The sequence below is a fragment of the Manis javanica genome, chromosome 10 (assembly GCF_040802235.1).
Source record: "Manis javanica isolate MJ-LG chromosome 10, MJ_LKY, whole genome shotgun sequence".
Taxonomy (NCBI): Eukaryota; Metazoa; Chordata; class Mammalia; order Pholidota; family Manidae; genus Manis; species Manis javanica.
Window position 1 is genome coordinate 19,427,671 of NC_133165.1, and position 144,179 is coordinate 19,571,849.

Genomic DNA, 144,179 nt, shown 5'->3' on the forward strand with positions numbered 1-144,179 from the left:
AGGAGACCTTTAACAAAGCACTTCTGTAGGTAATATACTCTCTTCTACTTTTCTTTCTTTCTAATGCTAACGAAAATGATTGATCCACTAAGTCTTGATCCACAGTTGAACACAGAATGGAGGAGCACCCCCCCCCACGGGGGAATGGAGCCAGAATTCCAGCCCAGTTCAGTGTAACCCACAGCTTCATAGTTTTCTACCACATTGCCTTTCAGCATGAAATCTCTGGCTCCTAGGAATTTGTCTGTTGAACTCAGCAGAAGTCCAGAGCTCTTTGGAGAAAGATGCTCTGCCGTGTCGTTTATAATAGTGAAAAAGTGGAAAGCACCAAAACTCCACTACAGAGAATTAGCTAAGCAAATCATGGCCCTCTTCACAAGGAAGGGATTTCTTGTAGTAGTTTGAAAATCCTAATTATAACGATGATGGAAACGCAGGGAAGGCCAATGATAATACATTAAGGAAGCCCCATGCAAAATAGTGTGTCCACCATGATTACAATTGCCCCAGAACGTGGCCATGTGTTAGGGTTGAGACAATGTCAAAATGAAAATACTTGTGTGTTTGGTTGATGGGGTGCTTTTTCCCATTTTCAGGATTATATTTTACAATTGTTACTTTGTTATTGTAATTAAAGAGTGATGTGTCTGAATCTCCCAGCCAAACGAAACCCTAGTTTAGGTCGGCCTCCCTCTGTAACCTTTGCTCAGTCTTCACATACACGTTTCATAGAGTTGCACTGAGGATGTGGGTAAAATGGTAATATTTCCAGAATATCCCACCAGGCTTTGGTACATCTGCATATCAATAGGCGTTCAGAGGTGGAAAGAAGTCTGGCTTTAGTGCATTTGCGTTATTCCTCCTGGGTGGAGAGAACTTCATCTCCATCTCCATATCAGTGGGTAATTACCTGGGCAAGGGACGGCTTATCTGTACCTGAGAGGTGAAGGGGAGGGCCGGTTTTTGCTGCTGCTTGAGCAGGAGACAAATGGGCTGAACTGCAGTTTTGTAAGCAATAAACGGATTTTAAACTTTATTTCTCCCTTTGACTGATTTCGGTTTTTAAAGGTATTTTGCCCCAGGATTTCCTTTCCCTAGACTTACACCCTGTTCCTCCAGCTGGAAAGGTGTGGATTTCTTTGTCCTTTGGGTCCCTTCCATGGGTCACATTCATAATGATGAGAGAATTCTGCTGCCCACAAAAATAAAAGGCACGACATGGTCTACAATAGGTCACAGTTTTTTTATTCTTAATGACGTAAGCAAGGAGAAAAATGTCACATTCATACTGAAAATTCCAACTAGACTCACAGAAATTAAGTTTTTAATGGAAAGTCCCAGCCTCCCGTTCCTGTCCAGTGCACACACATGTACACACACACTCATACTCACACTCAGGCTGGGCCAGAACACCTTTCCTGGCAGCTCCTGGACCAGCCATCCTACTGATGCTGGGGTTCTTGTTCATGAAGCCGAAGAGTGAGCTTCACAGTCAAGGTAGGAGAGCAAGGTACAGGCTTTTATTTAGAGATGAAGTGAAAGAACAGAGCTCCTGACTCACGCCAGGAGGGGACAAGAGAGTCTGTAGTGGTGCGTTGTCTAGGGGGATATTTGGGAATGTGAAAGAGTTTAGGGTGTGGACTTGTTAAGTGGTTCCTGAATATTAAAAATTAACATAAGGAATTTCCTGCCTTAATTTCTCTCTGGGATGCCGGCGCCTTGGTCTGGGAGCACATCAAAAGGCTGCCTGCCCAGTCCCCAAGGTGGGCTGAGGTATTGTCTATTTGCTAAAGAATCTTGCCTCTTGAACTTCCTGGCTGTTAAAATGTAATCTTATCTTGAAGATGGAATTCTTCCTGCCCTTTACCATACCATCTACAGCTAGGTCTGCAGCTAAGTTAGTTGCTCAGTTTGCAGAATCACCTCCTTAGATATGAAGGAGGAAAGACAGCACATAGGCCTGGGCCTTTTAGTGTGCGAAAGGGAATCTTACACAGGGTTACAAATGATTAGCATCATAAAACATGTGCTACTCTTCTTTATCTGGGGAGCATTAACTGATCTCACTGAAGAATGATTCTAGATCTTACTGTTTAACATAGAGTTTTAGTAGGGGGTGTTTCCTTGCATGTAGTTACATTGCTCTGACTGCAAATATCCCACCCTGCCTCCTCCGGAGGCCCTTACCCTACTCTGACTACGTCTATGGTCCCTGTCTCACTACCTGGAAACTGAGGTAAACAAGCTCTGAGCACTAAACTAAGAGGCTCTGCCTTACGTAGGGTATAACTAGAAGCTTGATTGCTAGACCTGTGCCCAGCTCCCACCCCTCAGACCCGAGCAGGTATTTGGGACTTGAGGTTCACCTCCCTCCTCAGTGCCAGTCTTAAGCATGTACAGAAGGTTGTGGGGATGGGAGTCGTCATCCCCACCACAACAGTCTGCCTCTGTCACACAGTGGGGGCGGGGGAGACTGGCTACGTCTACACCGCATTATTTATAAAGTAAGAATGACACTATGTATGTCCAGAAGGAGCTCTAGTCCGTGAGGAAAGCTGCCAGGGACAGCATTCGAGCCTCTTCACACAGGCATAGCTTAACTATATAGGTAATTCCTAGTCAGTAGCATTTGTACTTAACCACCTCAGTGAACCAAGCTTGAAGGAATTTAAAAGGAAATTTAGCTTAAATACAAAAATAAAATTTTATTTTGTTAAACAATGTTTAAATATTCTTTTATTAACTTAAGACACATGCATTCATACTTCTCCCGAAGAGGTTAGGCATGGCAGCATGGCTCCTGGGCCCGGGATGTGTGGTTTTGGAATGATGGAAGAATGGGGAAGGGCTGGAGGCCCTACAGGGAAAAAAACTTAAGAATTTTTAAGTGTGGTTTCCTAACACATACTCGGGGCCATCTGGCCTAGAGTGAGTTCAGGTAGGTGGGAGAAACAGCAGAGGGAAGAGGTCTTTGTGTCCCCTCAGCCCCATTCTCTTGGGCTGCCAGCCCTTAAAGTCAAAACACCATTTAATAGCTGTAAAGTGGTGCTACTGTCCACTTTGAATTCTAGGCCCCAGAAACTTGAAACAGTTAAGTCCAGCGTTACCAACATGCTGCCACTCACACCATTTGATACTTCCTGTAAACTCAATTTAAAGAGCAATAGACAAGCATGAGACAAAGTACCAGGACAAAGGTTTACACATACAATCCGGGGAGGCAGCTGAGCCTGGTGAGGCCTGTGGCAAGGAGGGCCAGGCAGTAGCTGAAAGTGGCAGCGGGCACCCTGCCTGCCCCAAGGGCTTCTTCCCTCCTTGGATCGAGGCATTGCCCCAGGATCTGCCAGGCTAACAGTCTTGAACCACCAAGCTTTTAGGGGCCAAACTGGCAGAGGGTTGGGGCAAAACACTGACTTGGCCTTGGCAGGAGGAAGCAGAACAGCACAGGTGGCACCACCCACACAGGTCTCCAAGGCAAAGTCAGATTCAAGATTATTTAAAGAGAGATCCTGCAAGGACCCAGTGAGGAGCAAAGCAGCAAGAAATGGAGAAACAAAAGTCCCCTTAAGGGACCAGAGGAAAACCAGTTGCTAGCCCAGCACGGTAAAGCTTCAGGGATAAACCACTTCCCCGACCCCATCAGATGCACATCAGAGCTGCTGCAGGTGGGCCAGAGCTGGACCTGGCACCCTCCAGTGAAGACGGCTCTGGCAGGTGGGGAGAGGGAGGCCGCCTGATGAAGCTTATACACTAAACGAGTTGGGGAAGTAAAGCGAACCATATTACAGATGTTTCTTGGATTCTGTCTAGCCTCACCAGTGGAACCACTGAAGTAAAGAAATGTATTAATTTGCTGCCAATTCAGACAAAAACAAAGTTTGCTAGGTGAGGAAATTAAGCAGCAAGCAGTGTATTTTCTGTCCCTGATGCTTACCTGGGTTAACAGGCTACTTACTTCTGGTTCTAAATTTCTAGGAATAATTCGGACTTGGATCTACAAAGTAAGTACAGAAATCCAACTGAGGACTCAGCAATTTTACTTCTGAGTAGTATTGAACACTGCAATTGATTCCCCAACATCCCTTTTTTGCTGGAAGATTTGTCTCTGGCTAGTGGTTCTCAAGCTTGGCCTCAATCAGAGGCCCTACAGTGGGGTGGATTTCAAATGTATCAATGCCTAGGTCCTAACCAATACCCGTTAAATCAGAGTCTAGAGGTGGGTTCGGTGTAAAATTTCCTGGGGCAATTTTAATGTACAACCACCAAGAGATCCCCTTTGCACAGGGAGATACCACTTCACATCCATTAGGATGACTATTACTAAAAACAAACAAAACAGGAAATAACAAGTACTGGAGAGGATGTGGAGAAATTGGAACACTTGTGCAAAATGGATAATAATGTTGCTGGTGAGAATGTGTAATGGTACAGCCAATGAGGAAACAATATGATGTCATGTATATTTAACCACAATAAGGAGAGAGAGATCTCCTTTTCAAAATTGGGTATGTGACTCAATTCAGGCCAATGACATGGGGGGAGATAGCTCTTGGTGGGCTTCTGAGAAAAGTTTCCTGATCCTAGAAGACAGCTGCAGGATGAGATGCACTCCCTTGCTTCTCCAGACCTAACATCTAGGACTCTAGCCATCTGGGAACCAGCCTGAGGATGAAGCCAACATGCAGGGCAGCAGACAGATGGAAAGGTGTAAGTCCTTGAGGTCATTAAGCTCCGATACAAGGGACTCAAGTCAGTCTTATCTAAGGGCTTATGGTTTTTAGAAACAGGACATTAGGTCCAAAATGGAGTCATTTATGCTAAGCCCCACATAACCAAACTGAAACTTAGTTACAGTTTCAGCTCCCCCAGAAATACGATCTGAAACCAGTCAGTCAGGGCTCACCTGGTCAACACTACTGGTATACCCTGCCTGATAGACCCCTGCCATCCCCTGAGGGCATAAACCTTGCCACACCAATCCACCTGTTGCTAGTGTAACTGCTTTGTTCTTGCTCCCTTCTGCCCATAAAAGTCCTTCCTTTGGTTTAACCCCCTAGAGCTCCATTCTATCTGCTCCATTGGATGCTGCCCGATTCATGAATTGTTGAATAGCGACAACAAGGTATTTAAAATTTATTCACTTGAATTTTGTTTTTTAACATGGTTATGTAAGATAATACATTTCTTCTGATTAAATCCAGTTAAATTTCTGTAACTTGCTTCTGACAGTATCCAGACACTTGTACAAGTACTGTGGGTATAACAAAAATTTGGAAATAACCTAAAAGCCTAAAAGGGAAATGGGTGAATAAAGAAGAGGTATAAACATTGATGGAGTTACTCTAATACAGTTAAGAGAGAAACACATGGCATGAAAACAGGTGTTATGTATGATATATGAATTTTAAAACAATAAGGTGATTTTCATTGATTTATATTTTTTATATGTGAATGTTTCTAAATACATTAAATGGATCACATTTCATACATGATAGCCTGTTGGGCAGGGTAGAATTTGACTGGGATGGGAGTAAAAGAGGCAACATATGTATTAGGACTATTTTATTTCTAATCTTAAAACATAAAACAAGGTGATCAGATGTTAACAATGGACAATCTGGGGATTCTACATAGGTATGTGTTTGTGATTCCTGATACTGTTCTATATTTACAAATTCTCAAAGTGAAAAGATCCTTTCCCCAGGGCTATCCATGGCCCAAACAAATTTAACTAAGGAAGGCAGAAAAAACCTTCAATAAAGACATAGGAATCAAGGCTAAAGTCAGTTTAATTACAAGTGGGCTTTACTTATTCAGAAACTTCTCTTTTTTGTTGTATGAGCATTTTTAACATTCCAACTTTTTATTTGGAAATAATTAAAGACTCCCCCAAAATTGCAAAAATATTACAAGAGGTCCCCCATCACCCTACTTTCCCCTATGGTAACACCTTATGTAACTATAATACACTATCAATACCAAGAAATTGACATTGCCCTGATACAATTAAGTAGACTGTATGCCTTACTGTGATTTACCTGTTTATCCTTTCTTTTATTTTTAATGTCTTTAACTTACAAAAGCAAGTTGCTCATCAACGGAAGAATGGATAAATAAGAAGTGGTACATCCATGGAATATTATTTGGCCATAAAAAGGAATGAAGCTCTTACACTTGTTACAACATGGATGAACCATGAAAATATGATGCTGGTGAAGGCAGCCAGACACAAAAGTTTATCTATTGTATGATTCCATTAGTATGAAATGACTGGAATGGGTGAATCCTAGAGTTAGAAACGAGATTGGTGGATATGGGGACAAGGAGGACAGGAGAAAGGGGAGCGTGTTCCCATGGGAATGGGGAGCATTCATATAATGATTACGGGCGCCCTTGTGCCACGGTGAAAATGTTGGGGAACTAGATGAAGGTGGTAGCTGTACAAACACTGTGATTACACTAAATACCACTGACTTGTTCACTTTAAAGTGGTTAATTTTATGTTATATAAATTTCACCTCATTAAAAACTTTTTGAAAAAAGCAATTTGCTTATTGTAGGAAAACCCAAATATAATAGTATAAGTACAAAATTGCACTTTCTTCTCCCAGCTGCTCTCCTCTCCACATCCAATCCCACTCCATTAATACACCTTCGATTAACTGTTTAATATTTAACTGTCCACATTTCTAAAAGGTTTATGATGCATGTGTCTCTTTCTCTCCCAAACTTTACTGAGCACTTTATCCATGCCAGGCAATGATGCACAGTCTGATGGGATTAATTTTCTGGTAGGAGGAGAAGGGCAGTAAGCATGGGAACCAGTAGAAATTTCAGATTGTGTAAGTGCTGTGAAAAAATAAAACTAGGTAAGAAGGTAGAGAGTGACATGGGTTGGTGGAGGGCCAGGGTGGCTAGGAGAGGCCTCTGAGCTGAGGGCACAGTGTCTGAGTTGAATGTGCATGAGCTGGAGAGGTGAAGATCTAGGGAAAGAGCATTCCAGAGAGGGGAAAACTAGATACTTTTAAAGAAATAGGATTGTATGAGAGAGATTGATTTACTGTTTCTTCCACGACTACGTCATTGTTCTTTCCCTGCTTTACCATATATTATAAATGTATTTCTATGTTGGCACCTTGTCTCTTTCACTCCTTTAATAGCTGCATATTATTCCATAATATTGATATACTATTACTTAGCTAATCATTTCCCTGTTGAGGGACATTTAGGTTGTTTCAAGTTTGGAGCTACTGCAAACATGCTGGAAAGGATAGCTTTTCACCCTTGGGCATAGAAAACATTTCCAGGAGTCGGGACTGCTGCACCAGGGTCCATTCACGTGAATGCGTTTTCACCCACTAAACCCTGGAACGGCTGTGGCCTTCATTTGGCCTTGTGTTCAGAAGTATAAAAGAGAAAAAGACTTTTTAAAAGAGAAAAAAGATTGGCTTCTCTCTCTGAGGCCACCCACACTTTTAACTTTTTCCCAATGTTTCAGCGTATCTCTCTCCCTGAAGTAGCCCACATTCCCCTTTCTCTGAGTGTGCACTTTCTTTCTTCAAATAAAACTTAAACCTTTTAAGGCGCCTGTCCTCCTTGAGGTCGCCTGCACATTTTCTCTTGTTAAGCAACCAATTTTACATGAAACATTTACTCTGCTTAAAAAAAAAGATAAAAAGATTTTAAAAACAAACAAAATACTGTGCAGTTGACTGAAAGTTACAAATGCTGAGACCCTGATTAAATTTAAAGGTAGAATAGCTAAGGGAGGAGAGGAAAACCACATAGAACAAGAGTAACTACTAGGAATGCCAGGTGGTGGAATTTGCACTTGGCAATGGGAATGATGTGTCGTAAAATGCCTCTGACCATGAATAAGCATAGCTTTCCAAAGTAAAGCTGTTGTTAAGCTAACCCCCTGTGCACATTCACAGAAAATAGCAGGATGTCCTTGGAAAAACTCTCTTAAAGTTGATCATCCTGTGTCTCAACAGCCCTAGATGAGTATAGAAGGGCAGTGTCCTCCTAAACTCCCTATTGATTCACCCGTTCATTCATTAAACACTTACTAAGCATGTTTTCTATGCAAGGCATTCTATAGGGCATTGGAAACATAAAGAAGATGAAGAAAAGCCCCTGACCTCGAGTTGCTCAGTTTTAGCACGACAGTAATTATCAAGAAGAGCTTCTCACTTTCCTGCTGGAGCAGTGCCTCAACCCTGGCAGGTCAAAGCATTTGAAAACCAATGGAGTGGATTCTTTCCTGAATATCCATAATTATTCTATTCAGGGACAGGGAAATTAATGACATCTACTGCTTTTCTCATCTGCAGGCTTAGCAGTTTCTGTCCTAGTCCCTAGAAAAAGTACCAGGCACAAAGAAACACTGCTAATTTAATTAGAGGTGAAGAACTAACCTATCAACATGATCATATGGAGCCCTTTGGGGGATATATCTTGAGGTATGGCATCCTACAGTGTGGTTCACTATTTGAGTAAACTGCTTGCGTTGAAATTTTCTTAGGAGTAGGTTATGGGGTGCAAACCTTGAGTGAGAAGGTGCTTTATTTTAAACACACCGTATTTTATTTTTGTTGTGAATGTAAGATAAAAATATTAACTAATTCAAGAGTAAAGCAGGTTTCCCATATATGAAGGTCTGATTTTTATGTCAATTGTTAATATGTTTCTGTACATCTGAGGACAATCATTTGAAAGTGGGACACTCTTAGGAAAGATTCTATTGGGTCTTCAGAGAACTATATTAATAAGCTGTAACCAGAACTTTGTATTAATCAGAGGAATACATTATCTATTATTGGTGGGAAAAATCAATGTCCAGATTCCAGGGATTATGGACCACAGGCCTGAGGAGACACTGAAAGTCAGCTTTGCTATTATGAAAGAGGTTTCTTTACAGTTACAGTTGCCTAAGTGTTGTGTATTTTTTAAAGTATCCATAAAATTGCCGGTTTAATGTTAAACACAATTTCAAACCACTTTAGTGTAAGACTTATTTTAATGCATACCTGACAGCTTCATTTTTGACCTACCTCATTAAGCTGAATTCCCTTTTATCTTTAAAATACAGATATTAAAAAATAAAATTCACCTCTAAATCGAGATCTGGACCTTAACATAAAGTTAAGAACCATCTTTTCCATGTGTCCAAGCCTTTGCTCTGTAATTCTTAGAAGGTTAGTTGCACTCTGTCTAGATTCCTTGCAGAAAAATCTCGACAATGTTTTTATCTGATTTGGACTCCACATGAGCGAATTACAGGAAAACAACAGATGCTCAGGGAAACGTTATTTTCCTACTTCATGCAGTTGGGTCTAAGTATTTATCTTTGTCTTTCATTCGTGCTTTTCCCATATTTACCTAAATGAACCCAGTCACGGTGAGATGCAGTCAGTGAAGTACTGCGGTTATACTTAGAGCAAATCTATTCATTCAAAAGAAAACCACTTCATGTAATGGTGCATAAAGAAGCTAGACGCACCAAACTCACCCTAATAGTTGGGTACAGCTGGGTACGTCATGGAATATGGCAATCCTGTTTAATTTGCAAAGCCCTGGACGGGAGGAGGATGGGATGGAAAAGTTTGGAAGACTCGTCAAACAGACAGTGAATCGTCAAGGGTTTCCAGTTAATAATGCCCTCTGTTGGCGCTCAGCCTGGACCCGAGCGCCTTACTAGCCACATTGTAGGTTGTTATAATGTCTTACGGTTTATTGTCTCTTCTACCAAATGAATACATGAAATGAGAGACGCTCTAAGTTGGGCGTCTTAATGTAGGACAAAATCTTGCTCAAGGCGGGGAGAAGAAAGGTGGGAAGAGAATGAAGGTAGGGAGACTGTGCGACAGAGAACGCTCAGAGGCTGGTAAAAGGGAAGGAAGGGATGTCCAGGGGTTGAAAGCTTTATCCCCCCCGTAGAACTGCTGTCGGTTTTCCCTCATCCTGTGCCTCACAGGACAGAGTGGACCGCCCCCGAGGGCTGAAAGGCTCTGGATCGGAGGCGCCGCACGGAACCGCGCCAAGATTCAACCCTGCCGCTGCCCCACCCGGTGACAGGCGGAGCCGCGAGGGCGACCAGGTCCCCGCCTCTTTGCTCTGCCTGCCGGGAGCCGGAACCTCTTCCGGTTGCTCCGGACCACGGAACTCCGACTCCCATCGGCCCCCGGGAAAACCGCAGCGGGGTCGCGCGGGCCCTGTCGGAACTCGTAGTTCCGTCTTTGGCCGTGCTTTATAGCCGGAAGCGGGGACGAACGGGGCTGAGAACTACCGAGGCGAAGGTACGGGAGGCGGTGAGGGGTCAATCTGCGCCGGGCGTTGGGTGGCCGGTGAGGCAGTTGGAGGTGCCTGGGTTGGGTGGAAGGACATCGGCTGGCCCACACGAGCAGGGTTGAGCTGCTGCCGCCGCCGCCGTTGTCGCGAGTGCGGAGTGGGGACTGGAGCTGCTGCCGCAGCGACTCCGGGGACTCTGTCGCTAGCCCCCAGCCCTTCTGCCTCCCACTTCCCGAGGTCAGTGCAGCCTGCTCCTCCCCGGCTTGTTGCCCCCTCGTCCATTTCCCGCCCTCTCTTCATCACACGCGCGGCCCCCGTCCCCCGATCGTGGATCCGGGCAGTGCCGGCGGCGGCGGCGGCGACGGAAGCAGCAGCGACTCAGCGCCCGACTGCTGGGAACAGGCGGACATGGAAGCCCCCGGGTCGGGCCTGTGCGGCGGCGGCCGCCGAGGCCCACCGTGAGCACCTCAGCGCGGCCTTCAGCCGGCACCTCCACGTCAGCGCCAAACCCTTCGTCCCCAACGTCCACGCCGCCGAGTTCGTGCCGTCCTTCCTGCGTGGCCCGGCCGAGCCGTCGCCACCCCCGGCTGGCGCCGGCGCCAACCACCACGGAGCCGGCAGTGGCGCGGGAGGCCCTTCGGGTAAAGGGGCCGGGACGCGGGAGCAGCCGAGCGGGAGGCCGGAGCCCACCTTGGTGGGGTGGGGGGACGGGTCTGCGGCTCGCCTCGCAGGGCGGGGGACGCGCGGCCTCGAAGCCCGGCGGCACGCGGGGCGCTGACAGCGGCGCTGGGCGCGGGCAGCCCTGGGTGGGGCCGCCCGGGCGCGGCGGAGGGCCTGGAGGAGCCGTAGCCGGGTGTCGGTGACACGGGAGGGATCTGGGGCTCGTCCCCTCCTCGGGGGCCGCAGTTACCCACCAGAACTGAGAACCGTATGGGACAGACAGGGCCCGTGGCCATCAGTGCCACGAGGCCCAGACGTGGGAGAACTGGAACCAGGAGGTGGGTGGGCATTGAGCGAGCCAGACCCGAGGAGCTGGGAGGACGAGCGCCGGAGTTTTCCCTTCACCTTATGCCTAGGCGAGAGAGCGTCTCTTGCTCCAACTTCTATTTTTGAAACTGTAATTAACGTTTTGGGTATCTGGCACCGAAGTGTCCTGAAGGAATCCCAAGATGCATTGCAGTCTTGTGATCCCGCAGAAACTGTTGGCCATCACTTCAGAGATCTTTTAGTCCTCAGCATTGTGTAAGCTTGTGAAGTTCACAGTGTCAAAAGTAAGAGTTCCTCCCGTAATGTGTATAGGAAACTACATTGATTTGTTTTCACTTTTTCTTAAGTGGGACTTCTCGCCTTAATGACGCGTTTAGAATTTTAAATGTTTCAAAATCGGATACCTTATTCAGGCTGCTTAGTATTGTAAGTCACTCTTTATGTTCACGTGTCAGTAATTAGTCTGTTCAGATACTTGGTATTATAGCTTAATAGTTGTCACATGCCATTCTGACCATAGCTTGTAGCATGTGTTGTGTGCTTTCAAGTCAGTTTTGTTCTTTAAAAAGCTTTCTGTATTTAGGGGCTGCTTAAGTGATAGGATGACAGGCTTTCGGGTACTGATCTTCTGGGAATGTCTAATGAGTGAAGTTAACTATTCTCCCCTGTATAAAAAAGTGCTTATTTTCGGAACTGTCAATATTGGCTTAAAGAGAGAAAGGAATGTACCTTGGTGAGCCAGGGTATTGGTGAACCGGATCACAGATGTTCCTAGCAATTCGTGAGAATAGATTGTTGATTTCTCTTTGAAGTTCCACGTTGTATTTCCTAGATAAGTGGACATCATGAAAGTGCTCTGGGAGTTTAGCTTCTTCAGAAACTTGCTACAGTTTTCTGTGTAGAGGCAGAGAGTTTGGAGAAGTACTTCTGTGAAGTAAGTACATATGTGAGCACACTTTTAATTTGGTTGTTTGATTTTCTTGATGTTTTGCCTTTGAACAAGGAAACTTTGTTTTTATTTCTTTGCTTAGATCAAGCAGTTTGGCCTACTTAAATAAAGTTCACTTACCAGCCCCTAAAAGTGCGCGGTTCCCCATACCTTATCATGCAGATTCCTTTTATCCAGCCATTTTCTTGTTTCTTTTTTGGACGTCCCTCCTCACTCTGGAGCCACCAGCACCACTCTGGCTAGACTTGGAACTCCATTTCCAGCTTGTCCACCCATCAGCCAGTGAGTCAGGAAGGGACAGCCATCCTCAGAGCAGTGATCTGGAGTAGGCATTGTTGGGTGACTAGGCTTTACCTGTTAGGTAGGAGAGCTGTCTTTCCTCTTACTGGCATGTGCCAACTTGCTGGTTTCTTCTTAATCCTTCTCTCTGTGACACTGTTAGAAGTGGAGATGTAAAAATATGTAAGGAAGTGGTTATAAGAAAAGTACTTTCTTTGTTACTTGGTGGTCAGTTTTTTTCAGTTTTATCAAACTATTTTGGTGATCCTGACTTTGTCAACTGCTTCTACAAAATGCCAGTTCATATTTTTAAAAGTGTCCTCTTTAGGGTTGTCTATTTGGAAAAGAATGGTTTCTAAATTCAGGTCCAGAGAGATGTGGGACTGTTGGATTGCATGTTTGAACCATTCAGGTCCATAAAGTACCACCATCAGAGCAGACAACTATGCGTGGAAGAAGCAGAGAAAAAAATTGGAACTAGCGCTTAGAAATTGACAAAGGGGGAGCCATAAAAGTTGCAAGTTTTTTTATAGTGAGGAAATGAACGGAAGGGGAGCATCTTTTCTTTGGTTGTTAAGCCCTTGTTGAGATTTGTTGTGGGTCCCTGTTTTTAAGCTGGATAGGAGGAAGAGCTCTTGAAGGAGGAAGTCTAGAGGTAGAACACTGAATGACTTCCTAACTGTTCCTGTCCAGGGTGAATATCTGTTGTGTCTCCTGAAAACACGCTAGTTGGATTTTTCTGGTGGTTCCTTGAGCAACCAGTCACCATAAAAGTTTTTGCACAGCGTCATCCACCTTAAGTAGAAGGCTGCTGGGTGGTTATGCCTGTTTCCAGCCTCCCAAGTAAAAACTTGGGATTCAGTGTTGATCTTAGCTCTCTGAAAAAGTAATACAGGTTTCCAACAGAATGATTAAGTAGAATACAAATTAAGTGTAAAAAAGTGTAATTTAAGTTCAATTCTCTGTGGATCCAAGTAAATTGACTACGTGATACTCTTTAAAGTAGAGGTCCTGAAATGAATGAAAATGTGGAAGACAAGGGTTGTGTGTAAGAGAACAAACATTTTCTATGCTAGAATGTACTTATTTTGAGTTTCAATTTGCACACAGTTCATTCTTTTTTATTGTTGAAGGAGAAGTAAGTTTAGTGATATAATTTAGGATTACTTGGTGTCTTAGTCCATTTGGGCTGCTGTGTAGTACAGTACCACAGACTGGGTAGCTTGTAAACAACAAAATTTATCTGTCACAGCTCAGGAGGCTGGAAGACCGTGATCAGGGTGCCAGCCTGGTCAGATGAGGGCCTCCTTTCCTCTCTCAGGTCAGATTGCTGGCTTCTTGTTCTCACATGGCAGATGGGGCAAGGGAGCTCCCGGGGGCCTTTTATAAAGGAGCTGTTTGTGAAATGCATATGTGAGGGCTCTGCTGTTATGACTTACGGCCCCCAAAAAACCCCACCTAAGTCCAATACATGGGGCATTAGAATTTCAACACATGAATTTTTGAGGGGGACACAAAAGTTTTAGAGCATAGAACTTGGACTTGTAGAACATCCAGGCTTCTCTAGTAATGGTGTGGTGTCCTTTCCACCATCCCACCCTTAGCATCTCTCAGAACTCTGCCAGTAAAAAGTGAGTATAGAATAAAACCAGCAGTCCTCAGAGGAGGAACTATCTCCAAAACGTAGCACATTGTATTATGGAATCTGAATTTTAAAGAGAAATGTTGTTTCATAGTACTTGGTTTTTGATGGATGTCTTTTTATGGGGAAGGGATTTTCTTCTTTTTTTAGTGACAGACATATAATTCACATATCACAGAATTCACCATTAAGTGTATGATTCAGTGGTTCTTAGTATATGCACAAAGTTAATGCAACCGTCACTAGAACGTGGTGGATGCTTGTTAATCACTGAGTAGTCTCAAAGGTGACCTCACGGTCACAAGAGTAGAGTGCAGAATCTTACATAATTGTTTTGTTCAGAAGGGCTCTTGGGCTTTATTATGATTTTAAATGATACCTGTTGACTGAGAGATAAGTTTAGACAGAAGATAGATGACGTTCTTGACTGGATTTTCCCTTTCCCATGAGACTGAAATCCCTGCAGTAACAAAGTCTTCAGTGGGACAGTAAGTAAAGTAGGCAGAGAAGGTGAGGGGAAAATATTGTTCCAGGAGTGTTATTTCTTTTCCCTCCTCATTTTCTAGCTAGTTATTTCTTACCTTGACTTAACCAATTATTAGATTTGGGCTCCTATTTCCTGACTTTACATGCTTGCTATGGCTCCAGCGTGAGGATTTAGGGAGTAAGTGAAGGCATTACATGAACCAGTGCTTTCCTTGTGAGCAGCGATTTGAACTGGTAAAAAACTTTGATTGAGAATAGACCCTCTTTGGAGCAGCTTTTATTTACTGCAGGTTTTGAACATGGCTTTGTTCTGTCCCTTGTTTTTCACCTTCTCTGGAATTGTACTGCAAGAAATGATAGTGATTAAAATTTCTGAGGGCGAGTTAGGGAAGTAGAGAAGATGACAAATTTTAAGCCTTGTTTTGTTTTTGTTTGCTGGGGAGGAAATGTCTTAAAGTGTTAAAATATTAATGTTTTTCTAGTCGAAGAGAAAGGAATGAAAAGGATTCGATAGTCTTTTGTGGTGAGTTGGCAGTATTAGAATGGAATTTTTTGAGATGTAAGTCTAGTTTGTGCTCAGAATGATGTATAGCAATTAATGAACAAACATTTTTGTGTTTACAGAACGCAGGATACTGTGCTGGGCACTTGAAGTGACACCACAAGATGAATTAATCGTGGTCCTGGAGTCTAGAAAGAGGTCAGACCCCCAATTTACTCTACTGGAAGACATAACATGGTTGAGAGGGTTTCAAAGCTGAGCAGAGGAGTTGTTCATAGGTGCCCTTTGTAACTCATTTCAATCTTGTCCTAATCATAAACCTAGAGATACATTTTCTGGTACTGTTCTTTGTTAATACCATAAGTGTTTTTTAAGTTCAGATATAATTCACATAAAATTTACGTTTCTTGTGTTTCGGTATTTTATTTCAGCTTGCTAGGAAATTGCTGGAGTAGAGCATCAGTTACCTTTTTACACTGCTTGGTGCTCATACCTAACAGTGAGTTACTGCCATTATGAAATTTTGATTGAGAATAGACACTCTTTGGAGCAGCTTTTCTTTACTGGTATGTCTATTGGGCATGTTAATTAAGAATTTCATCATTAAATTCACAGTTCTTAAATTATTGGGAAGCAAGAATATGGCCACTAGGTGAAAGTTCTTGATTATTCTGACATCCTTAGGCTTCTTTTTAAGCTGTCATTTGTGGATTCATACCAAAGCTTCTTAAAAGTGGTGTCCTTGTTTTCAGTGGTTTATAACAAAGCAGGCTATGCTGTAGGTGTATTTTTTTCTAAGTGACTTTGTTTTAGGAAATCTAGTTGTCACAGTACTCCAAGTGGAGCCAGTTCCCCATCTTAATTCTGCTTTCTAGGTGAGAGAAACAGTAAGGATTTCTTGAGCATCTTTCACCAGCCTAACCAAAGAGTGGTTACACCCAATCCAAACCACATTCCAGCCCGGTAATTGTAAGCCACTCGCCTTGAAACAAGCAGAAAGTGCATGCCTTAGAATGTCGTTGGGGCAGCTTCTGGGTTGACCGTTTCTATAGAAGCACAGTGGGCCACTGTACTGCTCAGTGGTGTGTCCAGCTCCTTTGGATGGTTGGTTGTCTGCAAAGTATTTTAAGTTCACCTACAGTATTTTTGAAGTAAATGGGGTATAAGTTATAAATAAACCTATGTTTTACGGTTGTTTGAAAAACATATTGGATCTCAGTTACCCTACAGAAAGCCCACTCAGGTGGATGTGTGTCATTGCTTTTAGTGAATGAATAGTTTGTAGAATGTTAGGGCTGAAAGTGACCCTGGCAGTAGTACAGTCTTGTCAGAGAAAGAAACTGAAGCGTACAGATACTCAGTGACTGATTCAGTGACAGTGGAGTCTGGAATTTGTTTGCCAACTGCTAGCTTAGTGCCCTTTCCATTACACTGTGCTGTTGACTGGGGAGAAGGGCATCCCTGGGGCTAACATCTTGACCACCAACCAGCATGGATTTCCTGAGAGAGGCCCTAGAATTTGCCTTTCTTGTGTTTATTCTTCAAAAGTTTTGTTAATATGGGGCTTTGAAAAGCTTGTAATAATAAACTTATTGAGCAGTTACCTGCTTCATATGCTTTTATCTTCACAACAATCTCTTGAGGTTATGTTGAGCCCTTTTGTAGATAAGAAAATAAGGCTCAGAAAAGCTAAATAAATGAGCTGACATCTCCTAGTAAGTGGAGGAGCCAGGGATAGACTCTACATCTGATTTCAAAGCTTATTCTAGTAGTAATAACACAGGTAGTCTTCTCCCTCTTATTTGCTATGAAAAGGTCTTTTTGGCTGAGACACTTTTTCAGAAACTGAGTCCATGAGATTGTGGCCTATGGCACCGCCTCCCTGTTCTGTCTCAGTAGTAGCAGGGTGACATTGTGATAAGTAGGCAATGCTCTACTTTGAAATTACTTCTTCCTACATTTTAGGAAATAATGTGAGATCATTTGAAACAGCTCTGTTCACCGCTATAGCATTGTACCTTTTTATTTTGAGAGCATAGGTAGTTAAGGCAAAACCATGGACATTTCATGTGTTGTGTGGGCATTTGGCTGTGATGTCTGCCTTTACTGGTTCTCAGTATTGTCTGTGGGAGAGAAATACCTCAGGCAGGCGGATTTGGTTGGGAGTGTATGGTCATCTGGCTGCTAGAGAATTTTTAGTTCCTTACGCAAATTGTACTTGAGCATCTCTTCAGTATTGTTTCTCTAACCCCTTCTTGGAAAACTGACACATACAAAGTTGTTTTTAGTCTATTGAACCCTGAAGGAAATGCAGTAAATATATAGGTGGACTGCTACAGATGGTGAGAAAACTGAAGTGATAAGACTATAAGGAACTAGTGACCTATGAAAACCAAAAGAAACGGCTGCAGTCCAGGCCCAATGAATTACATACTTACTCGGTATGTACACCGTTTCAGCCTGTGGAGACTTTACAGGAGGTGGGAAAAGGCTCTGTGTTTCAGAAAACCACAGTCATTCTGGAAGTTTCTAATGTCTTAGGGAACCAGAACTGAGATCTGTGTGTAGGTGTGCTTACAGCTGCAAGAAGTGTCCTACCCTAGAGGAAGCTCAGAAGAACCATCCTAAGCTGGGTAATGGGGTGTGTGGGGGGTGGGATAAAAGTGGAAGGTTTTGTGTTACAATTGAGGAGAATCCTTAAGAGGATCTAGAACTGTGCACTTATGGCTCTTTAAGTAAAACTAAATGTTTCAATTTAAAAGTCAGTTCCTTGGTCACAGCCACCTTTCAAGTGCCTAATAGCCACATGTGGCTAAGTGACGGTCATATCACTGCACAGAAACAGAACATTTCCATCATTGCAGAAGTTTGTGTTGGACAGAATTTTGTCACACAGTTTCTTACTTCAGTGTAGTGTGAGACACTTGTGACGTTTGCGATGGGCACTGCAGTTTTTATTCATTAATAGTGAACACCATTTAGCTAACAGGACTAAGAAATTTGAGTAGGATGACTTTTACATATTGTTGTTTTGTGTGTAAAGAGATGAAAGATTAGTTTTATATATCTAAAGCAGTACACACTTAAATTGCTGATTTATGGACTATGTGGATTAAGCACCTTAAGAGTTGGCCAGACGTTATATTTAAAATATAACTTGAATTGAAACCTGGCTTTCACAGCCCACCACTAGTGTGGCCTTCACTGTACCCATGAACTGGCCAAGTAAGAGTCTCTGTGTTAAAGTCCTTTGATCCATAATCAAGGTGATCCATAAATTGAGGTGAAATCCATATGACATGAAATTAGCCACTTGAAAGTGAACAGTTCAGTGGCATTTGGTACATTCACAGCGTTGTGCAGCTTACTACCTCAAGGTTTCAAACATTCTCATCGCCTCCAAAGGAAATCATACTCTTTAAGCAGTCATTTAACACTCCCCTTTTCCCAACTTTTGGCAACCACCAATCTAATTTCTATGTGTATGAATTTACCTATTCTGAATATTTCATGTGAATGGAATTGCACATGTGATCTTTTGTGTCTGGCTTATTGCACCATTATCAAATTTTAAGTAACAGTTTCAGGATTCACATTATCATTTGTGTTAAACCATAGGCAGTTCTGTTGCCTGACTGTCTTTTGGTAAAATCTTTCACTTGTTTTAAAATTTTAGGTAATATACCTTGTATCATAGCCAGTTCATTAATCTTCCCTTATCATAAAGAATAGCATTAGTTTCTTTTAATATGAGGTATGGCAGTTTTATTAACTAGAACACTTCTGATAAACTTTCCCACCTAATTAGAATTGTTCTTTTTTGAATGAGGGTGTGCTCCTGATGAGGATGTGTCTTCTGCACATGGAGATGCCATTAGAAAATATGAAACTGCTTTCATTCCTTGGGAGGTTTACTAACTTCTCCGTGACTAGCAGATACGAAGCGTGCAGGACTTGGAAATCAAGCCCCAATGGGTATGTTTGCCAGCCATGAATAAGTGACTTTGGACCTGGTAGAATTACAAGCCTATGCGCATTAGTAGCCAGTAAATCTGGATGTGATGTATATTATGAATAATAGGAGTAGAATGAGAAAGGGTTGGAGATGTGTGTGAATGCGTATGTGTGTGAGAGAAGAGACTGGGTACAAATACACTGACAAGTTTCAGTGTAAAGAACATGTTGCTGTATCTGTGATTTTTCTGGTTCATTGTTCAAAAAACATCAGTTCGCAGATGTTGCCACCATTGCTATTTGAATTGTAATGTGATCCGTGGTTTGAATGCAAGGATAAGCTTTTTTTCTTCCATCCTGGGGTAACTATTGTCAGCTTCTGATTTTTGAGGCCCTTTAATGTCATCATTATGTGTATATTAATAACTTAATTGCTGGTTGTACTTGACCCTGTCTCTGCCTCTGTAAGCTGTACAAACTGAAGACAAATGTGTTATAAATGTAGGGTGTTTTGAAAAAACCATGAACAGATTTTTATTATGCTGCATTATGCAGCCATAGAGGTAGTCTTATGACTGATGTCACTGTCCTGAGAGGTGCCTTACAGCTTTAGGCATGTATTGTGTATTTGTAAATCTAAGAGTTGGTTGTAGAACCAGGTGTTGAGGTGTGTGTACTGTTGGGTCTTATAAAGCCCATTTGCAGTTTGGGATGTCTTATAAGTGATGAGAGAGCCCCCCATACTGATTGTCTCAGTCTTCCTTGCCTTACAATGCTTGACCATCCGGTGTCGTCACTTACTTGGTTTACTTTTACTAAGGGATTTTCAGCAGGGGCTGTGTGAGGAAGGGCAAGGTGGCATTTGTGTAACTTGGAGAAGCCCATTCTAATATGTCAGAGTGTTAGGTAAGTTACCGCTTACTTCATAGGGTTGGGGGGGTGGTTAAATAAGATAGCAATCAGCACATGAGGGCGCAATAAAAATTTAAGTGGATTTAGGGTAACTTGCCACAACCTCCAACCCTGCCTCCAGCACTGTGTGGATTTGTGAGTGTTTCTATCCCTGTCTGGCCCATAATAGATGTGCAGTATATGTTAGTTGATAGAATTGAACTGACGGCTCATTTCATATTAGGGAGTGGGGAGTCACTTGTTGAATATCTCCTAGGTGCGAGGAGTTCTTTAATTGCAACTAAACAAATGCATACTCTCATTCAGTGCTCTGAGCAATCCTGTCAGGCAGCTGGCATGTCATTTCCATGATTCAGTGAAATAATTGCCTCTCACCACTTGTACGTGGCACTCTAGGCTTTAAAGCCAGGAGTCAGCCCAGTGCTGGCCTCTCAGCACCAGTGTCTGCGCTTCCTCCATCCTGAGGTTGGCATGTCAGCCTGATCACCTAGCACTGCCTGACTTTCTCTGGAAGTTGAGTAATTTTTCCTTACTATACCCGTAAACTTTTCTTTGAAATAGGAAGTGAAAAAAAAATTTTTGTGAAGTACAATTACTGTTCCTTCCAAACCTAGTTCAAATCCTTTTTCCATTTCTGTTAACATCCTGCTAATCGCATAGGTTGGGGTGTCTTAGACCGTTCACTCTACCTTCCTGCACCTGTCCGGTGTTGCCCCTGTTACCTCTGTGCTTAGCCTCTCCTCTCCAGCTGCACTGTGCCGCGGTGGGAGCCATGCTGGTGTTGCTGGCTGAGGTGTCTTTCCATTCTAAGGTCATCCAAATGCCACTGTATGGGATCATCTGCAGCAGTGACACTAAGCATGTCACTTCTCAAGAGATCTTGGTTGCCCTTTACCTTTCAGGGGCAAGAAACTCCTTTCTTCACTACTGCATGTTATAGAAGATTGGGCTGAAAACTTTAGCTTACATGTCTTAACACTCCAGGGAAGTGATTTTAAATATAACTTTGGCAGATTATCAATTCAGTGTTTATTGGTGTGCAGGATTTATGTGACTTCAAATTGTTGTGTCTTTTTTGCATCTTGGAGATTCTTTAAAGCAAGGGCACTTTCATACCAGAGTATCATTAGGCTTTCAGATATAAAAAGAAACTTAAACATTTAAGTGTCAGTATATATTTCTCATACATCTCTTTCAGTGATATCATAAGTAGATTTTCAGTGTGACAATTGTGGAAAGTGGATTGTTGCTAGATCTTAGAATTCTAGTAGAGAGACAAAGCCAGTGTCATTTTAATCATCTTTTCTGAGATGTTGCAAGGGCCCATTCACATTTCAGGGACTTTATACGAATGTCCTTTTTACTTTATTGGTATCAAATAGAATTTATTCAAGGATCTTGATGGTAAAACATGTATGATTATAGAATTTTAAAAGGGCTAATCATAGCCTTCTTTGACTACAGCTACCAAGAGAAACTAGAGAAGTAATGTGTCTTTGTTGAGCAAAATCATTAATCTAATCTGTGTATGCTACTTTCCTATGTGTCACTAGACATTGGAAACTGGAACTAAATATGCAAAGTTCTATTTGTTGTTTAAAAGCATCTGTGTTTTAAAGTATAGACTCTAAATTTTTTACCAGAATACTGAGTTAAAATACCTTATTTAAGTAGAAAATGGGGAGACAGAAATGTCCCCAGAAGAATCATGGGAACACAAAGAAGAAATCAGTGAAGCAGAGCCAGTGGGTGGCTCCTTGGGAGGTGGAAGGCCCCCAGAGGAAAGTGCCCAGGAGTTGATGGAGGAGGAAGAGGAGATACCAAAACCCAAATCTGTGGTTACACCACCAGGTGCTCCTAAGAAGGAACATGTAAATGTAGTATTCATCGGGCATGTAGGTAAGTTGCGTTCACAGCAATAAGAAATGACCAGAGTTACTGTGTACAACAAACAGAACATCTTACTTGGCTACTTGGAGATGTTTAGTGAAACTGGAATTGATCTAAATGTCTTGACTTTTAACTTGAAGGTTGGGCCGATTAACAGTTGTATAATGGAATAGAAGCTGGAAGAAAATAAGCTACAGGATATTTGTATGATGCATAATTGGTCTCTAGACCACTGATGATGGCTCAGCATATTATGACATTTATTAACATTCTAGAAAATGTGCCTATTTTTTGTGTGTGAACTTCAGTTATTCTATTAACTTTATAGGATTGACTTTACTAAGTAGTTTGATTTTGCATAATGTGAGAAATTAATTGGAGTGAGTTCTGCATGCTAGTCAGGTTGCTGGTTTAGCACAAAACAAAACCCTATTTTATTTATTCAGGTGTTCTCTGTCTGACTTACTCCCAAAATTGTGAAAGGAAAATACAGGATTATGTGTCCTTTTTTCTTCTCTTGATCTCTGGCTTCCCCTCTTCTTTTTCAGTAGCGAGGACCCTTTTGAAATTTGTAAAAGCACACCTGTATCTGCTAAGAGTGAAAGGCAGGCTGGCCACCTAAATGGAGCTCTCAGTCCTGCTCTGCTCTTGCTGTCCACTGAGGCTCTGCTGGGGTGATTTATATTCTGTGGTTGCTGTGCTCTAAGCTAACGGTCAGGGAGGAATCTGTCCAAAAATTCATTTCTTTATCAGTAAAGCAGTTCTCAGTCATTGTTGAACTGCAGGGGATCTTAGCAGCTTCATTTTACGAAGAAGAAGGTAACTAGCCAGAGCGTGTGCCCCAAATTCCTATCATTTCAGTGGCTGTTGCAAGATGTAATTATATCAGCTAAATGATGCCTTCAGTTGTTGGTGTATTTAATTGTTGCTATTTGGGGTTTTTGTCTTTTACACCTGGTTTACACATTGTTGATGATTACTTTTAGATGCTGGCAAGTATTGTAAGTAAGTACAAATAATGTAAGTATTTTCTGTTAAATAATAGAGTGAATTTAATGGAATATTTTGGGCACTGCAAACATTCACACAAAGAAGATAAAACAGGTTACCCAACTTAAGAAAAATTAATAATAAAATGACATTACTTGTAGGGAAAGCTGATGTTAAGTAATTTTTGCAGGGTGATCATTGTTAGTATTTTCTGATGGAATTTAGGTCTTCTCTAAAATCTTCTGTCATCACCACCAGGAACATAAATGGATATATGAAAGCTGTGTTTTAGATTTTTTAATAAAAACTAATACAGAATCCTAGATCATAGGAAATGTCAGTCTGCTTTGAGTATAATTTTCTTGGGAGTAATGAAAAGCAGTTCTTGAATTAGGTGCATGGGGGAAAGTTTTTTTCTAATCCATCAACTCCTTAAATTTATAATCAAAGATAGGTGGTTGGCTAACATGCTAAGATTAGAAGATATGGAAACACCATGGTTGACCTTTAGTAATGTATTCTAATACTGAAAAATCTTTTTAATTAAAAGGCTTTTCTTTTTTTTTTAATTGAAGTATAACTGATATACAGTCTTTTAGTTTCAAATATACAACACAGTGGTTCCACAGTTTTGCATATGATTAAATCCTTACCCCCTGTAGTGTGATTACTGTCGATCAATGTAGAAAAATGTTACAGAATCATTGACTATGTTCTCCATGCTGTACTATTCTGACCAAATTATATTGTGATTGTGAATTATTGTGTCCTTTTATCCCCCTCAGCCTCTTTCCCCACTAGCTTGGTAACCACTAGTGACTTCTCAGTGTCTGAGTCTACTGCTGTTTTATTCCTTCTGTTTTGCTTTGTTTTTATATTCCACAAATAAGTGAAATCATACAGTATTTGTCTTTGGCTTGTTTCCCTGAGCATAATACCTTCGAGATCCATCCATGTTGTTGGAAATGGCAGTATTTCTTTTCTTTCTATGGCTGAATAATATTTCATTATGTATTTGTACTACATCTTCTTTATCCTATAGATAAATTTATCTATCCTTTATTCTATTTAAATTTATCTATCTTTTATTTTATTGATGGACACTTAGGTTGCTTCTGTACCTTGGTTATTGCAAATAGTGCAGCAATAAACATAGGGGTGCATATGTCTTTCCAAATCAGGGATTTTGTTTTTTTGGGGGGGGGGGTAAATTACTGGGTCAAATGGTATTTCTATTTTCAGTTTTTTGAGGAACCTCCATACTGTTTTCCACAGCACTTGCACCAATTTACATTCCCACCAAAGTGTAGGAGGGTTCTCCTTTCTCCACATCCTCACCAGCATTTGTTATTTCTTGTCTTCAGATAGTGACCATCCTGGCTGGTGTGAGGTGATACTCAGTGTGGTTTTAATTTGCATTTCCCTTATGATTAGTGATGTGGATCTTTGCATGTGCCTGTTGGTCCTTTGTATTTCTACTTTGGAGAAGTGTCTGTTCATGTCCCCCCCCCCAATTTTTAATTGGGTTATTGTTTTTTGGGTATTGAGGCACATGAGTTCATATATTTTGGATGTTAACACTTTATCAGATGGGTCATTTACAAATATATTCTCCCCTACTGTAGGATAAGGCCTTTCATTTTTAATCCCTCCTAAATTAGACCCATTTCTTTTTTGTTTTGTTATCATTAATCTACAATTACATGAAGAACATTATGTTTACTAGGCTCTCCGCTACCCCAAGTCCCCCCACAAACCCCGTTACAGTCACTGTCCATCAGCATAGTAAGATGTTGTAGAATCACTACTTGTCTTCTCTGTGTTGCACAGCCCTCCCCTTTCCCCCACCCCTCACATTATACATGCTAATCATAATACCCCCTCTTCCCCGCCCTTAACCCTCCCTACCCTTCCATTCTCCCCAGTCTCTTTCCCTTTGGTAACTGTTAGTCCGTTCTTGGGTTCTGTGATTCTGCTGCTGTTTTGTTCCTTCAGTTTTTCCTTTGTTCTTATAATCCACAGATGAGTGAAATCATTTGGTATTTGTCTTTCTCCGCTTGGCTTATTTCACTGAGCATAATACCCTGGCTTTAGATTGTGGTTATCAAAGGTTCCAGGTTAGTTTCCTTACTATCTAAGAGTCTAACTTAACTCACTTAGTATGCTGTTACAAACACAATCTAAAAGTTCTTTTCTATTTCTCCTCCTTTTTCTTCCTCCTTCATTCTTTATATATTAGGTATCAAATTCTGTACTTTTTGTCTATCCCTTGATTGACATTGGGGATAGTCATTTTAATTTTGCATTTGCCTAGCTATCAGCTGCTCCACCCTCCCTACCGTGGTTTTACTACCTCTGGTGACAGCTATCCAACCCTAGGAACACTTTCATCTATAGCAGTCCCTCCAAAATAGACTGCAGAGATGGTTTGTGGGAGGTAAACTCTCAGCTTTTGCTTATCTGGAAATTGTTTAATCCCTCCTTCAAATTTAAATGATAATCTTGCTGTATAAAGTAATCTTGGTTCCAGGCCCTTCTGCTTCATAGCATTAAATACATCATGCCACTCCCTTCTGGCCTGTAAGGTTTCTGCTGAGAAGTCTGATGTTAGCCTGATGGGTCCTTTGTATGTGATCTTATTTCTGCCTCTGACTGCTTTTAACAGTCTGTCCTTATCCTTGATCGTTCCCATTTTAATTACTATGTGTCTTGGTGTTGTCTTCCTTGGGTCCCTTGTGTTGGGAGATCTGTGGATCTCCATGGCCTGAGAGACTATCTCCTTCCCCAGATTGGGCAAGTTTTCAGCAACTACCTCCTCAAAGACACTTTCTATCCCTTTGTCTCTCTCTTTTTCTGGTATCCCTATAATGCGAATATTGTTCTGCTTGGATTGGTCACACAGTTCTCTCAATATTCTTTCATTCTTAGAGATTCTTTTTTCTCTCTGTGCCTCAGCTTCTTTGTATTCCTCTTCTCTAGTTTCTATTTCATTCATTGTCTCCTCCACCATATCCAACCTGCTTTTAGTACCCTCCATTGTGCTCTTCAACGGTTGGATCTCTGACCTGAATTCATTCCTGAGTTCTTGAATGTCTTTCCATACCTCCATTAGAATGTTGATGATTTTTATTTCGAACTCCCTATCCAGGTAAGGGGTCCAGGATGGGGGCAAGGGATGTAGGCTACCTCTTGCCAATGTGCTTATCGCTTGTGTTTTCTGTTGGAATTCTTCGGTCCCTGATCCTACACCAATGGAAAAGGACTTCATCAGGGAGGCTACTACCAGAGACTGCTTCTCTGGGTGCCATACCCTGTGGAGGGCCAGGCCAACAGAACACTGGGTGCTTCAACAGGGCTTCCCAGGCTGGGTTCCTTGGGATGCAGGAGGCCACCTGGCTTTCCAGTGGCTTGGGAGAAATTCTGCCAGAAATGGCTCCTCAGTGGCACCTGACTGCCAGTGAGGTCACATCTTTCTTGTGCTTATTAGCCTGTTTTTTTCCCAGAGAGGAAGGGACCACACCCTGTTAGGCATGAAAATAGATATGAGTGGGATGGAAAGAGAATAAGGCCAGGAAAAAGCCCACTAAAAATGACCCAGAGTGGATCAGTTAAAACTCAAAAAGCCTGGAGCAACTTGGCCTGGAATGTTTGAATATTCCCCAGAGAAAGGAGGATATGTCAGCATAGCCCATGGCTTTATTGTGTTAATCATGCAGGCCCAGCTTATTTTTTTGACTTAACCTACATGCTGTTTTTTTTTTTTCTCCTTTGGCCCTAATCAAGTAGTTTGCATTCTGGGCAATTAATAATGGCAAGTAAGCCCAGCATAAACAACATAGTCACAGGCAGGAAGGATTTCATCTTAAAAATAAGATTGTGTTTTAATACCCAGGAAGTTGAGAAGATTCTTAACTTACTCTTTAGCAAACAGACAATAACTCAGCCCACCCTCGGGGGCAGGGGAAGCAGTCTTGTTTGATATGCTCCCAGACCAAGAAGGCTCTGGCTCCCAGGGAGAAATCACAGCAGGAAGTTGCTTGTGTTAAGTTAGTTCTAAGTATTATTCAGAGACCACCTAACAGGTCTGCAACCCCAGCCCTTAGTCACATTCCTGAAGAATCCTTAAAAGGGGGAACCCCCAAGCTCTCAGGGCACTCCTCTCCCTGAGGTCGCCTGCACTTCCTAAGTGCATAACCTTTTCACTTTAAACTTTCTTTTCAACCTTTCAGGGTGCTGTCTCTCTCTGAAGTTGCATGCACTTTTTCTGTAAGTAACTTTAAATAAAACTTTTCCTCTGCTTCACTACTGTGTCTCTGCCTTTTGATTCTTTTTTGCGGTGGGGACAAGGACCAAGGAAAATAGACAGTGCTTCCCCAACAACCCTATCCCATCTTCAAGGAATATGCAGGTCACCCTGCCTAGAGAGACTTGCAGCTTACCAAAGGTTCCATGTCCAGCAAAGCCCTGGGCAGGTGCTGGGGACACCACAGAGGAGAGGCTGCTGCCCGATGCACCTACTCCAGGGGTGTTCTGACCAAAGGTGGGTGTGAATGTGCCTAGAATGGAGAGACTGCAAAGAACTGGAAACTAGGCCCAAAAGCAAAAGGTGTCAAGCAGGTGGTAATGGACTGGGGGGAGGCCTGCTTGCAAACGCATCCCCACAGGATCCCTTAGCCCACACCGCTATCCCACTCACCCTTTGGTAAGGACGCACACAAGGTGACTGTGTCCTAACCTCTGTGCTCCAGGTGAGCCTGCCCACCCCCCCACCCCCCACTGCAGTACAGCCTGAGCTGTCCTTTGGGCACCTGAGGAGAACCTTTGCACTGCCTTGGGCACCACAATGCAGCTGAGGGGGACACTGAGGGGACCTCTCTTCTCTCAGGACTAATGTTATGTCTCCTCCCCATTTGCCTGCCACCTCTCCTCTACTTCACCTTAGCCCCACCCCACAGTCAGCCCCCATCCTCCCACAGGCCCAGTTGAACTCGGTCTCCTGCACATGCTTGCCCTCATGGAGGCTCCTGCCCAGTGCTGGGCTACCCTCCACAGCGGCTCTCTGGGAAGATCCTCTCACATGTAACTGTATCTGTCTAGGCCTGAGGTGGGGAGGGTGCCCCTCGAGGTGCTGACCTTGCCTGTAATCTTCCCCCACACCCAACCTCTGGGGGTCACACCTTATCGCAACCAGCAACTGCTCTTGCCCCCAGATCTCAGCTGCGAACACAGTGCTGTCCCTGCTCCCGTGCCAACCGCACCCACTCCAGATCCTCTGCCTCATCAGGGCCTGTAGTCAGCCCCCTGCCCCTCCTGCTCCCTGTGCCATTTAACCAGGTTGGGTTTACTCTCTATCCACTGATTTTAGGTCCATACCTCAAGACTGAATGTTGCTGGGCAGACACAACTGTGCTGACCAGCCTTGCTTCAAATTCCTAACCACAATTTCCCAGACGTCAGAACTGCCCGGCACAGCTCTCACACGGCGTTTTCTCCCCCTCTCCAAAATGACTACTGAGAGGCCCTCCTTGGTATACATCTCCCCCTAACCCACACCAAGGAGCTCTTACATTCAGTGAGGAAAATGGAAGCTACCAGGGCCCAAAGTACTCATCATGCATCTTCCACATGGCAAATAAAATCACTTCCTTCTGCCTGAAATTCTATAGTGACTTCCATTAGTACTGTAAGAAAAACATTTTAAAAGGTCATGAAAGATCTTCCTTTCTGCTGTCTTTTAATGTCATTTTATCCCACTTTCCTTTTTAAGCTTCTGACCACAGCTGGCTCTTCTCTGCTCATGAAAACATTAGGCTTGTGTCTGCCTTTGGGCCTTTGCTCCTGTGCCTGCAACATCCTCACCCCCACCCGCTGTCCCTGCTCCCAACTCTGGAACTATGGCCATGGCCTCTGTTTTCTATTGTCTCAGAAAGGCTGCTGCTGACTACGTAAATAGCTCCTCCGGTCATCAGTTATACCGCTACCTGAAACTGTTTACAGATAACATCTGTGATAACATCTCTCTCTTCACCACAGCTTACAGCTCCTAGAGCGGAGACTGTGTCGGCACTTAAAACAGCACCTGGCACTGTAGACCGAGCTGGTGCAGTGTTTGACAAGGTCCAGGCATGAGGAGGAATCCTGAAAACAGGAAACCTCATAGCTGGCCCCTGCTAATTCCTGCACTTATTTTTGCAGTTATGATGTTGGTGATTGGGCTCATATATGGGAAATCTTATGTACTTAAGATTATTCATCTTTAGTAAATAACATAACCCAAAATATTGATCAAAGCAGCAATTCTGGAAATGAAAGCACTGTTACGGGACCAATTGTTCCAGGCATACTGCCACAAATAAGTGAGGCAGAACAGCCCAGGCCTCTCTTAAACCTAGATGCAGTTTGTCTTCCCCTTTGTAACAATTCAAACATGACTAACCGGGATTTCTTTAGAATATTGGCAGAGAAGGAGTTATTGGAACGTAGGCCATGGAAAAACCCATTCTCCTAAGAAACTTATATGAAACAGCAAAGTAATAAAGATTAATAGTCTCCACTGCCCAGAGCCCCCCTTATGTTGCTTATAATATTAAAAGACACCTCTGGTAACCCCCTCATAGAAAGAATTTATGAGCAAAATAAAATTTATATTTATAAATATCCCATATATAAAAGTTTATGATAAATTTATAAAATACTACTATATTAATAGTAAGGTAGTAAGAGCAGATTTAATGTTATTATATAAAGGATAAAGAGGACTGACTGCAAGGCCCTGGTGCCTGTAGATGCAGGAGGAAAGGTGTAAACATCTGAAATTGTGGAATGAATATTATAAAAGAATAAGGTGTTTTTATTGTATTCATAGGAATGTTAAGGAATGGGTGACAGGAGTACCAGCCCTAGATTTTAGATGTAAGCCTCAACCCACATGTCGGATAGCATTTAATTAATAATATAGTTACACTTAATAACCAAAAGGCATACAGCTTGCATTTTATATAACCTGCTTAAACTTTATATAGCCTTAGACACATACCTTAGACACATATCTCAAAGTCTATATAATCTTACATGCTTAAAATAAAAATCATACCCCACATGCTTAACTGACACACTGTCTTACGCCATTTTCTGTTTAACACCTAGCACGTAGCTTACATGAATTACTAATCACAATAGACTAGGGGAAAGTAAAAATTAAATGTTAAATGGCTACTATTAGAAGAAATGGTGATATTTCCTTAAGGGTAATAAGCTGAAATTATGTAAACTGACAGAAAAAGGATTGTATTATTCATAATTTTAAAAAATGTTCAAAATTATGTAAACTGTAAAAAGATACAAAAATAAAGACCCTGCCTCTTGATGTTAGAACTTTCATTGGGTGTTTCGTCTCCTCATTGATCGCACTCGCCGACGCTGTCCTTTCCTTCGTGACCCACACCTCAGCTGGAGGTGGACTCCGGCACCGAGCCCATTCCAAATCTAATGTGCAAACACAGACGTGTTCTGAGGCATGCTGGCCACATGGAAGGGAATGGGTGTGCTCTGGCCAGCTGCACCCAGGGAGTTCTTACTCAATCCGCCCCAGAAAGAGGTCGTGCCTCCAGGGCTCCCACTCTGTCCTCCCCAAAGCCGAACGCCCCAGTGGTGGAGCTGTTGTGGGGGGTACCCATGCTAATCCCAAAGCCCCCACTGTGAGCAGGGCCCGCTGACACCCCAGACGTGAAGGGCGATGAGGTAGTGCTGCCAAACACTGAACTACTGGTCCCACTGCTGGTGGTCTGGGTCATAGCTCCAAAGCCCGAGGTGGTGGCTGCAAAAAAGGAGGAAACATGGATCACAGTCTAACACATACACAAAAGTACATACAAAATGGATAAAAGACCTGAATGTAAGTCATGAAACCATAAAACTCTTAAAAAAAACAGGCAAAAACCTGAAAAAGAAAAATGAACCCCTATGTTTCTCACAGCATTATTTACAATAGCCAAGAAATGGAAGGAACCTAAGTGTCCATCAGTACATGAATGGATAAAAAAGATGTGATACATATGCACAATGGAATCTAATTTAGCCATAGAAAGAAAACTAGTCCTACAATTTGCAACAACATGGATGGAGCTGGATGGTAATATGCTCAGTGAAATAAACCAGGGGGACAAAGACAAGTACCAAATGATTTCACTCATCTCTGGACTATAAGAACAAAGGAAAAACTGAAGGAACAAAACAGCAGCAGAATCACAGAACCCAAGAATGGACTAACAGTTACCAAAGGCAAAGGGACTGAGGAGGAGGATGGGTGGGAAGGGAGGGATAAGGGCAGAGAAAAAGAAAGGGGGCATTATGATTAACATACATAATGTGGGGGTGAATGGGGAGGGCTAGGCTACACAGAGAAGACAAGGAGTGATTGTACAGTATCTTACTAGGCTGACGGACAGGGACACTAATAGGGTTTGTGCAGGGTACTTGGTGAAGGGGGGAACTAAGTAAACTTAGTGTTTGTCAGGTAATTGTAGATAGATACCTAAAAAGAAAAAAAAATTTAAAGGCCATGAATGATCTTCCTTTCTGCCTGTCTCATAATGTCATTTTATCCCACTTTCCTTTGTAAACCTCTAGCCACATGAGCCTCTTCTCTGCTCAAGAAGACATAAGCTAATCTCTGCCTTCGGGCCTTTGCTCTTGTGCCTGTAACGTCCTTACCCCCAGCCGCTGTCCCTGCTCCCAACTCTGGTACTATGGCCATGGCCTCGGTTTGCTATTGTCTCAGAAAGGTGGCCAGTGCTACCTAAATAGCTCCACCGGTCATGAGTTACACTGCTACCTGCTGCTGTTTATGAATAACTTCTGTCACAACATCTAAATCTTCACCACAGCATACAGCTCCCAAAGCAGAGACTGGGTCAGCACTTAAAACAGTGCCTTGCACTGCAGACCGAGACAATTGCAAATCTCACCTGCAATCACAGACGTGTTCTGATGTGTGCTGGCCACGTGGAAGGGAAGTGGTGTGCTCTGGCCAGCTACACACAGGGAGTTCGGATTCAACCATCCCCAGAAAGGGTTCTTGAGACCAGTTCTCCCACTCCGTCCTGATGCAGATCCAAGTGCCCCAGTGTTGGAGCTGCTCTGGGGGGCAGCCATGCTCATCCTAAAGCCCCCACTGCCAGTGGGACTTGCTCACAACCCAGACGTGAAGGGTGATGAGGTGTTGCCGCCAAAAATGGAGCTACAGGTCCCACTGCTGGTGGTCAGGGTCATAGCTGCAAAGGCCGAGGTGATGGCTGCAAAAAAGGAGGAAACATGGATCATTGTCTAACCCCACAGACAAAAGTAAATTTGAAATGGATCAGACCTGAATGTAAGTCATGAAACCATAAAACACTTAGAAAACAACAGGAAAAAATCTCTTGGACACAAATATGAGCGAGTTCTTCATGAACATATCTTCCCAGGCAAGGGAAAGGAAAGTGAAATGAACAAATGGGACCATATGAAGCTTTAAAGCTTCTGTGCAGTAAAGGACACCATCAACAGAAGAAAAGGGCATCCTACAGTATGGGAGAATATATTCATAAATGACAGATCCGATAAAGGGTTGACATCCAAAATATATAAAGAGCTAACACACCTCAACAAACAAAAAGCAAATAATCCAATCAAAAAATGGGCAGGGGAGCTGAACAGTTTCCAAAGAAGAAATTCAGATGGCCAATAGACACATGAAAAGATGGGCCACATTGCTTCTCATCAGAGAAATGTAAATTAAAACCACAATGAGATATCACCTCACACCAGTAAGGAAAGCTACCATCCAAAAGACAAGCAACAAGAAATGTTGGCGAGGTTGTGGAGAAAGGACAACCCTCCTACACTGTTAGTGGGAATGTAAATTTGTTCTACCATTGTGGAAAGCAATATGGAGGTACCTCAAAAAGCTCAAAAAGGAAATACCATTTGACCCAGGAATATCACTCCAAGGAATTTACCCTAAGAATACAGCAGCCCAGTTTGAAAAAAGAAAGATGCACCCCTATGTTTATCGCAGTAGTGTTTACAACAGCCAAGAAAAGGAAAAAACGTACGTGTCTACCAGTAGATGAATGGATAAAAAAGATGTGATACATATGCACAATGGAATATAATTCAGCCATAAGAAGAAAAATCCTACCATTTGAAACAACATAGATGGAGCTGGAGGGTAATATGCTCAGTGAAATAAGCCAAGCAGAGAAAGACAAGTACCAAATGATTTCACTCATCTGTGGAGTATAAGAGCAAAGGAAAAACTGAAGGAAAAACCAGCAGCAGACTCACAGAACCCAAGAATGGACTAACAGTTACCAAAGGGAAAGGGACTGAGGAGGAGGATGGGTGGGAAGGGAGGGATAAGGGCAGAGAAAAAGAAAGGGGGCATTATGATTAGCATACATAATGTGGGGGTGAATGGGGAGGGCTAGGCTACACAGAGAAGACAAGGAGTGATTGTACAGCATCTTATTAGGCTGACAGACAGGGACACTAATGCGGTTTGTGCAGGGTACTTGGTGAAGGGGGGAACCAAGTAAACTTAGTGTTTTTCAGGTAATTGTAGATAGATACCTAGAAAGAAAAAAAAATTTTAAAGGCCATGAATGATCTTCCTTTCTGCCTGTCTCTTAATGTCATTTTATCCCACTTTCCTTTGTAAACCTCTAGCCACACTGGCCTCTTCTCTGCTCATGAAAACATAAGCTCATCTCTGCCTTTGGGTCTTTGCTCTTGTGCCTGCAACGTCCTCACCCCCAGCCGCTGTCCTTGCTCCCAACTCTGGTACTGTGGCCATGGCCTCGGTTTGCTATTGTCTCAGAAAGGTGGCCACTGTCTACCTAAATAGCTCCACCGGTCATGAGTTACACTGCTACCTGCTGCTGTTTATGAATAACTTCTGTCACAACATCTAAATATTCACCACAGCATACAGCTCCCAAAGCAGAGACTGGGTCAGCACTTAAAACAGTGCCTTGCAGTGCAGACCGAGACAATTGCAAATCTCACCTGCAATCCCAGACGTGATCTGATGTGTGCTGGCCACATGGAAGGGAAGTGGTGTGCTCTGGCCAGCTACACACAGGGAGTTCGGATTCAACCCTCCCCAGAAAGGGTTCTTGAGACCAGTTCTCCCACTCCGTCCTGATGCAGATCCAAGTGCCCCAGTGGTGGAGTTGCTGTGGGGGGCAGCCATGCTCATCCTAAAGCCCCTCTGCCAGTGGGACTTGCTCACAACCCAGACGTGAAGGGTGATGAGGTGTTGCTGCCAAACATGGAGCTACAGGTCCCACTGCTGGTGGTCAGGGTTATAGCTGCAAAGGCCGAGGTGATGGCTGCAAAAAAGGAGGAAACATGGATCATTGTCTAACCCCACAGACAAAAGTAAATTTGAAATGGATCAGACCTGAATGTAAGTCATGAAACCATAAAACACTTAGAAAACAACAGGAAAAAATCTCTTGGACACAAATATGAGCGAGTTCTTCATGAACATATCTTCCCAGGCAAGGGAAAGGAAAGTGAAATGAACAAATGGGACCATATGAAGCTTTAAAGCTTCTGTGCAGTAAAGGACACCATCAACAGAAGAAAAGGGCATCCTACAGTATGGGAGAATATATTCATAAATGACAGATCCGATAAAGGGTTGACATCCAAAATATATAAAGAGCTAACACACCTCAACAAACAAAAAGCAAATAATCCAATCAAAAAATGGGCAGGGGAGCTGAACAGTTTCCAAAGAAGAAATTCAGATGGCCAATAGACACATGAAAAGATGGGCCACATTGCTTCTCATCAGAGAAATGTAAATTAAAACCACAATGAGATATCACCTCACACCAGTAAGGAAAGCTACCATCCAAAAGACAAGCAACAAGAAATGTTGGCGAGGTTGTGGAGAAAGGACAACCCTCCTACACTGTTAGTGGGAATGTAAATTTGTTCTACCATTGTGGAAAGCAATATGGAGGTACCTCAAAAAGCTCAAAAAGGAAATACCATTTGACCCAGGAATATCACTCCAAGGAATTTACCCTAAGAATACAGCAGCCCAGTTTGAAAAAAGAAAGATGCACCCCTATGTTTATCGCAGTAGTGTTTACAACAGCCAAGAAAAGGAAAAAACGTACGTGTCTACCAGTAGATGAATGGATAAAAAAGATGTGATACATATGCACAATGGAATATAATTCAGCCATAAGAAGAAAAATCCTACCATTTGAAACAACATAGATGGAGCTGGAGGGTAATATGCTCAGTGAAATAAGCCAAGCAGAGAAAGACAAGTACCAAATGATTTCACTCATCTGTGGAGTATAAGAGCAAAGGAAAAACTGAAGGAAAAACCAGCAGCAGACTCACAGAACCCAAGAATGGACTAACAGTTACCAAAGGGAAAGGGACTGAGGAGGAGGATGGGTGGGAAGGGAGGGATAAGGGCAGAGAAAAAGAAAGGGGGCATTATGATTAGCATACATAATGTGGGGGTGAATGGGGAGGGCTAGGCTACACAGAGAAGACAAGGAGTGATTGTACAGCATCTTATTAGGCTGACAGACAGGGACACTAATGCGGTTTGTGCAGGGTACTTGGTGAAGGGGGGAACCAAGTAAACTTAGTGTTTTTCAGGTAATTGTAGATAGATACCTAGAAAGAAAAAAAAATTTTAAAGGCCATGAATGATCTTCCTTTCTGCCTGTCTCTTAATGTCATTTTATCCCACTTTCCTTTGTAAACCTCTAGCCACACTGGCCTCTTCTCTGCTCATGAAAACATAAGCTAATCTCTGCCTTCGGGTCTTTGCTCTTGTGCCTGCAACGTCCTCACCCCCAGCCGCTGTCCTTGCTCCCAACTCTGGTACTGCGGCCATGGCCTCGGTTTGCTATTGTCTCAGAAAGGCGGCCACTGTCTACCTAAATAGCTCCACCGGTCATGAGTTACACTGCTACCTGCTGCTGTTTATGAATAACTTCTGTCACAACATCTAAATCTTCACCACAGCATACAGCTCCCAAAGCAGAGACTGGGTCAGCACTTAAAACAGTGCCTTGCACTGCAGACCGAGACAATTGCAGATCTCACCTGCAATCCCAGACGTGTTCTGATGTGTGCTGGCCACGTGGAAGGGAAGTGGTGTGCTCTGGCCAGCTACACACAGGAAGTTCGGATTCAACCCTCCCCAGAAAGGGTTCTTGAGACCAGTTCTACCACTCCGTCCTGATGCAGATCCAAGTGCCCCAGTGGTGGAGTTGCTGTGGGGGGCAGCCATGCTCATCCTAAAGCCCCCTCTGCCAGTGGGACCTGCTCACAACCCAGACGGGAATGGTGATGAGGTGTTGCTGCCAAACATGGAGCTACAGGTCCCACTGCTGGTGGTCAGGGTCATAGCTGCAAAGGCCGAAGTAATGGCTGCAAAAAAGGAGAAAACATGGATCATTGTCTATCCCCACGGACAAAAGTAAATTTGAAATGGATCAAAGACCTGAATGTATGTCATGAAACCAGAAAACACTTAGAAAACAACAGGAAAAAATCTCTTGGACACAAACATGAGCGGCTTCTTCATGAACATATCTTCCCAGGCAAGGGAAAGGAAAGTGAAAATGAACAAATGAGACTGTATGAAGCTTTAAAGCTTCTGTGCAGTAAAGGACACCATCAACAGAAGAAAAGGGCATCCTACAGTATTGGAGAATATATTCATAAATGACAGATCCGATAAAGGGTTGACATCCAAAATATATAAAGAGCTAACACACCTCAACAAACAAAAAGCAAATAATCCAATCAAAAAATGGGCAGGGGAGCTGAACAGTTTCCAAAGAAGAAATTCAGATGGCGAATAGACACATGAAAAGATGGGCCACATTGCTTCTCATCAGAGAAATGTAAATTAAAACCACAATGAGATATCACCTCACACCAGTAAGGAAAGCTACCATCCAAAAGACAAGCAACAAGAAATGTTGGTCAGTTTGTGGAGAAAGGAGAACCCTCCTACACTGTTGGTGGGAATGTAAGTTTGTTCTACCGTTGTGGAAAGCAATATGGAGGTACCTCAAAGCTCAAAAAGGAAATACCAGTTGACCCAGGAATATCACTCCAAGGAATTTACCCTAAGAATACAGCAGCCCAGTTTGAAAAAGAAAGATGCACCCCTATGTTTATCGCAGTAGTGTTTACAACAGCCAAGAAAAGGAAAAAATGTACGTGTCTACCAGTAGATGAATGGATAAAAAAGATGTGATACATATGCACAATGGAATATAATTCAGCCATAAGAAGAAAAATTCTACCATTTAAAACAACATAGATGGAGCTGGAGGGTAATATGCTCAGTGAAATAAGCCAAGCAGAGAAAGACAAGTACCAAATGATTTCACTCATCTCTAGAGTATAAGAGCAAAGGAAAAACTGAAGGAAAAAACAGCAGCAGAATCACAGAACCCAAGAATGGACTAACAGTTACCAAAGGGAAAGGGACTGAGGAGGAGGATGGGTGGGAAGGGAGGGATAAGGGCAGAGACAAAGAAAGGGGGCATTATGATTCACATACATAATGGGGTGAATGGGGAGGGCTAGGCTACACAGAGAAGACAAGGAGTGATTGTACAGCATCATATTAGGCTGACGGACAGGGACACTAATGGGGTTTGTGCGGGGTACTTGGTGAATGGGGGAACCAAGTAAACATACTGTTTTTCCGGTAATTGTAGATAGATACCAAAAAAAGAAAAAAAATTTTACAGGCCGTGAATGATCTTCCTTTCTGCCTATCGCTTAATGTCATTTTATCCCAGTTTCCTTTGTTAACCTCTAGCCACACTGGTCTCTTCTCTGCTCATGAAAACATAAGCTCGTCTCTGCCTTCAGTCCTTTGCTCTTGTGCCTGTAATATCCTCACCCCCAGCCGCTTTACCTGCTCCCAACTCTGGAACTGCGGTGATGGCCTCAGTTTTCTACTGTCTCTAAATGGCTGCTGCTGTCTACCTACATAGCTCCTCCAGTCATGTGTTACACTGCTACCTGGTACTGTTTATGAATAACTTCTGTGATAACATCTAAATCTTCACCACAGCATACAGCTACCAAAGCAGAGACTGGGTCAGCACTTAAAATAGCGCCTTGCACTGCGGACCGAGCCCATTCCAAATCTCACCTGCAATCTCAGACGTGTCCTGAGGTGTCCTGGTCACGTGGCAAGTCGAGAGTGTGCTCTGGCGAGCTGCACCCAGGGAGTTTGGATTCAACCTTCCCCAGAAAGGGTTCTTGAGACCCGTTGTCTTACTCCGTCGTGACCCAAGTCCGAATGACCCAGTGGTGGAGCTACTGTGGGCCGCAGCCACACTGATCACAAAACCTCCACTGCCAGCGGGACCTGCTGACACCCTGGATGTAAATGGTGATAAGGTAGTGCCGCTGAACACTGACATACTGGTCCCGCTGCTGGTGGTCAGGGTCATAGCTGCAAAGGCCGAGGTGATTGCTGCAAAATAGGAGGAAACATGGATCATTGTCTAAACCCATAGACAAAAGTAAATTTGAAATGGATCAAAGACCTGAATGTAAGCCATGAAAGTATAAAACGTTTAGACAAAGACAGCAAAAATCTCTTAGACATAAACATCCGCATCATCTTCTTGAATGTATCTCCTCAGGCAACGGAAACAAAAGCAAAAATGAACAAATGGGACTATATCAAGGTTAAAAGCTTCTGAAAAGTAAAGAACACCATCAACAGAACAAAAGGACATCCTAGAGTATGGGAGAATATATTCATAAATGACAGATCTGGTTAAGGGTTGACATCCAAAATATATAATGAGCTAACAGCTTAACAAACAAAAAGCAAATATTCCAATTAAAAAATGGGCACAGGAGCTAAACAGACAGTTCTCGAAAGAAGAAATTCAGATGGCCAATAGACACATGAAATCATGCATCATATTGCTTATCATCAGAGAAAGGCCAATTAAGACTGCTGGGGACTGATGGTGTTCTTTACATTGTCTTCTCACATGTTTGTAGGCAGAATGGGAAAGCACCTTCCCCCACATCTGAATGCAGGACGGGAAAGCACAAGCTTGAGAACAACTGGTGCAGTCCTTGGAAGTTACCTGTCCACAAAAACATATCTTGTTTTTGTCTTCCATAGGGAGACCTGGAAGATGTGTGGAAACAGCGCCCCTGCTTCTGGCTATGCCCTTCCCCCACTTGCTGATGTGGCGGTTAATGGAGAACAAAGAACATACTGCTTACGCATTCCATGAGCAACTAACTGGACCCCTGCTGAGCCTACCTTTGCCTGGCTACCGCTGATGTCAATACTCTGCTTGATTGTCTATTGGATAATGCTATGTCCTGGAAATCATGTAACCCCACTGCATTATATAAACCCTGGACCTTCAATAAAGTTTTGCTGGCGACACACGGGAGCGTCAGCCCCTCCCAGCACTTTCTTTCATTCCTTTCTTTGCTCCCCCTTCTGCACTTCAGGACCTGCTCGACTTGGCATGGCTGTACCACGTCATACGACCACAATAAGATATCGCCTCACACCAGTAAGGATCGCCGCCATCCAAAACACAAACAACAACAAATGTAGGAGAGGTTGTGGAGAAAGGGAAATCTTTCTACACTTTTGTTGGGAATGTAAATTCATTTAACTTTTGTGAAAAGCAATATGGAGGTTACTCAAAAAGCTCAAAATAGAAATACCATTTGACCCAGGAATTCCAAAACCAACTAATTTATGCTAAGAATACAGCTGTCCAGTTTGAAAAAAAGACAGATGCACCCACTATAGTTATTGCAGCACTATTGACAACAGCCATGAAATGGGAAACAAACTAAGTGTCCATCAGTAGACGAATGGATAAGAAAGATTTGATACATATGCACAATGGAATATAATTCACCTATAAGAAGAAAACAAATTCTACCATTTGCAACAACATGGATGGAGCTAGAGGGTATTATGCTCAGTGAAATAAGCAAGGCGGAGAAAGACAAGTACCAAATGATTTCACTCATCTCTGGAGCATAAGAGCAAAGGAAAAAACTGAAGGAACAAAACAGAAGCACAATCACAGAACCCAAGAATGAACTAAGAGTTACAAAGTGAAAGGGACTGAGGAGGATGGATGGGAAGTGAGGGATTAGGGCAGGGAAAAAGAAAACAGGACATTATGATTAGCATATATAATGTGGGGGAGGGCACGGGAAGGGCTAGGCTATGCATAGAAGTAGTGATTCTACAGTATGTTACTATGCTGATGGACAGTAACTCTAATGGGGTCTGTGCGAGGTACTTGGTGAAGGGGGGAGCCAAATAAACATAATGTTCTTAAGGTAATTGTAGATTGTTAAAAAAAAAAAAAACAATTTAAAAGGCCACGAATGATCTTCCTTTCTGCTTGTCACTTAATGTCATTTTATCTCACTTTCCTTTTTAAACCTCTAGCCACACTGGCACTTCTCTGCTCATGAAAATATGAACTCGTCTCTGCCGTCGCGCCTTTGCTGCTGTGCCGACGAAGTCCTCAACCCCAGCCGATGTTTCAACTCCCAACTCTGGAATTGCGGCCATTGTCTCAGTTCGCTACTGTTTCATAAAGGCTGCGACTAACTACCAAAAAGAGCTCCTCTGGTGATGAGGTACACTGACACCTGAAGCTCTTTAGAGATAAACTATATAAAAAACATCTAACTGTGCAGGAGAGCATACAGCTCCAAAAAGCGGAGACACTCTCAGCACTTAAAACATAAACTGGCACTCCACACACAGCCCCATTCCAAACCGCACCTGCAATCCCAGATGTGTTCTGAGGTGACTGGGGCCATGTGGACGGGAGAGGTTGTGCTATGACCAGCCGCACCCAGGGAGCTTGGATCCAAGGCTCCCCAGAAAGGGTTCTTGAGTCCAGTTCTCTTGAGTCCAGTGCCAAGTGCCCCAGCGGTGGAGCTGCTGTGGGGGGCAGCCATGCTCGTCCCAAAAGCCTCCACTGCCAGTGGGGCCTGCTGACACCCCTGGATGTCAAGGGCGCTGGGATGGTGCTGCCAAACCCTGATGTACTACGGGGTCCCACAGCTGGTGTTCTGGGTCACTGCTCCAAAGCCGGACTTGATGGCTGCCAAAAAAGGGGGAAACATGGATCACTGTCTAACCCCATACACAAAAGTAAATTCAAAATTGGTCGAACCCCTGAATGGAAGCCACGAAAGCATAAAACTCTTAGAGAAGGGACAGGCGAAAGTGTCTTGGCCATAAACATGAGCGACATCTTCGTGAACATATCTCTCCAGGGTAGAAAAAGGAAAAATGAACAAATGGGACTATATCAAGCTTAAAAGCTACTCTACAGTAAAGGGCACCATCAACAGAACAAAAGGGCATCCTCCAGTATGGGGAGAATATATTCCTAAATGACACATCTGATAAAGGGTTGACATCCAGAATATATAAAGAGCTAAAACACCTCAACAAACAAAAAAGGAAATATTGCAATAAAAATGTGGGCAGGGGAGCTGAACAGGCAGTTGGCCAGAGAAGAAATTCAGGTGCCCAACAGACACATGAAAAGATGCACCACATCGCGCTGTCATCAGAGAAATGCTGATTAAAACCACAATGAGGATATGACCACAACACCAGTAAGGATCGCCACCTATCCAAAACGACAAACCACAAACAGATGTTGGCAAGGTTGTGGAGAGAGGGGAACCCTCCTACACTGTTGGTGGGGAACGTAAATTCGTTCAAACCATTGTGGAAAAGCAATACGGAGGTTCCTCAAAAAAGCTCAAAGGAGGAATACCATTTGACCCCAGACAACACCACTCCTGGGAATTGACCCGAAGAATAGAGCAGCACCGTTTTGGTAAAAGACAGATGTACCCCTATGTTTATCGCAGCACTATTGACAACAGCCAAGAAATGGAAACAACCTACGTGTCCATCAGTAGATGAATGTATGCCACAATGGAATATAATTCAGCCATAAGAAGAACACAAATCTTACCATTTGCAACAACATGCTTGGAGCTAGAGGGTATTACGCTCAGTGAAATAAGCGAGGCGGAGAAAGACAAGTACCAAATGGTTTCACTCATCTCTGGAGTATAAGAGCAAAGGAAAAACTGAAGGAAATAAACAGGAGCAGAATCACAGAACCCAAGAATGGACTAACAGTTACCAAAGAGAAAGGGGACTGAGGAAGATGGGTGGGATAGGGGAGGGATAAAGGGCAGGGGAAAAAGAAAGGGGGCATTATGATTAGCATGTATAATGTGGTGGGGCATTACGGGGAGGGCTAGGCTACACAGAGAAGACGAGTAGTGATTCTACAGTATGTTACTAAGCTGATGGACAGTGACTCTAATGGGGTTTGTGCGGGGTACTTGGTGAAGAGGGGAGCCAAATAAACATAACGTTCCTAAGGTAATTGTAGATAGATACCAAAAAAAAAAATTTTTTTAAAGGCCGTGAATGATCTTCCTTTCTGCGTGTCTCTTAATGTCATTTTATTCCACTTTCCCTTATAACCGCTAGCCACGACCTGGCTCTTCTCTGCTCATGAAAACATAAGCTCTTCTCTGCCTTCGGGCCTTTGCTCCTGTGCCTGCAACGTCCTCACACCCCCGCCTCTGTCCCTGCTCCCAACTCTGGAACTGCGGCCATGGCAAACAGTTTCCTATTGTCTAAGACAGGCTGCCGCTGACTACCTAAATAGCTTCTCCGTTTATGGCTTACACTGCTACCTGACGCTGTTTACAGATAACTTCTGTGATAACATCTAAATCTTCACCACAGCATACAGCTCCGAATGCGGAGACTGTGTCAGCACTTTAAGACAGCGCCTGGCACTGCAGACTGAGCCCATTCCAAACCTCACCTGAAAACCCGGGGCGTGTTCTGAGGCGTGCTGGCGACATGGACGGCAGATGGTGTGCTCTCGCCAGCCGCACCCCAGGAGCTTGGATCCAAGGCGCCCCAGAAAGGGTTCTTGAGTCCAGTTCTCCCCACTCCGTCCTGAGGCAGTGCCAAGTGCCCCAGTGGTGGAGCTGCTGTGGGGGGCAGCCACGCTCGTCCACAAAGCCTCCACTGCCAGTGGGGCCTGCTGACACCCTGGATGTCAAGGGCGCTGGGATGGTGCTGCCAAACCCTGATGTACCACGGGTCCCACAGCTGGTGTTCTGGGTCACTGCTCCAAAGCCGGACTTGATGGCTGCAAAAAAGGAGGAAACATGGATCACTGTCTAACCCCATACACAAATGTATATTCAAAATTGGTCAAACCCCTGAATGGAAGCCACGAAACCATAAAACTCTTAGAGAAGGACAGGCGAAAGTGTCTTGGCCATAAACATGAGCGACATCTTCGTGAACATATCTCTCCAGGGAAGAAAAGCAAAAATGAACAAATGGGACTACATCAAGCTTAATAGCTACTCTACAGTAAAGGGCACCATCAACAGAACAAAAGGGCATCCTCCAGTATGGGAGAATATATTCCTAAATGACAGATCTGATAAAGGGTTGACATCCAGAATATATAAAGAGCTAAAACACCTCAACAAACAAAAAGGAAATATTGCAATAAAAATGTGGGCAGGGTAGCTGAACAGACAGAGAAGAACTTCAGGTGCCCAACAGACACATGAAAAGATGCACCACATCGCCTGTCATCAGAGAAATGCTAATTAAAACCACAATGAGATATCACCACACACCAGTAAGGATCGCCACCATCCAAACGACAAACCACAACGGATGTTGCCAAGGTTGTGGAGAGAGGGGAACCCTCCTACACTGTTGGTGGGAACGTAAATTCGTTCAACCATTGTGGAAAGCAATACGGAGGTTCCTCAAAAAGCTGAAAGTAGGAATACCATTTGACCCAGAAACACCACTCCTGGGAATTGACCCGAACAAGAGAGCAGCCCGTTTTGTAAAAGACAGATGTACCCCTATGTTTATCGCAGCACTATTGACAACAGCCAAGAAATGGAAACAACCTACGTGTCCATCAGTAGATGAATGTATGCACAATGGAATATAATTCAACCATAAGAAGAACACAAATCTTACCATTTGCAACAACATTCTTGGAGCTAGAGGGTATTACGCTCAGTGAAATAAGCGAGGCGGAGAAAGACAAGTACCAAATGGTTTCACTCATCTCTGGAGTATAAGAGCAAAGGAAAAACTGAAGGAAATAAACAGGAGCAGAATCACAGAACCCAAGAATGGACTAACAGTTACCAAAGAGAAAGGGACTGAGGAAGATGGGTGGGAAGGGAGGGATAAGGGCAGGGAAAAAGAAAGGGGGCATTATGATTAGCATGTATAATGTGGTGGGGCACGGGGAGGGCTAGGCTACACAGAGAAGACGAGTAGTGATTCTACAGTATGTTACTAAGCTGATGGACAGTGACTCTAATGGGGTTTGTGCGGGGTACTTGGTGAAGAGGGGAGCCACATAAACATAACGGTTCTAAGGTAATTGTAGATAGATACCAAAAAAAAAATTTTTTTTAAAGGCCGTGAATGATCTTCCTTTCTGCGTGTCTCTTAATGTCATTTTATTCCACTTTCCTTTATAACCGCTAGCCACACCTGGCTCTTCTCTGCTCATGAAAACATAAGCTCTTCTCTGCCTTTGGGCCTTTGCTCCTGTGCCTGCAACGTCCTCACACCCCCGCCTCTCTCCCTGCTCCCAACTCTGGAACTGCGGCCATGGCAACAGTTTCCTATTGTCTAAGACAGGCTGCCGCTGACTACCTAAATAGCTTCTCCGTTTATGGCTCACACTGCTACCTGCCGCTGTTTACAGATAACTTCTGTGATGACATCTAAATCTTCACCACAGCATACAGCTCCGAATGCGGAGACTGTGTCAGCACTTAAGACAGCGCCTGGCACTGCAGACTGAGCCCATTCCAAACCTCACCTGAAAACCCGGGCGTGTTCTGAGGCGTGCTGGCGACATGGATGGCAGATGGTGTGCTCTCGCCAGCCACACCCAGGGAGCTTGGATCCAAGGCACCCCAGAAAGGGTTCTTGAGTCCAGTTCTCCCACTCCGTCCTGAGGCAGTGCCAAGTGCCCCAGTGGTGGAGCTGCTGTGGGGGGCAGCCACGCTCGTCCCAAAGCCTCCACTGCCAGTGGGGCCTGCTGACACCCTGGATGTCAAGGGCGCTGGGATGGTGCTGCCAAACCCTGATGTACCACGGGTCCCACAGCTGGTGTTCTGGGTCACTGCTCCAAAGCCGGACTTGATGGCTGCAAAAAAGGGGGAAACATGGATCACTGTCTAACCCCATACACAAAAGTAAGTTCAAAATTGGTCGAACCCCTGAATGGAAGCCATGAAACCATAAAACTCTTAGAGAAGGACAGGGGAAAGTGTCTTGGCCATAAACATGAGCGACATCTTCGTGAACATATCTCTCCAGGGAAGAAAAGCAAAAATGAACAAATGGGACTACATCAAGCTTAATAGCTACTCTACAGTAAAGGGCACCATCAACAGAACAAAAGGGCATCCTCCAGTATGGGAGAATATATTCCTAAATGACAGATCTGATAAAGGGTTGACATCCAGAATATATAAAGAGCTAAAACACCTCAACAAACAAAAAGGAAATATTGCAATAAAAATGTGGGCAGGGTAGCTGAACAGACAGAGAAGAACTTCAGGTGCCCAACAGACACATGAAAAGATGCACCACATCGCCTGTCATCAGAGAAATGCTAATTAAAACCACAATGAGATATCACCACACACCAGTAAGGATCGCCACCATCCAAACGACAAACCACAATGGATGTTGCCAAGGTTGTGGAGAGAGGGGAACCCTCCTACACTGTTGGTGGGAACGTAAATTCGTTCAACCATTGTGGAAAGCAATACGGAGGTTCCTCAAAAAGCTGAAAGTAGGAATACCATTTGACCCAGAAACACCACTCCTGGGAATTGACCCGAAGAAGAGAGCAGCCCGTTTTGTAAAAGACAGATGTACCCCTATGTTTATCGCAGCACTATTGACAACAGCCAAGAAATGGAAACAACCTACGTGTCCATCAGTAGATGAATGTATGCACAATGGAATATAATTCAACCATAAGAAGAACACAAATCTTACCATTTGCAACAACATTCTTGGAGCTAGAGGGTATTACGCTCAGTGAAATAAGCGAGGCGGAGAAAGACAAGTACCAAATGGTTTCACTCATCTCTGGAGTATAAGAGCAAAGGAAAAACTGAAGGAAATAAACAGGAGCAGAATCACAGAACCCAAGAATGGACTAACAGTTACCAAAGAGAAAGGGACTGAGGAAGATGGGTGGGAAGGGAGGGATAAGGGCAGGGAAAAAGAAAGGGGGCATTATGATTAGCATGTATAATGTGGTGGGGCACGGGGAGGGCTAGGCTACACAGAGAAGACGAGTAGTGATTCTACAGTATGTTACTAAGCTGATGGACAGTGACTCTAATGGGGTTTGTGCGGGGTACTTGGTGAAGAGGGGAGCCACATAAACATAACGGTTCTAAGGTAATTGTAGATAGATACCAAAAAAAAAAATTTTTTTAAAGGCCGTGAATGATCTTCCTTTCTGCGTGTCTCTTAATGTCATTTTATTCCACTTTCCTTTATAACCGCTAGCCACACCTGGCTCTTCTCTGCTCATGAAAACATAAGCTCTTCTCTGCCTTTGGGCCTTTGCTCCTGTGCCTGCAACGTCCTCACACCCCCGCCTCTCTCCCTGCTCCCAACTCTGGAACTGCGGCCATGGCAACAGTTTCCTATTGTCTAAGACAGGCTGCCGCTGACTACCTAAATAGCTTCTCCGTTTATGGCTCACACTGCTACCTGCCGCTGTTTACAGATAACTTCTGTGATGACATCTAAATCTTCACCACAGCATACAGCTCCGAATGCGGAGACTGTGTCAGCACTTAAGACAGCGCCTGGCACTGCAGACTGAGCCCATTCCAAACCTCACCTGAAAACCCGGGCGTGTTCTGAGGCGTGCTGGCGACATGGATGGCAGATGGTGTGCTCTCGCCAGCCACACCCAGGGAGCTTGGATCCAAGGCACCCCAGAAAGGGTTCTTGAGTCCAGTTCTCCCACTCCGTCCTGAGGCAGTGCCAAGTGCCCCAGTGGTGGAGCTGCTGTGGGGGGCAGCCACGCTCGTCCCAAAGCCTCCACTGCCAGTGGGGCCTGCTGACACCCTGGATGTCAAGGGCGCTGGGATGGTGCTGCCAAACCCTGATGTACCACGGGTCCCACAGCTGGTGTTCTGGGTCACTGCTCCAAAGCCGGACTTGATGGCTGCAAAAAAGGGGGAAACATGGATCACTGTCTAACCCCATACACAAAAGTAAGTTCAAAATTGGTCGAACCCCTGAATGGAAGCCATGAAACCATAAAACTCTTAGAGAAGGACAGGGGAAAGTGTCTTGGCCATAAACATGAGCGACATCTTCGTGAACATATCTCTCCAGGGAAGAAAAGCAAAAATGAACAAATGGGACTATATCAAGCTTAAAAGCTACTCTACAGTAAAGGGCACCATCAACAGAACAAAAGGGCATCCTCCAGTATGGGAGAATATATTCCTAAATCACAGATCTGATAAAGGGTTGACATCCAGAATATATAAAGAGCTAAAACACCTCAACAAACAGAAAGGAAATATTGCAATAAAAATGTGGGCAGGGGAGCTGAACAGGCAGTTGGCCAGAGAAGAAATTCAGGTGCCCAACAGACACATGAAAAGATGCACCACATCGCCTGTCATCAGAGAAATGCTAATTAAAACCACAATGAGATATGACCACACACCAGTAAGGATCGCCACCATCCAAACGACAAACCACAACAGATGTTGGCAAGGTTGTGGAGAGAGGGGAACCCTCCTACACTGTTGGTGGGAACGTAAATTCATTCAACCATTGTGGAAAGCAATACGGAGGTTCCTCAAAAAGCTCAAAGTAGGAATACCATTTGACCCAGCAACACCACTCCTGGGAAATGACCCGAAGAATAGAGCAGCCCGTTTTGTAAAAGACAGATGTACCCCTATGTTTATCGCAGCACTATTGACAACAGCCAAGAAATGGAAACAACCTACGTGTCCATCAGTAGATGAATGTATGCACAATGGAATATAATTCATCCATAAGAAGAACACAAATCTTACCATTTGCAACAACATGCTTGGAGCTAGAGGGTATTACGCTCAGTGAAATAAGCGAGGCGGAGAAAGACAAGTACCAAATGGTTTCACTCATCTCTGGAGTATAAGAGCAAAGGAAAAACTGAAGGAAATAAACAGGAGCAGAATCACAGAACCCAAGAATGGACTAACAGTTACCAAAGAGAAAGGGACTGAGGAAGATGGGTGGGAAGGGAGGGATAAGGGCAGGGAAAAAGAAAGGGGACATTATGATTAGCATGTATAATGTGGTGGGGCACGGGGAGGGCTAGGCTACACAGAGAAGACGAGTAGTGATTCTACAGTATGTTACTAAGCTGATGGACAGTGACTCTAATGGGGTTTGTGCGGGGTTACTTGGTGAAGAGGGGAGCCAAATAAACATAACGTTCCTAAGGTAATTGTAGATAGATACCAAAAAAAGAAAATTTTTTAAAGGCCGTGAATGATCTTCCTTTCTGCATGTCTCTTAATGTCATTTTATTCCACTTTCCTTTATAACCGCTAGCCACACCTGGCTCTTCTCTGCTCATGAAAACATAAGCTCTTCTCTGCCTTCGGGCCTTTGCTCCTGTGCCTGCAACGTCCTCACACCCCCGCCTCTGTCCCTGCTCCCAACTCTGGAACTGCGGCCATGGCAACAGTTTGCTATTGTCTCAGAAAGGCTGCCGCTGACTACCTAAATAGCTTCTCCGTTTATGCCTTACACTGCTACCTGACGCTGTTTACAGATAACTTCTGTGATAACATCTAAATCTTCACCACAGCATACAGCTCCGAATGCGGAGATTGTGTCAGCACTTAAGACAGCGCCTGGCACTGCAGACTGAGCCCATTCCAAACCTCACCTGAAAACCCGGGCGTGTTCTGAGGCGTGCTGGCGACATGGACGGCAGATGGTGTGCTCTCGCCAGCCGCACCCAGGGAGCTTGGATCCAAGGCACCCCAGAAAGGGTTCTTGAGTCCAGTTCTCCCACTCCGTCCTGAGGCAGTGCCAAGTGCCCCAGTGGTGGAGCTGCTGTGGGGGGCAGCCACGCTCGTCCCAAAGCCTCCACTGCCAGTGGGGCCTGCTGACACCCTGGATGTCAAGGGCGCTGGGATGGTGCTGCCAAACCCTGATGTACCACGGGTCCCACAGCTGGTGTTCTGGGTCACTGCTCCAAAGCCGGACTTGATGGCTGCAAAAAAGGGCGAAACATGGATCACTGTCTAACCCCATACACAAAAGTAAGTTCAAAATTGGTCGAACCCCTGAATGGAAGCCACGAAACCATAAAACTCTTAGAGAAGGACAGGGGAAAGTGTCTTGGCCATAAACATGAGCGACATCTTCGTGAACATATCTCTCCAGGGAAGAAAAGCAAAAATGAACAAATGGGACTATATCAAGCTTAAAAGCTACTCTACAGTAAAGGGCACCATCAACAGAACAAAAGGGCATCCTCCAGTATGGGAGAATATATTCCTAAATCACAGATCTGATAAAGGGTTGACATCCAGAATATATAAAGAGCTAAAACACCTCAACAAACAGAAAGGAAATATTGCAATAAAAATGTGGGCAGGGGAGCTGAACAGGCAGTTGGCCAGAGAAGAAATTCAGGTGCCCAACAGACACATGAAAAGATGCACCACATCGCCTGTCATCAGAGAAATGCTAATTAAAACCACAATGAGATATGACCACACACCAGTAAGGATCGCCACCATCCAAACGACAAACCACAACAGATGTTGGCAAGGTTGTGGAGAGAGGGGAACCCTCCTACACTGTTGGTGGGAACGTAAATTCATTCAACCATTGTGGAAAGCAATACGGAGGTTCCTCAAAAAGCTCAAAGTAGGAATACCATTTGACCCAGCAACACCACTCCTGGGAAATGACCCGAAGAATAGAGCAGCCCGTTTTGTAAAAGACAGATGTACCCCTATGTTTATCGCAGCACTATTGACAACAGCCAAGAAATGGAAACAACCTACGTGTCCATCAGTAGATGAATGTATGCACAATGGAATATAATTCATCCATAAGAAGAACACAAATCTTACCATTTGCAACAACATGCTTGGAGCTAGAGGGTATTACGCTCAGTGAAATAAGCGAGGCGGAGAAAGACAAGTACCAAATGGTTTCACTCATCTCTGGAGTATAAGAGCAAAGGAAAAACTGAAGGAAATAAACAGGAGCAGAATCACAGAACCCAAGAATGGACTAACAGTTACCAAAGAGAAAGGGACTGAGGAAGATGGGTGGGAAGGGAGGGATAAGGGCAGGGAAAAAGAAAGGGGACATTATGATTAGCATGTATAATGTGGTGGGGCACGGGGAGGGCTAGGCTACACAGAGAAGACGAGTAGTGATTCTACAGTATGTTACTAAGCTGATGGACAGTGACTCTAATGGGGTTTGTGCGGGGTACTTGGTGAAGAGGGGAGCCAAATAAACATAACGTTCCTAAGGTAATTGTAGATAGATACCAAAAAAAGAAAATTTTTTAAAGGCCGTGAATGATCTTCCTTTCTGCATGTCTCTTAATGTCATTTTATTCCACTTTCCTTTATAACCGCTAGCCACACCTGGCTCTTCTCTGCTCATGAAAACATAAGCTCTTCTCTGCCTTCGGGCCTTTGCTCCTGTGCCTGCAACGTCCTCACACCCCCGCCTCTGTCCCTGCTCCCAACTCTGGAACTGCGGCCATGGCAACAGTTTGCTATTGTCTCAGAAAGGCTGCCGCTGACTACCTAAATAGCTTCTCCGTTTATGCCTTACACTGCTACCTGACGCTGTTTACAGATAACTTCTGTGATAACATCTAAATCTTCACCACAGCATACAGCTCCGAATGCGGAGATTGTGTCAGCACTTAAGACAGCGCCTGGCACTGCAGACTGAGCCCATTCCAAACCTCACCTGAAAACCCGGGCGTGTTCTGAGGCGTGCTGGCGACATGGACGGCAGATGGTGTGCTCTCGCCAGCCGCACCCAGGGAGCTTGGATCCAAGGCACCCCAGAAAGGGTTCTTGAGTCCAGTTCTCCCACTCCGTCCTGAGGCAGTGCCAAGTGCCCCAGTGGTGGAGCTGCTGTGGGGGGCAGCCACGCTCGTCCCAAAGCCTCCACTGCCAGTGGGGCCTGCTGACACCCTGGATGTCAAGGGCGCTGGGATGGTGCTGCCAAACCCTGATGTACCACGGGTCCCACAGCTGGTGTTCTGGGTCACTGCTCCAAAGCCGGACTTGATGGCTGCAAAAAAGGGCGAAACATGGATCACTGTCTAACCCCATACACAAAAGTAAGTTCAAAATTGGTCGAACCCCTGAATGGAAGCCACGAAACCATAAAACTCTTAGAGAAGGACAGGGGAAAGTGTCTTGGCCATAAACATGAGCGACATATTCGTGAACATATCTCTCCAAGGAAGAAAAGCAAAAATGAACAAATGGGACTATATCAAGCTTAAAAGCTACTCTACAGTAAAGGGCACCATCAACAGAACAAAAGGGCATCCTCCAGTATGGGAGAATATATTCCTAAATGACAGATCTGATAAAGGGTTGACATCCAGAATATATAAAGAGCTAAAACACCTCAACAAACAAAAAGGAAATATTGCAATAAAAATGTGGGCAGGGGAGCTGAACAGGCAGTTGGCCAGAGAAGAAATTCAGGTGCCCAACAGACACATGAAAAGATGCACCACATCGCCTGTCATCAGAGAAATGCTAATTAAAACCACAATGAGATATGACCACACACCAGTAAGGATCGCCACCATCCAAACGACAAACCACAACAGATGTTGGCAAGGTTGTGGAGAGAGGGGAACCCTCCTACACTGTCGGTGGGAACGTAAATTCGTTCAACCATTGTGGAAAGCAATACGGAGGTTCCTCAAAAAGCTCAAAGTAGGAATACCATTTGACCCAGCAACACCACTCCTGGGAAATGACCCGAAGAATAGAGCAGCCCGTTTTGTAAAAGACAGATGTACCCCTATGTTTATCGCAGCACTATTGACAACAGCCAAGAAATGGAAACAACCTACGTGTCCATCAGTAGATGAATGTATGCACAATGGAATATAATTCAGCCATAAGAAGAACACAAATCTTACCATTTGCAACAAAATGCTTGGAGCTAGAGGGTATTACGCTCAGTGAAATAAGCGAGGCGGAGAAAGACAAGTACCAAATGGTTTCACTCATCTCTGGAGTATAAGAGCAAAGGAAAAACTGAAGGAAATAAACAGGAGCAGAATCACAGAACCCAAGAATGGACTAACAGTTACCAAAGAGAAAGGGACTGAGGAAGATGGGTGGGAAGGGAGGGATAAGGGCAGGGAAAAAGAAAGGGGGCATTATGATTAGCATGTATAATGTGGTGGGGCACGGGGAGGGCTAGGCTACACAGAGAAGACGAGTAGTGATTCTACAGTATGTTACTAAGCTGATGGACAGTGACTCTAATGGGGTTTGTGCGGGGTACGTGGTGAAGAGGGGAGCCACATAAACATAACGTTCCTAAGGTAATTGTAGATAGATACCAAAAAAAGAAAATTTTTTAAAGGCAGTGAATGATCTTCCTTTCTGCGTGTCTCTTAATGTCATTTTATTCCACTTTCCTTTATAACCGCTAGCCACACCTGGCTCTTCTCTGCTCATGAAAACATAAGCTCTTCTCTGCCTTCGGGCCTTTGCTCCTGTGCCTGCAACGTCCTCACACCCCTCCTCTGTCCCTGCTCCCAACTCTGGAACTGCGGCCATGGCAACAGTTTCCTATTGTCTAAGACAGGCTGACGCTGACTACCTAAATAGCTTCTCCGTTTATGGCTTACACTGCTACCTGCCGCTGTTTACAGATAACTTCTGTGATAACATCTAAATCTTCACCACAGCATACAGCTCCGAATGCGGAGACTGTGTCAGCACTTAAGACAGCGCCTGGCACTGCAGACTGAGCCCATTCCAAACCTCACCTGAAAACCCGGGCGTGTTCTGAGGCGTGCTGGCGACATGGACGGCAGATGGTGTGCTCTCGCCAGCCGCACCCAGGGAGCTTGGATCCAAGGCACCCCAGAAAGGGTTCTTGAGTCCAGTTCTCCCACTCCGTCCTGAGGCAGTGCCAAGTGCCCCAGTGGTGGAGCTGCTGTGGGGGGCAGCCACGCTCGTCCCAAAGCCTCCACTGCCAGTGGGGCCTGCTGACACCCTGGATGTCAAGGGCGCTGGGATGGTGCTGCCAAACCCTGATGTACCACGGGTCCCACAGCTGGTGTTCTGGGTCACTGCTCCAAAGCCGGACTTGATGGCTGCAAAAAAGGGCGAAACATGGATCACTGTCTAACCCCATACACAAAAGTAAGTTCAAAATTGGTCGAACCCCTGAATGGAAGCCACGAAACCATAAAACTCTTAGAGAAGGACAGGGGAAAGTGTCTTGGCCATAAACATGAGCGACATCTTCGTGAACATATCTCTCCAGGGAAGAAAAGCAAAAATGAACAAATGGGACTATATCAAGCTTAAAAGCTACTCTACAGTAAAGGGCACCATCAACAGAACAAAAGGGCATCCTCCAGTATGGGAGAATATATTCCTAAATCACAGATCTGATAAAGGGTTGACATCCAGAATATATAAAGAGCTAAAACACCTCAACAAACAAAAAGGAAATATTGCAATAAAAATGTGGGCAGGGGAGCTGAACAGGCAGTTGGCCAGAGAAGAAATTCAGGTGCCCAACAGACACATGAAAAGATGCACCACATCGCCTGTCATCAGAGAAATGCTAATTAAAACCACAATGAGATATGACCACACACCTGTAAGGATCGCCACCATCCAAACGACAAACCACAACAGATGTTGGCAAGGTTGTGGAGAGAGGGGAACCCTCCTACACGGTTGGTGGGAACGTAAATTCATTCAACCATTGTGGAAAGCAATACGGAGGTTCCTCAAAAAGCTCAAAGTAGGAATACCATTTGACCCAGCAACACCACTCCTGGGAAATGACCCGAAGAATAGAGCAGCCCGTTTTGTAAAAGACAGATGTACCCCTATGTTTATCGCAGCACTATTGACAACAGCCAAGAAATGGAAACAACCTACGTGTCCATCAGTAGATGAATGTATGCACAATGGAATATAATTCAGCCATAAGAAGAACACAAATCTTACCATTTGCAACAACATGCTTGGAGCTAGAGGGTATTACGCTCAGTGAAATAAGCGAGGCGGAGAAAGACAAGTACCAAATGGTTTCACTCATCTCTGGAGTATAAGAGCAAAGGAAAAACTGAAGGAAATAAACAGGAGCAGAATCACAGAACCCAAAAATGGACTAACAGTTACCAAAGAGAAAGGGACTGAGGAAGATGGGTGGGAAGGGAGGGATAAGGGCAGGGAAAAAGAAAGGGGGCATTATGATTAGCATGTATAATGTGGTGGGGCACGGGGAGGGCTAGGCTACACAGAGAAGACGAGTAGTGATTCTACAGTATGTTACTAAGCTGATGGACAGTGACTCTAATGGGGTTTGTGCGGGGTACTTGGTGAAGAGGGGAGCCAAATAAACATAACGTTCCTAAGGTAATTGTAGATAGATACCAAAAAAAGAAAATTTTTTAAAGGCCGTGAATGATCTTCCTTTCTGCGTGTCTCTTAATGTCATTTTATTCCACTTTCCTTTATAACCGCTAGCCACACCTGGCTCTTCTCTGCTCATGAAAACATAAGCTCTTCTCTGCCTTCGGGCCTTTGCTCCTGTGCCTGCAACGTCCTCACACCCCCGCCTCTGTCCCTGCTCCCAACTCTGGAACTGCGGCCATGGCAACAGTTTGCTATTGTCTCAGAAAGGCTGCCGCTGACTACCTAAATAGCTTCTCCGTTTATGCCTTACACTGCTACCTGACGCTGTTTACAGATAACTTCTGTGATAACATCTAAATCTTCACCACAGCATACAGCTCCGAAAGCGGAGACTGTGTCAGCACTTAAGACAGCGCCTGGCACTGCAGACTGAGCCCATTCCAAACCTCACCTGAAAACCCGGGCGTGCTCTGAGGCGTGCTGGCGACATGGACGGCAGATGGTGTGCTCTCGCCAGCCGCACCCAGGGAGCTTGGATCCAAGGCACCCCAGAAAGGGTTCTTGAGTCCAGTTCTCCCACTCCGTCCTGAGGCAGTGCCAAGTGCCCCAGTGGTGGAGCTGCTGTGGGGGGCAGCCACGCTCGTCCCAAAGCCTCCACTGCCAGTGGGGCCTGCTGACACCCTGGATGTCAAGGGCGCTGGGATGGTGCTGCCAAACCCTGATGTACCACGGGTCCCACAGCTGGTGTTCTGGGTCACTGCTCCAAAGCCGGACTTGATGGCTGCAAAAAAGGGGGAAACATGGATCACTGTCTAACCCCATACACAAAAGTAAGTTCAAAATTGGTCGAACCCCTGAATGGAAGCCACGAAACCATAAAACTCTTAGAGAAGGACAGGGGAAAGTGTCTTGGCCATAAACATGAGCGACATCTTCGTGAACATATCTCTCCAGGGAAGAAAAGCAAAAATGAACAAATGGGACTATATCAAGCTTAAAAGCTACTCTACAGTAAAGGGCACCATCAACAGAACAAAAGGGCATCCTCCAGTATGGGAGAATATATTCCTAAATCACAGATCTGATAAAGGGTTGACATCCAGAATATATAAAGAGCTAAAACACCTCAACAAACAAAAAGGAAATATTGCAATAAAAATGTGGGCAGGGGAGCTGAACAGGCAGTTGGCCAGAGAAGAAATTCAGGTGCCCAACAGACACATGAAAAGATGCACCACATCGCCTGTCATCAGAGAAATGCTAATTAAAACCACAATGAGATATGACCACACACCAGTAAGGATCGCCACCATCCAAACGACAAACCACAACAGATGTTGGCAAGGTTGTGGAGAGACGGGAACCCTCCTACACGGTTGGTGGGAACGTAAATTCATTCAACCATTGTGGAAAGCAATACGGAGGTTCCTCAAAAAGCTCAAAGTAGGAATACCATTTGACCCAGCAACACCACTCCTGGGAAATGACCCGAAGAATAGAGCAGCCCGTTTTGTAAAAGACAGATGTACCCCTATGTTTATCGCAGCACTATTGACAACAGCCAAGAAATGGAAACAACCTATGTGTCCATCAGTAGATGAATGTATGCACAATGGAATATAATTCAGCCATAAGAAGAACACAAATCTTACCATTTGCAACAACATGCTTGGAGCTAGAGGGTATTACGCTCAGTGAAATAAGCGAGGCGGAGAAAGACAAGTACCAAATGGTTTCACTCATCTCTGGAGTATAAGAGCAAAGGAAAAACTGAAGGAAATAAACAGGAGCAGAATCACAGAACCCAAAAATGGACTAACAGTTACCAAAGAGAAAGGGACTGAGGAAGATGGGTGGGAAGGGAGGGATAAGGGCAGGGAAAAAGAAAGGGGGCATTATGATTAGCATGTATAATGTGGTGGGGCACGGGGAGGGCTAGGCTACACAGAGAAGACGAGTAGTGATTCTACAGTATGTTACTAAGCTGATGGACAGTGACTCTAATGGGGTTTGTGCGGGGTACTTGGTGAAGAGGGGAGCCAAATAAACATAACGTTCCTAAGGTAATTGTAGATAGATACCAAAAAAAGAAAATTTTTTAAAGGCCGTGAATGATCTTCCTTTCTGCGTGTCTCTTAATGTCATTTTATTCCACTTTCCTTTATAACCGCTAGCCACACCTGGCTCTTCTCTGCTCATGAAAACATAAGCTCTTCTCTGCCTTCGGGCCTTTGCTCCTGTGCCTGCAACGTCCTCACACCCCCGCCTCTGTCCCTGCTCCCAACTCTGGAACTGCGGCCATGGCAACAGTTTGCTATTGTCTCAGAAAGGCTGCCGCTGACTACCTAAATAGCTTCTCCGTTTATGCCTTACACTGCTACCTGACGCTGTTTACAGATAACTTCTGTGATAACATCTAAATCTTCACCACAGCATACAGCTCCGAATGCGGAGATTGTGTCAGCACTTAAGACAGCGCCTGGCACTGCAGACTGAGCCCATTCCAAACCTCACCTGAAAACCCGGGCGTGTTCTGAGGCGTGCTGGCGACATGGACGGCAGATGGTGTGCTCTCGCCAGCCGCACCCAGGGAGCTTGGATCCAAGGCACCCCAGAAAGGGTTCTTGAGTCCAGTTCTCCCACTCCGTCCTGAGGCAGTGCCAAGTGCCCCAGTGGTGGAGCTGCTGTGGGGGGCAGCCACGCTCGTCCCAAAGCCTCCACTGCCAGTGGGGCCTGCTGACACCCTGGATGTCAAGGGCGCTGGGATGGTGCTGCCAAACCCTGATGTACCACGGGTCCCACAGCTGGTGTTCTGGGTCACTGCTCCAAAGCCGGACTTGATGGCTGCAAAAAAGGGGGAAACATGGATCACTGTCTAACCCCATACACAAAAGTAAGTTCAAAATTGGTCGAACCCCTGAATGGAAGCCACGAAACCATAAAACTCTTAGAGAAGGACAGGGGAAAGTGTCTTGGCCATAAACATGAGCGACATCTTCGTGAACATATCTCTCCAGGGAAGAAAAGCAAAAATGAACAAATGGGACTATATCAAGCTTAAAAGCTACTCTACAGTAAAGGGCACCATCAACAGAACAAAAGGGCATCCTCCAGTATGGGAGAATATATTCCTAAATGACAGATCTGATAAAGGGTTGACATCCAGAATATATAAAGAGCTAAAACACCTCAACAAACAAAAAGGAAATATTGCAATAAAAATGTGGGCAGGGGAGCTGAACAGGCAGTTGGCCAGAGAAGAAATTCAGGTGCCCAACACACACATGAAAAGATGCACCACATCGCCTGTCATCAGAGAAATGCTAATTAAAACCACAATGAGATATGACCACACACCAGTAAGGATCGCCACCATCCAAACGACAAACCACAACAGATGTTGGCAAGGTTGTGGAGAGAGGGGAACCCTCCTACACGGTTGGTGGGAACGTAAATTCATTCAACCATTGTGGAAAGCAATACGGAGGTTCCTCAAAAAGCTCAAAGTAGGAATACCATTTGACCCAGCAACACCACTCCTGGGAAATGACCCGAAGAATAGAGCAGCCCGTTTTGTAAAAGACAGATGTACCCCTATGTTTATCGCAGCACTATTGACAACAGCCAAGAAATGGAAACAACCTACGTGTCCATCAGTAGATGAATGTATGCACAATGGAATATAATTCAGCCATAAGAAGAACACAAATCTTACCATTTGCAACAACATGCTTGGAGCTAGAGGGTATTACGCTCAGTGAAATAAGCGAGGCGGAGAAAGACAAGTACCAAATGGTTTCACTCATCTCTGGAGTATAAGAGCAAAGGAAAAACTGAAGGAAATAAACAGGAGCAGAATCACAGAACCCAAAAATGGACTAACAGTTACCAAAGAGAAAGGGACTGAGGAAGATGGGTGGGAAGGGAGGGATAAGGGCAGGGAAAAAGAAAGGGGGCATTATGATTAGCATGTATAATGTGGTGGGGCACGGGGAGGGCTAGGCTACACAGAGAAGATGAGTAGTGATTCTACAGTATGTTACTAAGCTGATGGACAGTGACTCTAATGGGGTTTGTGCGGGGTACTTGGTGAAGAGGGGAGCCAAATAAACATAACGTTCCTAAGGTAATTGTAGATAGATACCAAAAAAAGAAAATTTTTTAAAGGCCGTGAATGATCTTCCTTTCTGCGTGTCTCTTAATGTCATTTTATTCCACTTTCCTTTATAACCGCTAGCCACACCTGGCTCTTCTCTGCTCATGAAAACATAAGCTCTTCTCTGCCTTCGGGCCTTTGCTCCTGTGCCTGCAACGTCCTCACACCCCCGCCTCTGTCCCTGCTCCCAACTCTGGAACTGCGGCCATGGCAACAGTTTGCTATTGTCTCAGAAAGGCTGCCGCTGACTACCTAAATAGCTTCTCCGTTTATGCCTTACACTGCTACCTGACGCTGTTTACAGATAACTTCTGTGATAACATCTAAATCTTCACCACAGCATACAGCTCCGAAAGCGGAGACTGTGTCAGCACTTAAGACAGCGCCTGGCACTGCAGACTGAGCCCATTCCAAACCTCACCTGAAAACCCGGGCGTGCTCTGAGGCGTGCTGGCGACATGGATGGCAGATGGTGTGCTCTCGCCAGCCGCACCCAGGGAGCTTGGATCCAAGGCACCCCAGAAAGGGTTCTTGAGTCCAGTTCTCCCACTCCGTCCTGAGGCAGTGCCAAGTGCCCCAGTGGTGGAGCTGCTGTGGGGGGCAGCCACGCTCGTCCCAAAGCCTCCACTGCCAGTGGGGCCTGCTGACACCCTGGATGTCAAGGGCGCTGGGATGGTGCTGCCAAACCCTGATGTACCACGGGTCCCACAGCTGGTGTTCTGGGTCACTGCTCCAAAGCCGGACTTGATGGCTGCAAAAAAGGGGGAAACATGGATCACTGTCTAACCCCATACACAAAAGTAAGTTCAAAATTGGTCGAACCCCTGAATGGAAGCCATGAAACCATAAAACTCTTAGAGAAGGACAGGGGAAAGTGTCTTGGCCATAAACATGAGCGACATCTTCGTGAACATATCTCTCCAGGGAAGAAAAGCAAAAATGAACAAATGGGACTATATCAAGCTTAAAAGCTACTCTACAGTAAAGGGCACCATCAACAGAACAAAAGGGCATCCTCCAGTATGGGAGAATATATTCCTAAATCACAGATCTGATAAAGGGTTGACATCCAGAATATATAAAGAGCTAAAACACCTCAACAAACAAAAAGGAAATATTGCAATAAAAATGTGGGCAGGGGAGCTGAACAGGCAGTTGGCCAGAGAAGAAATTCAGGTGCCCAACAGACACATGAAAAGATGCACCACATCGCCTGTCATCAGAGAAATGCTAATTAAAACCACAATGAGATATGACCACACACCAGTAAGGATCGCCACCATCCAAACGACAAACCACAACAGATGTTGGCAAGGTTGTGGAGAGAGGGGAACCCTCCTACACTGTTGCTGGGAACGTAAATTCATTCAACCATTGTGGAAAGCAATACGGAGGTTCCTCAAAAAGCTCAAAGTAGGAATACCATTTGACCCAGCAACACCACTCCTGGGAAATGACCCGAAGAATAGAGCAGCCCGTTTTGTAAAAGACAGATGTACCCCTATGTTTATCGCAGCACTATTGACAACAGCCAAGAAATGGAAACAACCTACGTGTCCATCAGTAGATGAATGTATGCACAATGGAATATAATTCAGCCATAAGAAGAACACAAATCTTACCATTTGCAACAACATGCTTGGAGCTAGAGGGTATTACGCTCAGTGAAATAAGCGAGGCGGAGAAAGACAAGTACCAAATGGTTTCACTCATCTCTGGAGTATAAGAGCAAAGGAAAAACTGAAGGAAATAAACAGGAGCAGAATCACAGAACCCAAAAATGCACTAACAGTTACCAAAGAGAAAGGGACTGAGGAAGATGGGTGGGAAAGGAGGGATAAGGGCAGGGAAAAAGAAAGGGGGCATTATGATTAGCATGTATAATGTGGTGGGGCACGGGGAGGGCTAGGCTACACAGAGAAGACGAGTAGTGATTCTACAGTATGTTACTAAGCTGATGGACAGTGACTCTAATGGGGTTTGTGCGGGGTACGTGGTGAAGAGGGGAGCCACATAAACATAACGTTCCTAAGGTAATTGTAGATAGATACCAAAAAAAAAAAAATTTTTTAAAGGCCGTGAATGATCTTCCTTTCTGCGTGTCTCTTAATGTCATTTTATTCCACTTTCCTTTATAACTGCTAGCCACACCTGGCTCTTCTCTGCTCATGAAAACATAAGCTCTTCACTGCCTTCGGCCCTTTGCTCCTGTGCCTGCAACGTCCTCACACCCCCGCCTCTGTCCCTGCTCCCAACTCTGGAACTGCGGCCATGGCAACAGTTTGCTATTGTCTCAGAAAGGCTGCCGCTGACTACCTAAATAGCTTCTCCGTTTATGCCTTACACTGCTACCTGACGCTGTTTACAGATAACTTCTGTGATAACATCTAAATCTTCACCACAGCATACAGCTCCGAAAGCGGAGACTGTGTCAGCACTTAAGACAGCGCCTGGCACTGCAGACTGAGCCCATTCCAAACCTCACCTGAAAACCCGGGCGTGTTCTGAGGCGTGCTGGCGACATGGATGGCAGATGGTGTGTTCTCGCCAGCCGCACCCAGGGAGCTTGGATCCAAGGCACCCCAGAAAGGGTTCTTGAGTCCAGTTCTCCCACTCCGTCCTGAGGCAGTGCCAAGTGCCCCAGTGGTGGAGCTGCTGTGGGGGGCAGCCACGCTCGTCCCAAAGCCTCCACTGCCAGTGGGGCCTGCTGACACCCTGGATGTCAAGGGCGCTGGGATGGTGCTGCCAAACCCTGATGTACCACGGGTCCCACAGCTGGTGTTCTGGGTCACTGCTCCAAAGCCGGACTTGATGGCTGCAAAAAAGGGGGAAACATGGGTACTGTCTAACCCCATACACAAAAGTAAGTTCAAAATTGGTCGAACCCCTGAATGGAAGCCATGAAACCATAAAACTCTTAGAGAAGGACAGGGGAAAGTGTCTTGGCCATAAACATGAGCGACATCTTCGTGAACATATCTCTCCAGGGAAGAAAAGCAAAAATGAACAAATGGGACTATATCAAGCTTAAAAGCTACTCTACAGTAAAGGGCACCATCAACAGAACAAAAGGGCATCCTCCAGTATGGGAGAATATATTCCTAAATCACAGATCTGATAAAGGGTTGACATCCAGAATATATAAAGAGCTAAAACACCTCAACAAACAAAAAGGAAATATTGCAATAAAAATGTGGGCAGGGGAGCTGAACAGGCAGTTGGCCAGAGAAGAAATTCAGGTGCCCAACAGACACATGAAAAGATGCACCACATCGCCTGTCATCAGAGATATGCTAATTAAAACCACAATGAGATATGACCACACACCAGTAAGGATCGCCACCATCCAAATGACAAACCACAACAGATGTTGGCAAGGTTGTGGAGAGAGGGGAACCCTCCTACACTGTTGGTGGGAACGTAAATTCATTCAACCATTGTGGAAAGCAATACGGAGGTTCCTCAAAAAGCTCAAAGTAGGAATACCATTTGACCCAGCAACACCACTCCTGGGAAATGACCCGAAGAATAGAGCAGCCCGTTTTGTAAAAGACAGATGTACCCCTATGTTTATCGCAGCACTATTGACAACAGCCAAGAAATGGAAACAACCTACGTGTCCATCAGTAGATGAATGTATGCACAATGGAATATAATTCATCCATAAGAAGAACACAAATCTTACCATTTGCAACAACATGCTTGGAGCTAGAGGGTATTACGCTCAGTGAAATAAGCGAGGCGGAGAAAGACAAGTACCAAATGGTTTCACTCATCTCTGGAGTATAAGAGCAAAGGAAAAACTGAAGGAAATAAACAGGAGCAGAATCACAGAACCCAAAAATGGACTAACAGTTACCAAAGAGAAAGGGACTGAGGAAGATGGGTGGGAAGGGAGGGATAAGGGCAGGGAAAAAGAAAGGGGGCATTATGATTAGCATGTATAATGTGGTGGGGCACGGGGAGGGCTAGGCTACACAGAGAAGACGAGTAGTGATTCTACAGTATGTTACTAAGCTGATGGACAGTGACTCTAATGGGGTTTGTGCGGGGTACGTGGTGAAGAGGGGAGCCACATAAACATAACGTTCCTAAGGTAATTGTAGATAGATACCAAAAAAAAAAAAATTTTTTAAAGGCCGTGAATGATCTTCCTTTCTGCGTGTCTCTTAATGTCATTTTATTCCACTTTCCTTTATAACCGCTAGCCACACCTGGCTCTTCTCTGCTCATGAAAACATAAGCTCTTCACTGCCTTCGGCCCTTTGCTCCTGTGCCTGCAACGTCCTCACACCTCCGCCTCTGTCCCTGCTCCCAACTCTGGAACTGCGGCCATGGCAACAGTTTCCTATTGTCTAAGACAGGCTGCCGCTGACTACCTAAATAGCTTCTCCGTTTATGGCTTACACTGCTACCTGCCGCTCTTTACAGATAACTTCTGTGATAACATCTAAATCTTCACCACAGCATACAGCTCCGAATGCGGAGATTGTGTCAGCACTTAAGACAGCGCCTGGCACTGCAGACTGAGCCCATTCCAAACCTCACCTGAAAACCCGGGCGTGTTCTGAGGCGTGCTGGCGACATGGACGGCAGATGGTGTGCTCTCGCCAGCCGCACCCAGGGAGCTTGGATCCAAGGCACCCCAGAAAGGGTTCTTGAGTCCAGTTCTCCCACTCCGACCTGAGGCAGTGCCAAGTGCCCCAGTGGTGGAGCTGCTGTGGGGGGCAGCCACGCTTGTCCCAAAGCCTCCACTGCCAGTGGGGCCTGCTGACACCCTGGATGTCAAGGGCGCTGGGATGGTGCTGCCAAACCCTGATGTACCACGGGTCCCACAGCTGGTGTTCTGGGTCACTGCTCCAAAGCCGGACTTGATGGCTGCAAAAAAGGGGGAAACATGGATCACTGTCTAACCCCATACACAAAAGTAAGTTCAAAATTGGTCGAACCCCTGAATGGAAGCCACGAAACCATAAAACTCTTAGAGAAGGACAGGCGAAAGTGTCTTGGCCATAAACATGAGCGACATCTTCGTGAACATATCTCTCCAGGGAAGAAAAGCAAAAATGAACAAATGGGACTATATCAAGCTTAAAAGCTACTCTACAGTAAAGGGCACCATCAACAGAACAAAAGGGCATCCTCCAGTATGGGAGAATATATTCCTAAATGACAGATCTGATAAAGGGTTGACATCCAGAATATATAAAGAGCTAAAACACCTCAACAAACAAAAAGGAAATATTGCAATAAAAATGTGGGCAGGGGAGCTGAACAGGCAGTTGGCCAGAGAAGAAATTCAGGTGCCCAACAGACACATGAAAAGATGCACCACATCGCCTGTCATCAGAGAAATGCTAATTAAAACCACAATGAGATATCACCACACACCAGTAAGGATCGCCACCATCCAAACGACAAACCACAACAGATGTTGGCAAGGTTGTGGAGAGAGGGGAACCCTCCTACACTGTTGGTGGGAACGTAAATTCGTTCAACCATTGTGGGAAAGCAATACGGAGGTTCCTCAAAAAGCTCAAAGTAGGAATACCATTTGACCCCAGCAACACCACTCCTGGGAATTGACCCGAAGAATAGAGCAGCCCGTTTTGTAAAAGACAGATGTACCCCTATGTTTATCGCAGCACTATTGACAACAGCCAAGAAATGGAAACAACCTACGTGTCCATCAGTAGATGAATGTATGCACAATGGAATATAATTCAGCCATAAGAAGAACACAAAATCTTACCATTTGCAACAACATGCTTGGAGCTAGAGGGTATTACGCTCAGTGAAATAAGCGAGGCGGAGAAAGACAAGTACCAAATGGTTTCACTCATCTCTGGAGTATAAGAGCAAAGGAAAAACTGAAGGAAATAAACAGGAGCAGAATCACAGAACCCAAGAATGGACTAACAGTTACCAAAGAGAAAGGGACTGAGGAAGATGGGGGGGAAGGGAGGGATAAGGGCAGGGAAAAAGAAAGGGGGCATTATGATTAGCATGTATAATGTGGTGGGGCACGGGGAGGGCTAGGCTACACAGAGAAGACGAGTAGTGATTCTACAGTATGTTACTAAGCTGATGGACAGTGACTCTAATGGGGTTTGTGCGGGGTACGTGGTGAAGAGGGGAGCCACATAAACATAACGTTCCTAAGGTAATTGTAGATAGATACCAAAAAAAAAAAAATTTTTAAAGGCCGTGAATGATCTTCCTTTCTGCGTGTCTCTTAATGTCATTTTATTCCACTTTCCTTTATAACCGCTAGCCACACCTGGCTCTTCTCTGCTCATGAAAACATAAGCTCTTCTCTGCCTTCGGGCCTTTGCTCCTGTGCCTGCAACGTCCTCACACCCCCGCCTCTGTCCCTGCTCCCAACTCTGGAACTGCGGCCATGGCAACAGTTTGATATTGTCTCAGAAAGGCTGCCGCTGACTACCTAAATAGGTTCTCCGTTTATGGCTTACACTGCTACCTGACGCTGTTTACAGATAACTTCTGTGATAACATCTAAATCTTCACCACAGCATACAGCTCCGAATGCGGAGACTGTGTCAGCACTTAAGACAGCGCCTGGCACTGCAGACTGAGCCCATTCCAAACCTCACCTGAAAACCCGGGCGTGTTCTGAGGCGTGCTGGCGACATGGACGGCAGATGGTGTGCTCTCGCCAGCCGCACCCAGGGAGCTTGGATTCAAGGCACCCCAGAAAGGGTTCTTGAGTCCAGTTCTCCCACTCCGTCCTGAGGCAGTGCCAAGTGCCCCAGTGGTGGAGCTGCTGTGGGGGGCAGCCACGCTCGTCCCAAAGCCTCCACTGCCAGTGGGGCCTGCTGACACCCTGGATGTCAAGGGCGCTGGGATGGTGCTGCCGAACCCTGATGTACCACGGGTCCCACAGCTGGTGTTCTGGGTCACTGCTCCAAAGCCGGACTTGATGGCTGCAAAAAAGGGGGAAACATGGATCACTGTCTAACCCCATACACAAAAGTAAGTTCAAAATTGGTCGAACCCCTGAATGGAAGCCACGAAACCATAAAACTCTTAGAGAAGGACAGGGGAAAGTGTCTTGGCCATAAACATGAGCGACATCTTCGTGAACATATCTCTCCAGGGAAGAAAAGCAAAAATGAACAAATGGGACTATATCAAGCTTAAAAGCTACTCTACAGTATAGGGCACCATCAACAGAACAAAAGGGCATCCTCCAGTATGGGAGAATATATTCCTAAATGACAGATCTGATAAAGGGTTGACATCCAGAATATATAAAGAGCTAAAACACCTCAACAAACAAAAAGGAAATATTGCAATAAAAATGTGGGCAGGGGAGCTGAACAGGCAGTTGGCCAGAGAAGAAATTCAGGTGCCCAACAGACACATGAAAAGATGCACCACATCGCCTGTCATCAGAGAAATGCTAATTAAAACCACAATGAGATATCACCACACACCAGTAAGGATCGCCACCATCCAAACAACAAACCACAACAGATGTTGGCAAGGTTGTGGAGAGAGGGGAACCCTGCTACACTGTTGGAAGGAATGTAAATTAGTTCAACCATTGTGAAAGCAGTATGGAGCTTCGTTAAAAAGATCAATATAGAAATCCCATGTGACCCAGGAATCCCACTTGTAGGAATTTACCCTAAGTGATGCAGCAGCCCAGTTTGAAAAAGACAGATGCACCCGTATGTTTATCTCAGCACTATTTACAATACCCTAGAAATTGAAGCAACCTACATGTCCATCAGGAGATGAGTGGATAAAGAAGATCTGGTACATATACACAATGGAATATTATTCAGTCAAAAGAAGAAAACAAATCCTACCATTTGCAACAACAGGGATGAAGCTGGAGGGTATTATGCTCAGTGAAATAAGCCAGGCGGAGAAAGGTAAGTACCAAATGATTTCACTCATATGTGGAGTATAAGAGCAAAGAAAAACTGAAGGAACAAAACAGCAGCAGAATCACAGAACCCAAGATTGGACTACCTATTGAAATAGTCTAAAGGGAAAGGAACTGAGCAGGGAGGGTGAGAAGGGAGGGATAAAGGCAGGAAAAAGAAAGGGGGCACTACAAATTGCATATATAATGTGGGCGGGGGCAGATGGAGGGCTGGGCAATACAGAGAAGACACATGGTAATTGTACAGCATCTTACTACACTAATGGGCATTGAATATAATAGGGTCCGTGGGGGGGACTTGTTGAAGGGGGAAGCCTAGTAAACATAATGTTCTTCATGTAATTGTAGATTTATACCAAAAAATAAAAAACATTTTAAAAGGCCGTGAATGATCTTCCTTACTGCCTGTCTCTTAACGTCATTTTATAACACTTTCCTTTCTAAAGCTATAGCCACACCTGGCTCTTCTCTGCTCATTAAAACATAAGCTCGTCTCTGAGTTTGGGCCTTTGATCCTGTTCCTGGAAGGCCCTCACAACCAGCCCCTGTCCCTGCTCCCAACTCTGGAACTGTGGCCATGGCCTCAGTTTACTATTGTCTCAGAAAGGCTCCCACTGCCTACCTACATAGCTCCTCCGGTCATGAGTTACACTGCTACCTGACACTGTTTACAGATAACATCTGTCTCTTCACTACAGCGTAGACCTCCAAGAGTGCAGACTATGTTGGTACTTAAAACAGCACCTGGCTCAGCAGACCGAGCCCATTCCAAATCTCACCTGCAAGCACAGATGTGTCCTGAGGTGTCCTGGCCACGTAGATGGCAAACAGTGTGCTCTGGCCAGCTGCACCAAGGGAGTTCTGACTCAGGCATCCCCAGAAAGGGGCCGTGCCACCAGTTCTCCCACTCCATCCTGCCACAAAGTTGAATACCCCAGTGGTGGAGCTGCTGTGGGGGTCTGACACGCTCATCCCAAAGTCCCCGCTGACAGCAGGGCCTGCTGACACCCCAGATGTGACATGGGATGAGGTTGTGCTGCCACCGCTGCTGGTGGTCTGGGTCGTAGCTTCAAACTCCGAGGTGGTGGCTGCAAAAGAGAAGGAAATGAGGATCACTGTCTAACCCTATACACAAAAGTATATTCGAAATGGATCAAAGACCTGAATGTAAGCCACAAAACCATAAAACTCTTAGAACAAACATAAGCAAAAATCTCTTGGACATAAACATGAGTGACTTCTTCATGAACATATCTCCCCCAGCAAGGGAAACAACAGCAAAAATGAACATATAGGACTATGTCAAGCTGAAAAGCTTCTGTACAGGGAAGGACACCATCAATAGAACAAACAGGCATCCTGCAGAATATATTCATAATGAATATATTCATAAATGACACATCCAATAAAGGGTTGACATCAACAATGCATAAAGAGCTCACACACCTCAAGAAACAAAATGCAAATAATCCAATTAAAAAATGGGCAGAGGAGCTGAACAGAGAGTTCTCCAAAGAAGAAATTCAGATGGCCAACAGACACATGAAAAGATGCTCCACATCGCTAGTCATCAGAGAATTGCAGATTAAAACTGCAATGAGATATCACCTCACACAAGTAAAGATTGCCACCATCGAAAAGACAAACAACAACAAATGCTGGCAAGGATGTGGAGAAAGGGGAACCCTCCTCCCCTGCTGGTGGGAATGTAATTTAGTTCAATCACTATGGAAAGCAGTATGGAGGTTCCTCAAAAAATTCAAAATAGAAATACCATTTGACCCAGGAATACCACCTCTAGGAATTTACCCTAAGAATGCAGCAGCCCAATTTTAAAAAGACAGATGCACCCCTATGTTTATCGCACTATTTACAATAGCCAAGAAATGGAAGGAACCTAAGTGTCCATCAGTAAATGAATGGATAAAGATGATGTGATACATATACACAATGGAATATTAATCAGCCATAAGAAGAAAACAAATCCTACCATTTTCATCAACATGGATGGAGCTAGAGGGTATTATGGTCAGTGAAATAAGCCAGATGGAGAAAGACAAGTACCAGATGATTTCACTCATCTCTGGAATATAAGAACAAAGGAAAAACAGAAGGAATAAAACAGCAGCAGAATCACAGAACCCAAGAAAGGACTCACAATTACCAAATAGAAAGGGACTGGGGAAGATAGGTGGAAAGGGAGGGAGAAGGGGTGGAAGAAGAAAGGGAGCCTTATGATTAACATGTATAATTTGGGGAGGGCATGGGGAGTGCTGTGCAACACATAGTAGACAAGTAGTGATGTTGCAGCATCTTAGTACGCTGATGAACAGTGACTAATGGGGTATGTGGGGGGGACTTGGTGAAGGGGGGAGTCTAGTAAACATAATGTTCCTCAAATAATTGTAGATTAATAATGCCACAAAATAAAAAAAATTGGAGGAAACAGCTGTGGTGCTGCCAAAGGCTGACTGGGTGCTGGAGATGGTGCCAAAAAGAGAGGCTGCGGGTTTCAATCCACGAAAACCTGACCACATGGTGCTGCCAAAGGCTGGCTGGGGTGGGGCCAGGGATGCTGAGCTTCCAAAAGGAAAGGAGCTGCTGAAGCTGGGGGCCAGTGCTGGCTGGCAGTCCACATTTGCTGTCTCTCAGTGGCTCCGAACGTGTGCTGTGGGGTGACTCCGGGATAGGATGGGATGGGGGGCCTGGTGCCAGAACCAAAGGGAATGTTGAAGGCTGGGGTGCTGCTTAATGTCAGTGCAGGCTGGCTCGGGGCGATGGGGGCGGAGGTCGTGAGGGTGCCACTGAAGCCACCGAAACTGGCGGTGCTGCTGCCAGCAGCTGTCTGGATGGCGCCAGGCAGGGAGTGGCTGAAGGTGATGGCTGTTGTTGGAGCAGGCGTGGCCAGCGCCTGCCAAACTGGAGTATGGAGCCCATGGCTGGGCAGAGCTGGCAGCAGAGGCAAGGGGGGACCCAAGGAGGACAGGCTGGGCAGTGGAAGCAGTGGGGCTGGTCATGCTGCTCGCAGTGCTGGTCACACTGCTCACACCAAAGCCAAAGACAGGCTTCCGGGCAGAGTCTGCGGCTGTGCTGGTGGTGGTCCCCCAAGCCGCTGCTGAGGGGACACTGACACTGGCCGGGCCAGGGAACAGAGGGGTATTCGTGCTAGTGCCTGAAGTAGTTGTCTGACTGAAGGAGGAAGGAGTTGACAAGGGCAAAGATGTAGGTAGCCCTGTGCTGCTAAAAACAGGACTGAAAGTGAGGGGAGGCTGCTGGTAGCCGGGGTGTGGGCAGAGCTGGAAGATGCCTCCGTTGTGACTTGGGAATGGCTGCATGGCACAGGACCCTCCTTCCCACTTTTAGGTGGAGCCACAAAGATGGGCTTGAACATGGGACGTGCTGAAGACACAGCAGGAGCTGCCAAGGCAGAAGGGTTAGCAGGTGGGCTGCTCAGCATTACAAAGAGAACACTGGGCTTCAGGGTGGGGCCTGGGGCAGGCGGGGCCTGGGGTTTGGCAGATGTCTCAGCCTGAGAGGCTGGAGGTGAGTTGGTGGCATCACTGGCTGGTATTGTGAGAGAGGCAGGGGTCAGCCCCGAGAAAGGGGCTGTGAACCTGGAATCTGAGAGGAGGGCCGGGGAGGGACCCTGGCTGTGAAGAGCCAAGAGGGCCCAGAAGCCCAGGTGTCTGCAGGGGTGAAAGGGCCATGGGTGTGGCTGTTAGGCAGGGAAATACATATGAGTGGGGTGGAAAGAGTACAGGGCCAGCAAAGCCCCCTAGAAAGGACTCGGTTAACCAGTTAAATTTAGAAATCCAGAAAAGATTCAGAGTTAGTGAGTTAATCAGTTAAAGCTCAAAAGGTCAAGAGAAACTTGGCCTTGAAGGTTTGAATATTTCCCAGATAAAAGTATCTGAGCACAGCCCATGTCTTCATTGTATCCATTAGATCATTGTATGATTCACTCTAGCCTGCTAAAAGGCCCACCTATAAACAGCAAAGTAAAGACAGGGAGATCCCACTTTAAAGCCAAAATTGTATTTAAAAAAAAAACTAGGAAGTTTCAGAAGAAAGATTCTTAACATACTCTTTAGCAAACAAATAACTCTGCCCACCTTGGAGGAAATGCAGACAGTCTTGATTAGCTAATTCTGCAGAATTACCTAGAGGACTGATGAGTAACTTAATGTCTCATCAAAGATACTGGAGACCACTTAAGCCCACACACTAGCCCTCTGTCACATTCCTGAAAAATCCTTAAAAGGGGGAACCCTCAACCTTTCACTGTGCTCCTATGTGAGGTCACCCGCACTTTCTAAGTGCGTAATCTTTTAACTTTAAACTCCGTCTTTCAGGCTGCTGCACTCCTCTCTCTGAGGTCACCTGCACTTCCTAAGTGCATAACTTCAACTCTTCCCAACCTTTCAGGGCACTTCCCTCTCTGAAGTCACCCACACTTTCTAAGTGTGTGACCTTTTAATCTTAAAGTCTTGCTCTCCACCCTTTCAGGGCACTCCTCCCTCTCTGAGGTCACCTGCACTTCTTTCTGGCTAAGTAACTTTAAATAAAACTTTTACTCTGTTGCACTACTGTGTCTCTGCCCTTCAATTCTTTGTCATGGCGGGGACAAGAACAGAGGAAAATACACAATGCCTCCCCCACAAACATTGCCACTGCAGCAGATTCTAGGAAGAAGAACAGAAAATGTCAACTATGGTATCTCAAACGTGATGGTATTTGGTGCTCTAGAAGCCTTGCTGGGCCAGGGATTCAGGAGTCAACAAATATGACTCTGCGAACTGTCTCTGGAGTGTGAAATTAACCCATATTCCTTACCAGTCTTATCCTCGAAGATCCTCTTCAGCCACTGTGACTGAGCTTGCTTCTCCTGGTAATACTCTTTGACCATGATCGAGCCGCTGATCGAGGGAGCTGGAGGCTACCAAGAGAAAAAGGAGAAGCCAACCCAGTCAGAAGGAAGTGAAAGAAACTTGTACCGACCCTTCCATTCCTGAGATGCAGGGGAGCCAGACTGGGGTGGGCAGGGGTGGGTGGACAGATCATACCAAGATCAGTGGGATCCCTCGCCTGGAGGGCACCAGGGGAAACTCGCGTCTGCGTGTCTGGGAGCTGCTGGGTGTAGGTGGAGAATCCCAGTTCTGCTCCCTACATGTGGTTGTATCTGCAAATAAAGTATCAGACTTACTTTCTTCCTGCTCTCTTCCTGAAATGGAGAGGTATGTCTATCCAGCCTAGTTTTTAATACTGAACTTTCACTAGGTGTCTCTGAGATTCTATCTTCTATGGTTTGGGCACTTGGATGGTGTTGGCAAGATTATTTCTAACAGTCAAGACAACGTGAAGTGGTCATTGCGCCAAATATGTGCACATTGTTGTTTACTGGACAGAAATTGCCTGGTCTGCTCAGATTCCCCCACCTAGGCTTACCTTACCCCAAACCCCCCAGCTGGCCTGGGTTATGCTATACAAGTCTGGGCAACCTTTCTCCCTTACCAGACCAAAAACCCCGAAGGACAGGAACATCTCTCTCTCTGTAACTACCAAGCCCCACACAAATCAAGGCTTAGTACATGTTGCCAGTGGGTTGTGGTCCATGCGCCCTCCATACACTACTGCCAACACATGCCACGCGTTCATCAACTTACCCTGTTCTCCCTGGGACTCCTTGTTTACTGGCGGAGCAGAAGAGTCAGATCCCTGAGGACCGTCCTCTTCTCTGTAGGAGGAAGAGGCACAGTTAAGTTTAGAAAAGCACTGGATAACTTTTTACACCCTCCTAACTACCAACTGACCAAAGTCTAGAACAAAAAGAAGACAACAAAAAGAAGCAAAGAAAATTCCTAAAGAAATGAAGAGAGGCAGTTCACAGAAGCCATAGAGACACCTTTGTCTTAAAACAAGCAGAAAACAATCTTCAGAACCTTACATACAACCTGCCAAGTTTCTGAGAGTCCTAGTCACACCTCTATCTCTAAGAAAGTGGCATTCTAGTTGGGCACCTAGGGGGTCAGCTGGGGTCTAGAATGTGAAGCCTGCTGCCCACCCCCATCAGTCACTCTGTTCACTCTGTCCCATGCAAGCCCTTCCTCTTACGCCCCAGCCCCTCACACTGCAGCATGAGGGGAAGCAGAGGCCGGTGTGGTCACACTATGTGACGACTGCAAGAGACAAAAGCGATTCAGGGCGGCACCATCTCTGCCCTTTAGATGTGAACTATTTTGATGCTCCAAATCGGAGTCTCAGAAAGCCTAAGAGCCAAGTAAATTTCCCTCCTTTCCCACCCTCTCATTAATCCACACAGCAAATCACCGATTACCTCATTTTCTTTTCTGGACTCTCTGGTGTCTGTGAACGGGAGGCTGGGCTGGAGATGGGTGAGGCACTGGGACGCCTCTTCCAGAGCTAAAAGCCAAACACAAGTCACGTGACTGACCTTGGGAATAACATAGGATCTGACCTTCAACATAATTCGGTGGCTCTAATCCATCACTGTATATAATGTCTCCTTTTCAAGTGACTAAAAAAACATTTCTTTCTGAAGTGGGGCTTCTGAAAAGTGAGTCAATTGCGACTTTTTGAAAGGGTTGTCATTGGCCAAAGTTGGAAAAGTTGCATCAGAAAGAGCAGCTACACTATACTGAGTGTCATGAAATGTTTATAAAATATCATCAGTTCATAAAGATAACACAGCAAGAATCATACTGGTCACCTTTGGAGTTAACTATGACAACAGTGCCTGCTTATTATCCTGCCACTCCTATAGATAGGGTTTGTTCTTCTATCTAGAATTACACAGACCTTCAGTTAACAAATGCAGAGGGAAGGACAGAATTAGAACATCACCATTTTGCCACAATGGACATAGACAAAGGCAAAAAATCGCCACTAAAATCATCAGGTGAAAAGCTCATAGGAACAATAAAGTGAACGATCAGACTGACACCTGAGCCCAGTGGGAGGCAACCACACAGCACGTGCTCCCAATGTGATGCGATCAGAAGTGCACAGCAGCACCTCTGCCCAAATCACTGACCTCGAAACTCATCAAGCCTCAGGAGCCAACTGCCCATTTACAGGGAAAATAGGGATAGAGTAATTGTCAAAATGGCACCATGACGAAAACAAAATCCAGAATGTAGTAAATTCTATAGAACATAATGACTCAGACTTTTCAAAAGTTAAGAAAAAGCGTAGTAGTAGTACCGTTGATCGAGTCTAAGAGAGGCCTGACGTCCCTGCTGCGGGGGAGGGCGCGCGCGGACACCGCCCCAGCCCGTGTGCTCCGCGCCTGCGGCAGCGGCGGTGGCAGCAGCGGCGGGGATACCCGCGTGGGAAGCCTGACAGCTGGAAGCCGCCAGGGGGCGCCGGCCGCGCGGGCTCGGAGCGCCCGGGGAGGCCGCGCTGTGAGGCCGGCGACCTGCCGCCTGCGGCTCCTCGGACGGGCTGAGGCGCTGGGAGCCGGGGCACGGCAGCCGGGATAGCCGGCATCCTGGCGGGGCCCGCGAACCCCGGGGGTGTGTCTGGCGCGCCCCAGGACCGCGGAGGGGTTCTGCCACCGCAGGAGTTTGCCAGGCCGGCTGCCCGGCCTCAGCAGCGTGCCCGGGGAGGCAGAGGCCCCAGTGCACGCGCGCCTCCCGCGGTCGACCCCGCAGTTGCCCGTGACGCGGCGGTGGTTTCCGGCGCGGCTGTGTAGCGGGCCCTGGGAACGCGGACCCCGTCCCCAGGGGACCCACAGGCGGTGGGTGCGTCCCTCGCCCCGCCCACCCCCGGCGTCCCGGCGCCCTGCCCCTGGTGCGGAGCTCCGAGCATCATCGCTCCGCCCAGGCCTGTTAAAAAGTTGATTATTTTTACCCTGTCTGCTTGTTAGGCCGTAAGATACAACCTTGTATAATGCTAAGTCTGAAGCTCTGAGTGTGAATTAAGTCCCCTGAAATGTAAATTTCAGTACTTGTTTTGGTGGCACTTCTTGAACGCTTACTATGGACAGTGTAGACGCATGAACACTTTACATGTACTGCCTCACAACTATCTTATGAAGTAGGTCAAAATCATTATTTCCATAAGTGTACAACCTTACCTTCAGATTTTTTTGTTACATATATTAATTAAATACCTTTAATGCTTTAATACTTTAAAAAAAGGGTCTAAGAGACATGTGAACCAAACACAATGAGTTGATTTTTGGTCCCTGATTCAAAGTAACTGTAATAAGAGAGGGAGGGTAAGAAGGGCAAATTGGAGCGATGATAACTAACATTAAGTCATTATAATTCAGAGGAATAGAGGCATTGTGGTTATTAATGTTCAAAAAGTTTTAAAAGTACACTGAAGTACCAATAGGGGAAACAACGTGTTTGTACTTAAAAACACAAGAGGAAAACCAATTTGGGGTGGGGGTGTTGATGGATCAGGACTGACCAAACACTGTTAACTGCTGGAGCCACATGGAGGTTCATTATGATATTTTTCCTTCCTTTGTGTATGTATGACATTTGATATAAAATTGTAAGAAGGGGCAATGACTATGTATGTCAGGTCTGTTGGGATCACTGATTGAGGAAATGTGTGTACAGTGCTCAGCAGAGGGCCTAGTGCAGAATAGATCCAGGTACAGCTTCGTACTCTTATGCTCCACATTGTCATAACTGCTTAGCCAGGGCCTTCATCTCTTCTATTTGTCATTTATCATTAATGTGTCATTTATATTACTCTAAGAGCCTTCTGTATGGATGAAAACTTATGTCAAATTCTTTCTCCTCTCAAAAACCTCCTTCATGCATGTGTTACTTTTTTTCCAGCTCCTATATATTGGGTGCCTGCTTACTGACAAGCACTGTAATGGGTGCTTTTCAAACATTACCTTCAATCTTTATAACAATCGTTTAGAGATGAGAAAAAGAGAGTTTAAGTCATTTACCTGCCCAAGAGTCTATAGCTACTAAGTGCCAAAGCCAAGATTTGAACCCAAGTCATTCTGGTAGCAAAAGTTGATCTGTTCTCCAGTCTACACTACATCCTTTCTAAAAATAATTATAACCACTTATTTTTAAAACTTTCATTAAATTCCCAGTGCCTAGAGGATGAATTTATGACCCAGTGCAATTCAGACTCATTCTACCTTTTTAATCAAATTAGTACCATATTTTGAATTATTCATCCTCTGTCTATTTATCTATAATAATGGCTCTGTCTTGTGTCAGGTTTCCACATAGGCATTCTGGGCTTTCTAGTTTGTTCCACTGGTCCATAGCGATCATTCAAGGGTTGGTAACTGCTGTTAGCTTAGAGGTGATCTCAGCATCTGACAGAAGGTGGCTAGTAAACACTGCATAATCAACTAATAAATGCAAAGAACCCACTTCTGCCACACCACCAGGTGTGTGTACCTGAGAGATGCCTCCAGTAGAAGTGTAGGAACTGGTAATGGCATTGCGGCTGGACATACGGATGCCACATGCGCACGTGCCCTTCGAGCAGCTCACAGCAGAGGTGCAGGTTTTCTTACACAGCTCGCCATCTGAGCTCTGTGAACTGAGGCCTCTCTTCAGAGGCCCAGGCCTAACAGGGAAATAAAAGGGGAAAACACAGATGTGCTACTGAAAGGCACCAACATTTTTTAAGGCTTCATCCACGGTCACAAAACTGTTCTAACGCAATGGAAAAGGATAATGTTGTTAATTTTACTGTTAATTCAGCTAAACATGTCTCACAAAGTCGGAAAGGGAAAGCTCAGTATTTAAAAAATTAAAAGTATGATTCTATTTATATATACTCTAGGAAACGCACACAAATCTATAGTGACAGAATGGGAACCAATGGATGCCTGGCAACAGGGACAGGATGAGAGGGAGATTTTAAGGCTTCACCAAGGGGCACGGGGAAACTTCTGGCAGTGATGGTGATGTTCATTATCTTGACTGTGGTGATGGTTCCGTGGGAGTGAAATTTAGACAAAATAGTTATTGTGGCAAGTTACTCAAAATGTTCCTCTCTGATTTCAAAGAGGAAAATTTATAGGATAATAATTCTGATAAGGATACATGTCAAAATTGATCAAATGGTACACTTCAAAGAGGCACAGTTTATTTATGTCAATTATACCTCAATAAAGGTGTTAAAAAAAAGTTTAGGAGGAACCAACCACTTTTTCTAAGATTCAAACTGAAACAGAAATTCCCTAAACATCTTTCCTGTGAAATAGTCATCCAACCATTGTGACAGCACAGACAGCTCACTGTCTCCTGGCTGATGAATGTCAACCACAGAGCAGTTTATCCCTGCACTAGATGCAAACATACTTTCTCTTTCACTTACTTCGCCTATGGATCCCATCTGGAGCCAAGCCAATTGTCCTCCTTTCATGTGATAGTCCTTCAGATTTTTGCAGGCCATTATCCTTCCCTCCCTCCAGAAATACACTCCCACCAGGGGTGTATTTCTTTACACCCCTGAGGTTTTTCTCCTCTGAGCTAGTGCTTATGTACCTTTAGAACCCCCTCACCCACCACCACCCCGTGACATCTTGAGTTGCTTCACTCTCTCGCAGTGAATTTCGGTTTGTGTCTGCGGCCCCTTGCAGGGCAGCACAGCCAACCAGCAGCCCTCCGCGGACAGCAGGACTAAGGCATTAGGACCACCACTGACCGGCCTCCTCCTAGTCTTTGTTCTGCTATCACCCCAGGGGAGGAGCATGTTAAGCTTTTTTGGCAGCCGTATCATAGCGCTGACTGAATTTAAAAACATAACTTACCCAAGCCTTTTCACGCACATTTCCAGCCTCTTTCCCTCCCAGCCAGTTCTTCCTCAAATATAATTAAGCTAAAAGGCAGAAATCTCACATTTTTCTTAAATTTTGTACTGCTGCATTCTATCCATTGCAGAAACCTTGTGATTTTTTTGTTACATACTTGGTTATTCAGTGTATCTACAAACCCTCTTAGCCTTAGCATATTTTATGCATATTAAAGAAAAAATAGTAAAAGGAATTAGACAAAATAGTTATTGTGGCAAGTTACTCAAAATGTTCCTCTCTGACTTCAAAGAGGAAAACTTACAGGTCAGTAAGTCTGATAATGACCCTTTCCCAAACAGGAAACCTCACCCAGATGGATTCTCACTTACTCAGGCACAAAAGCAGCAGGGACTCCGTTGGCCACCTCGGGTTTAAAAGCTGAATGGCCACTCCCACTGCTGTCATGGCACCTGTGACAAATCACAAACCCTCAGTTAGATGATAAGACCTCTCCTTTAAAGCATACTCTCATATTCCTGGGATCTTTTACTCTTTCTACAGAACATAGGTTCATGCTAGACAAGAAAAGGTTGCCTCAGATCTCAAAGATTCAGGAAGGTCAATTTATTCTAGGACTGTTCTAATCTAATCAGAAAAGTATAAAAATGCATCAAGACCTTTTGAACTATTCAGGTATACTGATTATTTGCTAACTTCTCACCAGAGCACTGCAATCACAAATTTAATATCCTACCATCTGTAAACTAAAGACAAAAAAACACTTTAGCGACCCACCTACACACATCCCCCAGTGCTCTCACTTAGTTGAGTCTGTAAGAGAAGAACTTCACAGGTCACAGATAAGGGCCTGCGCATGGTGCACATAATCACTGCTCATTCCAATTATGGGAAAGACAACACAGAGCCCTCAGTTATAGGCTCACTGGGGTCTAGACAAATTACCAACCCAGAGAACATGAGAAACTTGTTTTGACCATAAGAATAGTTATTTTCTCTCTGACCTCCACCACACCATCTCTCTCTGCCACTCCTGCTTAGTTGGCTGACATGAGCTCAGACTGCTCACTTGTAAAGCATATCCCTAGTATTCATTACCTGATCTTCCAACGTTACTTCCAATCAATCTTCCAATGAACACACTTGCATTTATTAGTATTTCCTTACCTAATGTCGCCATCTACTCTATCAAAAATGGCCAGCTGTGAACCTGCAGGTTATGGCTAACCTGGTGTAACTGATGAGGACAATGGTTCTATTTCTCAAATGTAGGGCCCACTGTCTCCTCAGAGCATGTTTCCTTGACCACCTTATATAGAGAGCTCCCCCTTTCTCATGACCCTCTTATAGCACTGCTTTTTAAAAATCTTTATATACTTACAATCTATAATTACCCTGTTTCATTGATTGCCCAAGTCCCAGGAGACCTTTGTCTTGCTCACTGCTCTATCCACAGTACCTGGAGTAGGCTCCGGCACATGATGGGTCTTGGAATTTGTTGAGTTACAAGAAAATTCTTAACTGACTCCTTGGAAAGCCACAAGCAGTTCTGCAGCTTACTCAGGGCCTTCAACTTCCTCTCTTTCCATCGAGGAAACAGACTGCTTCCTCTATTTTCATTACATTTTCAAAAATCAAATAATGAAACTGGTTTTATTCTCATTACTCATAAAGCTACCATACTCCAGTCTTCATTGTTCTTTGCTAAGTATTTCCTTCAGCACAAACATGACACCTAAGCTGATGATCACCCAAATAACTGACCACCACAAGGGGAAGACTTTCAGCATTCTCTCAAAATAAAATTTAACACATTTATATCAAAAGTATGAAGCTGATGTGGCCAGTAACTGTCGGCTTTTCTCTAGTACTTACGGAAAAGGTATATTACAAAATGTATGTAACCTGTGCCTAACGAAAGGCATAGTATTAAAGCGCTTGTTACCAAGCTCTTCCATGAAAGCCAAAGAAGAGGACCTGCTGTTCACATACAGGAAGTGGCCTCTGATTCTTTTGGGGAGTGATCTCTCTTTCAACAAATCCCAGGAGCCCCCGTGAGAGGCACGTTGAGTACTCTGCAGGGCATGTTACCTTCTTTTGTCCTCCTGACCAGCAGCAGATGTTTGGTCTTCCTCCTCCTCCACTGTCCTTTTCTTCCTCTTCCAACGTTCGAGGGCAAGCAGAACAGCCTCCTTTGACCACGGGTCTGGGGCCTTAGGGATCTGCGCTGCTCTGTAACAGAAAACAGGATTCTTGCATTAAGATATTCTGATCATGATGCTCCATAGCATGAACTTCAGGCGCTGGAAATCAGAAGCTATCCAACAAGCGAAAGGGTAATTTATACACTCACACAAATGGCCCTTAGCTGTTAAGCTACAGTCTTGGGAAAAACCTAGAAAATAAAAAACTGCTCAATAACTGGAACTTCAGATTTCTCCCTCACATAAGGAGCTTCTTCCTTTCCTTTGGGTTACAGTTATTCTCTCAGATGAACAACTGCAGGAGAATAAAGTGGACACACTGGGAGTCTTTTCCTCCAGCAATGCTTACATTGGAAGACGAGTCAGGTTGCTCCCGGGAGGAGCGATCCTCACTGTCGAAGGCCTGCACACCACTCTGGAACTACCACGAGACAGCACACGCTTCCTGTGACGGCCATTCCAGCACAGCGTGGGAAGCTCACAGGAATACCAGCCCTGATGGATTGGGTATCGTCTTGGACGTGTTATGCCAAAGTGGTGTGGTGAAGTCCCACAGACCCTGTGGAGAATGGGAGACACATTATGGAATCAAGGCAGCTTAGAAGAATGACAGAAAGTTTAAATTCCTTAAGAACCATGTGGGTTCAGTTATTTTCCAGAGAGCTTAAGCCTCTAAGCGATACAAAACACAGCATTTTTATGGCAACTTTCCCCATTCCACCTAAGGGCAGAAAGTGGCAGGTACTTAACAGCTGTCCCTGCAATGGATTCAACAACTTTCAGGGGGAAATTGAAAAACAGCCCACACAAGTCAAACTACAGTGGAAGAAAAGTGTGCATAAGGACGTGCAGGGACAAATTTTACAGGAATCCTTCAATCTCTTATGCTAAGTCATCAGAAATGTACACCCAAAGTCAAACATTTTAAAAACCTGAATGTTCACCTTTTCTAATAAATGTACTTATCAAGAATCTAGTGTTGTCACTGAAGTTTTCAATTTTGTTGTTATAACTCAACTGGGACTAAATGAAAATAAAAGTCTTTTTAATCTGATCATCTTTATCAGCCAAGTTATATCCATTCAGGAGTTTCCTGGGTACACCTCTTTGAGGTCAGCTGATACAATTTATTGGTCCAAAGACAGAAAAGTAACAAAACCTATCAGATTCCTATACTTTACAGACAGAAGATATTCTTACCTGAAGCAGGGATATTTTAAGTGATTTACCAATTATTCTGCTAAACCCATTCTGCATTAACGTTCAGATCTTTAAGAACTGAAAGAAAGATTTGCAACAACGTGGATGGGGCTAGAGGGTATTATGCTCAGTGAAATATGATAGGCAGAGAAAGGCAAGTATCAAATGATTTCACTCATCTGTGGAGCATAAGAACAGAAAAAACTGAAGGCACAAAACAGCAGCTGACTCACAGAACCCGATTGGACTAACAAATACCAAAGGGAAAGGGACTGGGAAGGGTGGGTGGGAAGGGAGGGAGAAGGGGAATAAGGGGCATTAGGGTCAGTATACATGATGTAGGCGGGGAGCACGGGGAGGGCAGTATAGCACACAGAGGAGACAAATTGTGAGTCTACAGCATCTCCCTACGCTGATGGACAGTGACTGTAACGGGGTATAAGGAGGGGGGCACTTGAAAATGGGGGGAATCTAGAAACCACCGTGTTGCTCATGTAACTGTACCCTAATGATACCAAAAAAAGTTAAAAATTAAAAATAAAAGGAATAGAAAAATGACCCAAAAAAAGGAACTGAAAGAAGGGAACAGTTCTGGCAGCACATCTCATAGCAAAGGCTAAAGGGAGGCAGGTGGACGCGCACCAAGGTGTTTGAAGAGGTGAAAAGGGCACAGAACCCACTTAGGACTTGAGAAAAAAAACTTTCAAAGTCAAGTCCTCCTGGGTCTGGGGAGGGTCAGCGTGTCTTACCGGCGATGAGGCCTCCGAGGGGACCCGAGGAAACGAGTGGATACTGACGGGGGAATGCGATCCCGGCGGGCTGAGGGAGCCGGCGGGGCGGGGCTTGCGGGGCGGGCGGGGCTTCCGAGGAAGGCCGGGCGCCGGCTCCTGGCCTCCGGAACGGGGGCGGGCTGCGGGGGGCAGAGCTTGCTCAAAACCCCTCCCATTTGGGAAGATCAGCGAGCTCTTTACGGCGGCGGAGCGGCTTCCGCGGCTCTCACCGCTAGACTGCCTGCCTTCGCTTGCGCGCCTGGGCTAGAGGCGGGCGAGCATTGTGCGCTGGCGGCGCGCGCTCCCTAGTTGCCAGGAGACGGCGCGCGAATGGCAGGCAGCTCGGGGCTCGCGGCTCAGGCTCCCCCAGGCAGCGGTGGCCCCCCCTCTCAGCCAGCTCGGCCAACGCGGCCGCCGCGGGCACCAGGTAATCAGCAGGACACCCGTTGGCGAGACAGCGAAAAAGAAAAAGGAACAGGAAAGGAAAGCATTGAAGTCTTTTATAAAATTCAATTGGTATAATGTGAAGTTTCTGTTTCTTTTTTTCTTTTTTCTTTCTGAAGGCTTCCCAAGAGAAACAATGTGGGTGCTATATTCACCCATAGAATCGAGTTCCCCCCATAACCCATTGCCGCCGCTGTCCATCAGCATAGCAGGATGCCACGGAGTCCGTACTTGGCCTCTCTGAGCTACATTGTTTCCCTGTGAGCCCACACACACCAGGTGCACCAATCATAATACCCCTGAATCCTCTTCTCCCTGCCATACCCCTCCCCTTTGGTAACCGCTAGTCGCTTCTTGGAGTCTGTGTCTGCTGCTGTTTTGTTCCTTCAGATTTAGATTTGCTTTGATTTAAAACTCCACAAATGAGGGAAATCATTTGGTACTTGTCTTTCTCCGCCTGGCTTATTTCCCTGAGGATAATACCCTCTAGCTCCACCCATGTTGTTGCACATGGTAGGATGTTTCCTTCTTATGGCTGAATAGTGTAACATTTTGTATATGTGCAACCTCTTCTCTATCCATTCATCTACTGAGGGCCACTTAGGTTGCTTCCATACCTTGGTTGTTGTAAATAGTGCTGCAATAAACAGACAGATGGTATTCTCACCTGAAGCAGGGATATTTTAAATGATTTACCAGGTATTCTGCTAAACTCATACTGTATTAAAGTTCAGAGCTTTAAGAACTGAAAGAAAGATTTGCAACAACGTGGATGAGGCTAGAGGGTATTATGCTCAGTGAAATATGATAGGCAGAGAAAGACAGTATCAAATGATTTCACTCATCTGTGGAGCATAAGAACAGAAAAAACTGAAGGCACAAAACAGCAGCCGACTCACAGAACCCGATTGGACTAACAAATACCAAAGGGAAAGGGACTGGGAAGGGTGGGTGGGAAGGGAGGGAGAGGGGAATAAGGGGCATTAGGGTCAGCATACATGATGTAGGCGGGGAGCACGGGGAGGGCAGTATAGCACACAGAGGAGACAAGTAGTGAGTCTACAGCATCTCCCCACGCTGATGGACAGTGACTGTAACGGGGTATAACGGGGGGCACTTGATAATGGGGGGAGTCTAGTAACCACCGTGTTGCTCATGTAACTGTACCCTAATGATACCAAAAAAAGTTAAAAATTAAAAATAAAAGGAATAGAAAAATGACCCAAAAAAAGGAACTGAAAGAAGGAAACAGTTCTGGCAGCACATCTCACAGCAAAGGCTAAAGGGAGGCAGGTGGACGCGCACCAAGGTGTTTGAAGAGGTGAAAAGGGCACAGAACCCACTTAGGACTTGAGAAAAAAACTTTCAAAGTCAAGTCCTCCTGGGTCTGGGGAGGGTCAGCGTGTCTTACCGGCGATGAGGCCTCCGAGGGGACCCGAGGAAACGAGTGGATACTGACGGGGGAATGCGATCCCGGCGGGCTGAGGGAGCCGGCGGGGCGGGGCTTGCGGGGCGGGCGGGGCTTCCGAGGAAGGCCGGGCGCCGGCTCCTGGCCTCCGGAACGGGGGCGGGCTGCGGGGGGCAGAGCTTGCTCAAAACCCCTCCCATTTGGGAAGATCAGCGAGCTCTTTACGGCGGCGGAGCGGCTTCCGCGGCTCTCACCGCTAGACTGCCTGCCTTCGCTTGCGCGCCTGGGCTAGAGGCGGGCGAGCATTGTGCGCTGGCGGCGCGCGCTCCCTAGTTGCCAGGAGACGGCGCGCGAATGGCAGGTAGCTCGGGGCTTGCGGCTCAGGCTCCCCCAGGCAGCGGTGCCCCCCCCTCTCAGCCAGCTTGGCCAACGCGGCCGCCGCGGGCACCAGGTAATCAGCAGGACACCCGTTAGCGAGACAGCGAAAAAGAAAAAGGAACAGGAAAGGAAAGCATTGAAGTCTTTTATAAAATTCAATTGGTATAATGTGAAGTTTCTGTTTCTTTTTTTCTTTTTTCTTTCTGAAGGCTTCCCAAGAGAAACAATGTGGGTGCTATATTCACCCATAGAATCGAGTTCCCCCCATAACCCATTGCCGCCGCTGTCCATCAGCATAGCAGGATGCCACGGAGTCCGTACTTGGCCTCTCTGAGCTACATTGTTTCCCTGTGAGCCCACACACACCAGGTGCACCAATCATAATACCCCTGAATCCTCTTCTCCCTGCCATACCCCTCCCCTTTGGTAACCGCTAGTCGCTTCTTGGAGTCTGTGTCTGCTGCTGTTTTGTTCCTTCAGATTTAGATTTGCTTTGATTTAAAACTCCACAAATGAGGGAAATCATTTGGTACTTGTCTTTCTCCACCTGGCTTATTTCCCTGAGGATAATACCCTCTAGCTCCACCCATGTTGTTGCACATGGTAGGATGTTTCCTTCTTATGGCTGAATAGTGTAACATTTTGTATATGTGCAACCTCTTCTCTATCCATTCATCTACTGAGGGCCACTTAGGTTGCTTCCATACCTTGGTTGTTGTAAATAGTGCTGCAATAAACAGACAGATGGTATTCTCACCTGAAGCAGGGATATTTTAAATGATTTACCAGGTATTCTGCTAAACTCATACTGTATTAAAGTTCAGAGCTTTAAGAACTGAAAGAAAGATTTGCAACAACGTGGATGAGGCTAGAGGGTATTATGCTCAGTGAAATATGATAGGCAGAGAAAGACAGTATCAAATGATTTCACTCATCTGTGGAGCATAAGAACAGAAAAAACTGAAGGCACAAAACAGCAGCCGACTCACAGAACCCGATTGGACTAACAAATACCAAAGGGAAAGGGACTGGGAAGGGTGGGTGGGAAGGGAGGGAGAGGGGAATAAGGGGCATTAGGGTCAGCATACATGATGTAGGCGGGGAGCACGGGGAGGGCAGTATAGCACACAGAGGAGACAAGTAGTGAGTCTACAGCATCTCCCCACGCTGATGGACAGTGACTGTAACGGGGTATAACGGGGGGCACTTGATAATGGGGGGAGTCTAGTAACCACCGTGTTGCTCATGTAACTGTACCCTAATGATACCAAAAAAAGTTAAAAATTAAAAATAAAAGGAATAGAAAAATGACCCAAAAAAAGGAACTGAAAGAAGGAAACAGTTCTGGCAGCACATCTCACAGCAAAGGCTAAAGGGAGGCAGGTGGACGCGCACCAAGGTGTTTGAAGAGGTGAAAAGGGCACAGAACCCACTTAGGACTTGAGAAAAAAACTTTCAAAGTCAAGTCCTCCTGGGTCTGGGGAGGGTCAGCGTGTCTTACCGGCGATGAGGCCTCCGAGGGGACCCGAGGAAACGAGTGGATACTGACGGGGGAATGCGATCCCGGCGGGCTGAGGGAGCCGGCGGGGCGGGGCTTGCGGGGCGGGCGGGGCTTCCGAGGAAGGCCGGGCGCCGGCTCCTGGCCTCCGGAACGGGGGCGGGCTGCGGGGGGCAGAGCTTGCTCAAAACCCCTCCCATTTGGGAAGATCAGCGAGCTCTTTACGGCGGCGGAGCGGCTTCCGCGGCTCTCACCGCTAGACTGCCTGCCTTCGCTTGCGCGCCTGGGCTAGAGGCGGGCGAGCATTGTGCGCTGGCGGCGCGCGCTCCCTAGTTGCCAGGAGACGGCGCGCGAATGGCAGGCAGCTCGGGGCTCGCGGCTCAGGCTCCCCCAGGCAGCGGTGGCCCCCCCTCTCAGCCAGCTCGGCCAACGCGGCCGCCGCGGGCACCAGGTAATCAGCAGGACACCCGTTGGCGAGACAGCGAAAAAGAAAAAGGAACAGGAAAGGAAAGCATTGAAGTCTTTTATAAAATTCAATTGGTATAATGTGAAGTTTCTGTTTCTTTTTTTCTTTTTTCTTTCTGAAGGTTTCCTAAGAGAAGTAATGTGGGTGCTATATTCACCCATAGAATCGAGTCCCCCTCATAACCCATTGCCGCCGCTGTCCATCAGCGTAGCAGGATGCCACAGAGTCCGTACTTGGCTTCTCTGAGCTACATTGTTTCCCCGTGAGCCCACACACACCAGGTGCACCATTCAGATTTCCCTTGAATTCCCTGCTCCCTGCCACACCCCTCCCCTTTGGTAACCGCTAGTCGCTTCTTGGAGTCTGTGAATCCGCTGCTGTTTTGTTCCTTCACATTTGCTTTCAGTTAATACTCCACAAATGAGGGAAGTCATTTGGTACTTCTCTTTCTCCACCTGGCTTATTTCACTGAACACAATACCCTGTAGCTCCATCCATGTTGTTGCAAATGGTAGGATTTGTTTCGTCTTATGGCTGAATAGTGTTCCATTTTGTATATGTGCCACCTCTTCTCTATCCATTCATCTACTGATGGACACTTAAGTTGCTTCCATATATTGGCTGTTGTGAATAGTGCTGCAGTAAATATAGGGGTGCATATGTCTTTTTGAACCTTTGATCTTGTTTTCTTTCGGTAAATTCCCAGCTGAGGAAATCCAGGGTCAAATGGTAGTTCTAAGTTTTTTGAGGAACCTCCATACTGCTTTCCTCAATGGTTGAACTAGTTTACATTCACACCAGCAGTGTAGGAGGGTTCCCCTTTCTCCACATCCTTGCCAGCATGTGTTGCTGTTTGTCTTTTGGATGGTGGCAATCCTTACTGGTGTGAAGTGGTATCTCATTGTGGTTTTAATTTGCATTTCTCTAATGGCTAGCGATGTGGATCATCTTTTCATGGGCCTGTTGGCCATCTGTTTTTCTTCTTTGGAGAAGTGTCTGTTCAGACCCTCTGCTCATTTTTTAATTGGATTATTTGCTTTTTGTTTGTTGAGGTGCATAAGCTCTTTATGTATTTTGGATGTCAGCCCCTTGTTGGATATGTTGTTTACAAATATATCCTCCCATAGTGTAGGATGCCTTTTTGTTCTATTGATGGTGTCCTTTGCTGTAGAGAGGCTTTGCAGCTTGATACAGTTCCGTTTGTTCCTTTTTGCTTTCCTTTCCCCTGCCCAGGGAGATATGTTCTTGAAGGAGTTGTTCATGTTTATGTCCAAGAGGTTTTGCCTGTGTTTTTTTCTAAGAGTTTTATGGTTTCATGACTTACATTCAGGTCTTTGATCCATTTCAAGTTTACTTTTATGTGTGGGGTTAGACAATGATCCAGTTTCATTCCCTTACATGTAGCTGTCCAGTTTTGCCAACACCATCTTGCTCTCTTCTTTTGTGGTTTGATGAGTTTCTTTAGTTGTATGCTTATATTCCTTTCTCTTTCTCTTTTGTGTCTTTACTATAGTTTTTTGCTTCGTGGTTACCATGAGGCTTACATGTAACAACTTGCCTTTATAACCACCTATCTTAAGTTGATAACAACTCGAGTTTGGTCCCATTCTAAAACATTTTTACTCTCCTTCCCCCAACATTTTATATTTTTCATGTCACTGTTTATGTCTTTGTATCTTGTGTATCCTTTAATAATTGTGATAATTATTTTTATTACTTTTGTCTTTTAACCTTCATTGTAGCTTTATAAGTAGTTAAAATCGACTACCTCTACTATATACTTACTTTTCCAGTGAAATGTATTTTTCATATGCATCCCTGTTAGTAATTATTGCCCGTTCTGTTCAGTTTAAAGAGATCCCTTTAGTATTTCTTATAAGGCAGTTTAGCATGATAAACTCTGTTAGTTTTTGCTTGTCTGGAAAAAAATCTTTCTCTCCTTCAATTCTGAATGATAACTTTATTGAGTGGAATATCCTTGCTTGAAATTTTTTTTCTTTCAGCACTTTGAATATATCATGTCACTTCCACCTGGCCTACAAAATTGCACTGAGAAATCTTGATAGTCTTTTGAGGGTTCCCTTGTGTATAACCAGTTGCTCTTCTCCTGATGCTTTTAATATTCTCCTCTTGTCTTTAAATTTTGAGATTTTAATTAATGTGTCCTGGTGTGGATCTCTTTAGGTTCACCTTTTTTGGAACTCTTTTGGATTCCTGGATCTTCAGGTCTGTTTCCTTCACCATGTTAGGGAAGCTTTCAACCATTATTTCATCAAATAAGATTTCTGCCCCTTTCTCTGTCTTACTCCTTCTAGGAGCCCTATAATGCAAATATTATTAGTCTGTTTGATGTTATCCTATATGTCCCTGAAGCTATCTACCCCTTTTTTCATTCTTCTGCTCTGACTGAATTCCACTGTTGTGACTTGCTTTTGATCAAGGAAATGTTAACAGAAGGGACATGTGCCTCTTGAAGGCAGAGGCCAGTGCGTAGCTGAAAGCATTCTCTTTCCCTCTGCTCTGCTGAATGGCAGTGTCCCAGGTGGTTATGGCTCTGTGGGCCTGGGTTGCAATGGGAGAATGATCGGAGCATAGCCCCAGGTGACCAAGGAGGAGCACTGTTACAGGCTGAATGTTTGTGTCCCCTCAAAATGCATTGTGATGATATTTGGAGGTGTGGCCTTTGGGATGTGATTAAGTTGATACACGTTCATGAAGGATTTGTGGGCTTATAAGAAAAGACACCAGAGAACTTATTCTCCTGAATGCTATCATGCCATGGGAAGGACACATTAAAGAGTTGGCCACTGAAAGCTAAGAAGAGAGCTCTCAGCAGCCACCAAATCTGCTGGCCACTTGACCTTGGACTTCCTAGCCTCCAAAACTGTCAGAAATAAGTTTCTGTTGTTTAAACCACTCAGCCTCTGATATTTTGTTCTAGCAGCCTGAGCAGCCTACGACCACCAAATTGCATGAATGGAATTTGGGTGGTGTTTGCTACTGCACCATGACCTCATCTATCTTGACCAATATAGCGTCCAAATCCATGGATTAATCACTGTGCAGTACTGCCTCTTCACTGCCACCAGAAACTTCTTTATGAGACTTAATATTACTGAACAAGCCCTTTATTGTGTATTGCAGTCCAAAATGGAAGAAACCTAAAAGAACACAAAATTAACAACACAAAGGAAGAGCAAACACCAAGCCAGGTACATTGGCTCTTTAGCTCACCCATAAGCTGCAGACAGTTTCATTTCTTCTTTCACTTAAACCAGAGTGTGGGGAAGTTGGCCTTGGGCTAAAGGTGATAAAACAGCTCAGAGCCAGAATGTAAAGAAATACAAAGCTAGGAAACCCTGCTGAGTGAGTCCTGCAATGGCAGATTCCGAGGCAAAGATGTTCTCCCTCTCTTCTCTCCCTCTAACTTAGATTTCTCAATGTCCCTCAGAAGCCTTGTTTGCTTGTAGGCATGAAAAGGCTAATTTGACTGGAGCCAGCCCTCCGGGTCCTCTGCTAGTTTCCCACGAAGATTCCCTTTGAAAATCAGCTCCTCTGAACTCCTGCTTTCTCTTAGTGAAGTCAGGGTTCTTGTTTGCAAAGTTGAAGAATGAACTTAGCAAACACCCAAGGTAGGAGAGCCAGGGAGAGGCTTTTATTGAGAAATAAAGTGAAAGGAAAGAGCTCCTGCCTCACACCAGGAGGGGACAAGAGAGCCCAGGGTGGTGCGTTGTCTAGGGGATTTATAGTTCATTGAGGATTTTCAGGAATGTGGGTAAAGGGCTAGGGGTGCAGACTTGTACCATGTGCCCTGCCCCCAAGGTGGGCTGGGTTGTTGTCTGTTTGCTAGGGCTGTTTACAGTGAAGTCACGGGTTATGCTGAGGTACCCTTGCGGAACACTCAGACATTCCAGGCCAAGTTGCTCCTAGCCTTTTGACCTTTAACTGATCTCACTGAAGATGTCTATATTCCTAGTCTGATATCCTTTATATTGTTACATTTCCTTGACTGTAAATATCCTGCCTTACTTTTTCCAGAGGATCTCACCCTACTCTGACTACACCCAAGGCCCCTGTCTCATCAGCACTGTCCGAAGTGTCACTGTCTGTCAGGTGTTAAGAGTTTTTCAAAGTGGCTTCACTCTGATTTCCAGGGTGTCCTGATTATTTGCAGTTTTAAGGTTCACCATGTCTTTTCAGGGAAGTTTGATTTCTTCCTTTCAAATCATTGACTGCCACCAACAATCGCAAGACACAGAGCATGCAGACAGTGGTATCTGTATTATTAGATGATTTGAGAGGCAAAAAAATATCCTCCCATTCCATAAATATTGGTCACATGCCCACTCCATACTCGGCACTATGCCAGGCATCAAGGCATAACAGTGAATTCATTTTATATGTGGTTCTTACCCTAATGCAGTTTTCCATCAGGTCGGGGAAACAGAAAAAAAATGTAATAAATTAAGTACATACAATTGTGGAAGTGCTATTAAGGAAAAGGCATGGTGCTAATATACAGAATGAAAGAGGTACGTGTGGGTTTGGGGGAAGAGAGTCTGATGTTAGTTTGGGGTCTTCCAGGAAGCACTCAGCAAGGACGATGTGAGGTAATGCAAACAATGAGTATTGTGGGCTGAGTTGTTTCCCACCCCACCTGAAATTCATATATTCAAGTCCTAACCCCAGACCCCATAGGTCAGATTGTGACAGTATTTGGAGATGAGGTCATTCAAAAGGTGGTTCAGTTAAAATGAGGACATTAGGGTGTGCCTAATCCAACCTGAATGCTGTCCATATAAGAAGAGATGCCCATGTAAGGGATGGGCATGCCCAGAGGAAAGGGCCAGTGAGAAGGCAGTGAGAAGGCAGCCATCTGCAAGCCAAGGAGAGAGGCCTCAGGAGACCCAAACCTGGAACCCCTTAGGCTTGGGCTTGCAGCCTACAGAACTGTGAGAAACAAATGTCAGTTGTCTCGGCCCCATGGTCTATGGCTTTGATTCCGGCAGCCCTAGAACACTAATGCAGTGAGTTACCTCAGCAGCTACTGAGGCAGGATGAGCTGGGGAGGGACAAAGCAGGTGCTGCCTGTTCCCCATGCAGCACTTGTTCAGGTGGGCTGTATAACTGATGGAACAGTGTCCCCCAGAATTCTTGTCCACCTGGAAATAGGGTCCTTGCAAATGTAAATAGTGGATGATCTCAGTCTAAAAATCATTCTGTATTTAGAGCAGGCCTTAAGTTTAATGACTGGTGTTTTCCTAAGAGAAAGAAGAGGACAATGTGGACAGACACACAGAGAAGAGGCCACGTCAAGATAGAGGCAGAGATTGGAGCGATGCAGCCACAGCTGAGGAATGTCTGGGACCACCAGAAGCTGGAAGAGGCAAGGAAGATTTCTCCCCTAGAGGCTTCAGAGGGGGTACAGCCCCTTGATTTAAGACTGAAGACCTCCAGAACAATGGGAGAGTAAGTTCCTGTTGTTTTAAGTCACTCCATCTGTGGCAGTTTGTTACAGCCCCCACAGGAAACCAATAGAGGGGAAGATGTGCCTCTGAACGGCCCATAGGACCACGAGGAAAGAAAGATAGGGACTTTGCCCAGCTTCCTCCTATGTACTGTTTCCCTCTAGGAGACCGCGGCCCTGAATCCGTGTGCCTCCTGCTGCCGCTTTGGCAACCATGTGTGATAGTGGGGTTTCATCCAGGTCTGAAAATTATAAGGGGAGCCAGACCCAGATCCAGGTAGGGGGAGTGGCTGAAGGCCCAGGACAAGGGCACTGAGGTCATCTGAGCAGGAGATACTATGTGTCCAGTATAGATACCTGACTCTTGTGGCTGTGGTGAGAATTAAATAAAAGAATATGTGCAATGGGTAAACACACAATGCCGTCTGTCCGTACAATGGAATACTGTTTAACGTTAAGAAGGAAGGAAATTCTGATAACATGCTTCAGTGTGTCTTGTAGATCAATCTTGAGGATATTATGCTAAGTGAAAGAAGCCAGTCCCAAAAAGATAAATACTGTATGATTTTTCTTGTATTGAGATTCCTAAAGTAATCAAATTCATAGAGTCAGAAAGCAGAATGGTGGTTGCCAGGGGCTGGCAGGAGGGAAGATTGGGGAGTGAGGGTTTAATGGGCATAGAGTTTCAATCTGGAAAGATGGAGAATTCAGAGGCGGATGGTGGTGATGGCTGCTCAACAACGTGAATATACTGAATACCACTCAATTGTACATTTAAAAATGGCTAAGATGTTTTCAACGAACTGGAACAAATAGTTCAAAAATTCATATGGAAACACCAAAGACCCCGAATAGCCAAAGCAATCCTGAGAAGGAAGAATAAAGTGGGGGGCGGGGGGGATCTCGTTCCCCAACTTCAAGCTCTACTACAAAGCCACAGTAATCAAGACAGTTTGGTAATGGCACAAAAACAGAGCCACAGACCAGTGGAATAGAATAGAGACTCCAGACATTAACCCAAACATATATGGTCAATTAATATATGATGAATGAGCCATGGACATACAATGGGGAAATGACAGTCTCTTCAACAGGTGTCCAGGGGTTGAAAGCTTTATCCCCCCGTAGAACTGCTGTCGGTTTTCCCTCATCCTGAGCCTCACAGGACAGAGTGGACCGCCCCCGAGGGCTGAAAGGCTCTGGATCGGAGGCCCAGCACGGAGTCACGCCAAGACTCACCCCTGCCGCTGCCCCACCCGGTGACAGGTGGGGCCGCCAGGGCGACCAGGTCTCGCGTCTTCGCGCTGCCTGCCGGGAACCGGAGCCTTTTCCGGTTGCTCCGGGCCACGGAACTCCGACTCCCATCGGCCCCCCGGGAAACCGCATCGGGGACGCGCGGGCGCTGTCGGCACTCGTAGTTCCGTCCGTGCTTCCTAGCCGGAAGCGGGGACGAACGGGGCTGAGAACTACTGAGGCGAAGGTACGGGAGGCGGCGAGGAGTCAATCTGCGCGTTCGTGGGGTGGCCGGTGAGGCAGTCAGAGGTGCCTGGGTTGGGTGGAAGGACATCGGCTCGCACACACGAGGAGGGTTGAGCCGCCGCCGCCGCCGTCGCGGTTGTCGCGAGTGCGTAGTAGGGACTGGAGCTGCTGCGGCGGTGACGCCGGGGACTCTGTTGCTAGCCCCCAGCCCTTCTGCCTCCCACTTCCCCGGGTCAGCACGGCCTGCTCCTCCGCGGCCCGTCGTCCCCGCCTCCATTTCCCGCCCTCTCTTCACCACACACACGCCCGCCCCCCGCCCCCCGATCATGGATCCGGGCAGTGGCAACGGCGGCGGCGGGGGCAGCAGCCGAGGGAGCAGCAGCGACTCAGTGCCCGACTGCTGGGAACAGGCGGACATGGAAGCCCCCGGGTCGGGCCCGTGCGGCGGCGCCGGAGGCCTTTGGCGGCGGTAGCCGCAGAGGCCCAGCGTGAGCACCACAGCGCGGCCTTCAGCCGTCAGCTCCACGTCAGCGCCAAACCCTTCGTCCCCAACGTCCACGCCGCCGAGTTCGTGCCGTCCTTCCTGCGTGGCCCGGCCCAGCCATCGCCAGTGCCAACCACCACGGAGCCGGCAGTGGCGCGGGAGGCCCTTCTGGTAAAGGGGCCGGGACGCGGGAGCAGCCGAGCGGGAGGCCGGAGCCCAGCTTAATGGGGTGGGGGGACGGGTCTGCGGCTCGCCTCGCAGGGCGGGGGACGCGCGGCCTCGGGGCCTGGCGTCACGTGGGGCGCTAACAGCGACGCCGGGCGCGGGCAGCCCTGGGTGGGGCGGCCCAGGGTGGGGCGGCCCAGGCGCGGCGGAGGGCCTGGAGGAGCCGTAGCCGGGTGTCGGGGAGGGATCTGGGGCTCGTCCCTTCCTCGGGGGCCGCAGCTACCCACTAGAACTGAGAACCGTATGGGACGGAGAGGGGACCGCGGCCATCAGTGCCACGAGGCCCAGACGTGGGACAACTGGAACCAGGAGGTGGGTGGGCGTTGAGCGAGCCAGACCCGAGGAGCTGGGAGGACGAGCGCCCGAGTTTTCCCTTCACCTTATACCTAGAGAGAGCGTTTCTTGCTCCAGTTTCTATGATTGAAACTGTAATAACGTTTTGGGTATCTGGCACGGAAGTGTCCTGAAGGAATCCCAAGATGCATTGCAGTCTTGTGATCCGGCAGAAACTGTTGGCCATCACTTCACAGATGTTTTAGTTTTGTAAAGCATTGTGTAAGCTTGTAAAGTTAACAGTGTCAAAAGTAAGAGTTCCTCCTGTAATGTGTATAGGAAACTACATTGATGTGTGTTCTCTTTTTCTTAAGTGGGACTTGTCTTCTTAGTGACACGTTTAGAATTTTAATTTCGTCAAAATCGGATAGCTTATTCAGGCTGCGTGGTATTGTAAGTCACTCTTTATGTTCACGTGTCAGTAATTAGCCTGTTCAGATACTTGGTAGTATAGCTTAATAGTTGTCACGTGCCATTCTGACCATAGCTAGTAGACTGTTTTGTGTGTTTTCAAGTCAGGTTTGGTCTTTGAAAAGCTTTCTGTATTTCGGGGCTGCTTAAGTGATAGGATGACATGCTTTCAGGTACTGATGTTGTGGGAATGTCAAGTGAGTGAAGTTAACTATTCTCCCCTGTATAAAAAAGTGCTTATTTTACGAACTGTCAATATTGGCTTCAAGAGAGAAAGGAATGTACCTTGGTGAGCCAGGGTATTGGAGAACCAGATCTCAGATGTTCTTGGCAATTTGTGAGAATAGACTGTTGATTTCTCTTTGAAGTTCCATGTTGTATTTCCTAGATAAATGGACATCATAAAAGTCTCTGGGAGTTTAGCTTCTTCAGAAACTTGCTACAGTTTCTGTATTAGAGGCAGAGAGCTTGGAGAAGTACTTCTGTGAAGTAAGTACATATATGAGCACACTTTGAATTTGGTTGTTTGATTTTCTTGATGTTTTGCCTTTGAGCAAGGAAACTTAGTTTTTATTTCTTTGCTTAGATCAAGCAGTTTGGCCTACTTAAATAAAGTTCACTTACCAGCCCCTAAAAGTGCGCGGTTCCCCATACCTTATCATGCAGATTCCTTTTATCCAGCCATTTTCTTGTTTCTTTTTTGGACGTCCCTCCTCACTCTGGAGCCACCAGCACCACTCTGGCTAGACTTGGAACTCCATTTCCAGCTTGTCCACCCATCAGCCAGTGAGTCAGGAAGGGACAGCCATCCTCAGAGCAGTGATCTGGAGTAGGCATTGTTGGGTGACGAGTCTTTACCTCTTAGGTAGGAGAGCTGTCTTTCCTCTTACTGGCATGTGCCAACTTGCTGGTTTATTCTTACTCCTTTTCTCTGTGACACTGTTAGAAGTGGAGATGTAAAAATATGTAAGAAAGCGATTATAAGAAAAGTACTTTGTTACTTGGTGGTCAGTTTTTTTCAGTTTTATCAAACTGTTTTGGTGTTACTGACTTTGTCAACTGCTTCTACAAAATGCCAGTTCATATTTTTAAAAGTGTCCTCCTTAGGGTTGTCTATTGGAAAAGAATGGTTTCTAAATTGAGGTCCAGAGAGATGTGGGACTGTTGGATTGCATGTTTGAGCCCATATAGGTCCATAAAGTACCACCATCAGAGCAGAGAACTATGCGTGGAAGAAGCAGAGGAAAAAATTGAAACTTGCCCTTAGGAATTTACAAAGGGGGAGCCATAAAAGTTTCAAGTTTTTTTATAGTGAGGAAATAAACAGAAGGGGAGCATGTTTTCTTTGGTTGTTAAGCCCTTGTTGAGATTTGTTGTGGGTCCCTGTTGTTAAGCTGATTAGGAGGAAGAGCTCTTGAAGGAGGAAGTCTAGAGGTAGAACACTGAATGACTTCCTAACTGTTCCTGTCCAGGGTGAATATCTGTCATTTCTCCTGAAAACAGGCTAGTTGGGTTTTTCAGGTGGTTCCTTGAGCAGCCAGTTGCCGTAAATGTTTTTGCACAGTGTCAGAAGGCTGCTGGGTGGTTATGCCTGTTTCCAGCCATCCCAAGTCAAAACTTGGGATTCAGTGTTGATCTTAGCTCTCTGAAAAAGTAATACAGGTTTCCAACGGAATGATTCAGTAGAATACAAATTAAATGTAACCAAGTGTAATTCATTGAAGTTCAATTCTCTGCGGATCCAAGTAAATTGACTACGTGATGCTCTTTAAAGTAGAAGTCCTGAAATGAATGAAAATGTGGAAGACAAGGGTTGTGCGTAAGAGAACAAACATTTTCTACACTAGAATGTACTTATTTTACTTATTTTGAGTTTCAATTTGCACACAGTTCATTCTTTTTTATTGTTGAATGAGAAGTAAGTTTAGCGATTTAATTCAGGATTACTTGGTGTCTTAGTCCATTTGGGCTGCTGTGTAGTACCACAGACTAGGTAGCCTGTAAACAACAAAATTTATCCCTCACAGCTCAGGAGGCTGGAAGACCACGATCAGGGTGCCAGCCTGGTCTGATGAGGGCCTCCTTCCCTCTCTCAGATCAGATTGCTGGCTTCTTGTTCTCACATGGCGGAAGGGGCAAGGGAGCTCCCGGGGGCCTCTTTTATAAAGGAGCTGTTTGTGAAATGCATTCGTCAGGGCTCTGCTGTTATGACTTATGGCCTCCAAAAAACCCCACCTAAGTCCAATACTTGGGACATTAGAATTTCAACATATGAATTTTGGGGGGGACACAAACATTTCAGAGCATAGCACTTGGACTTGTAGAGCATCCAGGCTTCTGTAGTAATGGTGTGGTGTCCTTTCCACCATCGCACCCTTAACATCTCTCAGAACTCTGCCAGTAAAAATGAATATAGAATAAAACCAGCAGTTCTCAGAGGTGGAACTGTCTCCAAAACATAGCACATTGTATTATGGAACCTGAATTTTAAAGAGAAATGTTCTGTTTCGTAGAACATACTTGGTTTTTGATGGGTGTCTTTTAGTGGGGAAGGAATGTGCCTTTTTTAGTGACAGAGATATAACTCACACATCACAGAATTCACTGTAGTGGTTTTTAGTATATGCACAAAGTTAATGCAGCCGTCACAAGTACGTGGTGGATGCTTGCTAATCACTGAGTAGTCTCAAAAGTGACTTCTTCAGGGTCACCAGAGTAGAGTGCAGAATCTTATGTAATTGTTTTGTTCAGAAGGGCTCTTGGGCTTTATTATGATTTTAAGTGATACCTGTTGACTGAGAGATAAGTTTAGACAGAAGATAGATGATGTTCTTGACTGGATTTTCCCTTTCCCATGAGACTGAAATCCCTGCAGTAACAAAGTCTTCAGTGGGACAGTAAGTAAAGTAGGCAGAGAAGGTGAGGGGAAAATATTGTTCCAGGAGTGTTATTTCTTTTCCTACCTCATTTTCTAGCTAGTTATTTCTTACCTTGACTTAACCAATTATTAGATTTGGGCTCTTATTTCCTGACTTTACATGCTTGCTATGGCTCCAGCGTGAGGATTTAGGGAGTAAGTGAAGGCATTACATGAACCAGTGCTTTCCTTGTGAACAGCTATTTGAACTGGTAAGAAATTTTGATTGAGAACAGACCCTCTTTGGAGCAGCTTTTATTTACTGCAGGTTTTTGTACATGGCTTTGTTCTGTCCCTTGTTTTTCACCTTCTCTGGAATTGTACTGCAAGAAAAGGTAGTGATTAAAATTTCTGAGGGCGAGTTAGGGAAGTAGAGAAGATGACAAATTTTAAGCCTTGTTTTGTTTTTGTTTGCTGGGGAGGAAATGTCTTAAAGTGTTAAAATATTAATGTTTTTCTAGTCGAAGAGAAAGGAATGAAAAGGATTCGATAGTCTTTTGTGGTGAGTTGGCAGTATTAGAATGGAATTTTTTGAGATGTAAGTCTAGTTTGTGCTCAGAATGATGTATAGCAATTAATGAACAAACATTTTTGTGTTTACAGAACGCAGGATACTGTGCTGGGCACTTGAAGTGACACCACAAGATGAATTAATCGTGGTCCTGGAGTCTAGAAAGAGGTCAGACCCCCAATTTACTCTACTGGAAGACATAACATGGTTGAGAGGGTTTCAAAGCTGAGCAGAGGAGTTGTTCATAGGTGCCCTTTGTAACTCATTTCAATCTTATCCTAATCATAAACCTAGAGATACATTTTCTGGTACTGTTCTTTGTTAATACCATAAGTGTTTTTTAAGTTCAGATATAATTCACATAAAATTTACGTTTCTTGTGTTTCGGTATTTTATTTCAGCTTGCTAGGAAATTGCTGGAGTAGAGCATCAGTTACCTTTTTACACTGCTTGGTGCTCATACCTAACAGTGAGTTACTGCCATTATGAAATTTTGATTGAGAATAGACGCTCTTTGGAGCAGCTTTTCTTTACTGGTATGTCTATTGGGCATGTTAATTAAGAATTTCATCATTAAATTCACAGTTCTTAAATTATTGGGAAGCAAGAATATGGCCACTAGGTGAAAGTTCTTGATTATTCTGACATCCTTAGGCTTCTTTTTAAGCTGTCATTTGTGGATTCATACCAAAGCTTCTTAAAAGTGGTGTCCTTGTTTTCAGTGGTTTATAACAAAGCAGGCTATGCTGTAGGTGTATTTTTTTCTAAGTGACTTTGTTTTAGGAAATGTAGTTGTCACAGTACTCCAGGTGGAGCCAGTTCCCCATCATAATTCTGCTTTCTAGGTGAGAGAAACAGTAAGGATTTCTTGAGCATCTTTCACCAGCCTAACCTAAGAGTGGTTACACCCAATCCAAACCACATTCCATCCCGGTAATTGTAAGCCACTCGCCTTGAAACAAGCAGAAAGTGCATGCCTTAGAATGTCGTTGGGGCAGCTTCTGGGTTGACCGTTTCTATAGAAGCACAGTGGGCTACTGTACTACTCAGTGGTGTGTCCAGCTCCTTTGGGTGGTTGGTTGTCTGCAAAGTATTTTAAGTTCACCTACAGTATTTTTGAAGTAAATGGGGTATAAATTATAAATAAACCTATGTTTTAGGGCTGTTTGAAAAACATAGTGGATCTTAGTTACTCTGCAGAAAGCCCACTCAGGTGGATGTGTGTCATTGCTTTTAGTGAATGAATAGTTCGTAGAATGTTAGGGCTGAAAGTGACCCTGGCAGTGTAGTACAGGTTTGTCAGAGAAAGAAACTGAAGCGTACAGTTACTCAGTGACTGATTCAGTGACAGTGGAGTCTGGAATTTGTTTGCCAACTGCTAGCTTAGTGCCCTTTCCATTACACTGTGCTGTTGACAGGGGAGAAGGGCATCCCTGGGGCTAACATCTTGACCACCAACCAGCATGGATTTCCTGAGAGAGGCCCTAGAATTTGCCTTTCTTGTGTTTATTCTTCAAAAGTTTTGTTAATATGGGGCTTTGAAAAGCTTGTAATAATAAACTTATTGAGCAGTTACCTGCTTCATATGCTTTTATCTTCACAACAATCTCTTGAGGTTATGTTGAGCCCTTTTGTAGATAAGAAAATAAGGCTCAGAAAAGCTAAATAAATGAGCTGACATCTCCTAGTAAGTGGAGGAGCCAGGGATAGACTCTACATCTGATTTCAAAGCTTATTCTAGTAGTAATAACACAGGTAGTCTTCTCCCTCTTATTTGCTATGAAAAGGTCTTTTTGGCTGAGACACTTTTTCAGAAACTGAGTCCATGAGATTGTGGCCTATGGCACCGCCTCCCTGTTCTGTCTCAGTAGTAGCAGGGTGACATTGTGATAAGTAGGCAATGCTCTACTTTGAAATTACTTCTTCCTACATTTTAGGAAATAATGTGAGATCATTTGAAACAGCTCTGTTCACCGCTATAGCATTGTACCTTTTTATTTTGAGAGCATAGGTAGTTAAGGCAAAACCATGGACATTTCATGTGTTGTGTGGGCATTTGGCTGTGATGTCTGCCTTTACTGGTTCTCAGTATTGTCTGTGGGAGAGAAATACCTCAGGCAGGCGGATTTGGTTGGGAGTGTATGGTCATCTGGCTGCTAGAGAATTTTTAGTTCCTTACGCAAATTGTACTTGAGCATCTCTTCAGTATTGTTTCTCTAACCCCTTCTTGGAAAACTGACACATACAAAGTTGTTTTTAGTCTATTGAACCCTGAAGGAAATGCAGTAAATATATAGGTGGACTGCTACAGATGGTGAGAAAACTGAAGTGATAAGACTATAAGGAACTAGTGACCTATGAAAACCAAAAGAAACGGCTGCAGTCCAGGCCCAATGAATTACATACTTACTAGGTATGTACACCATTTCAGCCTGTGGAGACTTTACAGGAGGTGGGAAAAGGCTCTGTGTTTCAGAAAACCACAGTCATTCTGGAAGTTTCTAATGTCTTAGGGAACCAGAACTGAGATCTGTGTGTAGGTGTGCTTACAGCTGCAAGAAGGATCCCACCCTAGAGTATCTCAGAAGAACTATCCTAAGCTGGGTAATGGGGTGTGTGGGGGGTGGGATAAAAGTGGAAGGTTTTGTACAACTGAGTATAATCATTAAGAGGATCTAGAACTTGCACATAACGGCTCTTTAAATTAAAACTAAATGTTTCAATTTAAAAGTCAGTTCCTTGGTCACAGCCTCCTTTCAAGTGCTTAATAGCCACATGTGGCTAAGTGACGGTCATATCACTGCACAGAAACAGAACTTTTCCATGATTGCAGAAGCTTGTATTGGACAGAATTTTGTCACACAGTTTCTTACTTCAGTGTAGTGTAAGACACTGTGACGTTTGCAACAACACTGAAGTTTTTATTTATTAATAGTGAACACCATTTAGCTGCCAGGACTAAGAAATTTAAGTAGGATGACTTTTACATATTGTTGTTTTGTGTGAAAAGAGATGAAAGATTAGTTTTATATATCTAAAGCAGTACACATTTAAATTGCTGATTTATGGACTATGTGGATTAAGCACCTTAAGAGTTGGCCAGACGTTATATTTAAAATATAACTTGAATTGAAACCTGGCTTTCACAGCCCACCACTAGTGTGGCCTTCACTGTACCCATGAACTGGCCAAGTAAGAGTCTCTGTGTTAAAGACCTTTGATCCATAATCAAATCTTTAAAAAAAAATTGTTTTTAAAAATTGAGGTGAAATCCATATGACATGAAATTAGCCATTTGAAATTGGACAGTTCAGTGGCATTTGGTACATACACAGCGTTGTGCAGCTTACTACATTCTCATCGCCTCCAAAGGAAATCATCCTCTTTAAGCAGTCATTTAACACTCCCCTTTTCCCAGCTTTTGGCAATCAACTATTTACTTTCTGAGTGTATAAATTTACCTATTGTGAATATTTCATGTGAATGGAATTGTACACGTGATCTTTTGTGTCTGGCTTATTGCACCATTATCAAATTTTAAGTAACAGTTTTAGGATTCACATTATCATTTGTGTTAAACCATAGGCAGTTCTGTTGCCTGACTGTCTTTTGGTAAAATCTTTCACTTGTTTTAAAATTTTTGGTAATATACCTTGTATCATAGCCAGTTCATTAATCTTCCTTTATCATAAACAATAGCATTAGTTTCTTTTAGTTTGAGGTATGGCAGTTTTATTAACTAGAACACTTCTGATAAACTTTCCCACCTAATTACAATTGTTCTTTTTTGAATACTTGATGAGGGTGTGCTCCTGATGAGGATGTATCTTCTGCACATGGAGATGCCATTAGAAAGTATGAAACTGCTTTCTCTCCTTGGGAGGTTTACTAACTTCTCCTTGACTAGCAGATACGAAGCGTGCAGGACTTGGTAATCAAGCCCCAATGGGTATGTTTGCCAGCCATGAAAAAGTGACTTTGGACCTGGTAGAATTACAAGCCTATGCACATTAGTAGCCAGTAAATCTGGATGTGATGTATATTATGAATAATAGGAGTAGAATGAGAAAGGGTTGGAGATGTGTGTGAATGCGTATGTGTGTGAGAGAAGAGACTGGGTACAAATACACTGACAAGTTTCAGTGTAAAGAACATGTTGCTGTAGCTGTGATTTTTCTGGTTCATTGTTCCAAAGTCATCAGTTCGCAGATGTTGCCACCATTGCTATTTGAATTGTGATGTGATCCATGGTCTGAATGCAAAGATAAGCTTTTTTTCTTCCATCCTGGGGTAACTATTGTCAGCTTCTGATTTTGAGGCCCTTTAATGTCATCATTATGTGTATATTAATAACTTAATTGCTGTTTGTACTTGACCCTGTCTCTGCCTCTGTAAGCTGTACAAACTGAAGACAAATGTGTTACAAATGTAGGGTGTTTTGAAAAATAAAACCATGAATAGATTTTTATTATGCTGCATTATGCAGCCATAGAGATAGTCTTATGACTGATGTCACTGTCCTGAGAGGTCCCTTACAGCCTGAGGCATGTATTGTGTATTTGTAAATCTAAGAGTTGGTTGTAGAACCAGGTGTTGAGGTGTGTGTACTGTTGGGTCTTATAAAGCCCATTTGCAGTTTGGCATGTCTTATAAGTGATGGAGAGCCCCCCATACTGATTGTCTCAGTCTTCCTTGCCTTACAGTGCTTGACTATCCGGTGTCATCACTTACTTGGTTTACTTTTACTAAGGGATTTTCAGCAGGGGCTGTGTGAGGAAGGGCAAGGTGGCATTTGTGTAACTTGGAGAAGCCCATTCTAATACGTCAGAATGTTAGCTAAGTTACCGCTTACTTCATAGGGTTGGAGGGGTGGTTAAATAAGATAGCAATCAGCACAGGAGGGCGCAATAAAAATTTAAGTGGATTTAGGGTAACTTGCCACAACCTCCAACCCTGCCTCCAGCACTGTGTGGATTTGTGAGTGTTTCTATCCCTGTCTGGCCCATAATAGATGTGCAGTATATGTTAGTTGATAGAATTGAACTGACGGCTCATTACATATTAGGGAGTGGGGAGTCACTTGCTGAATATCTCCTAGGTGCGAGGAGTTCTTTAATTGCAACTAAACAAATGCATACTCTCATTCAGTGCTCTGAGCAATCCTGTCAGGCAGCTGGCATGTCATTTCCATGATTCAGTGAAATAATTGCCTCTCACCACTTGTACGTGGCACTCTAGGCTTTAAAGCCAGGAGTCAGCCCAGTGCTGGCCTCTCAGCACCAGTGTCTGCGCCTCCTCCATCCTGAGGTTGGCACGTCAGCCTGATCTCCGAGCACTGCCTGACTTTCTCTGGAAGTTGAGTAATTTTTCCTTACTATACCTGTAAACTTTTCTTTGAAATAGGAAGTGAAAAAAAAATCTTTTGTGAAGTAGAATTACTGTTCCTTCCAAACCTAGTTCAAATGCTTTTTCCATTTCTGTTAACATCCTGCTAATCGCATAGGTTGGGGTGTCTTAGACCATTCACTCTACCTTCCTGCACCTGTCCGGTGTTGCCCCTGTTACCTCTGTGCTTTGCCTCTCCAGCTGCACTGTGCCGCGGTGGGAGCCATGCTGGTGTTGCTGGCTGAGGTGTCTTTCCATTTTAAGGTCATCCAAATACCACTGTATGGGATCATCTGCAGCAGTGACACTAAGTATGTCACTTCTCAAGAGATGTTGGTTGCCCTTTACCTTTCAGGGGCAAGATACTCCTTTCTTCACTACTGCATGTTATAGAAGATTGGGCTGAAAACTTTTCTTGACTTACAGGTCTTAACACTCCAGGGGAGTGATTTTAAATATAACTTTCGCAGATTATGAATTCAGTGTTTATTGGCGTGCAGGATTTATGTGACTTCAAATTGTTCAGTGTCTTTTCTGCATCTTGGAGATTCTTTAAAGCAAGGGCACTTTCATACCAGAGTATCATTAGGCTTTCAGATATAAAAAGAAATTTAAACCTTTAAGTGTCAGTATATATTTCTCATACATCTCTTTCAGTGATATCAAATAGATTTCAGTGTGACAATTGTGGAAACTGGATTGTTGCTTGATCTTAGAATTCTAGTAGAGAGACAAAGCCAGTGTCATTTTAATCATCTTTTCTGAGATGTTGCAAGGGCCCATTCATATTTCAGGGACTTTATACGAATGTCCTTTTTACTTTATTGGTATCAAATAGAATTTATTCAAGGATCTTGATGGTAAAACATGTATGATTATAGAATTTTAAAAGGGCTAATCATAGCCTTCTTTGACTACAGCTACCAAGAGAAACTAGAGAAGTAATGTGTCTTTGTTGAGCAAAATCATTAATCTAATCTGTGTATGCTGCTGAATACTCTTTAAATATATGACAGAAAAGTTTTTGAAGCAAAATATGAGAATAAGCATACTTTTATAAGTACATTTCAGTAAATAAAAGAATTCAAAGTTGGCTGTGATTGGTAGATTTTTACACGTAGGTTAAACAGACTTATAGTTTGAAAACCTGAGTTAGTTGCCATTAGTTAGTTCTGGATTATTGAGATTTTGTTGGGTTATTGAACTTAGGTTTTTAGTGTATTTTAGAACATAAATAAAATAGATGTATAGCTTCAATTTTTAATAGAACTTATTTCTATTAAATAGCACCTGTGGAACCTTCTCAAGAGGAACAATCATGTGAAGGTAAGCATCTATAATATGACTCTTTGAATATCTAATTGAGAAAACATTTAAGTTGCCTGTAGTGTATAAAGCTAAATATTGTTTTGTAAATATATATTATATCTCAATTTCTTGTCTAGGTTCAAATTCAGTTGTTAGCATGGAAGTTTCAGAACCTGTTGGTAAGAAAATTTCTGACCATATTAATATAGTATTATGAAACTCTTTCACTCAAGATTTAAGGTGCACATGTAAGTGTTACGATTATTGTAATGCCTACATTTAACACTGACATTGAATCTTTGTGTTTGGATTAACCATGCCATGATAAATTTAGTAGTTGTCAATATAGAGGAATTGGGTGGAAGAATGCTAGTCAGTTTAAATAGTTATACTTGTTCCATTTACTTTGTGAGAATCCTTCCTTTGTGTAACTTTCTTATTTTTAAGGGTTTTATATTTACAAAAATTTGATACCAAAGATATTACTTGTAGAGGGAAAAGAAAAGAGCCCCTAAATCCTGTGTTCTGGTTTTAAACTTTCCCTTTTTTTCCACTGTCAGGGCATTTTGATGATGGAGTTACTGGGTTGTTACAAACGATACATCCGCTGTTCACATTTTGTTTGTCCTTATGAAATGAAGCTTTATAAAAATAGAAATCTCTCGTAGTCTCTGAGTCAGCTCTGGTGTCAGCAGTGAGGCCAGCTTGAAAGCTATTATCCATTTCTGTTGTGAAAGATACTTTCCTATGTGTCACTAGACATTGGAAACTGGAACTAAATATGCAAAGTTCTATTTGTTGTTTAAAAGCATCTGTGTTTTAAAGTATAGACTCTAAATTTTTTACCAGAATACTGAGTTAAAATACCTTATTTCAGTAGAAAATGGGGAGACAGAAATGTCTCCAGAAGAATCATGGGAGCACAAAGAAGGAATCAGTGAAGCAGAGCCAGTGGGTGGCTGCTTGGGAGGTGGCAGGCCCCAGAGGAAAGTGCCCAGGAGATGATGGAGGAGGAAGAGGAGATACCAAAACCCAAATCTGTGGTTGCACCACCAGGTGCTCCTAAGAAGGAACTTGTAAATGTAGCATTCATTAGGCATGTAGGTAAGTTGCGTTCACAGCAATAAGAAATGACCAGAGTTACTGTGTACAACAAACAGAACATCTTACTTGGCTGCTTGGAGATGTTTAGTGAAACTGGAATTGATCTAAATGTCTTGACTTTTAACTTGATTTTTTAGCTGGCAAAAAATTGCCAGCACTTTGTTCTTGAAGGTTGGGCCAATTAACAGTTATATAATGGAATAGAAGCTGGAAGAAAATAAGCTACAGTATATTTGTATGATGCATAATTGGTCTCTAGACCACTGATGATGGCTCAGCATATTATGACATTTATTAACATTCTAGAAAATGTGCCTATTTTTTGTGTGTGAGCTTCAGTTACTCTGTTAACTTTATAGGATTGACTTTACTAAGTAGTTTGATTTTGCGTAATGTAAGAAATTAATTGGAGTGAGTTCTGCATGCTAGTCAGGTTGCTGGTTTAGCACAAAACACCCTACTTTATTTATTCAGGTGTTCTCTGTCTGACTTACTCCCAAAATTGTGAAAGGAAAATACAGGATTATGTGTCCTTTTTTCTTCTCTTGATCTCTGGCTTCCCCTCTTCTTTTTCAGTAGCCAGGACCCTTTTGAAATTTATAAAAGCACACCTGTATCTGCTAAGAGTGAAAGGCAGGCTGGCCACCTAAATGGAGCTCTCAGTCCTGCTCTGCTCTTGCTGTCCACTGAGGCTCTGCTGGGGTGATTTATATTCTGTGGTTGATGTGCTCTAAGCTAACGGTCAGGGAGGAATCTGTCCAAAAATTCATTTCTTTATCAGTAAAGCAGTTCTCAGTCATTGTTGAACTGCAGGGGATCTTAGCAGCTTCATTTTACGAAGAAGAAGGTAACTAGCCAGAGCGTGTGCCCCAAATTCCTATCATTTCAGTGGCTGTTGCAAGATGTAATTATATCAGCTAAATGATTTGGTGTATTTAATTGTTGGTATTTGGGGTTTTTGTCTTTTACACCTGGTTTACACATTGTTGATTACTTTTAGATGCTGGCAAGTCAACCATTGGAGGACGAATAATGTAAGTATTTTCTGTTAAATAATAGAGTGAATTTAATGGAATGTTTTGGGCATGCCCCCCCCTCTGAGTGTGGCTTTTTTTCCTGTATAGTTTTAATGTTATCCATAGATGGACTGCATATCAAAGGGGCATCAGATGAGACACTTGCTAAAATGCAAATCTTATGGCAGCACTTACCTGCTTGGAATCTTTCACTCTCTACACAAACCTTTCACAACAAATTCAGACTTCTTGAGATGATCTATCATGCTCTCCTGGCCCTCTGAAAGCCTCCCAAGTCTTACTCTATTTCACACATACATGCTTGCTCTTGTGTGTATGCACACATACACATTCATGCACCCACACATGCACTCCAATAGTTATGTAAGTATATATGCAGCTCTTGCAATAGGATAACTTTTTAAACTATACCTTTACAACTTCACACAGGCACCTTCTTGTCTCCTACCCTTCTTTTCAACATTTAGACTCAGAGCAAATATTTTTCTGATCCCCACAGTTTGGGGAGAATGAATCCGCTTAGAACTGTAATTAATACCAATCTATGCATATGTCTACCCGGTGTATCCCAGCCATTCTAGTGGAATTTTACCTGGGTGTTTCTGCATTTCCCAGTGGAGTTTAAGTACCTTGTAGGGAGAGACCATGGTTGTTTGTATACAAAGTTTGGTACAGGGAATATAAAATAACTAAATACATTTTGTAAGATAAATGACAAATTAATAAGTTTATTTCTTGGCATTATATGTGGAAATTGATATTTCTCTCCTGGTTTTTTACTGTGTCTATTTTAAAAACATGTAAAAAATGTATTAAGTATAAGGCCAGTTATCCTACTATATAAACAATTAATATGTACATACTATGGAAAAATCATTTTATCCTACTATACAAAAAATGATTGTTAGCCTTTTGTTTTATTTCCTGAATTATATCCACATGTGTTTACAATTTAATATAAAACAGAATATTGTATAATTCAAGTTTTTAACATGTATCTTTAAATAAAAAAGAATGTTATTTTTAACAAGTTGACTATAGTCATCTAAATTGTAGGATAGTAGCTTGTTATTTTTAAAGAAAATAGTAACTTTGTTTGGAAGAAATTTTAATGAGCCTTTTAGTTATTCTAAGGAGAGAATAGAGTAGATTGGAGAGACTGAGACAAATTGGGAGTTAATTTGCTCAGTAAAACAATGCAAAAGAGACTCCCCTTCTCACATTACAATAGAATTGCTGATTTTCAGCAGGACACACAGCTGACTAAAACGAAAACATTTCCCAGCCTCTCATGTAACGTGACAAAGGGCTACACAGTAAGATGTAAGAGAACTCTTCCTGCAGCTGCAAGGGAAAACTGGTGCATATTCCTTACCCTTCCTCTTCATTCACTCCTCTATTCTGCTTCTTAGAATGTGCTATGATGGCTGGAACCCTACTCATACACAGACACTTCTATAATGACCTTTGTTCAACACAAATCTGATATACATCTCTGATTGTTTTGTAGGGGAGTATTCCTAGAAATGGAATATATGCTTAATGCATTTGGTCAAAATAGCCAAATAGCACTCTAGAACAGTTGCAACAAAATACAGTCACACAAACAATGGATAAATGTCTCAATTCAAAATTTGTAAATATCACTGGACACTCTTATGTTTGAATCTTTGGTAATTTTTAAACAAAGGCATCTCACTGAATTTGAATATGTACTTTTTGTATTTTCTGATTGGGCTAAATTTTACTCATTATGATGCCTTTTATAATTTTTTGCTTTTAGTTTTTTATGTCAACTTTTTCCTCTATTTAGTTCATTGTATTTCCCTAATAACTGAAGTAGTTACATATTTAAATTTTTTACCTATTTGCATTAAAGATGAAGATGAGAATACTTTTCTAGTTTGAAATTTGTCTAATTCTCATTTTTTATATACATGTATATATATATACATGCACACACACACATACATACATACCATTATATAAAATTCTCATTTCAAGATACAAAATGTAAAATTATATATTGAAAATATGCTTCTTTGAGAAATTATATTAGTATCTCGTGATTTATTTATTGTTAAAAAATTCTTATACATGTCTACACATACAGAGAGAGTAGAAAATAATGTCTAACATAGGCCTTAACTTAAGGTTTGAGAGGAATTTTCAAATTCATGTTTAAAATACCTTGCCTGTACTCACACAGCTTAATAGAATCAAGAACTATTTCAGAAACTGGTATTAATAAGACCTTACTACTCAAAGACATTCTAAAACAAGCAGATAAATCTGTGACTAACTTGATTGTTTAATTCAGGAACTTCCTAAAAAAAGATTTTTCTGAACAACATACTGCTCAGAAAGCTCTCCCTCAGAACGACAGATTTCTCCTTAGGGTAAACAGCCCCCTTTACTAGGGCAATATATCTCAACTGGGCAAAACTCCTGCCTATCAAAATACTCATCAAACACTTACTTCACTGTGTCCACCAATCCTAAACAATTCTGCTGTAAACTTCACACAATATAATGAAGTTGCTATATGAATGAACTTGCACTTGTCTAATACCAGATACCAAAACCTTATAAATCTATAGCCTTGACAATCCAACACCATCCACACACATATTCTTCAGAAGCACTACCAAGAAACATACCAAGGTGGCAAGTTTAAGTCTCCTGTATTGCAGTAAGATAAGCTTGGCTTAGATCAAAGGATAGGTCACTGACAGTTTATTTGGTGGCATTTTTGGAGATTTAGAAGTAGATCATATGGACTCTATAGGAGGATGAGACTTTATGTGTGGCTCCTCTACCCTATTAGATTCCCCTTCTGCCATGCCTTTCTTTAACATGTCCTTTGATGTCAGCTAGAGGACATTTTCAATTCCTGTCACTAGGAAATCCACACTTCCCTTAAGGGTAGTTTCTAGTTTTTCTTCTACTGCTTCTGCCTCTTTTTCATCTTAGACTCTAGCACAGGTTTTCAGTTACTCAGCTGCTTTAAGACCCATTCTTGGAGGAGTGGGCTGTGGGCAGAAGAGTGGGGAAGTCATGCAGAGAGCAGAAGACGCACAGATGGCAAGAATGAGCTTCTAATAAAATATGTCCAATTAGTTATTATGCGAAAAAGGGACCTTTTTCTTCCCCCATCTTGGTTCACATTATTAAATTCCGCCTTTATAATCCTACAGGATGAATGTGAGGAGACAGTGAAAGCTACATCCTATCTTGTATGGCATTGTTCAGTAGATCTCATAGATCCTGCATCTCTGAGTAACTGGCTTGGCACTGAGGGAGGCATAAATCCCTTCTGTCCAATTCCACAAGCTGGAATTTTTATTTCTATTATGCAGTAAACTGTGGGTCAGAGTAAATTATCAAGTTTGATTGTATTTCAATGTTATAGCAAAGAAAATCATCTTGATTTTAGCAACAGGTAGATTGCCAATTTGGTTTGTCAGATATCATGAGTATTGAAATGAACATATTTCATAAGTTTATACAGATTTTCCTGAAGTTTTCTTCAACACTATTAACATATAATTATAATGCTTTGTGAGTTTCATTTATCCAAATCAATTGACTACTTTCAGCATTTTCAACATTTATCTTATATCATCATTTGGGTACCAAAGTAACATGTTTGCATTCTGCACATTTCAATTTTTCAATGTAATTGTCTTTTTCACAAAATATTCATTGTATTTTCCAGAGGGAAACTTACTTGTAATATTTACATAAGAATATAAATCACTTATTTTTTTTTCAATAAATTGCTTATGAATATATTCTGGTATTCTATTTTTGCCCTTAGACAGAAAACACACCTAATTTTTCATTAAGATATGTTTTTGCAGCTGTCATATTTAATATAATGACTATTATCTCTTTTTTTAAAAATGTAGAGAAAAGTTTTACAAAGTCATTTTCATAAATCCTAGTCCAAATTACATATATCTTGAATTTTATCATGTTTTTATCTTATAAAGAACCTCCTTATTTTTCCCTTTTTTTGCTTACTAAAAATGTAATGTACTAGATATAGTTACAAATCTGTGCAACATTCAACTCAGTAAATGCTTATTGAAAACCTACTATGGGCAAGATGCCCTGGAAGAAATATAAATTAGAATCAAACAGCTCTTGTTTTAACGAGCTATGTTGTATCATATGAAAAGAGCTGGAAGAAAGCCCTGATAGATTCAAATGCTACAGAACATGATTAAAATAGTTTAGAAATCTCTAAATTATGGTGAAGATTAAAAAACTAGATTTGGACCTAATCTTATAAGTTACATTGGAACCAGATGAGTGGAGTTGGAAGGATACTGATTATAGCCAATGGGCAATGAAAGGAGGGCATTAAGTTCCATAGTGTCTTCTGAGAACGGACACAAATAGTCCCATCTTATCTTCCCAAAACATGTTTTGTTGATTTTGTGAACTTGAAATGCATTGTTAAACTGGTATCTGATGGAGAGGTTGTCCTTCCCCTATTAAATAGCCTACCGACCGCCGAGGACAACCTGGCCAGGCAGTAAGTAGAGTTTGGGCACATGATTAAGCAAAGCTGGAATGTAGTGCATTTGTAAAGAAATTATGGGCAGTGACCCTGGAAAATGAGTAGGCTATATTATGGAGAACCCTATATAAATCTTAAAGTTGTATTGTATTAGATCTTTATCTCAGTTCACAAGATAATTTCAGAATAGTAATGCATTAAATTGGCTTTTTCTTACCAGTTATGATTCTGTTCAAAGGTTAGAGAGCTGCCACCACCACAAGTTATCTTTCCCTTCCTGTGTTCAGACACTCAAGTCCTAAGGAGCCCAGTTGGGATAAATGAGATTCCTCAGCAGTAAAAGATTTTTGATATCACTCTTGCATAAAGAGAATGCTTGTTTTAGTGACTAGCTAAGCAGTTATTCCTTATCTCTAATTCGGTTTTTAAAAATCATTGTGATTACTCTCTGGGTAAAATCCCATGTTCCAATGAGGCATCTCGGCCATCTGCATGACCGCCTCACTTCAGAGATGTGGGCAATCAGCCATTGCCACTCCCTGTATTGTTTCTTCTGTGTTGTGTTAGCCCTGTTATCTTCAGAGCCCAGATTTATGCAAACAGTCTCCAGACATAACTTTGGGTGGTGAGAAGACAAGGTTAACTAACAGGAGCCGCATAGGCGTCCCCTCTCTGAAACTTCTACAAAAGACTAACCCGGGAAGCAGAAAGAGTCCCAAGGATCCTGCCTGACCTGATGCACCTTAGGAGGCAGTGGGAAGGAATGGACACTTTTCAAGCAGGAGCATGGAAACAAACTGAACATTGCTGAAAAACAATTAAGCAGTAATATTAAAGTTGGATCACAAGGAAAAAATACATTATTTAAATAGACCAAGTATAAAGTAATGAAAGTCAGCAGGAGACATCAAACGTCACAGCTTAGATTTAAGAAGCAATCAGAATGCACAGGACAGTGAAACCAGCAAGAGGAAGGTGAGAAGGAAGAATTAACTCAGTTTTAAAGTCTTGATGATTGGGAAAATATTGAGCTTATAGACACAAATTAAGGAGAAAGAAGTAGTTTTGAGGTGTGTGCCCAATAAGGAATCTATGTCCAGAAGACAAAGGAAAATTAGATATGATTTATGAAAGAAAGATGAAAATCTGAGATTTAGAGATACAGATTTGCTCCACATGCACGAGATGAAAAATCCTACATTGCAGTAAGAGATGGTGAATCGTTACTAGGTGAAAACTTTGTATTTGTGAAAGAAACAGCAGATAGCTTTGCTGATTTTTAAAATGTCACATTAATCCTAAATAAAACATTTCTTCCTTATTAAAACTATAAAGATAATGGTGAATTCTTCATGGTAATACTGGAATAAGAACAGAGAAATGTTATAAGTGGGACTAACAAGGAAGTTTAATTTTGAGAAGTTCTGTCCTTGGTTATTCATGCTTTAGAATAACGAGATCAGTCAAAATAAATTACCCTCCGGTTTTCAAGTATTGGTGGCCATTAGGCTTACTTATGTTACCAAATCATTTCATAGCTCTGAGAAATCTGTTGAATCAAAGTGGGTAGATTAATGAGGGAAACTTCCACAGGATTTTCTTTTATTTTAAATCAAGCACAAAGAATTGCACAATACATATTATGGCATTTTGAACCAAAAGTGTGATCCTTACAGGCCTCAGGCAAATGCTCAGTGCTTTCCAAAGTATGAAGCACACAGTCAAGAAGAAAATTCACACCCCGTTAGAGCATACTAAATCAACAGCTGTCATATTAAACCCCTCTTCTATTTCCACTGTTCAGAAAATGTAGAGACTAATCTTAGTGTAAAGCTTCAATATAAAAACTACATATTATACATGAAGCTGGAGTTGTGGTAAATAAAGCAGATCAATGAATAGTTACCAGCCATGCTATATTTATTTTTGCCATTTAGACTTCTCTTAAAATATGAAAATTTAGAATAAATATATTTTATAATTGGAAGAGAGGGTCCTAAGAGATTATTTCACCAAAAGATATGTCACAGAGCTCATGGGAACCAGAGAAGATGGTTGGATCATTCTGCAAATGTTTATCCAAACTTTACCTTTAAAACCTGCGGTAACATATTATATACACACTGAAACATCACATGCTACATATCAACACATTATTTGTCACTCGTTTTGAGAATATGCCTTGAGGGTATTTCAACCTGGAGGAGAAGTTGCGATAAAACTTGTAATTAAACACCATGAAGAAATTGCAAATTCAGCTTGAAAAATGTATTATACATAGCAGAAGCAGTAGGCTGAATATAAATAAGAAGAATAAATACAAGAAAAGGTAAATTAATAAAATAGAAATAATGAAAATAATATAACTAACATGAACTAATATACTTAACTTCCACTTTTCAATATTTTATGTTTAGCATAACTGACCTATTATTCTCAGACACTGACCTTATATGTATTAAATGCTATCACTTTCACATAAAAAGTTTAAATATATAAATGCTGCTTTTAACTTTGAACACATGGCCAACTTGTCTTCTATGCACATTATTCTTTGTTGGGCTGTTATAACAAAGAAACAGATGAAGTGGCTTATAAACAACAGAACTTTATTTCTCACAGTTCTGGAGGCTAAAAGTCTGGGATGAGGAGAGTAAGCCAATGGTCTGGCACCTTCTTCTAGGGGCAGTAATCCCATTCATGAGGGCTCCACCCTCATGACCTAATTTCTTCCCAAAGTCCCCACCCTCCAAATACCATCACAGCTGGGATTAGGTTTCAACATATGAATTTTTGGTGGACACAAATATTCAGTCCATACAGTGTCTAATTAGTAGTCCCCAATGATGATATTTTACTCACCTATTGTCACATCATATCCTAGATTACCAGTGTCTTCTTTACCACTGGAAACAGTCTTTAGTGCCTTTGAATCTAATTGTATTAGATAACCAAATTAAAACCCCAGAACCAATGGAGATTCAAGATGGCAGCGAGAGGTAAGACGGAGAACTCCTCCCAAAACTACAAACAGTATAAACATGTAGTTAGTCGATACAACTAACCCTAAAACAGCAACAAGAAAAAAGGCTGAACCAGACTGCACACAGACCTCATGAACAGAGCAGAAACCAGGTAACTAACGAAAGCCTTAATCCAGCGGGCCCCGAGCCCTTCCCCCACCCCAGCTCACTGGCAGGAAGAAGAGAAACGGAGGCAGGGAGGGGGTGGAAGCCTAGAACTGTTGAAAACCTGGAACTGGAGGGCTGCTTTGGGAGCAGAAACCTACACCCTGTGGTCTGGACGTTGGGGAGCTCAGACAGGTGGAGTGCTTGAGAGACTGAGAATCCAGCCGCTTGTGGAGGATGGGGATCCACAGCCAGCCGCTCTGTGTTAGAGGAAAGGCAGGCGGTCTGAGAGGCTTCCTAGCAGCAAGAGGGCTGCTGAATGGGTGGGGGTTGCATGGAGCTTACTGCGCGGGTGAGGGGAGAGCTGGACAAGGTCATCTGGGCACCCTCTGCCCAGCAGATTGGGAACTTTGAGGAGCTTCAGGTGCCCCAACCCCTGGCTGCTTACTCAGCTCTGAGGCCCCCACCCACTGTGACACGCTGCCTCCTGCACCTTCCTCCTACCCTCAGGCACCAGTTCCCAAAGCTGCAGTCACTGTGCTAGCATCAGGCCACCACAGTGAGGCCCTGCCTACAACAGCTAGAGATGCAAAGTACAGAGGCTTACACCTGTGTGCTTGGCCCACTGGCTCTGACACTGGAGACAGGCACTGCAGACAGGAATCAGGAAACAGATCTCTCCTCCCCCCAGGCACCAGCTCCACTCCCCTATGACCATCAACCTCACTCTAGGGGCTGAGCAGCTCCAGAGACTGGAGCTTCTGGGCACTAGTGGGCACTACACAGAAATATGAAATGTCAAAAGAACATGGTTCAGACCAAAATCTCACAAACCCCAGAAAAAGGGTCAAATGAAACTAAACTCACCAATCTGTCTGAAAGAGAGTTCAAAATAAAAATCATAAACATGCTTATGGAGGTACAGAAAAATATTGAAGAACTCAGGAATGACTTTAAGTCAGAGATTCAATCATTAAGAAATTCCATATTTGAAATGAAACATACAATGGAGGGATTTAAAAAGCAGACAAGATGTAGCAGAAGAGACGGTAAATGGAATAGAAATTAGAGAAGAGGAATACAAAGAAGCTGAGGCACAGAGAAAAAAAAGAATCTCTGAGAATTGAGAGAACTGTGTGACCAATCCAAATAGAATAATATTCATATTATAAGGGTACCAGAAGAAGAAGTGAGAGAAAAAGGGATAGCAAGCATCATTGAAGAGGTAATTGCTGAAAACTTCCCCAATGTGGGGAAGGAGATAGTCTCTCAAGCCATGGAGGTGCAGAGATCTCCCAACACAAGGGCCCCAAGGAAGACAACATCAAGACATACAATAATTAAAATGGCAAAGATCAAGGATAAAGACAGACTTTTAAAAACAGCTAGAGAGAGAAAAAAGATCAGATACAAAGGAAAACTCATCAGGCTATCATCAGACTTCTGAACAGAAACCTTACAGGCCAGAAGGCAGTGGCATGATATATTTAAAGCAATGAAGCAGAAGGAAGGGCCTTGAACCAAGTATACTATACACGGCAAGGTTATCATTTGAAGGAAGGATTACACAATTTTTAGATAAGAAAAAGCTGAGAGTATTTACCCCCCACAAACCACCTCTACAATGCACTTTGGAGGGACTCCTATAGATGGAAGTATTCTTAAAGCTAAATAGATGTCACCCAAGGAATAGACAGAGAAACGAATATGATTCATAACACAAAGAGTGGAGGAGGAAGAGAAAGGAGGGGAAAAAAACCTATAGGTTCTGTTTGTAATAGCACATGAAGTGAGTATAATTAGACTATTAGATAGTAAGGGAATTACCCTTGAACCTTTGGTAACCAAGAATCTAAAGCTTGCAATGGCAACAAGTACATACCTATTGATAATCACACTAAATGTGAATGGTCTGAATGCACCAATCAAAAGACATAGAGTCACTGAATGGATAAAAAAAACAAGACCAGTCTATATGCTGCCTACAAGAAACTCACTTCAAAACAAAAGACATACACAGACTGAAAGTAAAGGGATGGAAAAAAAATATTTCATGCAACTAATAGTGAGAAAAAAGCAGGAGTTGCAGTGCTTGTATCAGACAAAATAGACTTCAAAACCAAGAGAGTAGCAAGAGAGAAAAGACATTACATAATGATAAATGGGTTAGTCCAACAAGAGGATATAACTATTATAAATACCTGTGCACCCAACACAGGATCAACTACATACGTGAAACAAATACTAACAGAATTAAAGGGGGAAATAGAATACAATGAGTTCATTTTAGGAGACTTCAACACACCACTCTCTCCAAAGGACAGATCAACCAAACAGAAAATAAGTGAAGAGAGACAGGCACTGAACATCCTATTAGAACAGATGGACCTAATCGACATCTACAAAACACTCCATCCAAAAGGAACAGGATACACATTCTTCTCAAGTGCACATGGAGCATTTTCAAGAATAGATCATACACTAGGTCACAAAAAGAGCCACAGTAAATTCAAAAAGATTGAAATTGTACCAACCTGCTTCTCAGATAACAAAGGAATGAAACTAGAAGTAAATTACACAAAGAAAATGGAAAAGCCTATGAACACGAGGTTAACTAACATGCTCCTAAATAATCAATGTATCAATGACCAAATAAAAACAGAGATCAAGCAATATATGGAGACAAGTGACAACAATAATTCAACACTGCAAAATCTGTGGGATGCATCCAAGGCCATGCTAAGAGGGAAATATACTGCAGTACAGGCCTACCTCAGGAAAGAAGAACAATCCCAAATGAACAGACTAAATTCACAATTATTGAAACTGGAAAAAGAAGAACAAATGAGGCCAAAGTCAGCAGAAGGAGGGACATAAAGAGCAGAGAAGAAATAAATAAAATTGAGAAGAATGAAGCTATAGAAAAAGAGCAATGAAACCAAGAGCTGGTTCTTTGAGAAAATAAACAAAATAGATGAACCCTTAGCCAGAATTATCAAGAAAAAAAGACAGTCTATACACATGAAAAGAATCAGAACTGAGAAAGAAAAATCAGTATGGACACCACAGAAATACAAAGAATTATGAGAGAATACTATGAAAAATTATATCGTAGTAATTTGGATAACCTAGAGGAAATGGACAACTTTCCAGAAAAATACAACCTCCCAAGGGTGACCCAGAAAGAAAAAGAAAATCTGAATAGACCAATTACCAGCAAAGAAATTGATTTGGCAATCAAAAAACTCCCTAAGAACGAAACACCTGGACCAGATAATTTTACAGCTGCTTTTAACAAATAATTAGTGAAGACCTAATACCCATCCTCCTTAAAGTTTTCCAAGAAGTAGAAGAGAAGGGAATACTCCCAAACTCATTCTATGAGGCCAACATCACCCTAATACCAAAACCAGGCAAAGATACCACAAAAAAAGAAAATTACAGATCAGTATCCCTGATGAACATAGATACAAAAATACTCAACAAAATATTAGCAAACCAAATTCAAATATACATCAAAAAGATCATCCATCATGATCAATTGGGATTCATCCCACTGATGCAAGGATGGCACAACATTCGAAAATCCATTACCATCAACCACTACATCAGCAAAAAGAGGGACAAAAACTACATGATCATATACATAGGTGCTGAAAACGCATTCGACAAAATTCAACATTCATTCATGATAAAAACTCAACAAATGGGTATAGAGGGCAAGTACCTCAACATAATAAAGGCCATATATGACAAACCCACAGCTAACATTATACTTAACAGCAGGAAACTGAAAGATTTTCCTTTAAGATCAGGAACAAGACAAGGATGCCCACTCTCCCCACTTTTATTCAACATAGTTCTGGAGGTCCAAGCCATGGCAAACAGACAACACAAAAAAAAAAAGGCACCCAGATTGGCAAGAAAGCAGTCAAACTGTCCCTGTTTGCAGATGACATGATATTGTTCATAAAAATCCCTAAAGAATCCACTCCAAATCTACTAGATCTAATATCTGAATTCAGCAAATTTGTGGGATACAAAATTAATACACAGAAATCTGTAGCATTCCTACATACTAACGATGAGCTAGCAGAAATAGAAATGAGGAAAACAATTCCATTCACAATTGCATCAAAAAGAGTAAAATACCTAGGAATAAACCTAACTAAGGAAGTGAAAGTGATACTCTGAAAACTATGGGACACTCTTAAGAAAAACTAAAGAGGACACTAATAAATGGAAATTCATCCCATGCTCTTGGCTAGGAAGAATTAATATTGTCAAAATGTCCATCCTGCCCAAAGCAATATACAGATTCAATGCAATCCCTATCAAAATACCTACAGCATTCTTTAATGAATGAGAGCAAATAGTTCTAAAATTCATATGGAACAACAAAAGACCCCAAATAGCCAAAGCAATCCTGAGAAGGAACAATAAAGCAGGGGGAATTATGCTCCCTGACTTCACGCTCTACTACAAAGCCACAGTAACCAAGACAGTTTGGTACTGGCACAAGAACAGACCCACAGACCAATGGAACCGACTAGTGAGACCAGATATAAACCCAACCATATATGGTCATTAATATACAATAAAGAAGCCATGGATACACAATGGGGAAATGCCAGCCTCTTCAACAACTGGTGGCAAAACTGGACAGCTACATGTAAGAGAATGAAACTGGATCATTGTCTAACCCCATACACAAAAGTAAACTCAAAATGGATCAAAGACCTGAGTGTAAGTCATGAAACATAAAACTCTTAGAAAAAAACATAGGCAAAAATCTCTTGGACATAAACTTGAGCAACTTCTTCATGAATATATCTCCCCAGGCAAGAGAAACAAAAGAAAAATGAACAAGTGGGACTATATCAAAATAAAAAGCTTCTGTACAGCAAAGGATACCATCAGTAGAACAAAAACACCCTACAGTATGGGAGAATATATTCATAAATGACATATCTGAAAAGGGATTAACATCCAAATTATATAAAGAGTTCATGCACCTCCACAAATAAAAAGCAAATAAGCCAACCTGGGCAGGGGAGCTGAACAGACAGACATTTCTCCAAAGAAGAAATTCAGATGGCCAACAGACATATGAAAAGATGATCCACATCACTAATCATCAGAGAAATGCAAATTAAAAGCACAATGAGATATCACTTCACACCAGTTAGGATGGCCACCATCCAAAAGACAAACAACAAATGTTGGCAAGGATGTGGAGAAAGGGGAACCCTCCTACACTGCTGGTGGGAATGTAAACTAGTTCAACCATGTGGAAAGCAGAATAGAAGTTCCTCAAAAAACTCAAAATGGAAATACCATTTGACCCAGGAATTCCCCTCCTAGGAATTTACCCTAAGAATGCAGCAGCCCAGTTTGAAAAAGACATATGCACCCCTATGTTTATCACAGCCCTACTTAACAAGAGCCAAGAAATGGAAGCAACCTAAGTGTCCATCACTTAAAGAAGGATAAAGAAGATGTGCTACATATGCACAATGTAATATTATTCAGCCATAAGAAGATAACAGATCCTACCATTTGCAACAACATGGACGGAACTAGAGGGTATTATGCTCAGTGAAATAAGCCAGGCGGAGAAAGACAAGTATCAAATGATTTCACTCATCTGTGGCATATAATAACAAAGAAAAAACTGAAGGAACAGAACAGCAGCAGACTTACAGAACCAAAGAATGGACTAAAAGTTACCAAAGGGAAAGGGACTGGGGAGGATGGGTGGGAAGGGAGGGATAAGGGAGAAAACGGGGCATTATGATTAGCACACATAATGCAGAGGTGGGGGGAAACGGGAAAGGCAGTATACACAGAGAAGACAAATAATGATTCTATTGCATCTTACTACACTGATGGACAGTCACTGTAATTAGGTATGTGGTGGGTACTTGATAATGGGGGGAGTATAGTGACCATAATGTTGTTCAAGTAATTGTACATTAAAAATATGAAAATAAAAAATAGAAGTAAAATAAAAAAATAAACCCAGAACCAATTCAGAAAACATCCTTAAGATTCTGTTCCTTTAGAGATGCTTTTAGAAGGAAAATGTGTGCCAGGTTTCTATGAAAGAAACAATTTATACATATATATATATGTATGTGTATGTGGTGTGTGTATATGTATGTGTGTGTATATATAAGCAGATACACATACAGACAGGGATCGGAATTTATGTCATGAAATTGGTTTATGCCATTGTGGAGGCTAAGTAGGTAAGTTTTAATTTTGTAGGACAGGATGACATGCAGGAAATTCTCAGGCAGGAAGAGATGCTCCAGTCCACAGGGGGGTGTTTATTCTTCAGGGAAACCTTTTTTTTTTCTTTTCTTGTTTTCATTCTCATTCAGCTGATTATGAAGGCTATTCAGTTATTATGGATAATCCCCTTTACCTACAGTCAACTAGCTGTAAATGTTAACCACATCTACAAATACCCAGACAGCAGCACATTGGTCAGTGGTGTGAAGGGTAGAGTAACTGAGGACTATGGCCTAGCCAAGCTGAAACATAAAACCAACTATAATGGCAGTAAAAAAGGAAAAAATGTAATTAAGAATAGATGGGATAAACAGAAAACAAAATGACACAATGAAATCTCACCTAGTAATTATCAAATTCCATGTAAAAAGTCTAAACACACTAATTAGAAGGCAGATATTGTCACACTGGCTATAAAATAAGACCAGACTATAAGTTGCCCATATATAAAAAATCAGATATAAGTTGAAAGTGAGAAGAAGGAAAATGTCCATCATGCACTTTCCAAGAACAAGAAAGCTAGAGAGGCTGTATTAATCTAAGGTAAACATGCTTCAAGAAAAAGAGTATTAGCAGAGATAAAAAGGGACAACTCATAATGGTGTTAATTCATCAAGAAAACATATCAATCCTAAATACTTAATCAAATAACAGAGCTTAAAAATAAAAATAGAACTGAAAAGAGAAATACATATATCCACAATTACAATCAATTACTCTAAAAGTCTTCTTGCAAAACTGATAAAATAGATAATAAATAAGGACATAAAATACTTGAACAATAGTAACAGTAAACATGATCTGATTGATATAGAATATACACCAAAAACCTGCCAAGTAAACATTTTTTTTTTGCATAGACACAACAGTCCCTAGGAAATTTTTAAGGATAGAACTTTTACAAGAATATATTCTCAGACTACAACATAATTAAATTAAAAATCAATAAATACAAACTAATTAGAAAGTCCCTAAAATAGTATATTAAACAATATAGTTCAAGCTGTGTCATGTATCAAAGCTGAATTCACCAAGGAAATCAGAAAACATTTTTGCTGAATCTAAATGAAAAGGCCAAAAAAATAAAATGTGTGGAATTCAGCAAAAACAGTGTTAAGAAAATTTAGTTTCATGAGTCAACTAAGAAGAAAGGTTCAAATTCAATGAACTGAACTTTCACCTTATGAAACTAAAAGAAAATGATAATCTAATAAATGGAAGAAATATTTTTAAAATGAACACACAAATCAGTTAAAGAGTAAGTATATGTATCCATTCCCCCATTGATGGTCTCAGGTTGTTTCTGGTACTGGGCTATTACAAATAATGCTGCAATGTACATGGGGGTACAGATCTATGAGAAAGTGATTTCATTTCCTTTGGATATATCCCCAGAAGTGGCATTGCTGGATCTTACAGTAGTTCAATTTCTAATTTTTGAGGAACCACCAAACTGTTTTCAAGGGAAGATAGCACCTTTCATATTAAAGCTTTCCATACTTTTTGAATTTTTAATCACACACATTTACTGTCATGTTAAAATGATGTTCTTTGTATGGGATATAATAGGCTGTTTTTGCTTTTAGCCCATATTTTACTATATTTCAAAGCTAGTAAATATTATTAAAATATAAATAACAGGAGAAGCACAGAGTCACTTCAGCAAAACATATTTATTTCTAAATCAATAACTAGTGAAAAATGTTCACAGCAAAAAATGTCAAACTAATTTATAAGACTAGACCTTCAATTCCCACAAATATAAGACATTTGAAATGAATTGAAATCACTAGAAAATATCATTAAATTGGGAAAAAACATCAGTTTTCAAGATCTCAAAGCATATAATGTAAAGTATACCTGCCTATGCAGTTGTCAGAGGTAGTTACCGTGTTGCCTGCTATGTTTCACTGTAATTTCAAAAGAGCTCATCTACCTGCCTGATGCACATTTCCCTTTACTCCTTTGAATAAAAATAATTATAAAAATGGTTTGGCATTTGCAATTATGTACCTTCTTTAAAGATTCACTTCATGGAGTTAATTTCTGAACAAGGTGGTTTCTTAAAGGAGGAAACTAAATAGGCGCTCTGGGTCTGTAACAACTGATTGTGGGGCCCTGACCATATGTTTAGTATTCCTGCACATTGTTCTATAAATCTGAACACCTTCTCTGTGCCAAGAACCGGGGTCAGTTTTCTAGTTTTCCTAATACAGAAACACTCTCAGTTCTATCCATGTAACATATATAATTTAGTTTTATAACCTTCCAGCTTAATGCACATTTCCTCACATTCAATTAGAAATAACACAAACAGTATACTAGACTTGGATTTTAAAAAATCAACTATTTTCTTGGTAGCTCTGCTTGCTGTTTTGTATCTGTGTTCTAGATATTTAAGACAGAAGTACACAGAACTTGCTCCTTTCCTCTCTGAGATCCTGGGAGGATTCTGCAGATCCTATGCATAAACCACTTCACCTCATTCAGAAGAAGAGGGCCTTATAAAGAGAGAAACATTGTTATTATTATTTTCCTTGTAGTACAAAACATGTAAGTTTTGTTTCCCAGAGGAATCAGTCATTCCCATTTTCTATGCAAAGGGTGAATGAATGACAGTTGAGCAGGAGTGCAGGGAAGTTCTATCAGTATATACTGTTCTGAGTGATCATAGAATTATAGTTTTGCTGCATTTTCCCAGTTTAAAGCTAACACTACTAAATTCCATACAACTGATAATCACTCTTTTGCAGGATGCAAATTCAAATGATATTATACAGTGAAATTATATTTTGAAAAGAGTTTTGCTGCATAACTAGTTTACTTTCAGTGTGGCTGGCAGACACACGACATTTTTGATTTTCCTCTGCAAGGGTAAGAAATACAGCTTTTAACATTAAGTCTGACAAGAATGTGAAAGGTTAGAAAGGGCGACCTAGGACTCTTCCTCTCCCCTCTGTCACTTACTGCACACTAAACAAATCTCATCAGCGTAAATAAAACACGCATCAAAAGCAAGGGACTTCAGATATAAAAATAAATGAGCTGTAAAGGGAGCTTTTTGTGCAGAATATGTGATTTCCACATGGTTCCCAAATGCCCAAACTGTTTAAAAAATGTAATGGCATCTTAATGAAAGTAGGAATCAACTTGAATAGCAATACTCAAGACCCCCAAAGCAATAGTCACAAATGTCCAGCATATTAATACACAGTATGTGAAATTTATGCATCACCGAGCTTTCCCTGATTTTGTTTATATGCCTTTCGGTTTAAAACTTATAATATTGACTGATACTATAATGCTATGGGAAAGGATTTTTTTGATTCCTAGATTATCCATTATATTTGGATTAAAAAGCAAGTAGCATTTTGTCATCAGGTGGTGGTGTTCCTCCATAAACAGGAGATACGGAAGAGAAAGCAGAAAGAAACAGGAAAGAAAAAAGGGGGGTGGGGGGAGGGATTGCATTAGTGCATTGTTTAACATGTTTCTAAGAGAATAAAGAAACCTGCTCTTAGGACATCTCATTTGAACCACAGAACATAAATTCTTCCCAATCAAATCTATCTTAATATTCACTTGTCCTGTCTCAAAGTCCGAAGACAGAGAAGGGTTGTTGAAACTTCCGTTGACTTTCTGTTAGAAATCTAATAGATTCCTGAGGTTTATGCATACTAGACTACTTGGTTAAAAGTCTAGCAGACAATAATAACTACCATAATTGAGATGTTCTAAGTTGGTGCTTCTTATAGTTTAGCTTCCTAGGAATCGCCTGGAGGGCTTGGTAAAGCAACACCCTTTGGGGCCAGGTTGGGTTTAGACAAGCATCTGTGTTTCCATAAAGCTCCACAGTGTGCTAAACTGCCAGAGACCCTGACTGGCTCGGCTCTTGCCATCATTGGCAGTACTCACCTCCATGTAGAGTAAATGAATACTTATGTTAAGTTCTATCCTATTTCTAAAAACCCAGATAGATTCAGCCTACACATTTCTAGCAAAACTATTTTCCTTTATAGGTATCAAAGCCAAAAACTATTTATTTTACAGGTTCACAATTCTAACCAACTGTCTCAGCCTAATAAGGTCTTTAGACAGTAGATCTAATCTGGGAATTATAAAAATAACATCTCCTTTCCTGGAACACTTTCTGTCAAAGTAATGACCTTTCAAACCAAATGACATATAAACAAAATCAGAGAAAGCTTAGTGATACATGCATATAATTAATATGCTGGATGTTTGTGACTATTAATTTGAGGAGACTTGAGTGTTGTCATTCAAGTTGATTGCTGATTACTGTATTGGTTATCTCCATCTTCCATAGTTTTCTATTCTTTTTATTTCTATTCTTATTTTTATTGTTTCCTTCCTTCTACTTCCTTAGGTAAATTTACTATTTTTTGAGCTTCTTAAGGTACAAACTCAGAAGCTTAGACACTGATTTCAAACTTCTCTCCTAAAGTAAGTATCCAAAGCACAAATTTTCCTCAAAATATTGCTTTTGCTGCAACCCCCAAATTTTAATAGGTTGTATTTTCTTTTTCATTCAGTTTCAAATAGCTTCTAATTTCCCTTGTAATTTCCTCTTTGACTCATGAGTTGTTTAGAAGTATTCTGTAAACTTTCTAAATATTTGGGGTTTTCCAGATATATTTTTTTTATTCCTATTTTATTTTGTGTTGTTAGAGAATATACTGAGTGATTTCCATTCTTTTAGATTTATTGAGGCTTTTATGAACAAGCATATGGTCTGATGGTCTGTCTTGGTTAACATTCCATGTATAATTGAAAGTAATTGTATTCTGCAGTGGCTGGATGCACAATTCTATAAATGTTAATTATGTTCAATTGGGTAATAGTGTCATTTAAGTATTGTACTTACTTCCTGATTTTCTCTCTACTTTTTCTATTACTAACACAGACATATGAAATTACCAGCTTTACTTGTGGCTTTATCTATTTCTCCTTTCAGGTTTGCAAGTGTTTGCTTCATCTGTTTTAAATCTTTCACATTTTGGGCCTACACTTTTAGGCTTATTATGTTTTTTGATTAGTTTATTATTTTGTCATTGAGAAATACCACCTTTATCTTTGGTAATATTTCTTATATTAATGTCAACTTTGTTTGATATTAATATAGGAACTTTGGCTTTCTTATTCCTAGAGTTTACATGGTATATACTTTCTTATCCCTTTACTTTTAAATTATCTGTGTATAATTAAAGTGTGTTTCTTAGAGAAAGTATACAGTTGAGAATTGCCTTGTTTTATCCTTTCTGGGGGTCACTGCCTTACAATTGTCATTTTTTGGTGTATTTACATTTAATATAATTATTGATATAGGTGGCATTAAGTCTATGTACCTTTACAGTCAGTTTTCTATTTATCTCATAGGTTCTTTGTTTTGTTTTCTTTTTGTTTCCTTCAATCATTTGGATTGAAAATTTGGGGTATTAAATTATATCTTTCTTCAGCTTTCACTTAATTATCTCTAAATAGGTATTCTATTAGCAAATATGTATCTTTAATTTATCACAGTCTCTAATCTCATTATTTTTGCTATTACGGTCATGAATTTTACTCCTCCCTATATTACAAACCCCATACACATTGCTCTGATTTTGCTTTAAAGGAAAATACATTTAAAATTTTTAAGGAAATTATTTTAAATGAAAATATAATAAATTCTTTTATATTTACCAACATGTTTACCACTGTATGTTTAGCTCTACTTCTTTGTCATACCTGAGTTCTCTATGGAATTTCCTGAGTTCCTAACATGATCTCTTCATTCTGATTGACCAGACTCACTGGTCTCTTAGCCTTGTTCCAGCCCTGGTAAGTATTCAGTTTCAAGATCTCTCATGGTGGTTCTTCCCTATTTTTCATTCTTTTCAAGGTCCTGTGGAATCTTACTCGTGACTTGCACAGTTCAGTACTCAAGACTCAAGGAGTTCCCTATGTAGATTTCTGGAGTTCCTTTTCTGTATAGTTTCAACAAAAACTGAAAACCAAACTCCAATCTGCTGAAAAGAAAAAATACCTTAGATTTATTTAAATCTAATTGATACCCACAGAATATATACCTTACTTTCTTTGTCCTTTTTTCTAAATTTTTTTATAACACCACAAATAGATACAGGGGTATGAATTAGGTTATGGCAGTAATACAGGTGATAAACTGTAGCAGCTTATAGTATGGTGACAGTGGAGGAGATGAAAAGTGGTTGGCTTTGGAGTATTATTTTAAAGGTATTTCAGAATTAGATTAGGTTGGATTATAATAGGAGAGAAGATACAGATAACTCCAAGTTGGTAGAATTCTGTTGTCATGTACTGAAGGGTAGCATCATGGAAGGAGCAAATTTGGAACATAGAAACCATGAGTTTGACACTGGAAAACTTAAGGGTACTACTTCAAACACCTAAATATAAATATAACAAATCAGGTACGTCAATGTAAACTTCAGGAAAAAGATCAGCGCTGGAAATACAAATTGAGATCTGTCAATGTACACATAGTATTTAAGGACATGAAATAGGATGAGGTCACCTGACAAAGCTTATATAAATAGACCAAAAAGTGGTCTAACGGCTGACCACATAAATATTTAGGGAGTAGAGAGGTAAGAGCAAAGGAGACTAAGAAGGAGTATCCAGTTATATAAGAAGAAAAATGAAAGAATAATGTCCTGCAAGACATCTGAGGAAAGTGTTTTAAAAAGAAAAATGGATCAAATGGGCTGAATACCATTGCTTGACTGCTGTGAGGTGATATGGCCACTGGATTTGGCAATTCAGACTTACAGATGGCAATGAAAAGATCTGTTTCAGTGGAATTGGTTGAGGAAAGTCCACCTGAAACAGATTCAGGAGGAAACGTAAACAAAAGATGCAGAGGCAGGTAATGAGGAGTTCTGCTATAAAGTTCTGAGGAGTTCTGCTATAAAGAGCAGCATGGAACTAGAGTGGGAGCTGGAAAACAGAGATATAGCAGAAACAGTGTCCTGGAAAAATAAGGGGCAAGGAATGGGATCCAAAGAAAAGGTGGGGGCAATGATTTAAGCAGCACTTTAATAATTTAATAGGAAAGAAGGAGGTGAAATACAAATACATTAAATGGGTAAATGTGATAGTAAAGGTGTTTTTTCTTATACTCAGCACTACTTTTGCAATGTTAGGGGGGAAAAGGAAATAATTTTAAAGTTTTCAGGAGTACCACATGAAGAAGGGAGATTCTAACTAAACACATGACCCTCAAAGATCCAAAGAATGAAATATCACCACCTGCTAGATTTTGCAATCACATCCCTACAATTTAAAACACACTGTTGGCTTCTGGTAGGAATCCTTAAACTGTTTTACGTTCTGAAGTGACTTTAACTTTGAAATATTTAAAAACTGAAATGGAAATATCATTTTAGATATTCTTCTGAGTGACCTTTAATATATCATGGAAAAGGCAATTAATGCAATGTTGGGTCCTTTAAAAATAATTAGTAATCATAATAGAGTCATCATGTAGTGGAACACTTTGCCTGATTTCAAGAAATTTATAAAGTTTGGTAACAGTGGGAAGACTTCTTCTCCCCACATACATTGGCAGAGAATAAAAAAGGAGGCTAAGAAATTCCCCAACCACTTCCCGGTATAATTTCTGAAGGTGAATTCAAGAATTAAGGAAAAGGAAAGAGAACACAGATTCCCTGTCAGTAATGAAACTGAGATAAATGATGTCGAAGGAGACCTGGATGAAACAAGTCTGTCTCCTGTTTCCTCTCTGCTAGGGTGAATGGGTTAACATGAAGACGTAGGTCAAGACAGAAGATGATAAACAATCATAATTAGATATGCATTTGATATATTTTCTTTACTTTGATTCTGTTTAAATGGAATAAATAATGATTCATAATATATTCACAGAGTGGATTTTTGCTGCTAGCTGTTAATTCCCGGAGGAACCGACTAGTGATGATAGCACAGCCTACAAAGTTGCCAGTTCTCTATTTGCTGCTTTCTTCAGGATTTTGCTCTTAATTAATTAATTCAAAATAAAAGTGCACATCCCAAGGATTTGTTTTCATCATATATATCCATAAGACATTCATTTCATAATTTGTATTTGGGAAAGAATTGCCTTGTGTGTGTGGCGAATTACACAAAGGTAAGTGCAATTAAACACAGAGCGCGCATTCTTATGACAGCATATGTTCAGGGACTGGGGACCAACAAGCTCCCAGAAGTGAACAAAGCCTCCAGGATAACACGGAATGGGCAGGTCCCACACAACAGCAAATGGAGCAGGGACTTAGCATTTTGCCTAAGAACCAGTTGTAAAGAATAATTATTCTATAAAGAGCCACTTGCCATACATCAGACATACTTAAAACAAAGCTAAAAAATAGCTTTCCCATGTCTCACCTCAATAACAGGAAAATAATGATCTACATATGCAAAGAGAATAAGATTTGAACTATCCAGAAAGCTCAAGCTAGTAATACATTTGTAGAAACAGTTTTAGCTGGATGATTGCTCCAGTTCTTTAACATGACTGGAAACCAGATTTTTTTAAAAATTTCATTGCAAACCAGTATGAAATTAATGATAAGGGCAACATCAGCAATGACCCAGTTCCTCACTACAAGGCCACCATGCAGTCTCCAGTTGCTACCCCATGATCTTTTCACCTAGTTTTCTACTCTGTAAGTCACTTTGAAATAGATTTTTTTCCCTATCTTGCAAATATTCTGTGTTCTTCTAGAAAGGTTGCCTAAAGCAAATAGCAATCATAGAAAAAAGCAAGTCCATTCATGATAAATTTTGTCTGCACTTATCAGTTTTAATTTTTGCCTCTAAAGTTGGAAAACAATAATTTCATTTTTTTAATAATCACCACCTCCATGGGGTTTGATTCCAATGTGTATCTACAACTGGACTTTTTTCCCCCTGAATTCTTTTATCTCATGCTATAATTAGTGATATCCACAATAATATTTATCTTGTCCAAAGGGTGACCTAAATCTTTCACTTAATCTATTATAGTATATATTCATGTGTACATGTTATGTATGAGTCTATGCTTTATTGAAAAATTAGGATATTGATAGAATATTTCTGGCACTAAAAATCACAATTTCTTCTAAAAAGTGTAAAATTTCCCAATAGAACCTCTGACATTTCAAGGATATTTATATTAACTGACATAGAACCTTCCTATTTAAAATTGATTTTGTATTTTCCTTCCATTGACCCAGAAGCACTATTTCCCTGTAATTCTCCTAAATACGTACCCTGCAAGGTTTATTGTGACCAGAGTCCATGCTCTTTATTTTTCTCAGATCAAATAAAAGACTGTATCTATCAAAAGCTAGGAAAACCAAAGAGAGAAGAGAGATAACACAAAGGAAATCTCGAAATGTTCAGTGAATTCTATAAAAACATGGCTTAGAGCCAAAACCAAACAATTTGGTTTTTATCTGATGATTATGTTGGAGGGGAAATTTCTGGAACTAAACTAATGGGTTGACTCAGTACAGAAATTAATAAAAGTAAATAGATATCCCAAATTTGTCTGAGATACAAATTTATTTTCACTGTACATTTTTCAGCTTCAAGTAAGCTCCACAATAGGTGCCAGGCCAATCAAAACACACTCTCTTGAACAGCTAGTTCTTAAAATAGAAACTCACTTATTAGAAAAGTGTATCCTGCATCATGTTCCCTACCTCTTCAGTAAAAAGAATCAGATATTTCCTATTGATGGGGTTCCAAAGGCTTATGGGTTCCATTAATGCAGATAATAAAAACGGACAATAGAAAAGAAAAAAATCTCTTCTAAACTTAGTCAAGATGCCCGATCATCACTGAGGGCTTGACATTATTTTCTAAGGAAGGCCCCAAATCAGAGAATATTAGGTTTAGTAGTATTAAAGAAAAAAATTATTCTTACACATGTTAAAATGATAAAGAAGACTTTATTCAGGACTATTGCAACTGCAGCCAAGACTATTGTAATAGAAGAGAGTGATCTGCTCAGTTCTAAATACAACAAAGATAGAGGATTCATGACCAAGGAAAAGTGTGAGGGAGTCAGTAGATAGAAATTATTAAGTGGGAACATCAGTGGTAAGGGGAGTCTGCTAGGTGAAAACAGGGTTCTTGCTGAAGGTAGGTCAAGGATTTACACATCAAAGATGGGCATGAGGAACTTGATCAGATACCAGGGTTCATCTCCTATCAGCAGTGGGGGGATTCTTGCTAACTGATTTAGCAGAATTCTTGCAAAGAGTAGGCAATGCAGGTGTGGCAAGGATGGGACAGACCCAGAGGCCAAAGCTGAGAAGAGAGCTCAGAGGAGTCTAACTAAAGTCTTGTCAGGAGAGTCTTTGTCAGCACTATGATGTAGAAACTCCAAACTGACAGTGGCCTAAACAAATACAGCTTGATTTCTCTTTAATTGCAGCTTAAGGCTAAAATAATGCCCCATGACTTTAGGAAAACAAGCTAGTCCTAGCTTTTTGCTAGAAAAACACATCCTTAAGACAAGGCTTACAACTCAAGGTTCAAAACGGCCAACTAAAAATACAAGTTATCTGCTCCTCTGACAAAGAACATGCAAGAGGCTGCAAGGGTCATCTCTGCTCCATGTATTGCTAGCTTAGATAGTTCTGCTCTTGCTGGTCCATTCAATATGGTCTCACCTACTCACCTTGGGGGGCTCCGTACTAGCTTTTGATTGAAGCAGCCTTGTCATTCTTCAGGGGCCTTCCTTGTGAGCTCTCATTCCCTAGGGCTTATCTCTCTCCACACAGGCTCCACACAGGATACCTTGGGGTTCTTCACACAAAGGCTGGTTTCCAAAAAATAAATATGGAAACTGTAATGTCTCTTAACGTGAGTGCCAAAAGTCATACTATGTCATGTCTACTATATTCTTTTTGTCAAGGGAAGTCATGGCCAGCCTGGACTCAAGAGGACAGGAATGGACTCCCTTGCTAGATGGGAAGAATATTACGTGGCAATAAAAGGAATTGTTTGCAGCCATCTTTGCAGATAATCCATCATAGTTAATCATAAGACCTCCAAAGTTTGTGCACTCAAATCCAAATAGTAAATTTGGATTTTTTTTTTGACATAAGTTTTTGACATTATTAAAAAAAAATTTATTATGCCAAGCCCTAGGATTAGTTCATAAAGTTCTCCTGCTGTTAATTCATGCTGTTTCTATTTGCATGAATGCTTTGTATGTGTTTTTGACTCCTGGCCACAGATTTACCATCAGAAAGTAAGACACAATCTTTTTCCTAAGTAATAGAAAATCATGAAAATTTTACACAAAGAAGTGCCCAATTTTAACTCTTCTAGAGAATGTTGCTTAATACCTGTATTTCATATTTTATAAAGACTGAGAGAGGGAGTTGTGTTTCATGTCAAGAGGAAAGAAGCCACCGTCAATCTTGGTCATCAAACATCAGTATTTGAAAGTTATCTCTGTCTTACTTGCTGCCTAAACCCCAGTTCACTATTTGTCCAGCCCTGTCAAGTTTACCTCGAATACATCTCTGATATTGATACCTTCTTTTTCAGTGTCCCTGCAAAAATGAGTGCAAATAACATGACCTCTTACCTGTTACTGACATGGTCTCCTAACCAGTTTTCCTATCATCCAGCTTCCTCTTCTCCAGACCATTCTTCTCACAAACACAAGATTACTCTGCTTAAATATCTCACTGATCACATCAATTACTTGACTCAAAGCCTTTAATGGTCCCCTGTAGGGGAAATAGCTTACATTCACCATATTTTAAGCCCAGAGAATTACAAATACTAAGATTCACATCATTCAACTCAGACAATTTATGTCAGGAAACCACAAATGATAAAATATTTATTAATACTTAAGGGTGTGAGCTAGATGGATAGGGAGGTGTTAATTAACATACTATGACATCACTGAACTAAAGCTAATTAACTCAACCTACATCAAAGCACTTTGGATATGCTTCTGATGTTGGGAATATAGGTAAAGGTAAAATCATTTAAAAAAAGTGTTAAAAAAATAAGATGAATTGATTCAAGGAGATTAATATCAAATCAAAAAGCAGGACCTTGATTTGTCAACATAGCTCTTACTGCTGCTACCTCTCAAATCCAAACCATCTCCTACATGTCTCCTCTCATTCTTTTCAGCCAGTACTATGGTTCCTTTGAAACTTCTTCTCCTAGATGTAAATTATAAAGGAAACATAGAATCTCAAAGTATTCCCCTACATAGACAAGAAAGTAGGATGGGTCCTCATATGTTCATTTGCATGGGTTTTGCCATCATGTTTTTCTTTCGTCTTACTCTTCATTGAATTTTCTACTGCCATTAGACTGGTTATTTGAAATGTCGTCAAGCAGAATTAAAAGAAAGTCGGAGAGAATGGCAGGATAGAAGAACAAGAGACTCCCTGCACCCACCCCTGTAGGCTAATGCTTAGGGAAGGACGTGACTCCAGGAAGTTGGATAAACTAGAAACGTAACAGGTGTGGATCTAGTAATCTAGTACAGCGGAACACACTTCCAAAAGCCTCCTTTGCACTGTTCTGCTACAGCTGGCAACAAACATGCCTTTTCCTTTTCTGGAATTATAAATTTTAAAGCTTGAGCTGCAGACAGCCCTCTCTCCTGAGGGTGTAGATTTAAACCTTTAAAGAAGAAGATGAAGCCAAGCAGAAAAACTAAGGTAAGAGATGGAGAGAAAACCCAAAAAACATTGTATTAGCTCTTTCAATCAGCCATACCATATGTGGGCTAGTTCACCTCACTGACTTTTCATTGTAATGAATAAAACTTCCTTTCACTTTGTTTTTTAATTGAAGTTCGTTTGGCTATCTCTTATAGTTGAAATAATTCTGATGAATAGTAGAATAAAAAAGATACCTTGGCTTATTGTGGTAAGTTTGTGTGTATTGTAACTCCAGGGGGAAAATATTGCAATTTTACCCACAATACATTGAGTAAATCAAGAAGATATAATGAGCTGTTTTAGATTTGTATTTCATTGTTGGACTATGTTTCATTAACAGTGGCACTGCTACGAGAGTGGGTCTTGTGGATTAAGGTCTTAATAGTTTCAAAGATGTGGTCTAGTTGTTAAAGCATAAAACTTTTACTTGTTACATGCTATTATGAAATTTATTAAACTCTAAGCATTATTATTTTTGTGTGTAAAATGGTGTTAATAACAGTTTTTACTCCATTATATTTTGTAAAAATTAAATGTGATAATGAATGAAAATGCCCCTGGAAATAAAATAATGAACATTAATTATTACTAATATTGTCATTATTTTCAATTTAATTTTAATGTTTTACTGATATTCATCATGGATAAATAGGCCAGTAATAACAGCAATTGCAAGATTTGTAGTATAAAGAGTAATCAAATTTTCAACATTGATCTACAAATGTAATAATTACAAATGTTAAAGAATTTTTAAGGGAAAAATTATGACATGCAAATATAAAATGTACACAAATAAAATGTATCATGTTATAACAAGGGAAGCAGTAAGAAGTAAAAACAAAAAGCAAATGATTCACAGGAGAAATTAAAGAACAGACACATATGCAATAAAGAAAGTGAAATGGGTTCATCAAATGGAACAATGTTCAATATACATATAAGGCAATAAAAAGTTGCATCTCCATCAGAAAAAAATTGAACTGCATTTCTACAGACAGGAATCATTTGCATTACTATTAATTTCTACAATTTATAAAGGTGTAAAACATCTCAAAGACAATTAAAGGCACAGGTCCATATACTATCTGATAACTCCAGAAGGACCCACCAGACAATGGCTAACATTTTTTTGAAAAGATACTAAAGGATCTTTTTGCCCATTTCAAAGTTGGCCACAGTTTTTTTTCTAAGTGTTTAGAGAAATTTCACCTTATCAGTTCCTGGGGAGTAACTGCTATGATAGCCCTAACCATCTTTGAACTTTGTACCTCCTGTTTTTTATTCTGAAGTTCACCCTATTTTTGAAACATTAAGAAAAGCAATGCTGATTCTCATAATGACTTCTGAAAATGAAAGGTTTCTCTTTGTTTATAATGGATAGATGCCTGTCAGAGGACCAGGAGGCAGGGTAATACAAGTGGCACTGTTAATACCTCAATTCGTGTTTTCCCTTTGGAGCATTTCTTTCATTTCTACACCCAAAACAAAAAGTACAAATTGTTTAGTATGATCAAGTCCTCTGCAACTGGCCCTACTTACATTTCCAATCTCATCGGCCACTGGTCTCTCTTCCTTACGATTCTGTCAAACTCACACGATCTCTGTTCACAGCCTGAGTGGATAACTCTCTTGTCTCTCGTCGTGATGTTCTTTCTTCAGGATGCCCTTTACATCACATGTGTAACCTGAGAGGGTTCTCTGGAATCTGACATTCTAGTTTAAAGTCCTGGTCCTGGTCCTGTCACTTGTTTTAGATTACTAACTTAAGCACTGTTACTCAGTTTACTTACTTGTAAATGAGCACAGTAACAATCCTTCATCAGAGAGTCGGTCTTATAATTAAATTAGACAAATCATATAAACCACTCCATAAAATCCCTGGCACCTAATAAATACTTATTAATTGTTAGCAGTCATCATCACCACCACCATCACCATCGTTCTCTAAGACCCAGCACAATAACACATTTACCAAAATTTTGCCTTACCTCTTTAAATGAAAAAAAACAAAGACTTTTCTCTAAAAGCCCCCATAGTTCTTAGATAGTGTCTCATCTGAAAGATGGGTAAGAGATAAATATTCATCTTTCAGCGAAGCACCTTCCAACTCCTGTCACCCTGTGAAATGAGATCTGTATAACCATCAGGTCTTTCCATGAGTATCCCTGCCTGTCCCTGGCCTTTCCCTAGTTCAAACCATGATAGCCATAATCTTGGACATTCACATTTTCATGTTTGCCCTAGCTTTAATTTGTCACCCCTGGCTTTTTGGTTTTTGTTTTAATCTGTATTATTCCTTGTGGTCTGGTTATTATTAGTCCTATCATTATGGCAAGAGAGAAATTGAAAGATACAGCGACAATCCAAGATCTCTAGTCCTTGCCCAGATGCCTACCATTGCGATAGGTTCTTGAGGAACATACACAAAAGGGTTACACCACACAAGAGCCCCAAACCTCAGGGTAGTGTCCTGGTGAACTGCAGTACCTCACATGAAGCTGAGGGACTTCTTCTGGTTAGGGTAGTGGCAGAAATTCACCATAATCAGGAAATAGCATTCTTTCGTATATAATTTAAGGGGTTTTCCATAAAGTTCAGGCCCTCACCTGATCATGGCCATTTAAATGTCATCGTTCACATGGTACAGAAAAAGGGAAGACCTATAGCTGTCAATCTTAAAGGAAGTACAGGCGAGACTCCTCAGGGCAGAGTTAACACTCTTAAAATTGGCAGTCCGGGTCCATGTTTCCATAGCAGCCACATGTGAGAAGCAATAAGCAATGGAACAGTCTGTGAATTTCCAAAATATCAAATCTAAAGGTTCATTCCAGGAAGACTTAAGAGGTCCTATTCTTTGGAATCAGTTATTCATTCATCTGACAAAAATGTATTAGAGTTGCCATGCTAATAATTGGAAATAAAATAGTGAACAAAGTAGACATGATAAACAGACCCTCACAGGATATATGACTCAGGACGCAAGTCAGACAATGAAACTAGAATTTACTCCCACAAGATAAAAAGGATTTTGATAAGAAGTACAATGTGCTAAGGGTTAAGTGGGGGATCAGATAGCAGAGGCAACTAACCAAGTCAAGGAGGTTCAAGAAAAACATTCTCTAGAAAATGTCATCTAAGTTGAAATTTAGTGAGAATGCACGGTACATTACTGGTGAGGGCTGAGAAGACAGCATGAAACAAGGAAACAAAGAAGACATTAAGTGCCAGAGATGGAGAATCAAGTCAGCACTTAACCATGAAATCAGACAAGATTGGACTACAAAGGAGAGCCCTGGAAGCAGGCTGAAATTTGGAAAAACTTTAAACTGAAAGTCTCAAATTTATTTTTAATATTTTTTAATGGGAGGTTTTGAGTATGTGTGGGAGAAGGGAGAAATGCAAGAGTTTGCTTCACATTTTTACTCTAAGACGTTTGGTAGCAGCTCAAAGCTTTCAGATCCCTCTCGTCCAAACGAAAGCCCAGTGGTTACTGGAATCATCCTTCCCAGAAGGCAGTTCACAGAAGATGCAAGGTCATCGTCCCTTAGAGGAGGTTTCGTAAATACAATTTTATTCGTCCCATTACATTACCAGCCGTGTCTAAGCACCCTATTAATTTTACACGGTCCTTTGTGGATGGGGACTCATGAGAACTGTCTGACTGGCTGACTCACCCCCTCATCTTGCTCTGGGTCAAAGTGGTAGCATTTCATTTCAACTCCAAATGAGGAATCAAGTCACAAGAAGTACCATTGACCTGGGACTAGCAGTAGGATGTAGAGAAGCTTGTACCACAAGAAAGGACTATGAATACAGGCAGAAAACTCACCAGGTCAGAATCTGGCTAAGGGCTGTCATAACAAAATTATTGTTTTACACAGGATATCTCTAAATTGTGCTAGACAACACTTTCCCCGCCCTGCTGTTTTTTCCTACATGAAATTCTAGGAAGTGCTCATTTATACCCTACCTTTCACAGACATATGTCCCTGTTTATTTACTCCCAAAGTATTTGCTGCTAAGTGGAAAGAGTGGTAATGATGGCTTCCAGCTTCTTTGTCTCATGTAATCTTCGTTTAGAGCTGGCTAGACACACCCTTACATTCTCAAACCCATTTTTTTCCAACAAAAGCTTGGAAGATTATGGCTCTTCTGCCATCAGATTTACCAAAAAGGCTATTTCTGGTTTATGTCTGCCTTCCTGTTCACAGCAATTTCTTAGCCTCTTTTACAAATTTGCCAAAATTTTAATTGCATTGACAAAAGCAAGCAAATCAAATGCGTAAAGGAGTATACCAACAATAAAGGTTTGAGGAAAATTAAAAATAAAATAAAATGGAATAGAGGATCATTTAAAGGTTTATTCCATTTTCTTAAAAGTTTTAGTTATTACTTTATTATAATATGGGTGAGAGACTTCAATGATCTGCAAAAGGATCTTAAAATTGTATCACATTCTTAAAATTAATACTTATAAAGTAGTCTTCTATTTAGTTGATTTAAATTTCAGTACCTGAGTGTTCATGCAAGAGGAATTAACAGTGTAGTGTATTTAGTTGTGGACAGGATGAAAAAAGTTCCTTAAAAATAATAATACTAATAAATTAAAAAATAAAAAACTTAAAATATTAAGTAATCTTTTTTTCCTTTTGCATTTTACATCTGCTTCATGAGGTTCATAATATTCTCTTTGATGTGTAAAGAAAGGGCATTAATTAAAGAATAGACATAGCTTTACAGCAATAGTGTATATTTTGCTAAAAAGTCCCTAAAAATCATCTTCTTTGTCTTAAAACAATAGAACAATGTTGAACATAGTAGAGACAAGTCCCACATGTTCATGACAGTAGAATAATTAGTTTATAACATAACACCTAACATAAAGCAGCAAAGAAATGAAAAAATATCAAGCCTACATTCCAAGCTGACAAGAAATATTTGCATAAGAATAAGCATTCTTAAGAACTACTTCAAAAGCTTCACACCCTAATAAAAAACTAATATAAGTTGGCTATAAAGTTGCATTCCAACATTTGCCATCATGTGACCTAAGGGACTATAACTCCAAATATCCTTTCAAAAGCTCAGATAAACTAAAAGCCTAATAACATTTTAATTATTATAAGTCATGCTATATCCATTTTCATAGTTTAGGCAAAATAAATATGACCATCCTCAAGGTTATCTAATGATTATTAGTTGTGTCCTATTTTATAGTTGAAGAGGTATAATTTGATTAAGTTATTCTTGTGATTAAAAGCTCTTAAACTTTTAATAGAATCAGTTGGGATTCCAAGTACCAGATGGATGCCATGTGTCAAAACTGACGTAAGAATCAACCCAACCTAGGTGAAGAGGAATAGTTCTGTAAAGTTTCATACACAGTTTTATCCAAGACTCAACTTATGTGTGGTAGCCAGCTGCAAAGATGGTTATCAGTGATTTTAGCCTATTATTCATGACCTCCCACAATGAATGAGGGCTTACGTATGTGATCAGTAGAACTATACAGAAATAGCTAGGTGGAAGTTCCAAGGCAGTGTGTAAAGGACACAGAGCCTTCCACACTGGCCTTCTGGACCATTCACTCTCAGGGAAGCTTGCCACCACCATGTTGTAAGAAAGCTCAAGCAGTCTTGTGGAGAAGACCATCTAGTAGTAAATGGTGACCTCTGGACAGCAAGAAGCACCAACTGACCCCCCATGTAAGTAATCAAACTTCCAAGTAAATCCACTACAGCCTCAGTCAAGCCTTCAGATGCCTGCAACACCAGTCAATATATGACTGAAACTGCAAGTGCATGAGACCCCCTCATCAAAACATCCCAGCCAAGCTGCTCATTGACTCCTTACCCACTAAACTGTGAGAAGTAATGAACAGTTATTGTTGCTTTAAGCCATTTAGTCTTTAGATGATATATTATATAACAATTGACAACTAGCAAACTCTGCCATCAAGTTTAAGTCTTTGTAATTTCTTGGCTCTGTGTATTCATACTGGCTCCACTCTCAGGCCTTAAGTAGCCTCAGGATAGTTGCTAGCAATTTGAGAGTGGTAGGCTCTGAAATTAGAGAGGCGTGAGGGACCAGGTTCATGAAGACCGTTTTAAGATTTTGGCTTTTGGCTATTAATGAGATGATAGGTCAATGAAGGGATTTAAGCAGAAAAAATTATTTTATCTAGCTTACATTTTAAAGCATTATCCTGGCTTCTGTTAAGAAGCCTGCTGCAACAATCCAAGATAGAGATGACAAATGAGGTGAGAGTGACAGAGATGGTGAGAAGTGGTCAGATTCACACATTTACTATTTGTGATACCTGTGGCAAGTTACTAACCTCTGAAGATGTAACATTCTCTACATGTAAACTTGAGACAACACTACCTTCCTTACAGTATATCAGACACTATTATACAGAAGAAAAATGAGGCACACACAATCAGTACTCCCTCCTCAATCTCTGATAGTTACATTCTGTGACAGGGAAAATATGTACAGGGGACAGGAAAGCAGAACTCTAAGGCTGTAGACCACAGGATGAGGATTTGAGGAATGTTTAGGAAATCTTGTTTTATATATTCTAACACCTTCATTAAAGTTAGGAAAATAGTAGAACATTATAAAAATTGGAGAAAATGAGATTTCTCTTTTATAGAACTTCTCTACTGGGTAATTATGAAATAGAAGAAAATTAATGTTCCACCTTAAATTCACCAAAACATCTTGTCAATAAATTTTAACAAAAGCTGCTATATCACTGGGGATTGAGGTTGTTTATCTTTGCTAGTATAATTCAGGTCATTAGCACAATGCAGAGGTCGGTGCAGATCTACAGAACCAAACAAAATTCCTGAAACAGAGAATTAAAGGTAGAGCTACAAGGATGTACTGATTTAAATGAGTTTTAGCCCTTTTAATAGGGTCAAAGCTGGGTGTTTAGGTGCCAAGGGTCTAGCTTTGTGGTGAAGAGTGGTATAAAAAATAAAATGGAGCTGGAGCCTGACATTGAACTCTAAGTACTATTTTCCAGTATATTCATATGCCAGTAGTTTTAAGTTATTAAACAGAAAGGTGTTTGGGAATGGCTAGAAAATTAAAGAATAGAAGCAATAAATAATTTTTCAAATATTCTACATGAGGGCCAATCCACTTCTTATAATCTGATCCACTTGCAGTGTTTCTTTGGACTTAGTATACAGCAAGCAGATTTAGTAACCAGCTGCCATCTGCCCTTCAAAATGTTTTAGCTTTCCCTAACTCTCCAAACATGAAAAAAAACAATCCAGATAGAAATATATGCCAAATAATACAAAACATAATCCAAAATATACTTCTTTATACAAGAAAAACAAACAAGGACAACTCATGGAAGCATATGCAAAATCCCTTTAAAATATTTTTGTAAAGCTGGGTAAAGAATATGAAATACAAATACTATAATCCTAATTCTGAGCAAAAAATTAGCATAGCTAATTACAGACAGTTATTTACTTTATGCAGTTTATAAGTGTTTAGTTTCTGGTGTTGCTTTTATCCAATGTATATAAATCTGACCCACCCTCATCTACTATAGGACAGCACTGTTTTATATCTACATTGTAAAGGTTTTGTAGTTTGTTTAAATGTAACTTTCCACAGCCAAATATTATAATAGCTGCAGACTCCTGAAATAAATGATTATTGTCATAAAGAATCTGACAGTCTAGATAAAGTAAAATGCCTGGCTCTTTGCATAGTGACTTCACACGACACATTAAATAAGCAGGAGGGGCTAAAAAGAGCTTCTAGTTGAGTATCTATCTCTTTAAACAGGCAGACAAATTTCCCAGCCATCATAGGAGCTATGAAGTGCCAATACTAACACTAGCATCCCACGCATTCCAGAACACCTGATCACGTGGTGAATAATGCCCACCTTCTTTATTTAGTAAGTTCAAAGGAAATAATTTCTGTACCTTACCACTCAGAGTCTTGCCTGGTAAATCCCCTAGACAAAGACAACACTTTTCAATAACACACAATTAAATCGGTCATGTAGCATCTCGGTAAAAGTGAGGGAATGAAGCAGACAGATTTATTATTTTCAGATTTCATTAAAATCTCCATGTGTTTGTGAGCCTTTTTGTTTTCTTTGTAGAGTTTATTTCTAGTTTTATACCTTTGTGGTCTGAAAAGTTGTTTGGTAGAATTTCAATCTTTTGGAATTTACTGAGGCTCTTTTTGTGAGCTAGTATGTGGTCTACTCTGGAGAATGTTCCATGTGCACTTGAGAAGAATGTATATCCTGTTGCTTTTGGATGTAGAGTTCTATAGATGTCTATTAGGCCCATCTGCTCTACTGTGTTGTTCAGTGCCTCCGTGTCCTTACTTATTTTCTGCCCAGTGGATCTGTCCTTTGGGGTGAGTGGCGTGTTGAAGTCTCCTAAATGAATGTGTTGCATTCTGTCTCTCCCTTTAGTTCTGTTAGTATTTGTTTCACATATGCTGGTGCTCCTGTGTAGGGTGCATATATATTTAGAATGGTTATGCCCTCTTGTTGGACTGAGCCCTTTATCATTATGTAGTGTCCTTCTTTATCTCTTGTTACTTTCTCTGTTTTGAAGTCTATTTTGTCTGATATTAGTACTGCAACCCCTGCTTTCTTCTCGCTGTTGTTTGCCTGAAATATGTTTTTCCATCCCTTGACTTTTAGTCTGTGCATGTCTTTGGGTTTGAGGTGAGTTTCTTGTAAGCAGCATATAGATGGGTCTTGCTTTTTTATCCATTCTATTACTCTATGTCTTTTGATTGGTGCATTCAGTCCATTTACATTTAGGGTGACTATTGAGAGATATGTACTTATTGCCATTGCAGGCTTTAGATTCGTGGTTACCAAAGGTTCAAGGTTAGCTTCTTTAGTATCTTACTGCCTAACTTAGCTCGCTTATTGAGCTGTTATGTACACTGTCTGGAGATTCTTTTCTTCTCTCCCTTCTTATTCCTCCTCCTCCATTCTTCATATGTTGGGTGTTTTGTTCTGTGTCTTTCTAGGAGTGCTCTCATCTAGAGCAGTCCCTGTAAGATGCCCTGTAGAGGTGGTTTGTGGGAAGCAAATTCCCTCAGCTTTTGCTTGTCTGGGAATTGTTTAATCCCTCCTTCATATTTAAATGATAGTTGTGCTGGATACAGTATCCTTGGTTCAAGGCCCTTCTGTTTCATTGCATTAAATATATCATGCCATTCTCTTGTGGCCTGTAGGGTTTCTGTCGAGAAGTCTGATGTTAGCCTGATGGGTTTTCCTTTATAGGTGACCTTTTTCTCTCTAGCTGTCTTTAAAACTCTTTCCTTGTCCTTGAAATTTGCCATTTTAATTATTATGTGTCTTGGTGTTGTCCTCCTTGGATCCTTTCTGTTGGGGGTTCTGTGTATTTCCAGGGTCTGCTCGATTATTTCCTCCCCCAGTTTGGGGAAGTTTTCAGCAATTATTTCTTCCAAGATACTTTCCATCCCTTTTGCTCTCTCTTCTTCTTCTGGTACCCCTATAATATGGATATTGTTCCTTTTGTATTTGTCACACAGTTCTCTTAATATTGTTTCATTCCTGGAGATCCTTTTATCTCTCTCTATGTCAGCTTCTATGCGTTCTTGTTCTCTGGTTTCAATTCCATCAATGGTGTCTTGCATCTTATCCATTCTGCTTATAAATCCTTCCAGAGTTTGTTTCATTTCTGTAATCTCCTTTCTGGCATCTGTGATCTGCCTCCGGACTTCATCCCATTTCTCTTGCGTATTTCTCTGCATCTCTGTCAGCATGTTTATGATTTTTATTTTGAATTCTTTGTCAGGAAGACTGGTTAGGTCTGTCTCCTTCTCTGGTGTCTCTGTGATCTTGGTTTGTCTGTAATTTTGTCTTTTCATGGTGATAGGAATAGTTTGCAGAGCTGGGACTAGTGATGGCTTGAAGAACTTCCCTTCTTGTTGGTTTGTGGCCTTCCTCTCCTGGGAGAATAGCAACCTCTAGTGGCTTGTGCTGGGTAGCTGCCTTCAGACAGGGCTTCTGCTTCCTGCCCGGCTGCTATGGAGTTTATCTCTGCTATTCCTGTCGGCGTGGCCTGGCTCAGGCTGCTGCTCCAAAGTGGTGGAGTTACGTTGTAGGGGGAGCGACCAGGAGGCTATTTATCTCTGTAAGGGGCCTCCATTCTCCCTGCTGCCCAGGTGGTTAGAGTGTCCAGAGATCCCCAGATTCCCTGCCTCTGGACTAAGTGTCCCACCCTGCCCCTTTAAAACTTCCAAAAAGAACCCACCAAAACAAAACAACGGCCACAAAAACAAAAAAATAAAAAATAAAAATAAATAAATAAATAAAATTTAAAAAAAAATGGCCACTCATTTTTCTTTATTCTCTGGCACCAGCCTTGGGCACCCACTCACCGGACTTGCTCTCCTGTTTCCCTAGTATTGGGGTCCCTATCCCTTTAAGACTTCCAAAAAGCGCTCACCAAAACAATACAACAACAACAACAAAAAAAAATGGCCGCTCATTTTTCTTTTTTCCTCCGGTGCTGGCCTCCGGTACCCGCTCACCATTCTTGCTGCCGTGTTTCCCTAGTATCCAGGGCCCTGTGCATGCACTGTGTCTGCACTCTAGTCTGGATGGCTGGGGCTGGGTGTTCAGCAGTCCTGGGCTCCTTCTCCCTTCCACTCAGACCTCTCTCCTCCCTCTGAGAGCTGGGGGGAGGGGTGCTCAGGACCCGCCGGGCTTGGGTTTGTATCTTACCCCCTTTGCGAGGCGCTGGGTTCTCGCAGGTGTTGATGTGGTCTGGATGTTGTCCTGTGTCCTCTGGTCTTTATTCTAGGAAGAGTTGTCTTTGTTATATTTTCATAGATATATGTGGTTTTGGGAGGAGATTTCT

At 42.5% G+C, this 144,179-nt stretch overlaps 2 protein-coding genes, 1 long non-coding RNA gene and 1 pseudogene across 3 annotated transcripts; 2 read left to right on the top strand and 2 right to left on the bottom strand.

The window, feature by feature from the left end:
* The first annotated feature begins 4,372 nt into the window (after nucleotides 1–4,372).
* On the top strand, nucleotides 4,373–6,965 carry LOC140843713 (uncharacterized). Its single transcript, XR_012121710.1, has 3 exons — nucleotides 4,373–4,707; nucleotides 5,058–5,122; nucleotides 6,084–6,965. It is a non-coding gene; the product is annotated as an uncharacterized lncRNA (long non-coding RNA).
* A 2,420-nt stretch (nucleotides 6,966–9,385) lies between these two features.
* On the top strand, nucleotides 9,386–107,630 carry LOC140843706 (uncharacterized). The gene is made up of 10 exons (XM_073214158.1): nucleotides 9,386–9,400; nucleotides 9,977–10,216; nucleotides 10,256–10,931; nucleotides 15,258–15,333; nucleotides 91,208–91,408; nucleotides 97,859–97,934; nucleotides 104,439–104,477; nucleotides 104,597–104,638; nucleotides 105,340–105,563; nucleotides 106,564–107,630. The coding sequence occupies exons 1-6, from the start codon at nucleotides 9,386–9,388 to the stop codon at nucleotides 97,884–97,886; spliced, it is 1,236 nt and encodes a 411-aa protein (XP_073070259.1). The 3' UTR covers nucleotides 97,887–97,934; nucleotides 104,439–104,477; nucleotides 104,597–104,638; nucleotides 105,340–105,563; nucleotides 106,564–107,630.
* On the bottom strand, nucleotides 30,141–86,013 carry LOC108400062 (uncharacterized). The gene is made up of 28 exons (XM_073214133.1): nucleotides 81,725–86,013; nucleotides 80,125–80,334; nucleotides 79,663–79,803; nucleotides 77,943–78,023; nucleotides 76,208–76,379; nucleotides 73,138–73,223; nucleotides 72,467–72,537; nucleotides 71,867–71,982; nucleotides 71,637–71,739; nucleotides 67,583–67,891; nucleotides 65,503–65,832; nucleotides 63,437–63,766; nucleotides 61,374–61,703; nucleotides 59,310–59,639; nucleotides 57,247–57,576; nucleotides 55,184–55,513; nucleotides 53,121–53,450; nucleotides 51,059–51,388; nucleotides 48,996–49,325; nucleotides 46,932–47,261; nucleotides 44,877–45,206; nucleotides 42,950–43,151; nucleotides 40,730–40,998; nucleotides 38,084–38,410; nucleotides 36,007–36,333; nucleotides 33,928–34,253; nucleotides 31,848–32,174; nucleotides 30,141–30,697 (listed from the first exon to the last, which is right to left on the bottom strand). Exons 1-25 carry the CDS (start codon nucleotides 81,919–81,921, stop codon nucleotides 36,230–36,232), a joined length of 6,018 nt encoding a protein of 2,005 aa, XP_073070234.1. The 5' UTR covers nucleotides 81,922–86,013; the 3' UTR covers nucleotides 30,141–30,697; nucleotides 31,848–32,174; nucleotides 33,928–34,253; nucleotides 36,007–36,229.
* Nucleotides 68,905–71,202, bottom strand: LOC140843679 (putative nuclear envelope pore membrane protein POM 121B; annotated as a pseudogene).
* Nucleotides 107,631–144,179: the final 36,549 nt, after the last annotated feature.

Bases quoted from the DNA above. Each gene is read 5' to 3' on its own strand.
- LOC140843706 (XM_073214158.1), top strand. The intron at 10,932-15,257 runs GTAAAGGGGCCG...TTGTGTTTACAG, and splicing joins TGGCGCGGGAGGCCCTTCGG to AACGCAGGATACTGTGCTGG. The intron at 91,409-97,858 runs GTAAGTTCCTGT...TTGTGTTTACAG, and splicing joins ACCTCCAGAACAATGGGAGA to AACGCAGGATACTGTGCTGG.
- LOC108400062 (XM_073214133.1), bottom strand. From the start codon at position 81,921: ATGGGAGGGGTTTTGAGCAAGCTCTGCCCCCCGCAGCCCGCCCCCGTT. The intron at 73,224-76,207 runs GTACACACACCT...TTTGGCTTTTAG, and splicing joins CTACTGGAGGCATCTCTCAG to CTCTGGAAGAGGCGTCCCAG. The intron at 53,451-55,183 runs GTGAGGTTTGGA...CCTTTTTTGCAG, and splicing joins GAGCACGCCCGGGTTTTCAG to CCATCAAGTCCGGCTTTGGA.